Below are 144,179 nucleotides of genomic sequence, written 5' to 3'. Positions count from 1 at the left end.
TGGACAGTTTGGTGGAAGTCATAGAAATGGAAAAACTATTGAGTCAGAAATTGCTTAGTCAACTTTCTAGTAAATTGCGAATAGTAGTCTCTGCTTACCACCTACTTTCCATTTATTTACTTACTTATTGAAAATCAGTTTTTTATTAAGGATTTTAACAGAGTAATAATATTAATAGAGACCTATAAGAGTATATTTAAAATGACAAGATTTAGGCGCCCACATTATTAAATTTAATCTAAGGCTATAAAATTAAAGCAATTGTTTTCTTTAGGATCAAATTAGTTGATCCTAAAGAAAACAACAAAATTCAGTAGCAACAATGATTTTTATTTTTTTTTTAATTTTAAATTAAAATTTTTTTTTTGAGATTTCAAGTGGTACCTTTATTTTTTTATTTTTAAAATTTTATTTATTTACTTTTTTACAAGTTAGCATATAGTGCAATAATGATTTCAGGAGGAGAATCCAGTGATTCATCCCCTACATATAACACCTAGTGCTCATCCCAGCAAGTGTCCTCCTTAATGCCCCTTGTCCATTTAGCCCATCCCCCCACCCACTTCCCCTCTAGCAACCCTCAGTTCTCTGTATTTAAGAGTCTTTGATGTTTTGTCCCCCTCTCTGTTTTTATATTATTTTTGCTTCCCTTCCCTTATGTTCATCTGTTTTATATTTTAAATTCCACATATGAGTGAAGTCATATGATACTTATCTTTCTCTTACTGACTAATTTCGCTTAGCATAATATCTTCTAGTTCCATCCACGCTGTTTCAAATGGCAAGATTTCATTCTTTTTGGTTGCCGAGTAATATTCCATTGTATATATATATACCACATCTTCTGTATCCATTCATCTGTCAATGGACATTTGGTTTCTTTCCATACTTCAGATATTGTCAATACTGCTACTATAAACGTTGAGGTGCATGTGTCTGTTCGAAACAGCACACCTGTATCCTTTGGATATATACCTTCTAGTGTAATTGCTGTATCATAGGGTGGTTCTATTTTTAATTTTTTGAGGAACCTCTATACTATTTTCCAGAGTGGCTACACCAGTTTGCATTCCCACCAGCAGTGCAAAAGTGTTTCTTTCTTCACATCTTCACCAATATCTGTTGTTGCCTGAGTTGTTAATATCAGACAGGTGTAAAGTGATATCTCATTGTGCTTTTGATTTGTATTTCCCTGATGATGATTGATGTTGAGCATTTTTTCATGTGTCTGTTAGCCATCTGGATGTCTTCTTTGGAAAAGTGGCTAGTCATATCTTTTACCCATTTCTTCACTAGATTATTTGTTTTTTGGGTGCTGAGTTAGATAAGTTCTTTACAGATTTTGGATACTAACCCTTTATCTGACATGTCATTTGCAAATATCTTCTCCCATTCTGTCAGTTGCCTTTTAGTTTTGCTGATTGTTTCCTTCACTGTGCAGAAGCGTTTTATTTTGACGAGGTCCCAATAGTTCATTTTTGCTTTAGTTTTCCTTGCCTCTGGAGACATATTGAGTAAGAAGTTGCTGCAGCCGAGGTCAAAGTGATTTTTGCCTGCTTTCTCTTCTAGGATTTTGAAGGCTTCCTGTCTTACATTTAGGTCTTTCATCCAATTTGAGTTTATTTTTGTGTGTGGTGTAAGAAAGTGGTCCAGGTTCATTTTTCTGTATGTTGCTGTCCAGTTTTCCCAGCACCACTGGCTGAAGAGACTGTCTTAATTTCATTGGATATTCTTTCCTGCTTTGTCAAAGATTAGTTGGTCATACGTTTGTGGATCCATTTCTGGGTTCTCTGTTCTGTTCCATTGATGTATGTGTTTTTGTGCCAGTACCATACTGTCTTGATGATTATAGCTTTGTAATATATCTTGAAGTCCAGAATTGTGATGCCTCGAGGCTTGGTTTTTTTTTTTTTTTTTTCCAGTATTGTTTTGACTATTTAGCGTCTTTTCTGGTCCCATACAAATTTTAGGATTGTTTTTTCTAGCTCTATGAAGAATTCTGGTGTTATTTGGATAGGGATTACATTGAATATATAGATTGCTTTGGGTAGTATTGACAATTTAACAATATTTGTTCTACCAACCCATGAGCACGGAATGTTTTTCCATTTTTTTGTGTGTGTCTTCTTCAATTTCTTTCATAAGTTTCTATAGTTTTCAGTGTATAGATTTTTCACCTCTTTAGTTAGGTTTTTTATGGATTTTGGGGGCAATTATAAGTGGGATCAATTCCTTGATTTCTCTTTCTGCTTCTTCATTATTGGTGTATAGAAATGCAACTGATCTGTGCACAGATTTTATATCCTGCAGTTTTGCTGAATTCATGGATCAGTTCTAGCAGTTTTTGGTGGAATCTTTTGGGTTTTCCATCTAGAGTACCATGTTGTCTGCAAATAGTGAAAATTTGACTTCCTCCTTGTTGATCTTCTTTTTAAAACTTTCTAGAAAATAGAGACCAGTTTTCCTCTTGTTTAATTTGTTGTTCTGGTAGGACTACAATTGGATCCTTTGTAAATATGTGATATTAAGGTGTGATATTGTGTATAATAAGAAATACACATTTTGGTTTTCATTTCTGGCTTCTGGCCAGGGCTCCTAAAACCTTTGTAATTTTCTAAACAGTAAAGGTACTGGAAGCATCTTTTGTTCTATAATTTACTCTTTGACTTTGGTTCCTGATACAGAAGTCTTCAATCCCTTTGAATTCCTTCAATAACAGGAAATCTTTTCTAATGAGGTGATCCTTGGTGGGCTCCTGGGATAGCTCCTGGATGAGAGCTGGTCACCAGAAAGACCAAGCCATGATTAGAAGCCTGGAACTTTCCATCCCACCTCCCATGCTCCAGGGAGGGAAAAGGGGCTAGACACTGGGTTAACAATTGATGATGCCTAGATAATGAAGACTTCTTCAAAGCTCCTAAAGTATGGGATTTGGAAAATATCTGGGTTGGTGAATGAACAGAGGTGTTGAGAGGGTATGTCTTCTCATGAGGGGGCTATGAGTTCAAGCCCCCCGTGGGACTGGAGCTTACTTAAAAAAAAAATAAATAAAAGCACTATTTAAAAAAATTGAATCAAGTTAATGAAGAAGGCGTGAAAGGGGAGCCTGGGTGGCTCAGTTGGTTGAGCGTCCGATTTCAGCTCAGGTCATGATCTCACCGCTCGTGGGTTTCAGCCCCGTGTCGGGCTCTGTGCTGACAGCTCAAAGCCTGGAGCCTGCTTCTGATTCTGTATCTCCCTCTCTCTGCCCCTCTCCTGTTCATGCTCTGTCTCTTTCTCCAAAAAGTGAATAAACATTAAAAAAAAAAAAAAAAAAGAAAAGGCACGAAAGCTCTGTCTGTGTCCCTTCCCACATAACTTGCCCTATGCATCTCTTCCATTTGGCTGTTCTTGAGTTGTGTTATTATGATAAACTGATACCTAGTAAGTAAATGGTTTTTCCTAAGTTCTGTGAGTTATTCTAGCAAATTATCAAACCCAAGGAGAGTGTTGTGAAACTGAAATTTATGGACGGCCAGTAAGAAGTACAGGTGATAAACTGGGTCTTGTGATTAGCATCTGAAGTGTGGGCAGTCTTGTGGGATGGAGCCTTTAACTTGTGGGATCTGATGCTAACTCCAGACTGATAGTGTCAGAACTGAATTGAACTGTAAGGCACCTTGCTGGTGTCTGCAGAGACATGGAGAATTGCTTGGTGTGAAAAACCAAACTGAGTGTCACATAAGTGTGTAGAGTAGTAGTGGAAAACAGTGCATTTTCTTTTCATAAAGGGTTCTGTTAAAAAACAAAATTCAACTGAATAAATTTTAAAGATCTTATTGGCTTTATGCAATGATTCATGAGTTGAGCAGCACCCAGTTTGACAGATAGAAAGGAGCTCTGAGGAGCTGTACAAAATGAAAGACTTGTCATAGGCAGAAGGGAGCAGGAAGAAGGAAGATATACTAAGCAAAAAAGTGAGTTGGTTGTTGCAAAGTTACTTTCTTTTAGAGGAGGCAGAGGTCTATCACCTAACTAGTGCTGCTCAGGTAATTTCTGATTGACTAGTTTAAGATTCCATTTTGGGGAGAACCAACACTATAATTAAGTTAAGTATCAGTTTGGTGATGTAGGGCTTAGCATAAGAGACTCCATTTTGGGCCTCTTGTCTTATTTTTTAAGTTTGCTTTTATTTTGAGCTCTATTTAAAAACTGAATTAAGTTAGGGGCACCTAGCTGGCTCAGTTGGTAGAGCACGCGAGTCATGGTCTTGGGGTCATGAGTTCAAGCCTAATGTGGGCCTGGAGCTTAGTTAAAAAAAATTTTTTTTAATATTTATTTATTTTTGGGAGACAGAGAGAAACAGAGCTTGAGCAGGGGAAGGGCAGATAGAGAGAGGGAGACACAGAATCCCAAGCAGGCTCCAGGCTCTGAGCTGTCAGCACAGAGCCTGATGCGAGGCTTGAACTCATGAACCACGAGATCATGACCTGAGCCGAAGTCGGATGCTCAACCGACTGAACCACACAGGTGCCCCGGCCTGGAGCTTATTTAAAAAAAAAAAAAAAATATGGGGCGCCTGGGTGGCTCAGTTGGTTAAGTGTCCGACTTCGGCTCAGGTCATGATCTAATGGTTTGTGGGTTTGAGCTCCCTGTTGGGCTCTGTGCTGACAGCTTGGAGCCTGGAACTTGCTTTGGATTCTGTGTCTTCCTTTCTCTCTGCCTCTCCCCCACATGTGCTCTGTCTCTCTCCCTCTCAAAAATAAATAAAATGTAATAAATAAATAAATAAACCAAAAATAAAAGCACTGTTAAAAAAAATTGAATCAAGTTAGTCATTACCCCTTTTCTTGGTTTGATCAATGCAAAAGATGCATCTTTTCCAATGTAGCTGATCTCTTTGGTGTGCTGTTTTTCCTCATTTTCCCAGGTGGTACCTTTCTGGCTTCTCTGTCAAACCTTTCTCACGTAGATTTTCAGCATTGTTTGGTAATGGTGTGTAGGTGAATCAATAAGGGATAGAAAAATAAGAAGTGATAACGCTGAAACAAAAAGTGGGTGCAGCAGAGGCTAAAGGTAGGTAAGTATACACTGAATAAGTGTATAGTCAGAGCCACTGTGGCCCTCTGGTCCTTGGAAAATCCTGAGCAGATCCTATTTACAACAGGGCCAGAGAATATTTGCTTTTCTGAGCAAGCAATCTAAGGCTATGGACTATTCATACTGTAGTTAGTTGAGTTATTTTAAGCAAATGTTTTACCTTTCTCCATGCACTCTGCACTTGTCATTTGTCAAATGGGGGTAATCTCTACCTTAGTGCACTGTTTTGAAGAATGCAATTAGCTAATGGATTTGAAAGTACTGTAGCAAGTTAAAAATGTTCTACAAAGGCAAGGCATTTAACACATTCTTCAAGAGTCTGTGCTGTTCTAATTTGATGATGGGAGGAGGGTCTCCTTGGGCACCCTGCTGGGCGCAGATCAGTGGCAATTTCCCGGACTCCCACATGACTCTGTGTAGTTGGCCAGGTAATAGAAAATAACATATGCCTCAAACCAGGGCCTGGGACCCTAAGACTATAGGCAAGTTTACTTCTTCTATTTTGTTTTCTCTTGATTTCAGAGCATCTGCTGATATGATTCTTATTCTTGAAAAATATGGGGGGGGGGAAGGATATCATATGATTAAGTAGAAGGTCATCCTTTACCTTGAACCAACTCTTCGTATGTTTCTTCCCTTTTACCACCGTCTTTTGACATGTTATTACTTCCATATAATTAGACCTATAAAAATGATCATTGACTAGGATGGAATGCCCAGGTTCAATAATCACAAAGTATTTCTTAAGATACTTTTAGTAGGAAGTTACAAAAACTAAATCAAATGAAACCAAAACCAAACAATGACAACAACAACAACAAACCACAAACAAACAAAAAGAAAAACCCCTGACTCAAGCATGTTATTGTGTGATCAGTAGCTCACCAATGTCACTGAGGACCCAAGTCTCTTTTATCGCCCTGCTCTGCTGTCCTCACTGCTGGCTTCCTGAGGAGGCTGGTGTCAAAGAAAAGCAGCACGAAACAGTAGTTAAAGCAGATTTGAATCAGGAACTATTGCAATAGGGGAAAAGAGACCTCAGTGTAGAACTGGGCTCAATTTTGAATATAACAAGGAAAAGTGAGCCAAGGAGCAGTGTTGGTGGGCAGGAGTTGGTAAAAAATTACTAAGAAGTGTGAATAATTCTTTGCTAACTGGCCTAACAGGTTTCTTGCTGAAGGTAGGGTAAGGTGATCAGATATTACCTAGGAGATAAGAAATTTGGCCAGATTATCGAGGGTGATGAGTTATGGAGTATGGGGGATTCAGGTGAAACCAATTTAGTAGAATTCTTGCTGAAACTGGTCTCTGCAAGTATGGAGATGGAAGGCCAAAGTTGGGCCTGGTCCAGTAGAGGGCTCAGAAGAGTCTGACTAATTTTTGGTCAGGGAAGGAATCTTTGTTACTGGTGCCCCTTATATTCACAGGATGGCTTCAACAACTCCAACATTCCTATCCAGAACTGGTAGCCTTCAGGGGAACTTAAGAAAGTGTCTCTTTCTTGAGAGTCTTTTTTAAGTGTGAGGAATGTTCTTCTGGAAGTTCCCATCCCACTTCTTTCATATCTCAACAGTTGGATTGAATCTTTTGCCTATTCCAATTAATAACCAAAATGAGAAATGTATTACCATGATTGACTTGGACACAAAATCATGCTAAGTCAACCAGTAGAACTACCAGGAGAAGCATGCTTTTTTTCTAGCTTTGAATTAGAAATCCTATAACCTTTCTATACTGAATTCAAAATTCTCTTTTGATTACTAGGTTTAGTGAAACTCTACAATGACATACTTGATAATAATATGATTTAGGTATAACACATTGGCAGTTGGCTCCTGTTCTCCCCAGAACCCCCACTCTCAAGTTGAATGGGCTAAATTCTTATCTTCTGGGGGAGGAGGAGGGATGCAAAGTGTAGAGAAGGGCAAGATTGAGTGGAGATACCCAGGTATTTTTGGAAAATGGAGATAATAGTCCTTACATTCTCATTATTCTTTCCACTCAATCTCTTTACAGCAGGCTGATGAAATGGGTACCAAACAATCAGGGTATTCCTGGAATTACTGCCACTCAGCTGTCAATTCTAGCTGGCCATAGAGTTCAAATTGTCTCTACTGAAATTTCAAGTGGAGTAGAAAATGACAGCGAGTTGGTGACAGGCTACAAGTACAACCAGGGTGGATTTAGAAGACACAGCCAGTTTTCTATGAACTTCTGATTGGCTAGACAGGGTGTAGCCACTCCTTGCCATTGCAATGATCTCACAATAATGCAAAATGCATTAGGTTTCACTTATTACAAGTTTTATTGCATTTAGTTTCTAGTCATCATATTGGTTGTGTGGTGTTGTGGAAAGAAGACTGACTGCTAAAGCATAGTTTTTCCTCTAACTTGGGGACATTATTGACTCTTCCTATATATAAGAAATTCTGAACCAGGTGAGAAAGAAAGTAGTAGGATAGAAGAAAGAGAACAAAGAACCCGGCACAAAGTATAGAGGCTATAGGACGTTGCTCCAGGGAGATTATCACAGAGAAAAAAGACTTTATTTTAGACATTCTTTCCAAATAATCATAATTAGTAAGAAAGAAAGCTTAATCGACCATGTCTAAGATTTTATTTTACTTTTTTAAATGTTTATTTTTGAGAGAGGGAGAGAGAGAGAGAGAGCATGAGCAGGGGAGGGCCAGAGAGAGAGAAGGAGGCAGAGAATCTAAAGCAGGCTCTGAGCTGTCAGTGAAGAACCTGATGCTGGGCTCAAGTCCACGAACCATGAGATCATGACCTGAGCTGATGTCGGACACTTAACGGACTGAACCACCCTGGCTCCTCAACCATGGCTAAAATTTTAAAGGAAGAAGAATTTCTACCAAAGATAAAAAGCTGTTTAGGTATGGACATGAATAAATTAGCTTGGATAAGCAGTTAAATAGAAAAGAAACTTGGTAATAAAGTGCCATCTTTGGTTGATTTATAGCCAAATGTTCTCAATTTTCTCCATATTTATTTTCAATCTTGATGAAATATGTGATTTTTACACTGTTGCAGAATAAATAGAACAGAACTTATGGTACATAATTTATGTAGCTGATTTCATATGTGTGTGTATTTTTTAGAGTTTTAAAAATAATTCTTCTAAAAATAACTTCATTGAAGTATAATTTATGGCATAAAATTCACCTATCATAAATGTACAATTCAATAATTCTTAGCAAATTTACAGAATTCAGAGTAAAATTTACTGTGACTCAGTTTGAGAATATTTTTCTCACCCACTAAAAGATTCTTCAATGTTATTTGCAGTCAGTCCCTCCCCTCCTTCCCAGCCTTAGGCAGTCATTTATCTGTTCTCTGTAAATTTTTTGCCTTTTCTGGAAATTTCATATGAATAAAACCATATAATATGTTTGGCTTCTTTCACTTAGCATAGTGTATTGGGTGTTCATCCAAGTTGTAGTATGTGTCAGGAGTTCATCCTTCTTTATTGCTCAGTAGTATTTCATTATATACCTAGCACATTTGGTTTTACCATTTACCAATTAATCAACATTTGTATTGTTTCCACTATTTGGTTATTATTGAATAATGCTGCTATGAACATTTGTATACAAGAGTTTGTGTAGACATGTGTTCATTCGTTTGGGTATATTCTAGTAGCGGCATTGCTAGGCCATATGGGAATTCTAGGCTTACCCTTTTAAGAAACTGCTAAACTGTTTTCCAAACGGCTATATGCTATTTCACATTCTTACCACTAATGTATGAGTGTTCCAATTTTTCAATATCCTTGCCAAAATCTACTATTGTCACTTTTTTTTGCTTAAAGTCATCCTATATTTTTTAAAGAACTTTTTAAGTTTTATTTTTATCTTTGAGAGAGGGAGAGAGAGAGAGAGAGAGAGAGAGAGAACAAGGAGTTAGGGAGGGGCAGAGAGAGAGAAGGGGACAGAGGATCTGAAGCAGGCTCTGTGCTGAAAATGGAGAACCTGACTCGGGGCTTGAACTCATGAATTGTGAGATCATGACCTGAGATGAAGTCAGAAGCTTAACCAACTCAGCCACCCAGGCATCCTTGCTTAAAGTCATTTTAATGTGTAGATGTGGTATTTTACTATTGTTTTATTTTGTATTTCCCTAATGACTAATAACATTAAGAATGTTTTTATTTGCTTATTAACCATTTGTAATATTTTCTTTGGTAAAGTGTTTATTCAAATCTTTTGAGTACTTTTAATTGGGTTATTTTACTTCTTATTAAGTTGTAAAGATCTGTTATGTATCTTTTCAGACATGTAATCTACACATACTTCCACCAATCTTGTCATTTTTCTTATTGGTAACTTTTGAAAGCCAGTTTTTAATTTTGATGAAGTCCAATTTGTCATTTTTTTCTCTTATATATCATGGCTTTTGATATCATATCAAGAAATCTTTCCCTAATTTAAGTTTTCTTCTTTGGTTTCTTCTGGAAGTTTTATAACTTTAGCTCTTACAATTATGTCTATGATCTGTTTTTATTTTCTCTTCTCTTCTCTTCTCTTCTCTTCTCTTCTCTTCTCTTCTCTTCTCTCCTCTTCTCTTTTTTTTGGTAAGCTTTATGCCCAGCATGGGACTCAAACTCATGACCCAAGATCAGGAGTTGCATGCTTTACCGACTGGGTCAGCCAGGCATTCCTCTATGATTTGTTTTAAGTTAATTTTTGATTATGGTCTAAAATGAGGATCTAAATTAATTTTGTTGCAGATGTGTATCCATTTGTCCCAGCAACATGTGTTGTAAAAAACAAAAAAAAAAACCCACAAAAACCCATAATGTTCCCACTGACTCATTTGACCATAATAGTTGATAAACACAATAATAGAGTTTATTTCTGGACTCTGAATTCTTTTTCATTGATTTATACATCTATCTTTACACTAATCACATTGCCTTCATTATTGTTGTTTTATGGTAAGTTTAAAAATTAGGTTTGTATAAGTTCTCCAAATTTGTTCTTTTAAAAAGGTGTTTTGGCTAGGGGCGCCTGGGTGGCTCAGTCGGTTAAGCGTCCGACTTCAGCTCAGGTCACGATCTCGCGCTCCGTGAGTTCGAGCCCCACGTTGGGCTCTGGGCTGATGGCTCGGAGCCTGGAGCCTGCTTCCGATTCTGTGTCTCCCTCTCTCTCTGCCACTCCCCCGTTCATGCTCTGTCTCTCTCTGTCTCAAAAATGAATAAACGTTAAAAAAAAAATTAAAAAAGAAATAAAGAAAAAAATAAAAGGTGTTTTGGCTATTCTAGGTCCTTTGCATTTTCATATAAATTTTAGGATCAGGCTATTTCTTCAAAATGACTTCTGGGATTCTGACTGGGAATTCATTGAATCTATAGACCAATTTGTGAAAAATTACCACCTTAACAGCCCATGAACATGAAATAGGACTTCATTTATTTAGATCTTTAATTTCTCTCATAATGTTTTATAATTTTCAGAGCATAAGCCTTCCAGTTCTTTTGTTAAACTTATTCCTTAGTGTTTATTTTTATCGATTTTATTGAGAATGAAATTATTTCTTAACTTCCTTTTTGGATTTTTTTTCTAAGAAAACAATCAGAAGTAAAGTAGTTAATTTTTGTATATTGATCTTATATCTTGTGACCTTGTTAAATTTATATATTATTAGTTCTGATAATCTTCCTCTCCTGTCCTCCCCTCTCCTCTTCTCTCTCTCCCTGTTCCCTCCCTTCCTTCCTTTCTTTCTTTCTTTCTTTCTTTCTTTCTTTCTTTCTTTCTTTCTTTCATTCTTTCTTATACCTTAACATCATATTATCTGTGAACAAAGATGGTTTTACTTCATTCTTTTCTATCCATAGTCCTTCAATAGCTTTTTCTTGCCTGATTGTGCTGGATACAACCTATTGTATAATGTTGAATAGAGATGATAAGAGTTAATATCTTGCCTAGTTCTTGATCTTGGGGGAAAAGCATTGTCTTTTTTTTTTTTAATGTTTATTTAATTTTGAGAGAGAGGGAGAGAGAGAGCACGAGTGGGCAAGGGACAGAGAGAGAGGGAGACGCAGAATCTGAAGCAGGCTCCAGGCTCTGAGCTGACAGCACATAGCCTGACATGGGGCTCAAACTCACAGACTGTGAGATCATGACCTGAGCTGAAGTTCAACACTTAACTGAGTGAGCCACCCAGGTACCCCAATGGTCTTTTACCATAAAATATGATGTTAGCTGTAAGTTTCTCATAGATACATTTTGCCAACATGATTCAGTTCCTTTCTATTCCTAACTTGAGAGTTTTTATTGTAAATGGTTGTTGGGTTGTCAGACACTCTTCTGGTACCTATTGAGACAATCATGTGTTTTTTGTCCTTTATTTTATTATATATCCATTAATTGATTTCTGGATATTAAACCAACCTTGCATTCCTGGGACAAATCTCATTTGGTACTGGTGTGTAATCTTTTTTATATGTTGCTGGATTTGGTTTGCTAATATCTTGGTAATGATTTGTGCATCAGTGTTCGTGAGGGGTATTAGTCTGTAGTTTCTTTCTTTAGATGTCAGTGAAACTCCTTTTTTACCGCTAGCCCTGCCCTGGTAGAACTGCGTCACTGGTAGAATTGGGAATGGTGGAGAAGATACAAGAAGCCTTAGGTAAGAACACCAGTCTTCCATGATTCTTATAAAGTTCAGTATTTTCTTTTTTCTGAATATGTACTAATCTTTTGTTTGGTCAATTTCCAGAGCCTTGAAATGATTGTTTCTGATAATGTTGTCCAGTTGAATAGTTGTTCTTGGGGAGAGGATTTATTGCCCTCTTCTCTACTCTGTAGCTGGAGTTCCATTACACGTTTTAGATGGGTTTGCCATGTTTTGAAAACTGATGGATATGTGTATATGAGACTGTAATAAGGAGTTAATGAGACAAGTGCCTCTGATTTTCTGGCAATTGTTATTGAGGAATATGTAATCAAAGCAACTTCTGAAGTCTCTATTGCATTGGGTAAGAGGGGTTTTATGTCTCATTCTTTTTTTTTTTTTTTTTTTTTTATCAGTTGCTTCAATTTTAAAACTTATTCCTTGAACATGTTCCTGGAAACTTAAGATATAAAACCCTTCTCATGAGCACTAAAAATTTTCACAAGGATTAAAAAAAATCACTTCAAGATCTTGCCTCTAAGATTAGCTAGACTTTGGGTTTATAGGTATCCTTTCCTTGTGACCAAAATCAATGGATGAGATGAATACTTTGTTGGGAGGAACACTTTTCCTCTACAATTTTAGGTCTTAGTGTTTAGGGCCTGTGAATTAACTGACAAAAGACAAATTAACTAGAGAAAAGTTTATTAAACATGCAGAAGAGAGTAGCTTGCTGAATAGTTAGGATTAAATGTTTATATGCCAGCTTAATGGAGGGGTGTGTGTGTGAAGAAAGTAGGGGTTCAAATGCTGGAAGGTTCTGAAGATGCTTGTTTACACAAATTTTTTTTTGGAATTTCTTGGTGCCCAAGGTCAGGTTTCTCTCTGCCTGGAGACCTCCTAGAGATGGGGAGGCAGTTTGTGGTAGTTGACTCTTGTAAACTCTACAAAGCTTTCTCTTTTCTTTTCTTTTCTTTTCTTCTCTTTTCTTCTTTCTTTCTTTCTTTCTTTCTTTCTTTTAAATCAGATAAGATGTTTCCTTTTTCATGAGCTATAGTTCCAAAGTTTTCACTTTGATATCATTTTGGTAGGTTTTTGGTCCCTTCAACCTACTTATTGGTTTTACACAGTTGTTGTTTTTAATAAATAAGAAATAGCAATTAGTAGAATCCTAACAGTGGCTAATGTGGAAATAAAGATTAGGGAAACATAGATTTGACTTTGGAACTTACCTAGGATGGGTTTTTGATATAATTTACTATAGTTTTTTTCAATTCTATTTGATTATACCTCCTTAAGTACCCTGGAACCCTTCAGAGGTTATGTTGAGGAGTTTGGCTTTTATTTGATGACACTACAGAATCAAATGTTTTTATCAACGAAGTGGCATGATAAGAGTTATCCTTTAGAAAGTTAATTCTTCTTTTTTTATGTTTATTTATTCTTGAGAAAGAGAGAGAGAGAGAGAGAAAGAGAGAGAGAGAGAGAGTGTGAGTGGGGGAGGGTCAGAGAGAGGGAGGAGGCACAGAATCCCAAGCATGCTCCAGGCTCTGAGCTGTCAGCACAGAGCCTGATGCAGGGCTCGAACTAAAGAACTGTGAGATCACAGCCTGAGCCAAAGTCGGAGGCTAACCAACTGAGCCACCCGGAAAGGTAATTCTTAAGAGTAATAATGTGTGAGAGGGCACAGAATAGGAAAGTTGGAGATTAGAAGGCCAATTAAAAGTTATCAGCAATAATCCAGGTCAGATGGTTCTTGAATTTTAGCACACATCAGAATGACCTAGGGGTCTTGTTAAAAACAAATTGCTGGCCTCACTACCAGAGTTTCAGATTAAATAGATCTGGGGTGGGGCCTGAGAGTTTTTATTTCTAACAAGTTTCAGGTGATTCTGATGCTGTCAGTTCACTTTGAGGACCAACTGGTCCAGACAAAGGAAATAAATCCTTGAACTAGAATGCTGGTTATAGGCTCAAAAGATATCAGAATGGGAGAATCTGCATGCTCCAGTAATTAATAGGATACGGAGAATGAAGGTGGTAGTTCAAGATGATGGAATTCAGACTTGGATGTTTGGTGGTTCTCTTAATGGAAGTAGCTGTAGCAGGTAATTTGGAGAGGTAGGTTGATGATGAACTTATTTTGGACATAACTGAATTTGAGATGCTAGAAAGACACTTAGGTGGAGTCTCAGTAAACATTTGGAAATATGGCTTCTTATCTGTGAGAGATTGGGGTCATAAATGGAAATCTTGAAGCTTTCACATTAGAAGTGAACTTGAGGCTGAGGGATTGGTTGAGGCTATCATGGGACTCAAACCCTCAAGCCAAGAACAGAATTGTGGAGATTCTTATCTTCTGGAGGTGGGAGAAATAGGAAACAGGGGTGGCCTGGAGAGCGCAGCGTTACAGTGTGGGAAGGAAGAAGAAAGTGTCAACAACAAGCCACCAGGATCCAATTCTGCAGAAAAAGAGGCGTGTCTTCCAGTGTCATTAGATTCTGTTACGAGGAGGTAATGGGTGACCTTTAAAGGAGAAATTTCAGCAAAGTGGAAGGGCAAAGGCAAGGTTATAAAAGTTTAGGGAGTGAGTAGATGGTTACAAAGTGAAGATCATTAGTGGCACCTTGGGTGGCTCAGTCGGTTGAGCGTCCAACTTCGACTCTGGTCATGAACTTGGGGTCCCTGGGTTTGGGCCTGCATTGGGCTCTGTGCTGACGGCTCAGAGCTTGGAGCCTGCTTTGGATCCTGTGTTTTCCTCTCTCTCTGTTCCTCCCCTACTTGCACTCTGTCTCTCTCTCTCTCAAAAATAAAGACTAAAAAAAAAAAAAAATTAAAAAAAAAGTGAAGATCATTAGATCTTTATAAGCAAATATGAAGTTGAAACTAATGGGAATTCAAAACAAAACAAAAAAAGCAATTCTGAAAACTCAATAGGACTTCAAACATGCCACTCCTGGACAATGAAAACTAACTCCATACTTCTAGGGAGTTTGAAAAGCTGATATTTGGAAGTTTGGTGAAGCCAGAGAAGACTTGTGATTAGCAGCAAGGTGAGGGCCAACAAATGGTAAGGAAGAAATGGAGCAGTGGTTTAGTAAATACAAATTCCATTGCATGCACAGAAGTAAGAAAGGTGGGAGGAAAAAAAAAGAAAAGTGGGGAAAGAAAAGGGACCAAAATGTGTCACTGAAGGGTGTGTATTTATTTTATTTTATTTTATTTTATTTTATTTTATTTTATTTTATTTTATTTTATTTTAAAGTTTATTTATTTATTTTGAGAGGGAGAGAGAAAGAGTGCAAGCAGGGGAGGGGCAGAGAGAGAAGGGGATAGAGAGAGAGAGAGAGAGAGAGAGAGAGAGAGAGAATCCCAAGCAGACTCTGTGTTGTCAGTATAGAGTCCAACGCAGGGCTCCATCTCACTAATGGTGAGATCATGACCTGCGATAAAACCAACTAAGCCACCCAGGTGCCCAGAAGGGTGTGAATTTTTAAGGAAATTTTAGCAGGGACATTATTGTCCTATCTGGTTACTTAATCACCTGGTAATAAAAAAGATGGAATTTTCATATTGCCAGAATTTACTCATATATGTATCTGATTCTTTTTTTTATAATTTAAATTTTTTTAACATTATTTTTGAGAGACAGAGAGAGAGAGAGAGACAGAGAGAGCAGGGGAGGGTCAGAGAGAGAGGGAGACACAGAATCCGAAGCAGGCTCCAGGCTCCTAGCTGTTAGCATATAGCCCAGAATGGGGCTCGAACTCAGGGACATTGAGATCATGACGTGAGATCATGACCTCAGTCGAAGTCGGAAGCTTAACCGACTGAGCCACCCCAGGTGCCCCTGCATCTGATTCTTTCTTAATCACACCTGCCAAACTTAAATAACCAGCTATTTTTACCACCAAAATGGGTTTATTTGGGAATAGCAGAGGAATTGCGATTCAGGATGCACAAAGTATGGCAAACTGAGGCAAGTCTGGAGGTTAACGGAGAGGAAGTCTACTTTATAGAGAAAAGGGGGAAGTTGGGAAGGGCTACTTTGAATGAAGTTCATTGGAGGATATAAACAAGAGTTCAGGGTGGTAACTGTTTCCTGTTGGTTGAGTTGTGGTATTTTCTTACTGGCCATGTTTATTGCTGGGCAAGGAGAAAGTCTTCTTTCTCCTGCTGGGGTAGTAAAGTCAGCCTCTTCTTGTGGGGGTCTGCAATTGACCTTGAGTGATAGTGGTGCAAGCTTCCACTGCTGTGCTCTGGATTCCATTTTAAATGAGTTTTTCTTTATTCAGTTTCACAGGCCAAAAATTAATAGCACTTTCTCTCATCTTCAAGTGTAGTTCACAGGAGTCTAAAGTGTGCAACTGAAATATTTTATTTTCTTAGTATCGTAAGTGTAGTGATATGATGCCCCTTTGCAAATGCCACTGCTATTTTTATTGAAAATACTCTGGGTTTGGGACTAATGAGAATGGTGGGGATCACTCATGTAACTCAGTGAAAAAGGAGTGCAGACACAGATGTATACAGAAAGTACTTTCGTCACCATTTGTACTCCCTTTCCCTCTTTTAGGTTGTTTGAATAAGTAGTTAGAAACATATGTGATTTCGCACCAGACCTTGTGATTCTTTTTTCTTTTTTTTCCAGGCACAGAGAAATTTTTTTTAGCTGAACTGTTTGCTTAGTGTACATTAAAGAACTGATGTTCACAGTATAGCTGATAGCTAGTGGAAATGAAATAATCTGTATTGACACATTTGGAAGTTTCACATCTTTTTCCACTTAACATGCTAACGTGATAATTGCCAGACTGATGATTTTTCCAGTGACACATCTCCCTTTGTCAATATTTAGACCTGTGTATAGAAAGCTTATTTAACACACCTGGCTAATTTTCACTTCATTTAAAAATAAATGGAACATGTTTAGCTCGCAGGGTTAGAACAAAAAAAGAAAGAGGTTTCATAAATAATCTCAAAACATGTTTTTGACAATAAGAAAAAATATATAAGAAGTAATTTTCTTTATTAATGGTATTTGATCAGATTTAAAAATCTTAACTGAATTATGTATTAAGATAATTTTATGGATTTTGAGAATTTTTTTTTCCCCTTAAAGAAAGTTCTTTGGAAACTCAAAAAACTCACTTGGAATATTCAAATGGGATACTCTGATTGGGATTTTGCAACTTTGAAAGGCCATTCCAGAGTTTGGTCAATTTGTTATTGTTTTGTAATCTCCACTTGTAATCAATCACTGGTGCATCACCATGTCCACCAGGCAGAAGAATCTTGGTCTTGATTTAGTGTCTCGGATGATTACAACTTATTGTAGGGTAGCTAGCTTTCCTGGGATATGCTCAAAGCGACCCATCTTCTCTAAGACTCCTGGTGAATCACTTAAGAAGAAAAAGGCATAAAAGCGACCCAACTCAAAGTACATTGTTTCTGACTGGGTGGGTGGTCCATGTTTTACTCATTTTTCCTTTGGTTTGGAAAGCAGGTGTTTCAGTTTAGCATATGAATCCCTTTGGTAGCCACTTCTGATATCCCCCAGGTCTCTGTGAGGCTGATAAAGTGGAGGGTGCTAAGGACAGGAAATGCTTATTTCAAAAAGCTGGGGTGAATGGAGATCCTAACCTGCTTTCTGATTGGTTTCTCATTGGCATGCTTTTGAGGGTTTTGATGTTCTTCTCACTCCTTCTTCTTCCCTTTTCATAAAACATAATTGCTGTTTAAAATGTTAGCCTGGCTTTCTTTTGAAAGTAGAATTGAACTGACAGTAACTGGGTTAACTGTATTGCTAGATTTTTCTGGTTTCCAAAGAATGCTTCAAAAGTGTGGAAATAAAGCTCTTTTTCTTTTTCTTTTTTATGGCTAACAACTTCCCAGCCTTCTAATTTGCTGTCCTGTTACATTGGAGTTCATTATCTTTGTATTACAGTTTAGTCATTCTGTTTGAGTTTCCATCCTTTCATTCGTTCCTGAATTCTTGCTGAAAACGGCAATAAAAGTAACACAGCTGAGGCTTGCATACAAACTGAAGACATAATGAGAACAGTACTTTCATAGGAATTCTATCCTACATCATGGGTTTTATTTCAAACATTTAGAATGAAAGGCACGCTTTAAGTATAGTGAGATCTTTTTCCTTCTCTTACCTTCCCTCCTTCCAAATTCAATTATACAACATGGCACATAATTTTCAATTATACAACATGGCACATAATTTTTATCTTGCTTATAGAGTATACATGGTTATATAAAACCTCTGAAGATTTGGAGTAATAGCCCAAGAAATCATTGAATATGATGGGTTTTGTTGCGTCAAAAAGCAGTATATTGCAACGCCAATGTTTTAAATTATAGAATAAAGTTGCAATTGCAGATCAGAGATGAACGGTTAGACTTGGATAGTCGTTCCGGAAAGTTAAGTAGAAAAATGACTATTAATTGGTATTTGCAAGCAGATGCAATAGCTAACTAAGGCTAGCCATAGAATGAAGACCATATAGTAAAATGTCACTACTTATTTGATTCAGAATATCCCATGAGAAGAGATCCTTCAAACTAGTGCCCGCCATTCTTTTTGTGACCTCATGGCAATGAAACCAGATAATTAAAAATAATGTATGCTTTAAAGTAATATTAATATTCCCCTTAACTATGTGGGATTACATTTTTAAAGAGAAATAGAAGTTCCTGGCATTTCTAATTAACAAGACCTGGTTTTATATTGCCTATTTTGGCAAAATAAGTTTGGCAATAAAGCTATAAGCAGAGACTTTTAGAGAGTTGACTTTAAAAAAAAATTTTTTTTACATTTATTCATTTTTGAGAGACAGAGACAGACAGAGCACAAGCGGGGGAGGGGCAGAGAGAGAGAGGTAGACACAGAATCAGAAGGAGGCTCCAGGCTCCAAGCTGTCAGCACAGAGCCTGACGCGGGGCTCCAACTCATAAGCTGTAAGATCATGACCTGAGCTGAAGTCAGACGCTCAACCGACTGAGCGACCTAGGCGCCCCTTAAGAGTTGACTTTTTTAAAGATTTTATTATTTTATTATTTTTATTTTTATTTATTTATTAAAAAAATTTTATGTTTGTTCATTTTCAAAAGACAGAGAGAGACAGAGCACAAGTAGGGGTGGGCGGAGAGAGAGGGGGGACACAGAATCTGAAGCATGCTCCAGGCTCTGAGCTGTCAGCACAGAGCCCAACATGGGTCTCCAACTCACAAACTGCGAGATCTTGACCTGAGCCGAAGTCGGATGTTCAACTAAGCCACCTAGGTACCCCTTTATTATTATTTTTTTTAAAGTAATCTCTACACCCACTGTGGGGCTCAAACTCACAACTCTGAGATCAAGAATTGTGTGCCCCATGGAGTCAGCCATGTGCCTCTAGGGTTGATTTTTTTTTTTTTTTTTTTTTTTTTTGAGAGAAAGAGAGGGATAGAGAGAGCCAGAGAATGCATGTGTGTGTGTATTTGTGTGCAAGTCAGGGAGGGGCAAAAGGAGAGCGAGAGAGAGAAAATCTTAAGCAGGCTCCATGCCCAGAGCACAGGCTTATGGGGGGCTCAATCTCATCAACTGTGAGATCATGACCTGAGGCAAAATCAAGAGTCAGAAGCTTAACCTACTGAGCCACATAAGGATCCCAAGAGTTAATTTTTTTATTGGAACATCACAGGTCTGGTAATTAGAAAATGAAAATGAAATAAAAACAAGCATTTCTAGAAGTGGGTAGTGAGTAAAAAGAATGGCATAATTTGAATGAAATAAATTACATGTCATACATGGTGTTTTTCATACTGTTACAGAATATAATAAAGTTCTTTTTTTTTAAATTTTTTTTAGAAATCGTCAATTTCTTCCAATTAGGCAGAACCATGTGGCAACCCAAATTATCATTACAAAGTTGTTTGGTGGGCAGCGTATCAAATAAACGGAATGAGGTTATTTAATATTTAATGGCTGCAGGAAGATATCAGCAACCATCCTTCTTAGGGGAGGGTGAGTTTTTTCAAAGAAAAACAGAATACCTGAAGTCCTTTGAGTACTGTTTCCTCTGTCCTGGAAAAAAGCTTAGAAAAGCCACGTTTGGATGTTTGATCTTTCATTCTAGCTACCCTCTCCACCAATCCAAATGTTCATTGTTTAGATGTTTAGGGTTGACCATTCTGATTCCTTCAGTTCATTTTACATGTGTAATTTTTGGCCCAGTTAGTTCATGCTCATTTTATAGTTTAATCTTTTAATCCTGTAACTAAAAATTATAGTATCACCAGAGGACCTTTAAATGTCCATTTCTGGATCTCTAAGAGATATCTTTCAGTGGGCCAGGGGTAGGGTCTAAGACAGGTGACTCTGTCACAGAGATACTAGAATAACCCTTCAAAAACCATTGTTAAAGAGTATTTTCATATTTAATTTTTGAATACGTAATCTATTTATATGGCTCAAAAATAATGATTCCAACTCCACATTTGTGTCATTTTCCACCCCTCAAAGGGTAACCTTTGTCCATCGTGAAGTAGACACCAAAATAGGATTAGATGTGCAGGTCTGATATCTGGAAGGAGAGAGAAGGAAAGAGAATTGGGATTTCAGAGTGTAACGCAGTTCCATGAAAGACAAGCAAGGCTGGTGGGGAGTTTCTTGTACCAGGGACCCTCTGACTTGCTGGAATGGGTTTGGTTGGACATTGTCTGGGAAGTTGGCCTTGGCACAAACACGGTGGTAGAGCCAGAGGGCCCACAGCTAAGGCCATATGTCAGGTATGCTCCCTGCAGCAGCAGGTCTGAGTGACGGACTTATTGGCTGCTACGCATTGTTATTAGTTTCTTGTGAATGGTTTCCAAGTATTTTTTTTTTTTTGTACATATAAGGAAAGTTCTATTTTTCCATTTTTTTAAACACAGAAGTTAGGATTTTAAACACTTTTGTGCATTTTTCCACTTGGGTTTTTCATTTAAATGTTGGAGATCTTTCCACAGCAGTACATTCAGAGTACCCTAATTCTTCTTTTACAGTTGCCAAATGTTCTACAGTATGGCTGTACCATGGGTTTTAATTTTTTATTTTAACCAGTCATCCCTGATGGATATTTAAGTTGTTTCCATTCTAAATAGTGTTGGGGGAATAAACTTGTACAGACATCATTTTGCACATTTGTGTATGCAAATGTACATATATGTACATATATGCACGTATACAAATATGAAAAATGCAAAAATGCAAATTTATATGTAGGATAAACTCTAGAAAGGAACTGCTGGGTCAAGGATATATATAAGTAATTGTGACAGGTGTTGTCAAATTGTTCTCCATAGAGCCTAGAGCCCATAAATAGAGTTATACCTATTTATATTCCTGATGTATAGAGTTCCTGTTTCTCCATAGCATTGCCAATTGAATGTATTTTCAAATGTCTGAATTTTTGCCAATATAAGTGAAAAATTGAATCTCAGTGTAGTTTTATTTTGCATTTGTCATCTTATAAAGAATAGTTTTGAAGATAGGTATTTAAGAGTCATTTGTATTTCCTTTTCTGTGATCTGGCTGTTCTTATACTTTGTTTTTCTATTGAATTATCTTTTTCTTACTGTCTTTCTTATTTTTCTTATTCTTTTTCTTTATGTGACTTAAAAAATATATATATGATTAGTCCATTATCTGTGATATGAGATGTGAATGCTTTTTCAAGTTTCTTGGTTATATTTCTACTTTGTGTATATAATGTTTTACATGTGGGAGGAAAATACATATATACATAGTATATACATATTTAAAGAGTTCTAAATTTAGCATCTATTTTGGGGAGGGACTTCAGGATTTTTAGTAATAGTTAGAAAGGCCTTCCCTACTTCAAGTATGTAAAGGAATTCTCCCAGATTTTTATCTGATACATATGTGATTTCATTTTTTACAGTGAAATCTTAAAGCCATTTGGTCTAAAACTGTGCGGTATGAATACAGCATAGTATTCTCTCCAGATTTATCCCAATTCATTTAATGAGCTATCTTTAATCCAAAGATTTAAGGTGTCACCCTGTTATATTTCAAATTATGCTAAATTCCCTTATGTATCTGGGTCTCTTTCTATTAGTTACATTGTTATATCTATTTATTCTTTTAAATTATTGAGACTTTATAATGTGTTTTAATATTTGGTAAGACTAATCCTCATAGCTCTTCCCTTTTATTGGTTTCCTGACTATTCTTATTTATTTTTTCCAAATGAACTTAGATTTCAAAGATCAAACAAACAGCAAATAACAAAAACAAGAAAAAACTTGATGGCACTTTGTTAAGATTCTGATAAATTTATACATTAACTTATGAAAAAGAAAAACTTACGAAGAATGACAACTTTAACACATTGAATGGTTGTGTAAATGAACATAATATAGTTTTCTTTTATGTTCTTGCCAATAATCTTATCTGTCTCTTTTACAAACTCTTGAGACATTTCATTGTAGTTCCCAAATACTAAAAGTGATAACTGATCATTGACATGTTAAAATATAATTTTCAAAAAGGCTAAATCATGACTCTTATGGATATGTAGAATGAAAACAGGTCAAAGAGGTGCACTTGGGTGGCTCAGTTGGCTAAGCATCTGTCTTCGGCTCAGGTCATGATCTCACAATTTGTGGGTTTGAGCCCTGCGTCGGGCTCTGTGCTGACAGCTCAGAACCTAGATCCTACTCCTGATTCTGTGTATCCCCCTCTCTCTCATTCTCTCTTCCCCTCTCTCTCAAAAATAAATAAACATTAAAAAAAATTTAAAAAACATGTCAAAGATTTCATTCATCTTGGGGTACCTGGCTGGCTCAGTTGGTACAGCATGTGACTCTTGATCTTGGGGTTGTGAGTTCAAGCCCCATGCTGGGTGCAGGGATTACTTAAAAAAATAAAATTTGTTTTTTACTTTATCTCATAAGTTAATAAGGGAACCAGTTAGATGTTACATTAGTACAAAGAGCTTTGAGAAGCTAGGTACCTATAGGAAATTTAACTGATTGCCAGATTAGATACAAAATTAGTTAATGTCCAGTAAGATCACAAACCTTGAGGTCATCTGTTTCATTGGACAGAAGTTTATTTGCATATTTATGGAACAAAACACCTACATGTTAACCTCTGCCCCTACAGAGGTAGAAAATAACCCACAGTATAAAGCCAAGCCTAGCTTTGCACTTAAAGAATACCCATCTCCTTAGGCTATTTCCAAGTTTTATACATTTTTTTTCCTGACAAACACATCATTAAATAAAATTGTTGGAATTTTTAAATTAAAAATTCATTTGGTTGCCTTTGTTATTATTGTTGTTGTTGTTTGTAGTCAGCATGGGTAGTCCCTTCTCTTGGAGGATTTGTTTTTTCTTACAGTGAAATCCTAGTGATATTTCTGGATAAACAAGTTAAAAAAGATATTGCCTCAATTCAACAAATATTTATTATGTTGGGCACTGTTCTGGGTTTTGGACACAACATTGAACAAGACAGAGAAAGCTCTCTGTCTTCATGGGCCTTCTTATTTATATGGGTAAGATGGAAAATAGCAATAAACATAAATAATTAAAAGGCATAGTATTTAAGAGGTGATTAAAATAAAAACAGAGCAGGGTAAAGGGCATCAGAGGTGTGAGGAGAAGTGTTGTGAGTTGCAATCTTAAACAGATTGGTTAGGGTAGGTTTCATTAAGAAGATGATGACATTTGAGCAAAGGCTTGAAGGAGATAAGGGAATCAGCCATTCCGGGGTAGGAGCATTTTTGGCAGAAGACACAGCAGTACCAAAGTTGAAATAAGAGTGTTTGCCAGGCCTGTTTGAGGAACATCAAAAAGACCAATGTGATAAGAATGAAATTAGTCAGAGGAGGTCAGAGGCCATATCACTTAAAGCCTTGCAGTCCATGTTAGAATATTGTATTTTATCTAGAGTGAAATGAGCAGATGAGTAACATGATCTGACATATTTGAAAGGATCCTTTGGCTGTAGTCGTGAAAACAGACTTAGAAGGGAATTCAAAAATGGCACAGGGAAACCAGTTGAAAAGCTGCTGATATAATCCAGGAAAGAGATTTTGGTTACTTGGACCATTGGGATAATAGAGAAGGTAAGAAAAAGTTGGATTTTGGATATTTTTTTGAAGATATTACCAATATGGTTTTCTGGCAGATTGGACGTGGTGGGGGAAAGAAAGGAGTAAAATATGATTGACAGATTTTTGGTTTGGGCCACTGGAAGGATGGAGTTGTCATCAAGTGGGATGGAGAAGGCTGTGGGTAGAACAGGTTTGGTGGAATAAAATCGGGAGGTCAGTTTTGGGAGCTGTTGTCTTTGAGATGGCTATTAGACTTCTAAGTGGAGATCTTAAGTAGGCATTTGGGTATATGAATCCTAAGTTTGGAGGTAAGGGCTGTGTTGAAGAAGTAAACTTGTGAGTCACTGGATGACAAAAAAGGATTTAAAGCCAAGATACTAGAAGAAAAATTATAGGTAGAGACCGAAGGATTGCGCCCTGGGGCCCTCCAACATGAAGGAGTTCCTTTCTTGAAAGGACTAAGCAACTTGTGTTGGGTGGTATCAGCTTAGATTTGATCTCAGTATCAATAGCAAAAACATAGTTGGGATTTTTAAATGACCTTTTTTTTTAAAGTTTATTTTTTTGAGAGAGAGACAGAGAGTGCAAGTGGGAGAAGGGCAAAGAGAGAGGGAGAGAGAGAATCCCAACCAGGCTCCTTGCTGTCAAGTGGAGCCTGATATGAGGCTCGATCCCAGAAACCATGAGATCATGACCTGAGTTGAAATCAAGAGTCGAATGCTTAACCAAATGGGCCACCCAGGAGCCCATATACCCCCTACTATTGACTAAAAGTTAAATCAAACATTTGTTGAATCAAATCCTTCTGTAATCTCAATAAGTAAAATTCTAAATGAGCAATTAATACATGGTTCTTTAAAAATAAACAATATTTTAGCATTTGGTAATAAGCCAAAGAAGTTAATATCTCTTATAGAGAAACATATATTCTGTTCTCGGTTTCATTTACATCATATTAAGCTTCTTAGGCTCATCAGAGAAATATATTTGATATGCATTATATACCTTGACCTTTGGAACTCATTGTGTAAATGTTACACAGGTTCACAGATGCAATTACAGCATTTTACTCTCTATGATATTTGATAGGCTTTGCAAAAAGAGCTGGTAGTTAACAAACACTCTATTATTTGTACCATATAATTATATGGAGGGCGTGGAGTGTCTTTTTGTTTTTTTTTTGTATGTGTGGTCTATATACAGCTCTCTGATTTGATCAGGTTGAATAGCATTTGAAAGAGAGCCAAGCATATTCTGGGGATAGTAGGCCGCTCCTGAAAACAGCTTAGCACTTAACATGGGAATTTTTCTTCTTCTAAAAGATCACTGTTTTCTGAAGCCCATCAAGACATAGTGTGGCAGTTCTGAAGGCCCCCTGCTCTCTTATGGGTTGGCTTAGGGTTTTCACACCCCAGTTTTACTTATTCCTTCTGTTTAGAAACATGACTTTCAAGTCTGAAAATTGTCTTCTTTTGCTATCAACTGAAAACTTTGTATACCATAACTTTATTTTTTAGAGATCACAGCAACATAATTAAGACAAATCACAGAGATAAAAATGGGGGAGAAAGCATTTCTACTCCATATGAGTAAAATATATTCTATTCTACTTTGGAGTCTTCATCATAAATTTTATCATATTAAAATCCACAGTGATGTTAGTAGTCAACTATTGCGCAGCCATACCTGTTCTGAGCATATACTGAATAAATTTTAGGGCTAAATTCCTTACTGGTTTGAACAGTATAAGCTCAATTTCTATAGTTGTCTATCCCTTTACCCTGTGCTATGGACTGAATTGTGTGTCTCTCCAAATTCACATATGATTCCTTAACTCCCACTATGACTGTATTTGAAGATAGGGCCTAGATGGAGGTAAATAAAGGCTAAATGAGGTCACAAGAGTGGACCCATAATCCTATATGACTGGTGTCCTTACAAGAAGAGGAAAACTCACCAGAGCTCTTTCTTTCCACAGAGAAGAGGCCATGTGAGGACATAGAGAGAAGGTGGCTATTTACAGGCCAGGAAGAGAAGTCTCACCAGAAACCAGCCCTGGTAGCAACCTGATCTTGGACTTCTAGACTCCAGAACTGTGAGAAAATAGATTTATGTTGTTTAAGCCACCCAGTCCATATATCTTATGGCAGCCTGAGCAGACTAATACACTCTGCTTCATTTTTCCTTGCAACACTTATAACCACATGATCTGTGAGTGATCATATATACATTAGAATGTAAGCTGGGACTTTTTGATTTGTTACTGTGCCATTGCCTGGCATGTAGTAGGTGTGCAACAAATATTTGTTGGATGAATGAATCAAATGTCTAGGGATAAGAGATCATAAGCAAAGAAACAAAACATCACATTTGTTAACACATGGTATCTGATCAACATGATTACATTTACCATACAATTGATCTTCTCTTCTCCTCTCCCCTCCCTTCCCCATCCTTTTCTCCCTTTCCTCTTATTTTCTCTCTGGTCCTCTCCTATTCTCTTCTTCTTCTTTTTTTTTTTAGTTAAAAAAAGTTTTGTTTTTTTAAAATGTTTATTTATTTTGAGAGAGAGAGAGTTCAAGCAGGGGAGAGAAGTGGAGAGGGGGGAGAGAGAGAATCCCAAGCAGGCTCTGTGCTGCCAGCATGGGGCACCATCTCACAAATGGTGAGATCATGACTGAGCCAAAATCAAGAGTTGGACGCTTAATTGACTGAACACCCAGGTATCCCTCTCCTGTTCTCGACTAATCTCATTTGTCCAATCAGATGGTGTGCCCTTTTAAGGCAGCTACCTTGTCTTTATTTGGGTTTCTCAAGAGTAGATTGTGAGACAAGGAGTGATACCTTGCAGAAAATACCTGTAGAGAAATAGGGAAGTGATTCAAGGAAGGAAAGGCAGCCAATAAAGGATGTGGTAATAAGCTAGCTACCTCTGTGGGCAACTGGAGCTAATCCTGTAGTGAAACTCTGGAAAAGGGTTTAAAACACATGTTGCAAATTACCCCATCTGAGGGGTAAGGTAGCTGGGTTAATTATTCATCAACTTTCAAGAGTCATTGGCTTGCCACTCTAGGCAACATGGGTTTTCTACAGTTCTAGGAAAAAACCTCAGGTACAGAGGTGCTGATGCTGCTGGCAGCTAGAAGTCTTCTGATGAATTGGGAGGGTCTTAGGAATATGGGTGGGACCCTCGTGGTGTCTGATACAATCCTCATTCATTTGTGTGCAGACCAACTGCTAGTAGCACCCAAAAATGTATTGCCACAATGTGAAACATCACATCTTTCTTGCCTTACCAACTATTAGGGGGAATACAGTTCCCTTATTCATCTCTGGTTGCAGAAAAATAGAACTTTATCCCTAAAAAGCAATGAAAATAGACCTAAAACTTTCCTGTCCCCAATTCATTTAAAACCACTTCATTTTTTATTTTCATACACACCTGCAAAATGTATCCCAATTATCTATAAATATTTATGGGATAGATGGAGTATGCTGATCTCCAAGTTAATGGTGATGGGATCAAACTTCTGGGTTCCATGGCCCTGGTTTGACCTCCCATTTAGGCATTGATGTTTTCTCTTAAACTCAGTACTGGCATTTTTCCAACACTGGGTGTTATTCAATATGAGGTTTTACAAAAAACTCCACCTCCTTTTATTTATTTTTTCTTGGACAAAGCTTTTAAAAAATGTTAATCTATAGATCCTCCTCCTCCATAATTACACTTGCCAGAGGAGTAGGAGCCAAACAATTAAATTCGCCATAGGTGTTGGGTGTAATAATTCCTCGTGAATCAGAAGATTAAGCATGGAAACAACAAATGGAACAAGATGGTCTAAGCTCTGTTTTTCCTGTAGAACAGCAAATAGTTGCAAATCAAAAAGCGGTTCTCCTTAATTACCACTGTATGAGGCAGTGGGCTAAAAGCAGGCTCATTTGGTAATGTTTTCTGTGTGGCTACAGTATGTATACACAGTGTAGGCCTTTATGCACTGTCTAATAGACAATATTATATACTAGGGTATTGCTGACATTCATTTTACGTGGAGATACAACTGGTATGCCCAGGACACTGGCCTCCAAGCTGTGTGTGCACAGAACTAAAGGAACAGTTTTACTTGCTCAAGCCAGGCAAGACTATTTATATGTAAACACTTTCTTCACAGCTTACAACATGCCCTGCTAGGTTAAGGTCCAGGATCAGGACAGGTTGCAGTCATAGCCTGTAATCTCAGGGAGGCATGCAAACTATAGTTTGTAGCAAGCTTTACCAAATTGATATGATTTCCTCTGTCTTTACCCTTGAGTCAGTTACCCTGCAGACCTGGAGGCCTTTGGGTCACGAACTCTGGTATCAGGAATTAAAGAACTGATGTAGGAAAACAGAGCTGCAGTGTTCTATCCCCTTTTTGCTCCCCAAATTAGACCTGCTTGTTTGCTGAAGTTGGTCAAACAGTTTAATTAGTGTTTCATGTTTGTTATTTCTTTTAATCAAAGTTTCAAACAGAACAAGGCAACAAGCCAGGCCAGTAATGAGTCTCTTTCACCAACTCTTAAGTTAAATACTTGCTGAGATCCCCATTCATTTCCCAGGGATATCTCATCGTTGATGTACTTTCACTTATCATCAGGGTTATTGGGCACTGCTTGTAAGTGCATACTAATTGGCAGTAGGTGATGTATATATTTATGTTAATTTATAGTTATATATAGGTACCATTAAAATATGCATTTTTTAAGGGAGAAGAGTTGAACGTTTTTCTGATGGAATTTGTGAGATCGCGAGGGCCATCGATGAGGAAAAATGATTCACAGTATCTACTGACTCATGTTTGAAAGCCCATAAATTAACCCTCTTACTTTTATAAAGTTCATTTAAGACATAATAAGCAAGGATATAAAACAAATATTCTCTGAAAAAGTGCTCAAGTATCTAATTACTTGAGTTCCCATAACAAATTGAGAGGCTTAAGAGAAATGTCAAAGATCAGGTCAGCTTGGCAAATGGATTCATTTTGTTTCATCCAAAATATTGTCCTACTTTTAACTGCAAATGTGGATAACTTAGGCAGCGTTAAAGAAATTATGCAAATCCTAACTGCAAACAGTTTTCCTTTTAATTTTTTTTACATTTAGACTAACTGTAGTAATTATTTGAAAACCTTCTTGAATCCCACACTTAATAAAAGGAAATTATATGCAAACAATGAAAGAGAATTTCAAAGCAGTAAGTGAGGGTGATGCTGGTTTGCCTTCAGAGCCTAGTGAACTGGAGAAGAGTTCATTTCTGATCTTCCTACTTTCAGTATCACAACCTACTGAGGTTTTGGCAGCTCTACAAAGAACAGCAAAGGGAGCAAAGATGAGTTCCTGCATCTTTGCATCGAGATGAGGTACTCGAGGGGCAGGCTGTGAAGGATGAAGGGTCACAGTCCACTGAGTGGCTTCAACAGCCATTTCAGCTTTGTAGGTATACTAGACACAATAGAATAGAGGATTAGAGAAACTAGAATTGGAGATTTTGCCACCATATCCCATCTCTGCATTTTGTTGGCTGTGTGACCTCACCTCTGTGAATCTCACTTTCCTCATCTGTATGAGGACAATACTACAACCTATGTCATGTGATTGTTTGGAGGACTCAATGTGTCAATATATACAATGCAAAGCCCTTGTAATGGTGTCTGGCACGAATCACAGGCTATGTGCCCCTTATTATTATATGGGTTGTGACTTTTAAAATGTGAACTAATGAAAGTATCCAAACATACCCCTAGTTGGAGCTACTTTTTGGGAGTGAGTAGTGTCTATGGCTAAGTGTAATGATCTGTTAAGGGAAGGCTGGGCATTTGAACTCATCTTGGTGGGACTTGGGAGGGGCAGTAGTGTGTGGTTTCTGAGTCAGGTAGATCTGGGCTTGGAGAGAGGCTCTGCTACTAATGGGCTGTGTGACACTGGGACAAGTTACTTAAACTCTGTAAACATCTATTGTCTTCATGTGTAAAATGAAGATAATACTAATGTCCACTTCAAAGATTCTTGTGAAGATTACATGAAATTAGGCATAAAAAGCATTTAACATTAGTACCTGGCATAGTCTAAGTGCCAGATAACGTACAGCATTGTTTGTCACCCTCAGTACTATTGACATTTTGGGTCAGTTAATTCTTTGTTGAGGAGCCTATAGGTTGTTTAGTAATATCCCTAGCCTCTACTCAGTAGATGCTAGTAGCATCCCCTGCTAATTGTCACAACCAAAATACCTCTAGACATTGCCCTGTCTCCTGGAGGGCAGGAGGGAATTTGCCTGTGGTTGAAGGAGAGGAAGTGTATTAAGAAACAGGGATATCCAAATATGATTTTCCTCTTTGACAAAGCCAGCCTGCTGTCAATAAGAGAGGAAAAGGGAAGGGTGAACTCAAAGGAAGCACTTATTGTGTCCAGTTTGTCCTAAGTTCCTGGGGACTCTCTAGAGGTTGGTAGGTAAGGATGTTTTATATCTCTGCTCCTCTCACTAACTTTCTTAGTAATTGATGGGGGCCTCCTGATTACCCTTCCCTTGGTCCTAGAGAACATCCCTCACTAGGGTAAGGCCTGCTGAATAAACCTGTGCCTTTTATCTCCTCCAACAAAGCAAATTGCAGGAAGCAGGTAAGGAAATTGAAGCCATATCTTAAATTTTCAGGCTAATTTCATTTGGATTTGCTAACTCTTATTTTTTAAAAATTTTTTATTTTTTTAACTTTCTATAATTTATTTATTTTTTATAATTTACTTCTAAGTTAATTAGCATATGGTGCAACAATGATTTCAGGAGTAGATTCCTTAAGCCCCTTACCCATTTAGCCCATACCCCCTCCCATAACCCCTCCAGCAACCCTCTGTTTGTTCTCTATATTTAAGAGTTTCTTATGTTTTGTCCCCCTCCTTGTTTTTATATTATTTTTGCTTCCCTTCCCTTATGTTCATCTGTTTTGTATCTTAAATTCCTCATATGAATGAAGTCATATATTTGTCTTTCTCTAACTGACTAATTTCGCTTAGCATAATACCCTCTAGTTTCATCCACATAGTTGCAAATGGCAAGATTTCATTCTTTTTGATTGCCGAGTAATACTCCATTGTTATATACCACATCTTCTTTATCCATTCATACATTGATGGACATTTTTGGGCTCTTTCCATACTTTGGCTATTGTTGATAGTGCTGCTATAAACATTGGGGTGCATGTGTCTCTTCAAAACAACATACCTGTGTCCCTTGGATAAATACCTAATAGTGCAATTACTGGATCGTAGGGTAGTTCTCTTTTTAACTTTTTGAGGAACCTCCATACTCTTTTCCAGAGTGGCTGCACCAGTTTACATTCCCACCAGCAGTGCAAAAGAGATCCTCTTTCTCTACATCGTCGCCAACATCTGTTTTTGCCTGAGTTGTTAATGTTAGTCATTCTGACAGGTGTGAGGTGGTATCTTATTTTTTAAAATAAATGTTTATATATGTATATATATATATATATGTATGTGTATATATATATATATATATATATAGAGAGAGAGAGAGAGAGAGAGAATAGGGGAGGAGCAGAGAGAGGAGATAGAGAATCCCAAGCAGGTTCCACACTGTCAGCACAGAGCTCGACATGGTGCTCTATCCCACAAACCATGAGATCATGACCCGAACCAAAATCAAGAGGAGGATGCTTAACTGATTGAGCTACCCAGGCTCCCTGACTCTTTTTTTTTTTTTTAACTTTAAAAAAAAGCTTGTTTTTGAGAGAGAGCGAGAGAGAGCAAGTGAGTGTGAGTGGGGAGGGGAAGAGAGAGAGGGGAACAGAGGATCCAAAGTGGGCTCTGCACTGACAGTACAGAGCCTCATTCAGGGCTGAGCTGAAGTTAGATACCTTACCGACTGAACCACCCAGGCGCCCCAGGGATTTGCTTACTCTTATTAATGTTTCTTTATTCCAGGTACTAATTTATAGCCTAATAGGCTATCTGCTTTTTCTAAACAAAGATGTAAAGATTTAAAGAATAATATTGCATAAAATGGAATTAAATGGCTTTATTCATATATTCAACAATATTTATCAAGAGTTTACCATGTGCCAGGCACTGTTCAGGAGGTTTGGGATACATCAGGGATCAAAACAGGCAAAACTCTCCACCCACCTTTTAGGGCAGTAATAGCCCCAATGAACAAGGATGTGCTACTGGCCAAAATACCTCAAACCCAATTAATTCCCTTTTTTTCTTTCACCTCCATTCTGCTCTCAATTTTCTTTCTCCTCCAGGCTTCCTGCTTTTATTTCCATACCATGGAAAAGAAATGCAATAGGTGAATTGAATACGACTGTATGTAACTCCCAATCTTCTTTGCATCAGTCGTAGGCTCTCAAGATGGAAAAGAATCATCCTGTCTTGATCAAAATATGTTTGCTTCTGGGTTAGGAGCCTGGTCATTACACTACAGGCTCCAGGGTGCTTGAATCTCTGTGATTCTCAGAATCATGGTTTCAAGGATTATAAATACTGGTGAACCCTCCTCTCTCCCACCTGTGTTATGCAGTCTGTATGGGTGAGCCAGCCCTTGGGTTGTTTCCCACCCAAACTCCTTCTGCTCTAGCTATTCTATGGCTTAATAATAATAATAATAATAAAAGACAGAGCAAAACATGACCTCAGTAACCAGGCCAAACTCTGGGGATAAGATTCTGGACATCTTGGAACATTAATCTCTAAGGAATAAGAATATTCTTGTAGGGAATGGTCCATTATCTTGGATCAAAAGCTTGTCTACTTGTCTGTAGGTTGGGTATTAAATGTAATGAGAACTGGATTAAAAAAGAAAAAGATAATTATGAAACAGGCCTTAGATTAGACTTCCTGTTTGTGAGAATAATGCCTATAAATTCATCACTGGTGTGTCAAGCAAAAATGGCCAGCATTTCAAAAAACATCAATGGGAGGAGAGTGTTTGAACCCCAGGTTTGGGGTGGGAAGAAAAGAGAGATGAAATTGGCGTTTGATTTTATGTTGAGTCCCAGTTTCTGGGCTTTTTACTTTGACATCTTTTTTAATGATAACATTTACCTAGCACAGTCTGTAATGTACTACAGTTAGAGACTGTCCTTTTATAACTTGTCTAGAACACTGAACTAAAAGGTACTAATGAAGTTTTTCACTCTACATTATCCCCCAACAGAGTAAGCACAATTCTCCTATCAAAAGGGCTGTTAGCTGACTTGGAAAAATTGGTAAATAATACTGAGTATAGGGATTTCTCAGAATCATTTCCTCTGGGACATCTTCATCTTTTCCATAGTTCTCTAAGTCAGTTTAAAAACACTATTTGATCTTATAGTCAGCCTCTAGTAATTAGCCACATGTGGTTATTCAAACAGCCATTGAACTTTGTCCATGATTGTGCCATATTTTGGGATTATTTCCTTCACACTTTAATTAAAGGGAAACACGTTTAGACAGTCTGTAGAGGAGGGAAATGTGTATCTTTAATTTTTTTTTTTTTAGCCTTTTTCTTTCTGTGACTCATCTCCTCTTCCTTCTCCTAAATCTTTAAGAAGTCAGGCTTTACTTAGCTCTTTGCAGCAAAGCAACATTGTCCAGGCAGAGTTTATACAAGAAGATAGGCTTCTGTGAGCAGAGGGAATGGTATAAAGGGTGTGCCCCCTATGGGGAGCGGGCAAGTCAGATTTTTCAAGTTAAACAGATATTTGCTGCAGTAATTACCCTTTATCATTAATGACAGGCAATTGCCATAGCAACTGGCTGCCACCTGTCTCTCACACACCAGCTCTGTATGCTCTGAAACAAAATAAGAGAACACTGCAGTCAGTTGTGTAGCTACACGTCTGAGGAAGGAAGGAAACTCTATGTTGATATCAGAATCTAGCTACTGGTATGGATGGTTCCTTATGTTCATAAAAGCATTCGATAACAATAAAACTTAAGAGAACTTGAGTTTTTGAACAAATGAATGAACAGTGCTGACCTAGGACAGCGTAATGGGTAAGGGTACAGATCTGGAGTTGGAGAAGAGTTTGAATCCTAGCTTCTCCACTTACTGGCTGAGTGACCTTGGGCAAATGGCTTAACCTCCCCCTAAGTATCATAGGGTTAAACTCCTAGGTTGTTGAAAGGATTAAACTGGAGAATGTTTGTAAAGCACTTAGCCCAAGGTGAGCACTCCATCAGTGGTAGCTAAAAACAGCTACTGCTTGGCAGCAGGTGACTCGAGCACATGGTAAGTGCAGGACACATGGCTCCTGTTAACTTAGTAAATTTGATTGCTAGTGGACCGCTGCTCCGGGAATCCACGTCTTCATTGCATGCTCTAAAAGCTCTCCCTCCACTTTGTATGTATGGAGGCATATGCACAGAGGCACGTAGATGTAGCTTTTTGAATAATATAATTTTGATCTCTACATTTTAGAAATGTCTTCTTGATACCCAAGAGTTCAGCAGGTCATTTACTCTTTCTAATGACACTGCATGTAGACAAATCTCTGAGACAGCTGAAATTGGTTTTTTCCTTTGAATCTCCTTGATTATGTCTCAAACCTCTTTAGCACTCCTCCTTCCCCGAGCCTTGGCTTGGTGCTAAGGCCAATTAGAGACGTTAACCACTCCTCGCCCACAGTGGAGGCATGTGTCTTATCTATCTATCTATCTATCTATCATCTATCTATGTACCTACCTATTTATTTAATCATTGGGGTAATGAGGACATGCCAAATTTTCTTTTTCTTTGACCTCTGTCAAAGAAAACCTATTCAATAACCAGAACCAGCCTGATAAGGTGTGCATACAAACCTCTTTCCCTGCTATCTATCATATGATCATAATATAAATTAAGATTTGTCCAAGCTTACACATGTTGCAGTGTGCAATCTAAAAATCACACATTTCCTCCTTAACTAGTAATTGTTTGAATGCTGTTCTAGGTATTAGTGACCTAAAGCAGGATTCAGGGTCATTCTTAGTACCTAGGTGTCTATCATCGAGCATATTTGAATTCCATGACTTGCCCCCTCTTAAAGAACCTTCCACTGTTTGTTTTCTGTCTAAACTCACTGCTCTTTCTCAGTGCCGGCCTCCCCATTTCCCTTCTGAATTGCTGCGGCAGTCTACTGGCTGGTCCCCTCCTCTCCTATTCATCTTCCACACTGCAGTCAGCATGATTTTATAAAATGCTAATGTAATCATGTTACTGTCCGTAAAAAAGAACTTTTAGTGGGTTTCCATAACCTCCATGATAAAGATCCTTCACCATCTGCCATCACCTCTCTAGTCACATCTTCTATCGTTACTTTTCTCTAGGGATGCCAACTTACACCAAGCTATTCCATGCTTCTTGCCTCAGCTAATACCCTTCATCCTTCTTCATTCTTCAAAGTCCTGCACAGCTGTCGTCTCTTCTTGGAGGGTTTCTCCATTTCTTTTCCCCCTAAAGATCATAACTTCCTCCTTTGTACAGTTCTATATATTGGTTACAATATTATTTATTTGAAAAATATTTAATTCTTCCTTATTAGGCTACTTGTGTTTCACAGGTAAGGTATGGGGTTTCATTCATTTTCAATACCCTTGGATCTGGTAATACCCTTAATAAGGTTTTTTATTGATGTAAAATACATATTTAGCATTTCTATGGATAGGTCTTTTAAAAAACAGTGCTAATGAAAGAGCTTTACTGAAATCATGTTTTTGTATCATTCCTGGATCCTCATATAGAATTCACAAAATTATACGCTTGTATCCTACTCTGAAAATAAAAAATATTAATGTTCTCTGTTTCTCATAATTAAAATTATTTCTTTATCTGATAACATGCTCATAAACATTTTATGTGATAAAAAGGCTCACACAATGTGAAAAAATTAGAATATAAAATTGTATATCCAGGAACTCCAAATTTAGTAAAAAAACAAATATATATAAGCTTAGAGAAAAAGGCACACTATATCAATGAGTGTTTTTTTTGGGGGGGGGGTGGAAGGATTATATATAATTTTTGTTTTCTTGTATGTTTATATTCTAAATTTTTTGCCAAGACCATGTATTTTCTGATCAGAAATTTTTTTTAGTGTAATCGACATGGATGTTAAGTTACTTTTCCACAGAAAGATTACCTAAATGTGCTCATTTTTGTTACTTAGGACAGAAGGTAGGGAAATGTTTTCAATTGTTTATCCATGTTCTTGATCCCCAAACCATTCCCTTTTGCTATGGGATTTGAACTTTATTGTAGGTTACAAATCACTATTTCCACTAGATGTCACCAAACTACTGACAAAAGTAGCTCATATGCTCCGTGCATATGCAAATGCATATGTATTATAAAAACATTAAACATCCCTTGTATTCAGTATTCCTTGGTATCACACAAAGCATTCAGAATTTGAAGAATTAGTAAGAAAACGCATATTACATAAGGTCTGGCCCCTTACATAACAAGTGAGGGCTTATATGGATCCTCTGGCTTTATTTAATCTATATTTTATTAGCTTCTTAATATAAATGTGAAGAGAAAATTGGTATCAGGGGCCTTGCTTAAATTTTTTTTTTATTATTTCTAGATGATTTCAAGCTCCCTTTTTATATAATAACGAAGTAAAAGAAGGTCAGAATCCTGAAACTCCTTTCTGAAGAATACTTTTTAACCTAATACAACTTTTATCATTCAGAATGAGTAGCTCCTTGGTTAACGAGTAGAGATATCTTTCAGTATTAGGATTCTTTTCAGAACATTTTAATTTATTGTAAAGCTGTTTGCAGCTCACTTTATGTTTAAGAAAGCAAAACAAGTAACTTTTCCTTGAGGAATGAAATAAAGCATCTCTAATCTAACAAAGGCAGTTAGAAAGCCACGTTTCTTTAAATGTATGAACCTATTTACTCTGTAGGTTCAAAACTGGTCTTTTTAATGATTGGCTCAGTTAACAACTAAAGTGGGGGGTTGGAGAAAGCTTGTTTCCAATCATTTCTGCTTGGGAATGAAAATGATTGGCCAATCAAAAGACATTTAAATTAGTCAGTGAGCTCTTGGAAAGAAATCCATGTACTGTCTCCTACATTACTGCTATCTTTTTAAAGTTGTGATGCATTATTTTTCTTATGCTTTACCATGGGATGACAAGGAATAACATAACAGTATATAAACCAAAAACTCTGACTAAATTTCTCAGATTTTTTCTTTCTCTAAAATATTTTTTTAATTGTTACTCTTTTAAAATAGCACATGCTAATCTTTTAGTCTTAATGATTTTTAACTACTGTCTATTTAAAATTTCCTCTGTCCCTTTTAATGGCTATTGTACCATATTAATATTCTCAGTGTTAATTCAAAAATAACAGAGCACTACTGATGATAAACCTGGGTTTATCTATGGGAAGATAGTCACTCTTAATTTCAAAAGGAGAGAAACCGAACCAAACCAAATCATCCTACACATACATATCTTAGATAATTTTGGAAGCACTTTTAAAGAAAAAGACATTGGTCATCATATTTCAAATGTTATCAATCCAAAGTAAATAAATATGCATTTCATTATGGATCTTAACTTTCACTAGCTGAGGAATATTAGGGTTAGCACAACAAATTTTTATTTTGTTTTGTGCAAAAATTATGAATTACAAACACTATGGATATATATATCATGGTAGGGAGAGTAACGTCAGTATTACAGGATTCTGGTTTCTACAAGCATTCATCAGTTACAACCTGAAACTTGTATGGTTTGTGCCCTGAACACTGTTTTGCTGATTACACATATACAGTTTCATTATAGAATAAAGTCAGACCTATGTTAGATCCTCTTGCAATACTGTAATATGTAACCGTAATTTAGTTCTGCTGCTCTAGGCATCTCCTTCAAATTTTTCTACTTGAACCTTTCACATGAAATATTCATCTGAGTCCCTCTGATATGGTGACAAGCCTCAACTGTAAAGTGGAGAAGCTGTTTTTGAATGTCCTTCTCCAGATATCTGGATTTCCTTTTCTATAGTACTTGAAAAATGAATAGCTTCCATCAGCTATATATAAGACCTAATAAACTTATGCCCTTGCCATGTTTTACAATGTTAGTATTCCGTTCCTGTGGCCACCAAAACTTCTCTATTTGAGCTCCAGAGAATACTGCATTTACTTTAATTATGCTATTTTCATATTCCCTGCCTCCTTGCTATAATTAATTACTGAATATAGGTAGAGACAAGATTTTATTGGTGGGCCCTCATCCATGAAATTACTCTGATTCCTCAGAGTCTAAGACTGCAGCTCTTCATCTTTGGAAATGAAAGTTCATTTTAGGGTGGGTTAATTTCTTTAAAAATATTTGTAGTAATTTGCTGCAGTTCTTTAACTTTCCATATTTTAAAGAGTATTCCAGGGCAGATTTGCTGTGAAGGAGTTAGGTTTTATAAATGAAAGATACTAGTATCCACACAATTTGGTGAAAAAGAAGGCCGGCACTAAATTTTATATCATTGTTTGCTTTGGGAGTCAGCCATGAAAATTTGCTCAGCTCATTGCTAAAGGATATCGAAACACATTTCTTGCCGACATGGCGTCATCTGTGGTGTGGATAGAACCTTCATGCTGACAAATACTGCATACATGGCTGTTAGAGCCAGTACGCACTCCTGATGATTAACTATAAAAATGTTTTTGACTCTGGTTGCTGACAAGAATGACAATGCTTTGGCCAGACTGGCCTCCTTCTGGACACCAAAGGATGTTCCAGTCTTGGTTTTACCATCTGGTTTCAATACAAGCCAGGAACGATGGAAAGAAGAGAGAGAGTCTTTTAAAGAGGCAGCAATAGACCAATTCTTCTGGCTGTCTCACCTTTCTTTGGTAAATGAAAAATGCACTTAGGCTTGGAGAAAAAAGCAACAACTTCAGAAATTTTATTTTCTAGAACAGATAGAGGTGTTTTGAACATCCTCATAAGGCAAAGGAATCTGTGTGAGTCACAAATAAGTTTTATGTGGAAAAGACAGTTAAATGCTTATATTACAGAGCTGAAGTTTAGTATGCCTGAAGGGAGACCAAGCATATATTTTATAGGAATCATTTACTTCTAAGCAAACTTAAATTTATTCACCTGATGTAACAATACCTAGTTCAGCAAATGATAATAAAAGCAGTAATAATAATAATAATAATAATAATAATATTTCTGTAATCCTTTTGATTTCCAAAAGGCATTCGACTAGATTATTTCCTTTAATCTTCACAAAAATTTTCTACTACAGGTATTATTTTTATACCTTCAATTAACACACAAGGAAACAAACTCAGACTAAATTATTTATCCATGGTCACACAGCAAATGGCAGGGGTGGAGGGAATGGAGGAATTCTAATTCTGGTGACCTGTCACAAAGTCCCTATACTTTCCACTACCTCAGATTGCATCATTTCTTCCTGGCAACATTTTCATTGTTCAAGGAAAGTCAGGTTAATTCTATGACTACAACTTAAAGAATAAAATACTCTTTTTTTAAATTTAAGTTTTATAATTAAGTTTATTTATTTATTTTCAGAGAGAGTCAGAGGGAGCTGGGGAGGGGCAGAAAAAGAGGGAGAGAGAGAATCCCAAGCAGGTTTCACTCTGTCAGTACAGAGCCAGATGCAGGGCTCGAGCCCATGAACCATAAGATCATGACCTGAGCAGAAATTAAGAGTCAGACATTTAACCAACTGATCCACCCGGGTGCCCCAAGAATAAAATATTCTTATTCCTCATGTAATTTGCCATGATTTTGCATGGAAGACTTTTTTTTTTTTTCAATGCCATGGGCTATTTTATCAATAAATGATGAGAACTTGAATTGTGTAGGAAGTATGGTCCAGGCTATAATTGACTTGTGTGGGAAAGTACAGATAAAGCCTGGTATGCTGGAGTTCAAAAGGGCTTATTTGGACAGTGGTGTTGCTTGAAAAATGCATGAAACAAATCCCTACATTTCTCTTGTCTCAGTTGCTTCTTTTCCCACTCCTCATATCTGTAATGTCCTTGCCTCTATGCAAACTGAATTGTTCTTTCATAAAAAGGAAGAGAGTAATGATAGAGATAAAAGATAAACCTATCTCTATTTAGTATAGTAACTGACACATAGTAAGTAACGTATAGATGTTTTTATTTCAGAGCCAAGATTAAACCCTGACTATTCCTTGAAGCTTTCTTTGGAAATTCAGACCCATAGCTTTCTCCTTTCTTTGAATTGCTACCATACTTATTGATGATCCAGAAGATAATTTTTAATAAATTAAGTTTTAATAAATTAAGTAATAAATTAAATTACTTAATAAATAACATTTAATAAAATTTTATTTGTCCTCCTGTTGCTATATGCATGTTCGTTTTCTCTTTCCTATCAGATTATAAATTGATTGAGGTTATAAATCATGAGTTATATTTTTATTATAAAGTCCATAATGAATATGCTGGTATTTAATGATGTTTTGAACAAATTCTTGTTGGTTACTTAAAAATTAAGACATAGAGATATGTGAACTAGCAGTCTTATTTAGATACAGAAGGACAGATTTGGGAGTGAGGATGGGTGAAGGTAGAGAGGAAGAGAGAAGGAAAATGACTGACCACCTGTATTATGTAACAGGCATTCTGCTAAGTCATCAAATGTAATCCTCCTAACAACCCTATCTTTATTTTATATAAGAAGAGAAAAGTGATGTATGATAGCATTTGTTTTCTTATCTGAGGCATGGGGTAGGTGGGTAATTGGGAACCATTCTGAGAAAAGCTGGATATAGATGTACCAAGAACTACACAAAGCCAAAACTACATGAAATCAAGCTTAAGAGAGGCTCTTTACTAGTATCATTTGTCTTTTTCACTTTGAATGCTCTTTTCTCAGGAGCATTGGCTTCTAGGTCTCAGTTGCTAAATTTCCTGGTGACCCTCGACTTTTCCTTGAAGAACTTTCTGAGGGCCACCTTCTTCAAACCTTCACTTGGGCCTGTTGGTTTTGGGCTGCTCACTAAGGACAGCAAGAGACAGGAAAGCTGTTTAGCTCTGCCTTCATGGGTTTTCATGTTGGTACCCTCTTTGGAGGCCACTTCCAGCCCCTCTGTGGGCATTTGGATCAAGGAGAATGATATGGAGTGATAACATAATGTTTACTTTTGGTCAAAATGGAGCAGACCAACTCGGTTCCTGCCATGCGGGGAATAGATACCAGGATGGAATTTGGCATGTGTGGGCAGGTACCAGGATAAACTATTTGTCTTTGTTTCACTTGTTCTTCCCCCAAATCAGCAGAAAGCCTGGCTAGTTTAGCAACAATGCATCTTTTAATAATTATCAAATATTATGGATAAGTTATAAGGCCTCTGAGCTTGTTTTGATGGGTGATGCCTTTAAAAAATACATTATAGAGTCACAGGATTGGAAGGAACCTAAAGAACTCTGGCATTGTGAGGCAAAGACTATAGAGATCAGTGGTTATCAGGATAGAACACATACACTACCTGTGTCAGGAATGGTGTTGGTTGGAAGGTGGTAAATAAAGATTAGATTCCTGGGCCACAAATGGAACTTCCTGAATCAGAATCTCTGCAAACGGAACACAGAAATCTGCATTTTAAAATACGTTCCCTAGATGAGAACCACTGCCATTGACTGTGAAGCCCACTTGTTCTATTTGCCTGCAGTGGTGACCTCCAGAATTGATGACAAGGAGGGCCTTGTCTCTGAAAAGGTGGTGCTGTTTTTAAAAAAACAAAAAAAACAAAAAAAACAGATGTGCTTATTCATATCAGAAGGAAAGGTATAGATATTCACTAAACAAACAATGATTGGAGCATGTGCTGTGTATATGTCCCTGTGATAGGTACCCACATGAAACGAGACCTAGAACTCCTATTGATGACTTCACAGGTTAATTCTAGATACAAACCAACACATACTTTATTACAGCATAATGTGATATTGCTATTGGGAGTTGTATACTATGAGGGCAATTAGGCAACATGGGTCAAGGACCTTAAAAATGTACATTAACAATATAATTTCATGTCTATAAATTCATCTTTTTTCAAGTTTATTTATTTATTTTGAAAGAGAGAGAAGCAGAGAGGAGAGGGAGAGAGAGAATCCCAAGCAGGTTCTGTGCTGTCAGCATAGAGCCTGATGCAGGGCTCCATCTCACAAACTGTGAGATCGTGACCTGAGTTGAAACCAAGAGTCAGATGCTTAACTAACCAAGCTACTCAGGTACCGCTATAAATTCATCTTAAGGAAATAAGTATAGGTAGCTAATTAAGAGCAAACTAATTTATTTACCATGAATTCACATGTACTTCCTCATTGGATGCTCTTAAAATACCTAGGAATTAGGTCAAATTATCTGCCTTTTACAGATGAAAGAACTAAAGCTTTGAGATGTTAAGAGATTTATCCAAAATTACACCATTAGAAAGTGACAGGACCCAAATCTCCCTCTGCTGGGCACCAAACTTTATGCCCTTAACCACTGAGCTTTATCCTTTCATGAGTACAACTGCATGGATAGTTATGGCAGAGTGGTGTTTTAATGTTAAAATGAAAATATCTTAATTTTCAGCATCAGGGGATTGGTTAAATAAATTATACTATGGCCACATAATAGGATAACATATTCAGATATTCAAAATTGCACTAGAGATAGTGTGTCCTAGAGATAATTTAAGCCAAAACATGAAATATTTTCAAACAGTTCATTATATGTTATATATGTTTCAATGTAGTCATATTAAGATAGAATTACAAAATTGGAAAGCTGATAATGTAGCCAGAATTAACCAAATCATCCTGGTCTCCCACAGTGGAGAAGTTCTTGATCACCTGAATTCCACCTGTCTCCAATGGAGGCGCTAAATGCCATGGTGGTACAGAGAGGTAATTATAAATAAAGAATTGGGTTCTTGTCAATCTAACCTAACTGGATTCCTGATATTCTCCAAGGGCCTCGCTTAGTAGAATGACTCTGACTCTGAACCCTGTTTGACTGAATGAAGGATGATGAAAAAGGATATGTCCAAGCCCAGGACATCATCAGTGGTCACCTCGACTACCAGAGTGCAAATTGTATCTGACCACCAGAGCCAAGAGCTGATCGTATAATGGGTTGTCAGGTCAGTATATACCTGGCCTTGCTGTCTAACTCTGTACAAGATTTTGACATAAATGCTGGGAGTATGCTTTATTAAGCTCTCTAGTGGGCCAGGAAGATACTAACATTTAAAAATTCAGAGGTGCCTGGGTGGCTCAGTCAGTTAAGTGTCTGACTCTTGGTTTCTGCTCAGGTCATGATGTCACAGTTTGTGAGTTTGAGCCCCACATCAGGCTCCGTGCTGTCAGTACTGAGCCTGCTTGGGATTCTCTCTTTCCCTCTCTCACTGCCCCTCCCCTGCTCTCTCTCTCTCTCAAAACAAACAAACAAACTTAAAAAATTAAAAAAAACAAATACTTAAAAAATTTTTTAAATGCAAAATACTGTATTTGTAAAATATAAAATTAAGTAAGAAGCTGAGATACTTATGGTATATTCTCAATTTGCTGGAATTTAACTACTTAGAGCCCTCTGTTAACTGATGTGCATGTGTGTGTTCACTCATGGGATCTCAGCAATATTATGAGAAAGAAGTGATTGATAATCAGTAAACTTGTGTCAGGACTAGAATTTTTTTTTTAATATCAAGACAAAGGTATATTCCAAGTTCAGCTCATCTTTACCAGGGATAGAAATTGTTTTATATATTTAACTGAATTATTTGCATTTTTAATTTCATGGGTTAAAGGAGAAAGTATGTACTACTTAATGCTGAATTAATCAGACTATTAAATTAACATTTCAATTCCATAACCATTCTAGATAATGGAAGGTTTTTTTTTTAACAACTAAAAAATACTTTATTGCAGAAAAATGCTGTTATCTGAGCTTTTATTTATTTTTATTTATTTTTGTTTCAAGTTTTTATTCAAATTCTAGTTAGTTAACATATAGTGTAATATTGGCTTCACGAGTAGAATTTAGTGATTCATCGCTTACATGTTAACACCCAGTGGTCAAAACTGGACAGCAACATGCGGAAGAATGAAACTGGACCACTTTCTTACACCATACACAAAAATACATTCAAAATGGATGGAAGTTTTATTATCCTAGCCAGATTCATTGTCTTACCCACATCTGTTTTTAAGAAATAAAAGAGGGAAAACTGAGAACAAACTGAGGGTTGATGGGGGGTGGGGGGGGTAGGTGATGAGCATTGAAGAGGGCATCTTTTGGGATGAGACTTGGGTGTTGTATGGAAACCAATTTGACAATAAATTTCATATATTAAAAAAAATAAAAGAGGGATATGAGGGACTTACGTCTCAGGTATTATCAACAGACAGTAATTCTATCAGATAATGCCTCAGTCTTTTATTTTCCTCTGCCTGTGAAGACTGTATATATGTGTATACATAAATACATGCATCTCCTTGTTGTCAAGAGATAAACATATTTAAATAAGGACATACAGAGCTCCCCCTGTAATTGTAAGCTGCAACAGCACTGAACTTTCTGTGACTTAAGACGAAGCACTTCATTATCCAAGTCACATTATCATCTGGAAAGAGTTGGCTGTGTTTAAACTGTGCTTAACTGTATTTAAAATGAAATACAACATATTTACATGTTCTCCCCTACTTTATTATAAAGTTTACACTTTAAAATTCTTAAATAGAAAATGTTTCCCAGAGCTAAGATTTGTATGTGTTCCTTTGACTTAGCTGCAAGAATCAATCAGATCATGTTAAGGTGCACAATAAGGCTCTTTTTTGAAGACTGTTATTAAATATACATAAGAATAGACACTTTTTTTGTGTTCAGAAATAAAGAGAAAGAAAGTGCTCTGTGTTTTTGAAGATTGAAATCCTTCAAAGCTCTTTAGTGTGCAAGAAAACAAAAGGCTATTGTAAACTGAAGCTCTGAAACAGCGACAGCGGCTAAGTAATTAATTGCTCATTCATGAAAGAGAAAGTATAAGTGAGAGGCAAAAGTTAACCCCTCGAAATGAAGTGTGCAGTTAACAAAACAGATACCAGCTTCTCTGTTTTTAAACATGATGATCCGCTTTGTGCTGCTGGTTGCTCTGTTTTGAGGACTAGTGGCAATGGTTGATGTCACCACACCCATCTTGCAAAAAAAAGACACCAACATGCATCTAAAGACTTAATTTTTTCTCTCAGAGGAAGAGCTTGGTGTTGATGGTACCATATTGTGAAAGCCAAGCTAAAGGAATATTCTGTAACTAATGTCTAACACTTTTAATACAGTATATTGATGATGATCTCTATGATTAGAGTACCTAATTAAAATATATATGAATGTATATACCCACATATATGGTAGAAATAATTAATAAGCTTCCAGGAAGCTGTGAACAAATGCTGGAAATTGAAGACTATGTAGGATTTTCTCTAAAACAGTCAAATTAAGTGATCAATCCTATTTAGAAAGGCTTTTCAATATATTTCATGCCTCAGGGAATCTTGCTCCAACCAAGAACTGTGGCTGGTAGATACTCTGCCTACATTTGCAACAGCTTGAGCTATGCCATCTCACAGGGTTTAAGGAAATTGCTGCCAGCATAAAGCAAGTAATTCCCTCCCTTCGGTCCTCAAGAATTGCAGGAAACTATAATTTCTCATTATCAAACCGTCTGCTCTATACCATCCTGCTGTACCTTCGAACTGTGAGCCTTATTCACAATCACCTTTTTGTCTTAAGCGCAGGTGTATATGTATTTTGATGTGACAAAATCACACCTAGTTGTCAGCAGTATAACATCTTCCTAAGGTGATGTAGAGAAATCTAAAGCAGATTGAAGGGTGCCTAAAAAGTTCTCATCATGTTAAATATTAAAACCTTGAATGATTTCACTTTTAAAAGTTCACACATTTAAGTTAGTTGGAAAATCAAGTACCTACTTGGGTTTCACCCAAAATATTTGTTCGCTTTGTCCAAAAGAGCCTAAGGCACTGTTTCCTGAATTTAAAACTCAGAAGCCATTTTTCCATGAAAACATTGTAAAAAGTGGTTATGGAGTTTCTTGGTTGACATGTGAAGGTAATTATTATCTTCAATAATATATCTATGAGAAAATGTATTCAGAGTGCCCTAAAATGTCAGGGCAGGTCATTCTCCCCATCCTAAGTCAGAGCCCTTCCTAGTCTGCAACCACAGGACTTGGAGTGTTGGGGACTGAAGGCACCAGTGGTGGTTCCTGTGGCCAGAGAAGAATTTTTAGCAGGATAGGGTGTTGAATGAGCATGGCTATGGGACTGGAAGGGGAGTCAGGGGGCTGAGATGCCCAGGGTGATAGGGATGATAGGAAATGGCTGGGGGAAATGATACCCCCCAGGGGCCTAAAGTTCTGACCTCATCTTCACCAATCCCCTGTGCATGGCAGAAAGTGGGGGGGGGGGGGTGCAGTGGCAGTGGTTTTCTCCCTCTGAAGGGATAAGAACTTTGTGGTAGCAGTAACAGCAGAGGGAAGGGGAATTCCTATTTTAGTCTAGATGGGGTCCTATTTGCACGTGTGGGACATAAATAAGCTGGGGACCTGTCTGTGATAAGTATTTTTTTTTATCTTCTTAATTCTGGCTGCAAATGATCAGTGATACCTAAGAGAAGTTCTTATAAAAAATAAAAGATTATGTGAACATTTGTTCAGTGAACAAAAAGTTATCGAAGGCTTATTTTGTATAAAACACTGGCTATCTTAAATTCCTTTAAGAACTAATTGGGTACAAAGCAATGTAGTAGATATTTTAAATGGCAAAGTATATCCTAATGGCAATGTTTCTTAACTCCAGGAGCTTCCAGTAGTGGGGAAGTTAATATTCTCTACCTTATCTGATGCGAATTACTGTAACTGTGAGGAGGTAGAGAGAGCATGGTAAGCCTTTAGAGGATGGAGAGGTCACTTCTCCATAGAGAAGTTGGAGAAGGCACTATGGACATAGTGGTGTTTGAACCATGTACTGAAGGATGAATATGACATAGATATAAGGTAGGATATTCCAGTCAAGGTGTAAAATGAATACTTGGATTAGGTTGTTTTCAGTGGGAACAAAGAATAAAGCATAGAAGTGAGAGATACGAATGTAGAGTCTATAGGTCTTAGCAGCTGGTTGGATAAAAAGAGTGAAAAAATGTTATGATTTTTGAGCTGGAGTGATTGTGAAGATACTAAGATTGTGACAGATAGAGAAAACATAGGAGAAAGTTTGTATGCTTCATTTAAGTCAAATTGAGACTGAGCAAACTTTTCCGTCTATTTAGGTAGACAGGTGCAGCCAGCAGTAAGGAATGAAGGACCGGAGCTGTGGAGAGATGCTGGGGCAGAGAGTTTCAAGTCCTACAGAAATCAGGGGTTGGATAAGATCACCAACAGCTCCAGATGGTAAAAGGATCAGAAATACATCTTTGAGGGGGATATCTTTCCTTTACGGGACAGGAGGGGGGAAAAAGGTGTTCAGAGAGATGAGGAACAGGGAATTACAAGAAAATGTGGTTATCATTACCACAAAACAAAAAGATTTAGTTTCTTGAGCACAAATAAGAATATACCTCCTAGATTAGTAGCAAGAAACTTTTTGGTAACTTTTAAGAGAAGAATTTTAATAATGAGATGAAACTGGGTGCCAGATGGCAAGGGTCAGGGAGCAAGACTGGGTCAGGAAATGGAGGCTGCATGGAAAAGGAAAGAAAGAAACCGTTTCACTGTGAGAAACACTGTTGTAGGTCAAGAGACAAGACAGAACAAAATGCAAATGTGAACAGGTTGCTGTCCTACACAAAAATATTCCGTGGCTGCTTAAGGTTTAAAAGATACAGTTCCTTATTTTTTCTTAATGTAGATTTTCTTTCTTATTGAGATATAATTCATGTACCATAAAAGTCTCGATTTTAAAATATACAATTCAGTTTTCAGTATATTCTTAGAATTGTACAACCATCCCACTAACTGATTCAGAATATTTTCATCACCTTCCATCAAAACTCCATCCCGGTTAACAGTCACTCCCCATTCACCCCTCTTCCCAGCTCCTCGCAACCATGAATCTACCTTCTGTCTCTATGGGTTTGCCTATCCTGAATATTTTGTATGTAAATGGAATATTATAATGTATGCTTTTTGTGTCTGCTTCTTGCACTTAGCATAATGTTTACAAGGTTTACTCATGTTGTGGTATTTATCAGTACTTCATTCTTTTTTATGGATAAATAATATTCCAATGCATGAATACACTACATTTTATGTATTTTTTCTTTGCTTGGTGGGTGTTTAGGTTGTTCCTATCTTTTGGCAATTATAAATAATGCTGTTGTGAACGTTTGTGTGCAAGTTTTTGTGTGAACGTGTTTTTATTTCTCTTGGGCATATACCAAGGTGTGGTATTGCTGGGTCATATGGCAACATAAACGTATGATTAACATATGATTAAACTGTTTTCCACAGTGGGTGTCCCATTTTACATTTCCACCAGCAGTGTAGGATGGTTCTGAGTTCTTCACATCCTTGTTAACATGTTATTATTTATCTTTTTGATTAAAGCCATATTAGTGAGTGTGAAGTAGAATCTCATTGTGGTTTTGATTTACATTTCCGTGATGATTAATGCTATTGAGCATCTTTTCATGTGCTTATTGGTCACTTGTATATCTTACTTGGAGAGATGTCTATTCAAGTACTTTCCCCAGTTTTTAACTCAACTATTTGTCTTTTTATTGTTGAGTTGTAAGAATTTTTTATATATCTTGATATTAGATGCTTAATGGATAAATGATTTACAAATATTTTCTCCCTTTATGTGGGTTGTCTTTTCACTTTTTAGATAGTATCCTTTGAAGTTCCCATTGATGGGCCATCTAAAGACCTCCAGATCTGCTCCCAATCGCTCTTCCAGTTTTACCTTTCTTGAGCTCTCATTCTACCCATTCTAATGAGATGCATTCATTTTCTATTTTTTTTTTTAAATTTTTTTTTCAACGTTTTTTATTTATTTATTTTTTTTGGGACAGAGAGAGACAGAGCATGAACGGGGGAGGGGCAGAGAGAGAGGGAGACACAGAATCGGAAACAGGCTCCAGGCTCCGAGCCATCAGCCCAGAGCCTGATGCGGGGCTCGAACTCACGGACCGCGAGATCGTGACCTGGCTGAAGTCGGACGCTTAACCGACTGCGCCACCCAGGCGCCCCTCATTTTCTATTTTTGAAAACAACTAAGTATGGTCACCATGATAATGCCACTCTCCCTATTCCAAAACATTTCTCATTTCCTCTACAACTCTCTCAATCCTTGGTATCCTGTAAAGCCCTCCTCAAATTCTGCCTCCTTTTTGGAATCTTCATTGACTGACAGTCTTAGCTTGGGGTGCTCCCTTCCTTTAAATTCTTGCAGTCAGTACTTTCTGTTGTTGCTACCAAACATTTGGCACTTAGCATAGGATTACATTGTCTTATTCTTAACAATTTTTTCAGCATACATTTTTACCCAGATGAAAGTGGATCTTTTGCCTTGCATATTTATGTTTAAATGTTTGTCTGAGAGAGAGAGAGACAGAGAGAGAGAGACAGAGAGAGAGAGAGAGAGAGAGAGGTTTTTATTTAAATTTGTTTTGGGAACAGCTCTGTAATTTACCTTTAAAACAATGACACATGATTGGCACTAAATCAATTCTCTCTCACACAAATTCATATTTATTCCTGATATTAAATATGTTTAGCAAACTACTTTTCTTCAATAAAAATAAACATTTGCAGTTTAAGTTCTGAATGTGATTCTCAAAGAATATTGGTAGGAAAACTGATTCCACAAATTTTAATACTCAAAATGGATTTACTGCAATTTATTAATATTCTTTTAATTATATTTATTATTGCATGAAAGACAATTAGGGAAACATCTGAAAACACAGTTATTTCCAGTGTTATGATGAGGTTATGATTTCTGAAAGGAATATTATAGAAATCAACCATTAGTGTGGAGATTGGAAGAACAATCTGAATATGTGATGGCTTCCAGCAGGAATACTGAGAAAGGAGTGAAGATTAAAACTAGGCCATAGTCCTGGAGGAGCAGGTTATGGAGGGTTTTAATTTTGTCTGACTTTGTCTAAAATGGTGGGAGATGTCACTAATAAATGATACTTAATCCATGGATAAATATAGAGAAAGGAGCAAAGAATAAAACCTGAAGTGATCAAGAATCACATCAGAGAAGGATCAGAGAAAACACACCCCCTTTCATATTTCTTTTCATTAATCAATTTATTAATTTTATTTTAGAGAAAGAGAGTGCACAAGCAGGGGAGAGGGCAGCGGAGGGGAGAGGGGGAGAGAGAGAGAGAGAGAGAGAGAGAGAGAGAGAGAGAGAGAGAGAGAGAGAGAAAGTATTTTAAGCAGGCTCAATGCTCGGTGCAGAGCCCGACGTGGGGCTCGATCCCACAACCCTGGGATCATGACCTGAGCTGAAATCAAAAGTCAGATGCTTGACCAACTGAGCTACCCAGGTACACTTCATATTTCTTTATTTTAACTAGAAAGGTAAACTCTCATGTTGCATCTTCACATTGGTGATGGAAAACATAATATTGTCTTTTTCTCCTTCCTGGAAAATTGTCATGTTTATGTTTGGGATTTAAAGCAGAAGAAAAAAATGGGAATTGGATATTTACTTTCTCTGTAATCCGTCTCTACCACATTAAGCAAGAGGTTTTACATATAGCTGAGGAGGCCATGTACCTGCCAAAAGAACTCAAGGCCAAGATCTTGGTATAAATGACAGATAAAGAAAAGTATTTATCAAGATAGTTTCCCTACTCGCTCCCCTGCCATTCCCTTACCGAAGGGGAAAAATAAAAATTTTCTTTGGATGGAGTAAGAGAAAGTGGGGTGTTAGACAGAAAAGCAGGGATCTACAGGTCACTGAGCAGGGACCCTGCCTCCTGCCATCTCCTTAGGCAGACTCTCAGGGCAGAGGAACCGAACCTCTGACATACCTTGCAACCTGAGCAATGAAGATACATGTCTTATCTTCTAGGAAGTGTCTCAGCAAATGACAAAGCCTGGAATTCCTTATACTCCTGGTGTGGTATAGCAGCAACAGAATGCCTATGATGACAAGATTATGTCAGGCCTGAAAAGAGTCTGAGATAATCCACCAAAACTTGCATTTCCCAGACCAAGAGTAACCTGCTGGTATTGCACATTTTCCTGGTCCCTGAGGGAGGTATGCAGAAGTCAGTCAAGGGAGAGTAGGCAAACCCAGAGACTTCACAATAGTAACAAAGAGATGCTATAGTGGAAGGCAGATTGGAGCACACAATTCAGGAGTAGTGGTATATCATTGATGGTTGTCACCATGGAAGGAGATGATAACTGAGGACTAGATGTATTATATGAACATCCCAGAGGATGTCATGGTAGACAGATGCTAGGTGATGATTAGAGCTCTTCCCCAGATGCATGGATAATACAGAAGCACCTTAGATTGTAGACGTTCCTCTAGGGGAAAGAGGAGGAAGGGAAAGTTTATCTGTAACTGCCTAGGATTACATTTCTGTCATGGAGGGAGCAGTAGTATACTGGTAAATGTTTAATAGCTGGTTGTCCTGCAACAAAATGAAACACAAAAAAATTCAAATTTATAATATTTGATGATTTCCATGGAGTAAGTACTCCTACCACAGCCAATTTCAAACTACCAACCTGATGTCACAAAGTATGAACCTGAGAGATGAAAATAATCCAGCTTTTGTGTTTGTACAAACCCATTCTACCATATTACTGGAGGAGTGTGTCTGAACATAAAGTGAGGTGTTACAGAAGAAATTAATAAAGTTATAATTTTTACACATTCAAATACAGGGGTTGAAAAATTGTAGCTGTTTTAAGTGATTGGATTAAATCAGTTTTGATCATTGCTTTCTTGGTCATTAATTTCACATAATACTCTTAAACTTCACTAGCATTTGGATTAGTTTTTCCAGATTATTTGCAAAGGGAGAGCAAGGGGAGGTATTTATTCTTGCTTGTTTTCCCTTCCTACTGCTTGATTGTACAATGTGATTATTGCTTCTTTAACCATTCTTACCATCTTCAAAGGAAACTAAAGTTTCTAAATATTTCGGAGGCTAAGAATGGGTCATAGCAGATGTTGGTGGAAAGAAGCAGAAAGGAGACAAGATAGGAGTGTGCAGTTAGAACAAGGCAGAACAACATTACTTTTGGAGGGACTGTGGGGCTGCCATATGTTGCCAGTTTATGATATTCTAGCCTCTCAATTCCTTAGGAAAGAGACACCACCTATGTCCCAGGAGTTCCTTTTTGTTGAATAGCCATATGATTCCTCACACATTTAACAGCATGTTTCAAAAGTTTTTAAGAGCTAAAATGGATTGCAGTAACCTTTCAGCTCTTTATGATATCCAAGGATTTAGTTAATAATAGGGTTCCTTAAAGAGCGAGTCTTCCATGGTGATGTTTTTCCATTGACATGTTAGAAATGGGAAAGCTAGAAAAGAAGATGCTTAGTTAAATAATGAAAGTGGGTAGTGAACTTTATATATACCCTCTGAGAAAGTAACATTATTTCTCTATCATATTTGACCATATTAACAGGAATAAAAGCCTAATGTGTGATAATAAAAGGGTAATAAAAGACAATTGCATATTTATCAGGAAATTAGTTGTGATGACTCATATAGCTTCTCAGTTATAATATTAAAAATACACCCAGGATTCCTTATAGGATTACTATAAAAGCTGAATGAGTTAAATTTCTCCAGGCAATTTTCAGCACTAAGAAAAGAGATGCCTTTTCAAACTAATGACTATTTCATAGATGCAGTAGAGAGATATTCAGCATCTGTAATTCTCTTTGGCCCAAGAGTGAAGAGATAAGTAGTAATCATGCCTTCAAGGTAGAATTCATAATCAAATCCTTAATTAAACTCAATATGGAAAGTCCTTAATAAATATCAAAATCTGACTATCAGATTTTCTGGCAAATATTTTTATGCTGTGTTCAGTATCTACTAGCTGAATATCACTGTGGAAAGAATTAAGCCTTTCTTTTTATTTAGGGGGTACTTGGGACTATCAATGTCACATTTAAATGTAGAAGCATCCTATATTTTAATAACACACCTTCCTATTATCCTATTTTTGCTTTACACATATTTAACACTTTTCAGAGGAATTTCAATTCATTTTAGTATTTTAAAATTTATGTTCATTATTTATTAAGTGAATATGTGTGGCTCATTCTCTCTTCAAGGAGTTTTTAATCAACTCTCTTATTTGTTCAGACCAAAACACCTCATGGTCTTTCTTGACTTCTCTCTTTCATACCCCACGTCTGTCAGCAAATTCCATCAGCTCTACCTCCAAAACGTATCCAGAATTCTATCAATTCTTATCTCTCCTATTGCTACCTTGGCACCAAGCCAACCACACCTATCACATGAATTGTGATAATCTCCTACCTGGACTCTTTGCTTTTACCCCTGCCCCAATGCAGTCTATTCTCAGTATGCAACCAGAGGATCCCATTCAAACAAAAGTCAGTTCTTGTCACTCCTCTGCTCAAAACCCTCCAATTGCTTCCCAGCTTATTCAGATAAAAGCCAGATCCTTTATAATGATCTACAAGGTTCTTCATGATCTGAATACCGCCATCTCTCCACTCCCAACATCCTCTACTTTTTGACCTTATTTCTTGTTTCTGTCCCACCCCATCCTCCACTCCCACCACCTCATATTCTGTCTTCCAGCCACACTGACTTCCTGGTGTTTCTGGAACATGCCAGGCATACTCCCAATTTAGACTGCCCCTGCTTCCTCTCCTATTTATCTTCATGGGGAGATCCCTCACTCCTATAGGTCTTTATGTTGAAGTTATGTTCTTCATGATGCTTTCCCTGGACACCAGTATCTAAATTTCAACCCCCTCCCTGACATTGCATATCTCCCTTTTTTTGCGTTATATTCTCATTAGCACTTTTCAACATTTTACATATTGTATAATTTATATATTTACCTTGCTTACCGTGTCTCCTCTAAGAGAATGTAAGTTCCATGGGTGCAGAGATTTTTGTCTGTGTCATTTTTGTATCATCAGTGCCTAGAACAGTTGAATAAATATTTGTTAAATGAATGAATAAAATATTTCATTTATGTGGATTAACCTTTATGAAACATGAAAAAATATTTAAATGGTGCAGGATTACCTGATGTGCCTATATTGTTCTGAGAACAATGAGAACACGCAAAGGACAAGTGCATTTTTTTTTTTTTTTTAAATCCTTGGAAGGCAGTTTGAATTGCTCAATTAGGACAAAACATCATCTTCCTGATACCAAGTACACACGTTTCTAGAAAGAAGAAGGGTGTCAGATCCTGCTTGAAACATGGAATAAATCTATGATAACCATCTTTGAGTTTGGGATCCCTTGAAATTTGGTGAAATGTTTGGAAATTAGAGTAGACTACTAGAGAGGCAGCATAGTATAGTGGTTAAGAGAGGGGCTCCAAAGTGAGAAAACCTGAATATGTATTGGGGTTTGGGGTGCTATGTCTATGACAATTTTGGCAAATTGTTAAATTCACTCATCTCAGTTTCCTCATCAGCAAAATGAGGATAATTATAGCACTGCTTTAATAGGGTTGTTCTGAATATTAATGAATTAATTCATATAAACCACTTAATGCAATGCTTGAACATAGTAGGTGCTCATAAGTTGGAATTAGTATTTTCATCATTATTATTTTGACTCTAAGCTCTATGAAGACCAGGGCCATCAGGCAAATCAAGGGACAATGTGCCCCGGAAACCAGAGTCAGAGAAAGATATTGAATTGGAAATGGATCCCTGGCATCTAAGGTAGAAGCATGGTAGGGGGTTGGGGTGGCAGGGGATAGTTTGGGGAACATTTCACAGTGGGGGGTTCTGAGGCCAGATGGGTTTTCTGATAGTCATCACAGACTGTCAGGGAGAGGATGGGAGGGGTGCATTCCAAAGCCCCTAACTTGATTTTTCCTGAATTTCCAATATTCTGTGTCATTTTTGTGTCAGCAGTGCCGATATCCCGGTAAAATGGTGAAACAAAAGGAGTGAGGTCAGAGTAGAGGGTCAACTGACAGCAAAGGAGAAACAGTGTTTTTTCTGTGACTGGATAATGCTATTTAGTAGGAGAAATGCATAAAATATTCCCATTAAAAAAATAGAGAAACTGAGAAACTAAGAAGTAATGTGAAATAAAGAAGAAGATACAGTCAAATACCCAGATGACGCGCCAAAATTCTATCACCCATTTGATGTTTTTGAATATCTTGGTATCTAGCATTGTGTAGGTAAAATATCCAGCTGCTTGTCTAAATTTCTCATTTTTCATCCAGATGTTTCCATTTCTTACTGTACGTGGATATATTTAATAATATTTATAGTTTAATTAGGCACTTATGAAAGCAATTATGAAGTTTGATTGGATATTCATAGTTTTGAAACTATAAAGAATGGCATAAAATGTTTGTACTGCTATAATAAAATTCTATTTTTATTTTGCAAAGATGTACTTGATTTTTCAATAGAAGAAAGAACTTAAAAAATTCAGTGTAATAACAAATTTGACACATCTGTTCCCTGTACAGAATCTTAGAACTGTGGGGCTGGAATGCACTTTCGGTCACAGACTGGCTATGACTGAGGACCACCTCTGTGAGATGAGAGTTTGGGCAGGGGAAATCTGAGATTTGTATGGAGCTGACAGCTAGCTTCCTGAAGCTTTTGTCAATTAATCTTCTTTCAGAATCCATCTTCATCCTTTTCCCTCAGGCCAATCCTATAATATTTAAAGTCAACTTTCCTGTTCTCTTACCTTCTCCTTTGCTCAGACAATATATCTTTTTTCCTGCTATCATTCTTCACGTGATCTGATATTGAAATGATGTTCTACCCTAATCACAATCTTCTGTACATACATTTCTGTATTTCAATTTCCTGAAAACTATAACACAGTAATACATACAATACTTTCCCTGGAGTGTGACCAAAACAGAATAAGGGAACTATTACTTTTCTTATTTTGAACTCGTTGGATATGCATGCAGTCCACCTATTCACCAATGTTTCTGAAGTTACATTTCAATGTTGATTTCTATTATTTGATGTTAATCAATACAGCTAGATTCTTTTCATGTGAGTGGGTTTTACTTTCTATTCCCCATCCTATTTGGGGGCTTTGGTTGTACACCACCATTGAGAATGTGTTATGACTTTTCTTCCTACTACATTTTATCTTGTAAGCTTCTGTGCATCATTCAGCCTGTTCAGAAGTTTGAGTTACCATCACTGTGTCAGCTGAAATGTCAAAAAACAGGGTTTCTATGTCTTTTATTTTTTTTAAATAATTTTATTATTATTTTTTTTAATGTAATTTATTGTCAAGTTGGCTAACATACAATGTATACAGTGTGCTCTTGGTTTTGGGCGTAGATTCCCATGATTCATCACTTACATACAACACCCAGTGCTCATCCCAACAAGTGCCCTCCTTAATGCCCATCACCTATTTTCCTCTTCTGCCCTGTACCACCCCCCGATCAATCCGCAGTTTGTTCTCCGTATTTAAGAGTCTCTCATGGTTTGCCTCTCTCTGTTTGAAACTATTTTTTCCCCTTCCCTTCCCTTCCCCCATGGTCTTCTGTTAAGTTTCTCAAGTTCCACATATGAGTGAAAACATACGATATCTATTTTTTTACAAGGCATTTGATTAAAATTTGAACAAAAAATAAGCTAGACCTATAGTATATCCTTGGAGATGTCTCTTTTGGCTGATATCAGTGAGGATAGTCTTGGAACCATTCTTTGGTTGTAATCTCTGGAGGAGATTGTATTTATTCAGAGTCTGAGGAAAAACTTTGGAAATAAATAGATTTTGCTGTGGAGCTTACTTGCTGTTAAGCACCTTCAAGGTTTCATTTATTGCTAAGAATTAACATCTAATTAATTTGTTAAAATGTTTCAACAACAGCAAACAAAGTAGGTAAAGCAAAAAGCAAAAAAAAAAAAAAGCAAAAAAAAAAAAAAAGATTGGTTGTTGCCACGTGCAAAAAGTGAAGTTGAATTGTGCCCTGATTAATTGATTAAGGATGGTTCCTGTGGTGAATAATTAAGTTCAATAACTGTCAATATAATTTGCAATCAATTATCACTTATAAAGCCAGCCTATAGCAATCTCAGTTTTACATGCATCCTAATGCAATTGCCACATTAGGAAGCACTACTTTCCACTTCTTTCATAATGTCCTTTATTCAATGAATCATATTTGAAACCTCTCACTTTTTTTTTTTTAATTTTTAAAAATGTTTTTATTTATTTTTGAGACAGAGAGAGACAGAGCATGAACAGGGGAGGGGCAGAGAGAGAGGGAGACACAGAATCTGAAACAGGCTCCAGGGTCTGAGCTGTCAGCACAGAGCCCGATGCACCGCTTGAACTCACAGATTGTGAGATCATGACCTGAGCTGAAGTCGGATGCTTAACCGACTGAGCCACCCAGGTGCCCCAAAACCTCTCACTTTCTATTACACAAGGTACCTATCTTTCACCTTCAGAAATTGCCTTAAAGTTTTTTCTTTTTTCTAGAAAGTGCACTGTGATTAGTGGTTGTAGTCAGAGGTCATCCAGCCTTTGGTAGATTGAATTTCTCACAATTTATTCACTTTCCTGTAGAGGTATTACGCATCCACATCTTTGCCATGACCTTATGGTAGGTTAAGGATATTTTCCTGCCCTCTGATGTTGGGACTTTGTCATGTGACTTTTTTTGACCAATGGAGTGTTAGCAGACATTCCATAAGCAGAGGCTTGAAATGTGCTCATGTTAGATGGTCTTGCCCTCTTGTGCATCATCATAAGAGCTTGCCCAGGTTGCTCCTGCCCTTTTAGTCTGGATTCTAGAATGAACACTATGGAACAGAATTTAGCCCAACCTGCATCAGAGCTCAGTCCAGTGAGACCCACATCTGGAAGTGAAGTCATCTGATGAGCCCATTTTAGATTATCTGAATCCTAGGTGACTTGAGAACTCATGAGCAGGAGAATAAATGTTTACTGTTACATGCATAAGCTTTGGGGCTGATATAAAAAAAATGCAGCAATAGATAACAGCACAGCTTTTCCTATCAAGTACTATTTGTTAATTTAAGTGGGATACTCATTGTCTACCCTATCACCTAAGTTTTGTTAACAGTTTATCTAGTCAGAATTTAGCTACCAGAAATCTCACTTATCTGTAACGGCAGCCAAGAACTAGAAGAGATAAAAAGGTTCGCTGAGTGGCCAAAGTAGATAAAATGTCCACACACTAACATTCATACATTTATTCAGAGAAGAATTCTTCAGAAACTCACTCAGGTATATTTATTCAAATTTTTACATTCAATATAAAATCTTTGTTAAAATCGTGTCCTAATCATGACAGGGTGTAAGAAGCAGTGTAAAAGTGAGACAAAGGCTGTTACATCAGGCATAGGAAAGGAAATACAGAGACAGCTTATGGCTTGATAGTAAGTGGGGAAACATGACAAGTATAGTAGTTGGGGATTTTCAGTGTGGGGCCAGAAAACCCACCTACCTTTATAGGCCCTGAGAGTATCATGGCTTTCCAGACTGGCCTCCAAACTGAGGTTCATAAAGATGAATACTTTGGGGCATAAGGTAGCATGCGAAGGGTAGAAGAAACATTGGACTCATTTGCAACATCTTTCTGGAACTTTTTTTTTTTTAACTTTATGGTAAATTAAAGTAGTAGGACTACAATGATATAAAGCAAAATACATTATTCTAAAAGTGAAAGAAAATACAATCAAGATATCCAAATAATGACAAAATATACTCACAAAACCATTCAAGTGAGAGAAAAATGGACTCCAGAGGAAAAGCTGAAGTGCCAGCATGAATAACAGGCCTGCTTCCAGATCCTTTGGGTAAATGGAAGATAAGCTTACTCTTTGGAAAGCAAATAGCACAAAGAAGTCCAAGTGTTACACACAGCAAGGACTCAGAAATCAGCTAGAAATATCATTCAGATCTTTATGGGAGAGTTTTAGGGGCAAACTAGAAAAAGTCTGAAGATTTAAAAAGTTCTTGATATATATTCTTGGATTGACTCTCCAGACTAGTTTTATTATTTTATACTACCCAAACTCATCAAAATATTATGAGAATGCTAGCTCCCCCAAAGTCACTAACTGGGAATTAGTTTAAAGATCTAATCAGTTTAAAGATCTAATAATCAGTTTAAAGATCTTTGCCAGCTTCTGGCTTTTAAACAAAAACTCAGTTGGAGGAGGTATAGTCTTCCTCATCAACCTATGCTCTGAATTGTTGCCCACCACCATGGGAGCCTGGAGTTTTACAGAGCATGATCTAGAGAAATTGGCCTAATTTGTGCCATCTTGGGGAAGTCTACAGTCAGTCCATTGGAAAAGAGATTTCCAGAGAGGATAGGTTCATTTGAATGAACATTATAGTGATGTATGGTGGTGGAATAATCTGACATAATTTGAACTTTTGAATAACCAACCACAGTACAATGTTTGAAAAGCTGTAAAAAAGACTTCCTCACAATTTGCAATTGAAGATGGAGACTTTTATAATTCTGCCCCAAAGTGTTCCATTTTAAACATCTTATAGGTAAATAGAAGGAAATAGCATGTATTTAAATTGGATTTGTTCTCAAACCTGTTTCAACGAGCAATTGCTGCAATAAAATTTCATTTAATATCTTTGTTTAACTGCCATTGGTAAAAACCCTACATCTGAAGCTATTTCTAAAATTGAAGATTGAATATAATTGATATTAAGTACCATTAAGCTCATTATTGGTCTTGTAAAGATATTTCTATATTCTCTGGAATGGATATCATCTCAGGGAAAAGAAAGTTAATCTCTTATGTGTTTCTTCAATTCTATTCATCAGTCTATGCCATGTAATATGCTACCTGCTGAGTACTAGAAAAATGATGAACAAATCCAGTACCTGTCCAGAGGTGAGTGGCATATGTACACATACACAAATAATAATGCATTGTGTAGTGTTATAATAGACACACATGTCATATAAAGTGCTTTGGAAACACAAATGTTAATAATTTTGCAGTTATAGTAGGGGGAATGGAGTAAGAAACACCAGGGAAACTAATAAGAGTGGCATCTCATCTGGGCCTTATCGATGAATAGAGGTTTGTCAGATAAATAAGGAGGTGAGGAGTTTCCAGGTAATGGGAAGTGTCTGTCCAAAGGGATGGAGGTCAGAAAATTCAGGGAACAGTGTGAAATTTAGTGTGCTTACAGATAGAGTGGCATGAACGGGGAAAGCCTGGACAGGAGTCTAGAAATACCAAAGCTGTGGTCAGGCTGTGAATTGCATGTTTATTTGTCTACTGAATATTGAGTTAGAATGTACTCCTCATTCAGGGTGCTTGGGTGGCTCAGTCAGTTGAGCATCTGACTTCGGCCCAGGTCATGATCTCACGGTTTGTGAGTTGGAGCCCCATGTCAAGCTCTGTGCTGACAGCTTGGAGCCTGCTTCAGATTCTGTGTCTCCCTCTCTCTCTGCCCCTTCCCTGCTTGTGCTCTGTCTCTTTATAATAAAAAATAAATAAACATTAAAAAAATTTAAAAAGAGAATGTGCTCCTCATCAAAATCCTAGAGTTGTAGGATAAGCTCTTACTTCATTGCGCCTGTAAAGGATTGCATTTTCTTTCTTCTAATATGTATATAAAAAATATATATGTATTTAATATACATATATATGTACTAATACTTAGTATGAAGGTAGCATTTCAATTTGCTAGATTTTCCTTCTTTTACTAAAGTTATGATTTTGAAAATAAATTTGAATACGTTTCTTTCCACCAATATTTATTTGTATCTGATTTCTAAAAGAAACATTCAGTGTATGGATCTATAGAAATGTGTGTGATTTTACTGAAATATATATTTCTACAGAACCATAATCATTTCTTTCAGATCTTTCCTATTCCACAATAAAAAATCCTTAAAATGAATGACAAGCCAATGGTGTAGTATTATCTCTACTAGGGATTCTTAGATATTGTTTGTCAGTGTTTGAATAGTACATTTTTACATGGGAACAAGCAAACTGTGGGCTCTTAACAAAGAGCATCTCAGAGAATCCTTTGGATGATGATGAATTTTATCTTTGTATATAAGGTTATGCTGGGTGATTTCTAATGCATCTTTCTCTTTCTGCCTCTTTTTGTCCTCCTTCTCCTTACTCTCTTTACTTCTCTATTTATCTGCAGGGTGGCCATAATGTCTGATAGCATACTAACTATATTTTATTATGTATTACAATATCAATAAGACCTTTTATTAACCTATGTCTCCAGACCTGCTAGCTAGTCAGAGCTTGACTCTGCCCTGGCCACATTCTCTCAAAGTATTTCAGCTATATGTCTAAGGGTAGGTGCTATATATTTCTATTGGCTGTTCTATGCTCTTCTGGCAGTGAACTAGAATACTCTGCATAGTGTATGTGTAGCTTCTCTCAGTGTCCTAGGTATAGCTGTGACCCAAAAAGGAGTTGCCAAGGGTGCACTCCCCTCTTTATGAATACTCTCCAGGTGAGGCTACCACTAGCTCATATGGCACCTTTGTAATATTTGAAAAAAATGCCCCTTCTTCTAGATGAACATAATTCAGGGGCATGGATTGGGATGGAATACAAATTAGGTTTGGAGTACCTTGTGCTGAAAACAGACTACATGATTTAACATGATGACCCTGCCTCCATTACCTAGTGCCAGGTATCCTCGGGGCCCTAATACTTAAGAGAAAAATCCCATTGCCCACTTTTGGCTGAATACCTATTACTTATACAAGTATAAAAGTTATTAACACACTTACCAATATGTATATTTAATATACATATATATATATGTACTAATAGTATGAAGGTAGCATTTCAATTTGCTAGATTTTTCTTCTTTTACTAAAGTTATGACAAAACTTTGAAAAATTTCACCCCATCTGTTTCTAATATTGATTATTCTAAACCAGAAAAGAGAGTGTGAATTCATGAAATATCTTGGTCAGTAAAGCAGATGGTCTTAAGAATCTATAGAAATTCAGTTAGCATCCAAAAGTCCAGAGGATGAAGACTTATGCTGCCTGGCTAAGATGAGAGGGAGAAAATGTGCTCAGAAAGTCATATAACAATACTAATTTCAGGTTTACTTCTGTTTCACATTTTCCCCCCTCTTTGTGATAGGCAGAATAATGGGACCCCAAAGATCTCTAACCTCTGGAACCTGTGAATGTGTTAACTTTCATGGCAAAAGGAATTTTGCAGATGTGATTAAGGTTAAGGACTTTGATTTGGGGAGATTATCCTGGATTATCTAAGTGGGCCCAACCTAATTAAATGGATCCTTAAAAGAACCTTTCCTGACTGAGTTGAGAGTCAGAAGGAAACATGGCTATGAAAGAATGGTTAGAGGGCAATACAGTGTTGCTAGCTTTGAAAATGGAAGAAGGGAAAATGAGTCAAGGAATGCGGCTGAACTCTAGGAGCCAGAAAAAGCAAGGAAATGTATTCTCCTCTAGACCCTCTAGAAGGGATGCAGCCTTTCTGACATCTTAATTTAATTTAATTTAATTTTTAAAGTGTATTTATTTTGAGAGAGAGAGAAAGGCGGGGGGGGGGGGAGGGGGCAGTTAGAGAGAGAGAGAGAGAGAAAACCCAAAGCAGGCTCTGAGCAAACAGTGCAGAGCCCAGTGTGGGGCTCAATTCCATGAACCATGAGATCATGACCTGAGCCCAAATCAAGAGTTAGTGGCTTAACTGACTGAGCCACTCAGGAGCCCTGTGGCATCTTGATTTTAGCTTTGTAAGATCCATTTCAGAACTCTGACCTATAGAACTATAAGATAATAAAGTTTTATTGTTTTAAGCAACTAAGTTAATAGTAATTTGTTACAACAGCAGTAGAAAACTAACATTTTATGTGCACGGTACTAAATTACATATTGCAGGTTTATATTTATTTTGAGATACATCTTTCAAAGATTTTATGGCACTAAAAATCGAGATTCTTTGAATTTCAGTGCATCAAAGGACACTATCAACAGAGTGAAAAGGCACCCCACAGAATGAGACAAAAGTATCTGATAAGTGGTTGACATTCAGAATATATGAAGAATCCCTATAATTCAACAAAAATAACAAAAACAAACAAACCCCATTAAAAAATGGGCAAAGGACTTGAACAGACATTGCTCCAAAGAAGATATGCACATTACGAATAAGCACAGAGAAAGATGTTCAACACCATTTATGATTAAGGAAATGCAAGACAAAAATCACGAGATAGCACTTCACACAGTCAAGCTGTCTATTAACAAAAAACCCCCCAGAAAACAGCAAGTGTTGGTAAGGATGTGGAGAATTGGAATGCTTGTATATTGTTGGTAGAAATACAAAATGGTATAGCTGCTATGGAAAACTGTATGATGCTTCCTCAAAAAATTAAACACAGAATTACCATGTGATCCAGAAATTCCATTTCTGAGTATATACCCAAAATAACTCAAAGCAATGACTTGAACAGACATTTATACACCTGTTCATAGAAGCATTATTCACAATAGCCAAACTGTCTATTGATAGATGAATGGATAAACAACATATGACATATACATACAATGGAATGTTATTTGGACTTGAAAAGGAAGGAAATTCTGCAACATGGTTGAACCTGAAGACATTATGCTAAGTGAAATAAGCCAGACATAAAAAGACAAAAATTCTATGATTCTTCTATGAGATAGAGTAAACTTCTATGAGATAGAAAAAACTTCTATGAGATAGATAAAACTTCTATGAGATAGAGTAGTCAAATTCAGAGTCAGAAAGTAGAATGGTTATTGCCAGGTGTTGGGGGGGAGGAAAGAATGGAAAGTTATTGTTTAATGAATACAGAATTTCTGTCCGGGAAGATGAAAAAGTTATGGAGATGGCTGATGGTGAATTCACAGCAATGTGAATATTCATAAAGCCACTGGACTATATACTTAAAATCGTCAATTTAACATATATCTTACCATAATAAAAATTAATATACTTTGAGTAAAAGATACAAAATGAAATTAGTCCAGGCATGTTTGAGAAATGGTAAAAAAAAACATAGCAAGAGAAGGGGTCTTTGTAGAGCATTGGTTCTCAACTAGGGGAGATTTTTATCCCCAGTGGACATTTAACAATATCTGGAGACATTTTTGGTCTTCAGAACAGAAGTGTTGCAACTAGCATCTAGTGGGGAGAGGACTGGGATGCTGATAAACATCCTACTATGTACAGGACAGCCTCCCACAACAAAGAATTACCCAGCTCAAAATGTCTGCAGTGCCAAGGGAATCTTTTCGCTAAATATTTAAGCAACTAAGTTTATGGTAATTTGTTACAGCAGCAATAGAAAACTAATACACATTTTATGTGCACAGTACTAAATTACATATTGTAGGTTTATGTTTATTTTGAGATATGTCTTTCAAAGATTTTATGGCACTAAAAATCAAGATTCTTTGAATTTGCATCAAAGGACACTGTCAACAGAGTGAAAAGTGAAATCACTAGTGAAATATCACTAAAGATACTGGGTAATGTGGTTGGACAGAGTTGGAGGGAACTGATGAGAAATGTCTTAAATGCTAAGCCAAGAAGCTTAGAGTTTGTGCAATAGGTAATATATTCTATAAGGTGGGAGAAAGGGGACTTAATGGTAATTGAGAAAGATTAATCATGGGAGAATGAGTTAGATGCAAGGAAGCATTAAAGGCAGGAGACTAGGCAGTTGTGGTAATGTAGTACAATGTGGCAAAATCTATAATGCTCCATGTTGTTGCATGTGACAGGCACTTTTCTTAAGGGCTTTACATGGATTAACTCATGGAGCCCTCATAAAACCGTATTTCACAGAAGAGAAAATGAACAGAGTTAAGTGTGTGCAAGGCTGGTAAGGAATGGAGCTGGGCTTTGAGCCCAGGGAGTCTGTGCTACCTCCTTTTCTATGTTGCACTTTTTTTTTAATGCCTAGTTACATCTTTTTTTCTGTCAACTTGGTTGCAAAATTGGGTTTTCAGTTAAGTAGGGTGAGGGGATCATTTAGACTTCACTACCTCCTTTCTAAGTAGATTGAGCCTGAGGAAGACTGAGAAAGCTGGTAAGACTGAGTTTTAGAAAATTGCTGGGAGGGAAGATTAGAATTAAGAGTGGGTGAATTAAAAATATAGGTTGGAGGAGGTGAATAATCAGTAAGAGATCGCAATTTCTCACCCACTAGCTCTCAAATTCTGACTCTCCAAAAGCTTCAGCAGGCTGTAGATGCCATTCCACTGACATGCATCAAACTTGAAAAACAGAATCTAGGCCAGGATTGTCACTCCACCTCCCACTCCCCAGTAACATTCACTCATCCCGAACACTTCCCACTCAGTAATCTTTTCCCATGAAAAGAAAAAAAAGATAGCCATGCCCTGCTGTGATGGCCTTGTGTGAGCTTGTTTAGGGAGTGGAGGGGTCTGTGTTACTGAAGAAGGAGACAGGAGAGGGAAGGGGCTCTTTGTTTCAATGAGAACAGGTCACATTCACTGTTTGCTGGCTCTTTGCAATCAGTATTGCAGTTTGCCATAGCTCTGAAGATCTGGAAAAGACTGAAAAGCTGCTGGCCCAATTAGTATTTATCCCTGAAGAGGTTTAAGACCAGGAATACAGCTGTTTTAGTCTTGATTCTATCTCTAATAAATTCTGTGATCTTGGGCAACATTACCATATTCATCATTATTTTCCTGGCTGCTTTTGCATGTAACATCTTCTTTCTTTTGATATTCGTAATAGGCTGCTGGAGTAGGTAAAGCAGATATTACAATTTTTTTCTGATAAGAAAAATTGAAGTTTCAAAAGGGTAAGTGATCTACTTAGGGTCATCCAGCTATCAGGTGACAAAACTGGGACATGAGTGTGATTTAGTTCGACTCACTTCAAATCCATTTACTTCTCCAACTTTACGTGCATAAGTAGTATCTGGAGACTTTATTAGAACACAGATTCCTGGGACCTACTCCAAAGTATGATATGTGTAATACTATAGAATAGTACTGATGGTATCTATTGCTGTAATAGCTCTATTATCTATAGTAATTTAGTAGGCCTCGGGTGAGATCTGAGAATCTGCGGTTCTAACAACCACCCAGGTGATATTAATGGAGCTGCATTATGGGCCATTTTAAAAGTAGAACTGCTTTATACTATACCGATGAACCTCTTCATACCTCAGTTTCCTGATCTGTAAAAAAGGGATGGCAATAACTGGCTTTCTTTATCTCTCAGAATTGTTACTGGGATTATGGTGAATTAAAAATGGCTAAAACCACTTTGCAGGTGTTCCTATAAAGAGAAACTGTCTATCTCCTTACCTGCTGGATCGGGGCTGGCTTGATGACTTGCTCCAACACATAAGATATGGTGAAAAGTGACATGTGACTTTCAAGCAAGACCATAAGTGGCTTTGCGGTTTCTACTCCTGTTTTCATGGAACTCTGAAGCCGCCATGTGAAGAAGCCCAGGCTAAACCTGGTGGTGACAGAGCCCCAGCTGATGACCCATACATGAGTGAGGCTATTCAGTATCATCCTGTCAGCTAAATGAAGCCACATAAGGGAGCCCAAGAGAGATTAGCAGAAGAACTGCCTCATTCACCTACAGGATTATAAGAAATGATAAATTGTTGTGCTTGAGATGCTTTGTTATGCAGCAACAGAGAACTCAAATGGGGATAAAATGGATAATGATTATGAAAATATTTTGAAATTACAGTAATGCCTCTGCAAATTCTCTAAGAATAAAGCTTTTTCATAATAAATAATAAAACAAGCTGTAGTAAAAATTAACAAAGCAGATAAAAGATTTAAAATCAAGCAACTAGAATAAACATTGAATAAAAATGAAGACATACTAATAAGAATAGATAAATGAGCAAATGAATAGGAGAGAAGAGGATTTTTCTGCCCACCAGTTAGTGTAGAGGGAGTAGTAGAGTTGGAACCATCACTGGGGAACCAAAATTAAAATCGCCAATTGGTGTTGATGATATTATGTACCTCTGGATGTGATAACATGAGTAGGGCACATCTCATGGGGTGTATAACTTCCAACTCATGAGGAAGCATTAGAAAAACTCAAATTGGGGGATAGTCTATAAAATAACAAGCTTATGTTTTTGAAAAATTAAAATGTCATGAAAGACACAGAAAGATTGCAAAATTGCTTCAGGTTAAAGGAGACTAAAGATACATGACAGCTAAATGTGGTACATGATTCTTGATTCTATCCTGTGCTTGAGGAGGAAAATGCTTTAAGGGACATTACTGAAACATTTGAAAAGATTGGAATATAGATCGCAGATTAGATAAAAATCTTGTATTGATGTTAAATTCCCTGAACTCCATTATTGTACCGTGGCTGTAGGAATATTCCTGGCAGTAGGAAGTGAACATGATGTATACATTCTACTTTCAAATAATTTAGAAAAAATACATCACACACATGCACATACATGAGACAGCGAGTGAATGAGCATGCAAGAGAGAGATGATAAAGCAAAATAGCAAATGTGGCAGAATGTTAAAAATGTATGAATTTTGATAAAGTGTCTATGAGAACTCTTTAAGTTATTCTTGCAACTTTCCTGTGTATTTGAAGTTATTTTGAAACAAAAGGTTATAAAAAAATGTATAGGTGATATGCATATATATTTTTTAGGTGAATATATTTTTCATTTCCAAGTGAAGGGGAACTTTGTGAGCTTCATACAGGGAAGAAAAAATAAATTATTGATGGATTTGACCACATTAAAAAAAAAGCTGTACAATCAGCAATATTAAATGACAAGATACAGGCTAGGGAAATATTTGCAATAGAAATGATATAAATCTATTTAAAGATACAAATCGCAGTAGATAAATAAAGAATATAGATGCACGCATGGGAAGGGATATAATATGCCCTGAGACCCAGTAGCCTCAGATCATGGTGCTCTTTTTGTGATGATGGAGGAGCTGTGGTGGGAAGGGCACATTTCCTCAGATATCCCTTGCACTGGTGCTAAAACTACCTGTCTTCTGAGCACACTTTCCACTCCTGAAGAGCTTCTCTGCGGACATCTTGACTCTGCTAACACCTGGCAATCTATCTGGCCATCTACCTGTTGGACCATTCTTGGATTGCCACCTCCAAGCAGCATACACCATGGTGGTCTCCTGCCTCCTGTTTACAAAGGTTGCAACAAAGGATCCAGGACCCATGATGTTCACACCTGTCAGCACTGGAGGCCATAAGTGCTCACTCTGCTTTTCCTACAGCTGGTAGCCCCATCAGGCCTGGTTCAGGGCAATACCTGATGAGGAAGCACAGGCCTGAGAAGTAGAGATTTGTCCCAGAGCACATAGCTGGTAAGTGGCTGAGCCCCCGTAGAACCCAGGATGGTCATCTTCAGAATGTGCGCTCAGTCCCACTGTGTTGCATCATGAAATAAAACATCCTTTCAAAGGGTGCTGCACTCTTCCTAGTCATTTCCTGGCTTCTCCATCAGATTGTAATCAGATTGTCAAAATCCATCCACCTTGGTTCTCATCTGGGAGATGCCTTGGATCACACACTCCCCTTTGTCTCCCTCTCTGTGGGAGAAATCACCAGCAAAAGGGTCAGCATTCGAGGTCACAGTGTGGGGAAAGAAGGTAGAGCCACTCTAGTGGCCAGCTGCCTGGCCAGGGCAGTCAGGTGAGGGTGGAGGAGCCTTTTGTTGGATTTATTTTTACATCCTTTGCAGAACATGAAAGAAAACAGCTTGCAGCAGTGCTACCATTTATGGAGTTCTTCCTACATGCTAGATTCTATGCCAGTCACTTCACATGTGCTGTCTTATCTTCTTGAGCCCTCTCTACCATCCTGTGAGGTGTGGCTTTCCAAGCCCCAGGTTTTAACAGAGGGGTGAGGATGAGAAACTGGTACCTGAGCCAGAACTTGAGGGCATTCTTGCCTGTTTCCAGTTGGGATCTCCCCAGAATCCTGGCTCTTCTAGGTCATGGGATCTGAGGCCTTCATCAATTATCCTTATGACAAGCTGTAAATAAAATGGCAAATAAAGCTAGAGGACCCCGTCTCTCCTGGTGGCCACTCCTCTTCCCTCTGAAGGAAGAATCTGAGCTAAAAATAATTAGCATCAGAAAGGTCTCCATTGAGCCTGGTTCTGCCTGGAAACTAATGGGCCTGGTGCTTTCACTCCTAGGACACTGGCCTTCCTCTCCTCTCCTGGGTACTGGGAAAAAGCACTTCAACCAGAGCTTTTTCTTTCCTCTTGGATCCTGCCATCTCTACTGCCTAGCATTTTCCACAATCAATTAGAAAGATGTCAGATCCCACCTGGAAGACAAGGCAAGGCCAGGAAGCTACTGGGGTGGCTTTTTATCTCTCTAACTTGCCTCTTTCCTCTTTGCTTTATCATCAGCACCATAAAAGGTAGGCAGGGGTGGCTAGAGGGGTATGGAGTAGCCATAGGGTCTCAAAATTTTTTCATTCTCAGATGAAAAGAGGGGGAAAAAGACTAAAATAGGAGTGCCATTCTTGGGAAAGAGTAGCTTTGCTTGTTTTTAAAGGCACTGCATTTCTTTAGGGAAGAAGAGTAGCCAGCTATTGCTTTAAAACTGGTTCTTAAAGGGCTGCCTGGGTGGCTCAGTCAGTTAAGTGTCCGACTTCAGTTCAGGTCATGATCTCACAGCTCGTGAGCTCAAGCCCTGCATGGGGATCTTTGCTGTCAGTGCAGAGCCCACTTCAGATCTTCTGTGCCCCTCTCTGTCTGCCCCTCCACCCCCCAGCTCCCTCTGAAAAATAAACAAACATTAAAACAACAACAACAATAACAACAAAAACTGGTTCTTATAGAGGAGGCTGGGTGGCTCAGTTGGTTGATTGTTCAACTCTTGATTTTGGCTCAGGTCACATTCCCAGAATCCTGGGATTGAGCCCCATGTCGGGCTCTTCACTGAGCTTAAGCCTACTTGAGATTCTCTCTCTCCCTCTGCCCCTTCTCCCCCATTCACTCTCTTCTCTCTCTCTCTCTCATAAAATAAAAACCAACCAACCAACCAACCAACCAACCAACCAACCAACCAAACCAAAACTGGCTCTTATTAGCCAGGAAACTTCAGCCTCATCTCTGAGCTGAGGTTTAGCTCCTGAATGGGTAGCTAGTGACGCTGAGTAAGTTGTAAATGAACATCTTGCTGGGAATGAAGGACTATGGGAGGGTTAAGCGGGAGCAGTATGTAAAGTAGACAGTCTAGTGGAGAGTGAGAAGCACTGGGGTCTGGGTATCAGAAATGGGGCAACACTGGCTTTTTAGAGAACCCTGTTCTGTGCTGGTTTTGTTTAAGAATTTTTCCAAAGGCAGTGTAAGTGTTGATGATTGTCAGAGCTGGATAATGCATCCATTAGGGTTCATTAGAACATTTTTTTCTAATTAAAAAATATAGTTAAAGTTTTTCAGAATAAAGCCTGTTTTAAGCAATTAAAAATAAATATACAAACAAGACTATTCAAAAAAAATAAAGGAGTGGTGCCTGGGTGGCTCAGTCAGGTAAGCACTGGTCTCTTGACTTTGGCTTAGGTCATGATCTCACAATTCATGATTTCAAGCCCTGCATTGGGCTCTGCACTGACTGTGTGGAGCCTGCTAGGGATTCTCTCTTTCCCCCTCTTTCTACCCCTCCTCTGCTTGTGTGCTCAGTTTCTCTCTCTCTCAAAATAAATAATTTCAAAAAATTAAAGGAAAAATACTAACCAATGTTAAAAAATTTCCCCTTATAAGTAATACAAAAATGCAAATGGAAAAAAAGATACCTTTTCACTTACGAGATTAGTAAAGATGTAAAATGATAATATTCAATGCTGTCAGGGATGTAGCATGTTGAGCACTATGCTGATAACTATGACAATCTGTACAATGTGGAAAGCACATATAAAAAATTTCAGGGGTGCCTGGGTGGCTCAGTTGGTTAAGCATCTGATTTTAGCTCAGGTCATGATCTCACGGCTCATGAGTTTCAGGCCCACATCAGGATCTGCACTGAGAGTGCAGAGGCTGCTTGGGATTCTCTTTCTCTCCCTGTCTCTCTCTGCCCCTCTCCCACTTGCATGTGCTCTCTCTCTCTCAAATAAACTTAAAAAAAATTTTTTTTTTTTAAATGTGTTCTTACTCTTGATGCAGTAATCATATCCTGTGAATTCATCCCATGGAAAGAATCAGAAATCCAATGATTTATATCCAAAGATGTTCTTTGTAACATTGTTTATGTTATTGAAAATCTGGATAGTCCAACAAAAAGTCAAGTAAATTAGGTCACACATGATTTTTGCAAAATGTTTTCAATAACATGGGAAAATTATTATAATACATTAAGCAAAATAAAAGCATACACTTAAAAGACTAAATGGAAATAAAACAAAATATTAACTGTGATCCACAAGTAACAGTCCCAGGAGGGCATAGATGGCACACCCAATAGGGTTTAGCTGAAGAAAGTTTAAAGGGATGATTTATAGAGGTGTGGGAGGGTTAAGAAACCATCCAGGGACTTAGCAACAGAGGGTGGTGTGACCAGCCTTAGTCCCACGCAGGCAAAAGCAGGGAACAGTAACCAGAGCTGAAGCTGGGGAAGATCCTAACCTCCCTCTTTTCCTATCCTGTGATCTGATATCCCACTAGGCACAGCATATGTGAAACCTGGTAATGCTGTCCTTAGAGATCAGCCTTCTGAAGCAGAGCAGGGCAGAAAATTATGGAGAGTGGATCTAGAGGTCCAAACAGAAATTAACCAGCACAAATATTATCTCTAGTTGGAGGATTGTGGGTGTTTATTATTTTCTTTGTATCTGCTAGTTTATGAAACTCCTCACCCTGGGGTGAACACCCACTGCCCACAGAAGGAGTTTGGAAACAAAAGGCATGCAGTTTACATACTATGTTGTCTTACACAAGCTATCATGTTAAAACAATTTAAAATGTAAAATTTGTGTTAAGAGGCATATGCTTATATTTTTCTAAGTTACTTGTTATAACACTCTTCAGTAATTAATCTCTCTCCCTCCCCATAACTCCTCTTTTCTGATTTTCTATATTGTTCTGCTTTTTCGTACATGATTTGTGTATTTATTAAGTAAACTTTTTACAACAAAAAAATCTCAAGGACTGTTTGCTTTATGAATAGCTATGACTGCATAAAGCACGGTACTGTCATAGCAGCATGGAACTAACAGCTTTGATTTGGTCAAGGTCAAGTAGGAGAAAGGCAGGTCACTTCCTCGTCAACTCCATAGTTGGGGAAATACAGTTCTCAGAATGTCCATGGTTATTTTAGAGGTAGAGAAAGATTCGATGTTGGTGGGCCACTGCTTTCCTTTATCTATCTATCTATTATTTATTTAAAATGTTTATTTATTTGTTTTGAGAAAGAGAGCATGTGTGAGCAAGAGCAGGGCAGAGAAAGAGGGAGAGAGAGAATCCCAAGCAGGCTCTGCACTGTCAGCACAGAGCGGGGCTCAATCTCACGAACCGAGAGATCATGACCTGAGCTGAAATCAAGAGTTGGTTGTGCTTTACTGACTGAGCCACCCAGCTGCTCCTGCTTTCCTATTTTTAGAACCACTGTGACTATAATGCTTGTTTTGTCTAGAGCCGCCCTTCAAACTGGTCAAATGTTCATGCCCTATAATTTGGGAGAACAACTATAAGATAAAACATTCAAATTCATTTCAGCTGAGTTTAAGAACATATTATTGGAATACTTTTATTTGAAATGTGTTGATTTTATATAAAGTAACTGGTATGAAGCAGTGAGTATATTTCAAAATATGTCTTTTATTGAAAAAATGTTCTTCACAAGCCCTAGTATTAATTTAATCAGGTAAATCTGATTTTTATTGTAGACATTTTGTGTTTGAAAAGCAGTCATATTTGAGGTGTGTAACGATATATCATTTTGGCCTTGACAAGCTAATATGAAAAAAAGATTTTAAAAGAAAAAAGGTATTTTATTCACTTAGAATTTTGAATAACTTTTTAAAGTATAATTTGAAATGATTAAAATAACTCATTACTTGCTAAAAGGCTTGGGTCATGTGTATTTTGACTTAAATTATTTTGCACATTGATGTTAATTTTGATCATTTGCTCACTATCGAGGCTTCTCTGTGAATATTATGCAGCAAAGCCATTAACAACACAGATTCCAATTCAGAATGTTAAAATTCATTGAAACATTGTATGTGCATTTGGTGCATTGAGAAGTTCAGTCACGATCAACCTGTCATGGCTTATCTCTTTGGAGAAACACTAATTTTCTCAAATGGTTTGGCCTGTTTGTGTCAGGAACCTGGATTCAAACTCCCTTTGAATGCATCTTTCTAAGTTTTAGTTCTATTTAATCAGGCATCGTTTTGAAAATATTGTTTTGGAATAAATTAGATAAAAGAGATGCTGATTTCCTCCCTTTTCATTTTTTCATGTTATCACATGTATTAGTTCTGACCTTATCATTCATTCATCTAACTCTAATCAATAACTTAAATAAATGTGCTGACATAGTGTTTATCAATTAGCTCAACCAATAAAATACTTTTTTAAAGACACAGCATGTAATTAATAGCCATAACTTATGTATTATCTGATAAACATGCACACAAAATCAGAATAAATCAAATGTCTCATCTGACTTCCACAAAAACCATGTAAAATTGCTTAGTTATCAACATATTAAAAAGGTAAAAATTTAGCATTTAATTTTATAAATAGATCAAAATAGAGACCTCTAATAAAAATTAATATACTGAATTTGGACACTGGCTAATTGAGTTAAGGATAAACCCAATGAAGAATGAGCCCAGTTATATATGTATATGTGTGTGTGTGTATAATATATGTGTATATATGATATAATATGATATGATATAATATAACATAAATATATGATGTGATATAAGATAATATAAATTACTGCCATTTTGCCTTTACTGAATACTTACTTAAGAACACTAGACTTCAACACTTGCAAAAAAGACCAATGTTGGAGCCTATACTTGAGAATGCCCATATATCACAAACATGTACAAAATACATTTAGTAAGGAATACATCATGGAAAACTGCCACTAGGGTCCAGTGCTTAACAATAGCAAAGCAAATTACATTAGGTTTTAAGTCCTGAAAATAGTCACCTATAGCTTCATGTTCCACGTCTGGGTTCAAGGATGCCTCCTGAATCCATGGCTTTACCCTTGGATTAATTCTTCCTTCATTTCCTTCCAGTGATGTCTGTTTAATCCAAGTTGGTAGTGTTTCTGCTGATATAACATTCTCAAAAACCTTGTTGGTCTTTTGTGTACTTCATAGGGATCCAAGATATCACACAAGAGGGTCTTCTACAAATCTTTCTTGGATAACCCATCTTCATTCTGGACTTCTGTTGAGATGGTTGCTTAGATCCATGAGTTAGTCGTATGTCTAATCTCTTTACCAAAAGTTTGTTTAGCCACACCATTGGTGTTCTTTCCAGAAGACCCTTTCTCATCTTTTGCTCTATGGGTAGTTTGAGAATATTCCAAATCATCAAGTGCTGGTAACTTATGCTTAAAATTTCCTTCTTCAATATATCTTTTCCCTCTTGCATTTCACAACAAGCAGTAAGGAGAAATTAGCCTGAAGTTTTCACACTTTGCTTGGAAATCTTAGCTAAATATCCAAATTCGTTGCTTTTAAGTACTACTTTCTACCCAACACTAGAACAAAAATCAGCCAAGTTTTCGACACTTTATAACATGGGTTGTCAGTTCTCAAGTGTCCAAAAACATATTCCTCATTTCCTCTAATGACTTCATCAAATCACCTTCAATGTCGATCTTTCTACTAACCATTTCTCCCCACAGCGATCTAAGCTTTTTCTATCATGCATCTCAAAATTCTTCTAGCCTCTATCCATTACCCAGTTCCAAAGCCACTTCTACATTTTTAGGTATTTATTATAGGAGCGCCCACTTCCTCAGTACCATGTGTGCATTAGCTTCTGAGGGTTCTGTAACAAAGTACTATAAACTGGCTAGCTTAAAACAACAGAAATTTATTCTGTCACAGTAATGGAGGCTAGACGTCCAAAATCGAGGTATCAGCAGGGCTGTGCTCCCTCTGAAGGAAATCCTTCCTTGCCTCTTCCTTAGCTTTTGGTGTTCCCTGGCAACCTCTGGCATTCCTTGCTTATAGCTACATCACTCAATCTCTGCTTTTGTCATTATATGGCTTTCTTCCTTATGTGTCTTCACATGGCCTTCTTATAAGGACACTAGTCTTTGGATTTAGGACCCACCCTAATCTAGTATGATCATTTTAACTAATTACATCTGTAAAGACTATTTCCAAATAAGATCATGTTCTGAGATTCTGGATGGACACGAATTTTGAGGGGGCACTTTTCAACCGGAGACTCTCAAACATGTTAAACAGCCTAACAATGCACAAAATCAAAACTGTTCATTGTAGTGTAATTAGCAGTAAAGTGAATTAACAGTTGTTGAGTGTCATAGATGCTTATGAGAGAAATTAATTCAATGTTCCTGTAAAAATAAATTTTACATGTGTCGTTCAGTTTACTTCACCTTTAGCATTGTATTTTTAACCTCCTAGTTGGGCCCATTTTCTTAATCTATTGTAGAAAGACTCAAGCTGGAAAAAAAAGTTGGAGGGGAAAGGTATTTTTAAACATTTTTTAAATGTTTGTTTGTTTATTTATTTATTAATTTTTTTTTAACATTTATTCATTTTTGAGAGAGCATGAGCGGGGAAGGGGCAGAGAGAGAGGGAAACACAGAATCCGAAGTAGGCTCCAGGCTCTGAGTTGGCAGCACAGCACGTGATGTGGGACTTGAACTCAGGGACCATGAGATCATGACCTGAGCTGAAGGTGGAAGCCTAACTGATTGCGCCACCCAGGTGTCCCTATGTTTATTTATTTTTGAGAGAGAAAGAGAGGGAGAGAGCACGTGCACAAGTGGGGGAGGGGTGGAGAGAGAAGGAGACAGAATCCCTGAAGCAGGCTTCAGGCTCTGAGCTGTCAGCACAGAGCCCAACACTGGGCTCAAACCCATGAACCAGGAGATCATGACCTAAGCAAAAGTGAAATGCTCAACTGACTGAGCCACCCAGGTGCCCTGGCAAAGGTATTTTTTTATTTTTGTTTGTTTTGATTTATTTCTTTGACTCTCCTTTTATTGTTCGCTGCCCATCTCTCCTCTCTTGAAGTGACTGTCATATTTATGATTCTCCATCTCCTTTTAGGTAGTTTATTTCATATTTGGGAAAATTCTTAACTTATAAGTTCTGCCCACCTAAATTAGAATTCCTAGGTCCCTTGCCAATTTCCTTTAACCCTGAACCAGAAATTCTAGTCAGGCAAGGAAAAAAAAAGGTATGTAAACTGGAAAAAGGAAGAGTAAAACTATCTGTATTCACAGATGACATGACGATCTATGTTGAAAATACTATGGAATTGACAAAAAAGTTACTAGAACTAATAAGTAAGTTTAGAACAGTTGCAGAATACAAGGTCAATATACAAAAACCAATTGTATTTCTATATACTAGTAGTAAACAATTAAATTAAAATAATTTAAATTAAATTGAAATTGAAATTAAAATAGTACCATTAGGGTGCCTGGATGCCTCAGTCAGTTAAGTGTCCAACTTTGGCTCAAGTCGTGATCTTGCAGCTCATGAGTTCGAGCCCCAAGTTGGGCTCTGTACTGAAAGCTTGGAGCCTGGAGCCTGGAGCCTGCTTCAGCTTCCGTGTCTCCCTCTCTCTCTGCCCCTCCTGCTCTCACTCTGTCCTAGTCTCACTCTCAAAAAATAAAACATTAAAAAAAATCCAAAACATTCATCATAGCATCAAAGATATTAAATGCTTAGGGATAAATTTGCCAAAATTTGTATAAGACATGTACAGTGAAAACTACAAAACACTGTTGAGAGAAACTAAAGAAAGCCTAAATCAATAGATAGGTTTACTGTATTCATGGATCATAAGGCTCAACATTATTAAGATGTCATCTATTTGCAAGTTGATCCATATATTCAACGGAATCAGAATTAAAATCCCAGCATTCTTTTGACAAGCTGATTCTAAAATTTTATAGAAATGCAAAGAACCTAAATTAATCACAAATACACACACATGCACACACACCATGAAAAAGAAAGTTTGACTACTAACATCATCTGATTTCAAGATTTGTTATTATAAAGCTACAATAATCAAGACAGGATGGTATAGGTACAAAGATATACATATAATTCAATGGAATAGAATAGAGATTCCATAGATAGACCTAAATAGGTTTGGTCAAATAATTTTTGACAAATATACTAAGAAAATTCACTGGAGAAAGGATGATATTCTCAACAAATGGTGCTAGAACAGGATAGCTTATGCAAAACAGTGAACCTCTACCATGATCTCATTCTATATACACAAATTAACTCAAAATGGGTCATAGATCTAAGATATAAGAGCCAAAATTATAAAATTCCTAGATGAAAACATTGGAAAAAATGTTAGTTAACTTGGATTTGGCAAAGATTTCATAAACACTACACAAAAACCATAAACTACAAAAGAAAAACTAGAACTTTTGCTCTTTGAATGACTATGCTAGGAAAATGAAAATCCAAGCCACAGAATGGGAGAAAATATTTGCAAAACATTTATCTGCCAAAGAACTTATACTAAGAATATACAAAGAAAAGTTACAACTTAGTTTTATTAAGACAAATAGCTCAATTAAAAATGGCAAAATATTTGAACAGACACTTCATCAAAGAAGATATAGAAATGGCAGTTAAACACACAAATATATGCTCAACATCACTAATCAATTTGGAAATGTAAATTAAAACTATAATAAGCACCCAGTTAAATGGCTTAAATTAATAATACTGACCATGTCAGCTGTTAATGAGAATCTGGAGTTACTGGAACTCTTATAGACTGCTTATGCTAACGTAAACTTGTGTAGTGATTATGGAAAACAATTTGGCAACTTATTAAAAAGTAGGATATACATATATTACTTACCCAGACATTCTACTTCTATGTATTTACCCACAAGAAATGAAAGCGTACATCTGCACAATGACTTGCACATGAATATCCATAGGAGCTTTATTTGTAAAGGCCCAAATTGGAAACAACCCAAATATACAACAACAATGACTGGATAAATGTAATATGCTATATCCATACAATGGAATACTATTGAGAAATAAAAAGGAATGAACTATTGATACATAAAATCCCATGGATTAATCTCAAAATTACTATGTTGAGTGAAAGAATCCAGATAAAAAAGAATAACTATAATTCCATTTGTATAAAATTCTGGAAAATGAAAACTAAAGCAAAAGAAAATAGATTCATGATTGCCTGGCACAGGGAAATATGAGGGAGGCGGAATGAATTACACAGGGTATAGAGAAAGTTTTAGGGGCTAGAGATACGTTCATGATCTTTTTATGGTAATGGTTTTATAGGTGTATACATATGTCAAAATGTATCAAATTATATACCTCTACTATATGCAGTTTACTGCACTATCGATTTACAACTTACTAAAGCTGAAAAAAATTACAAAAACCAAAGGAAAAAATAAAGAAATTCTAAAAGAAGAATAATTCAACTTTTTGTTAAAGATGAGAGCTGAGATGATGTTTGCATTCATGATTTCATACTTGTAAAGCACTGGGAACAGCCAAACTTAAAAAGCATTTAAAACACATGCTTACCATTCTTATTATTAAAAAAAATCCTCAGGCACTTTAATTTAGAAATGAGCAACAAAATAGAATAGCTTCCATTTTGTTCGCTTGTGTCAAAGGTGTCCTGCTTTAGGGGACATCAGTGGTTGTCAGGGTAAACTCCTGACAAAGAAGTGGCAGGGTGATGGTGCAATGGCAATCTTTTTAACTTTAGACCTTTTAGCCTCAAGTCTGTTTTTCTAGTCTTCCCTGGCAAGTAACCTAATGTCTTTTAATATATTAATTACTGGCTTAACATAGTAAGAGTGGATTCTAATAACTGCAGCCAAACACCCCCATTAAAACCCCTCAGAAAAAAAATTGCAAAAATGAGACATCTTTTTTTTTTTTTTTTTTTTAGAAACATTGGAATTTGCTTTTACTCTTTTGTTTTAGGGAGAGAGGGAATCTTTTTTTTGGGGAGGGGGAGGGGAAAGAGAGGGAGTCTTTACTTAGCTAAACATTTAATCAACAGGCTTAAAGACATTTGTATAGTCTGTACCTCCCCCTACTTAATTTTTTTTCATTGTTACTTTACATAGAAATCTATATTTGGATTAAAATAGAGGCATGTGGGTCGGGTATTCACTGGATTTTTCATGAAAAGATTTTGGGTTCTTGAAGTGTAGTGATTTTGGGAGTAGTGGAGAGGTGGTAAGGATGGATGAACTTAAATGTAAATGATATTAATGAGAACATAAATAACATAAATTATGACACATCTTGATTTTATTGTTTGTTTAAGATAATGTCAGATGTGACTGGTCTATTGAACATCACATACCAATTTTAGGCAAATGAGTTTTCACTTGATTGGGAAGTTTTGCTTAAAGAGGTAACCTGATTTTCATACTCAATTTTCATTTTAAGGATGATGCCTTTGGGCAACAGATACCCTTAGTGGAGGTTAGAGCTATGTGTACTGACACAGAATAGTATTTGTGACAAGTCTTTAAAGCAAAGGAGTAAGACAGAGTAATGTGGATAGTATAACGCCACCTGTATGTTATTTGTATATATATATATGATATTACATTATTTATTTATTAGAGAAATTGAATCAGAGAGCGTTTGGACTTTGGCACACTAAGCACAGTGGAATGCTGGGGTGAGATACTCACTGAAAGCACAGAGTCTGGATAAAAGTTTTTATAATAGAAAGGGAGAAGACCTACACAGCCTCTTCTGTTGCTAAGCTCCAGTAATATTGGCTGCCAGGTGTATATATGCCTGGCAGAAGATAAGAGACCAGTTCCTAAGAAAAGATCTATGAATATTGATATTTGGGGGTCTCCTCAAGAAAAGTCTGGATTTCTGAATAATCACTCTGAGTTAGCTTTTTATTGTTTCACTCTAAAATATCTCTAGACATGTTGCTGTCCAGTTTTCTCCACACTTGAAGAGACTGTCCTTTTCTCATCGGATATTATTTCCTGCTGTGTCAAAGATTAACTCATCATATAGTTGTGGGTTTATTTCTGGATTTTCTATTCTGTTCCATAGGCCTCTGTGCCTATTTTTGTGCCAGTACCATCATTACAGCTTTGTGGTATAACTTGAAGTCCAGAATTGTGATGCCGCCAGCTTTGCTTTTCTTTTTCAAGGTTGCTTTGGCTATTCAGGGTCTTTTGTGGTTTCGTACAAATTTTAGGATTGTTTCTTCTAGCTCTATAAAAAATGCTATCCGTAGTTTAATAGGGATTGCATTAAATGTGTAGATTGCTTTGAGTAGTATAGACATTTTAACAATATTTGTTGTTCTAATCCATGAGCATGGAATGTCTTTCCATTTCTTTGTGTCCTCTTCATTTTCTTTCATCAGTGTTTTATAGTTTCAAAGTACAGGTCTTTCACTTCTTTGGTTAGGTTTATTCCTAGGTATTTTTATGGTTTTGGTGCAAATATAAATGGGATTAATTCCTTGGTTTCTCTTTCTGCTGCTTCATTAATGGTGTATAGAAATGCAACAGATTTCTGTACATAAACAGACATTTCTCCAAAGAAGACGTACAGATGGCTAACAGACACATGAAAAGATGCTCATCATCCCTTACCATCAGGGAAATGCAAATCAAAACTACAATGAGATATCATCTCACATCTGCCAGAATTGCTAAAATCAACAACACAGGTATTGGTGAGGATGTGGAAAAGAAGGAACACTCATGCACTACTGCTGGAATGCAAATTGGCACAGCCACTCTGGAAAACAGCATGGAGGTTCCTCAAAAAGTTAAAAATAGAACCACCCTATGATCCAGTAATTGCAGTAGTAGGTATTTACCTAAAGAATACAAAAACACTAATTCAAAGGGATGCATGTACCCCTATGTTTATAGCAGCATTATTTATAATAGCCAAGATATGAAAGCAGACCAAGTGTCCATCAACTGATGAATGGATAAAGAATATGTGGTATCTACATCATCTATATCTATATATCTATCTATATATCTATCTATATCTGTATCATCTGTATCTATTTATACATACAATGGAATATTATTCAGCCATAAAAAGAATGAAATCTTGCCATTTGCAATAACATGGATGGATCTGGAGTGTATAATGATATGTGAAATAAGCCAGCCAGAGAAAGACAAATGCCATATGATTCCACCCATATGTGGAATTTAAGAAACAAAACAAATGAAGAACAACAAAGAGAGAGAGAGAGAAATAAAAAAAACCCAGACTGTTAACTATAGAGAACAAGCAGATGGTTAGCAGAGGAGACCTGGGTAGTGGAATGGTAAAATGGGTTAATGGGATTAAAGTACACTTATCTTGATGAGCACTGAGTAATATATGGAACTGTTGAATCACTATATTGTACACCTGAAGCTAACATATAACACTGTATGTTAACTACACTGGAATTAAAATTAAATTAAAAAAATTAAATAAAAAAAGTATGATAAATATTCCTCCCTAATGATAAGAAAGACAATCATCTTGAGACCATGAGGTCTCAAACAAGTTTGAGAAAAAAGCCAACATACAGAGGATGGAGTAACAGAGAGAAGGAAAAAACCTGAAAAATCATTGACAATGCTGGTCTGTGAACCAAACCAAGAATTGCCCCCTACCCCTGAATCTCCTCTTATATGAGATCATTAAAGCTTTTCATTATGGAGGCTATGTTTCGGGTTTTCTTTCTTTCTTTCTTTCTTTCTTTCTTTCTTTCTTTCTTTCTTTCCTTCTTTCCTTCTTTCCTTCTTTCCTTCTTTCTTTTTCTTTTCCAGTAGAAAGCATCAGGACTAATACACTAGGATTTGGAGTTTCAAAGACCTAACCCCTGAAATACTCAGGGCATAAAGTTTATGCTAACAGATTTAGAAGCAACAGTCAAAGCCAGCTTGATAACAGCTGTTTCTGGGAGGCAGATTGAGAGAGAGAGAGAGAGAGAGAGAGTAAGAAAAAGCTAAGAAATTGGTATTTCCTGGGATGAGGTCCTACTCAGTGCTCAACTCCTGTCCTAATCTCAGGATGGAAAAGGAACAAGAGAAATTCCTGAGAATTTCTCTCATGTCTCCTGAGAGAAGAAAGTAGTTGAGAGAAATCAGGTCGGTTTGTTGTCTGGATCAGGAAGGTGCAGACATTTGAATGTACACTAAATGGAGACCAGGCAGGAATGGGGAATCACAGAGATGCAGTCTGGGCAACTTGGGACCAGACATGTCCCATGCCCTACCTCCACCAGCATCAGTACTTTATAACCTGCCTGGAATCTATACACAACTCTTTAGGGAGTAGGGGAATGGGTAAAAAACCTGATTGATTAACTTTAGTTTCTCACAAAATGAGAGCTAAAAATAGAAACTTTATAAAAATAATAGTGTCCAGACCTGAGATTATGTTTTGACATATATACTCATTACTTAATTAATTTCTGATAATAATGATATAATACCTGTTTTCACACTTAAGAAGCTCACAGTCTAATAAGCAAGACAAGCAAATAAATAGTTAACTCTGATATATGAAGTGTTTGATAGGTAAATATTGAAGATGATATAATAGCACAGAGCTGGAGTGGGGAGTACAGCTTGAGCTCTGTTTTGAAGGACAAAAAACAGTTAACTACAGGTGCTATGGGGAAATGGTGAGTTCTGTTTTGGCCTTGTTTCATCTGAGGGATGACTTTCATTTGTTTAAGATCAAGGAAACTTGGACATGTCTGTATATTAAGAGGAATGAGGCAGCAGAGAAGTAGAGAATGAGGAGAATGGCTACAAATGATGGTCTGAGAGCCCTGGGGAGGGAGAAAAGAGACACAGATCACAGGCCCAGAACTTTGCTTTTGCCAGATAGGAATAGTGAAAATACATACGCACACAGGAAGAGGTGAATAAAGTTAAGAGTGTTCATGCTTGGGGCACCTGGTTGGCTCAGTCAATTAAGCATCTGACTTTGGCTAAGGTCATGATCTCCCATTGGATCCCAGTGTTGGGCTCCCTGCTGTCAGCATGGGGTCTGCTTCAGATCCTCTGCCTCCCTCTCCCTCTGCCTCTCCCCTACTCACACTGTCTTTCAAAAAACTAAATAAACATAAAAAAAAGAGTGTTCATGGTTGATGCCTTTTATTTTATGTGAGAAGTAGAAGTTAAGGGTCATTTTTTTGAGGGCAAGAGAGACAGATCAAGGATTTAAGGAGGGGAGTTACATGGCCAGATTTGTATTTTAAAACACTCTGGTAGAGATTCAAAGAATGAATTAAAGAGAGAAGATCAGAAAACACTGAAGCTGAGAGATCCATTAAGAGATTATTAGAATCATTTGGGGGAAAAATCATGAAGACCTGAATTAAGACTGACAAAAGGGAATAAAAGGAATGGTCTCCATAGATATTTATAGGCCAAGTTATTCTTTTTTTTATTTAAAAAAAATTTTTTTTAACGTTTTATTTATTTTTGAGACAGGGAGAGACAGAGCATGAACAGGGGAGGGTCAGAGAGAGGGAGACACAGAATCTGAAACAGGCTCCAGGCTCTGAGCTGTCAGCACAGAGCCCAACACGGGGCTCAAGCTCACGGACCGCGAGATCATGACCTGAGCTGAAGTCGGCCGCTTAACCAACTGAGCCACCCAGGCGCCCCTAGGCCAAGTTATTCTAAGAAGTGCCTGTTTATACACAAGCAGTGAAGGAGAGAGAGGAAAGGAAGGTGATACCCAGGTCTAAACATTTGGGTTATTTGAAACCTCAGCAGGAAGGAGAGGTTTATGGGAGAAGATAATGAGCTTAACTTTGAACACTGGAATAAAAAGATATTGATAAAGTTGTGGATTTAGACAGAAATTGATGTAGATATAGAAGGCAGTTGGATCTGTGGATCTGTACTTTAAGAGGGATGGTCTGACCCAGAGAGAGAAAGTGAGGAGAAATGTGTTCCATGAGAGTGGTGGTTAAAGCAATGGGTGAAAATGAGATCAACTTGTATGAGTATGTGAAGAAGAGATTTTATGTCTTTGTTTTTAGTCCATTCCTGTAGTTCACCAATTTGATAATCCTGCACTGTCTTCAGTGATTCCTAAATGTGTATCCTACATTTGCACTTTGAGTTAACATTATTTTCTCTCATTTAGTGTTCACAGTAGTCAGGGAAGCCCTGAAAAGCCCACAAAGGCCATGGAACTAAGATCTACTATAAACATGACATGGTTTATTATTATGAATTCATTAGTGATAGTTGTACAGTGAAGGCTTTAAGACTACCAAATAAGTATCTATCTCTTTAGTAGCAGAAGCCTACTATGTTAAGAATGAACATCCCCTTTTGTCAATTCTGACACTAGTTATAGCATAGTGGACAAACTTATGCAATTCCTTGTTACCAATTTTAATACTCTCATTATGAATAGAGTACAACGTTTCAGTTTGTGCTTTAAAATCATCTTACATACGGAGATACATATACATGTGAAATTACCAAAAATGCCTTTAACCCATTTTAATGCATATATTACAGTGCACAAAATGAATGTATTTCCATTTTTCTCTACAGAAAGGCAAACAGTCTTTTTCTTGTAGTATCTCATAAATGACCTTAGTACTGACCCAAATATAACCTACTAATTACCCTCTGTGTACCTTCCAGGCCCTGATTAGTTGTATTTAGCATTTGTGTGAGACTGTGATTCTACTCTGGAAATCTTCCTTATAGCTTGTAATTCCCGGTGGAAAAAAAAATTGCTGTGACCTATACAGTTGGAGAAAAGAAAACACAGCTAAACTCTTCCAAAAGCAGAACAAAGCAATGAAATAACATACCTTTCACAAGGGACTTGGTGTTATCTGAAACCCTATAATCCACATCCCATTCTGCTTCTTCAATAGGTTGGATGATTTCAGTGGGCGGGTTGGAGAACTAATCAATTTTGAAACAGCATCTGCAAAAATAGATAATGTTCATCTAAAGGGCAACCTAGTCATAAAGCCCCACTGGGATGAGTAAATAAACACACGTCTTTGTATAAGGGGGATCCCCTAGATGGAACTGCAATGCAGTATTGGCAATGTGGTATTCCATCAATACCATCAAAGGAATTTATCAAGCACCAACATTAGGATGAACTATGTGATTAAACTGACATGGTTCTTGAACTCCTAGACTTTATAATGTATTCTAACTTCTGCACCCATAATGGAACACTTAAAAACCTAGATCTCACTGGCTCCTAATCTTTTCTCCCCAATTTCTTTTCTCCTATGTGTCCTATGCTAGTGAAGGAATCCAAGGCATCCAAGATTCCTCTCTGTCACTTCCTGTAGCCAATTCATCTTTAAGGCTTATTGGTTCAACCTCCTAATTATGTTTTGAACCATTCATTTCCCCTTTCCTTTATCTCTATAGCCATTGGCCTCTTTACTATAACTACTGCAATATCAGTTGTCCTGAATCCTCTTCTCCCATCTATTCCCACACTGCCACTGGAGTGATCCAACTTTCAAATCTTGGTATATCACTCATCTGTTCAAAACTCCACAAATGTCTCTATTCATTTACCATCTACTTTCTTGATATTCCTACTATTTTTAAGTCTCAATTCAAATATGACTTTTAAAGGATTCTCAGAGTTAGTCACTATTCATTTAGTCAATATTTATTAAGCACAAACTTCATGTCATACATGGGGCTAGCATTGGAAATAGAGCAGGGACATAATCCTGGCCTCACAAAGTTTACAGTGGTAGGAAAGACAATGAAATAACATGAAGTATGATGAGTATGGTGAGGAACTAATTTGGGTACACATAATAAGAAGAGAGGGGCGCCTCGGTGGCTCCGTAGGTTAAGCATCTGACTTTTGATTTCTGCTTAGGTCATGATCTTGTGGTTTGTGGGTTTGAGCCCCACATTGGGCTCTGCAATGACAGAGCCTGCTTGGGATTCTCTCTCTTTCTGTCTCTCTGCCCCTCCCCACCTCTCTAAAAAATAAATAACTAAACTTAAAAAAAAATAAGATAGAGCTCTAGGGATCCCTGATATTTATGGTGTAGAGGAAGTTCTTCAAAGAACTGGCCAATAAGGTGAGAGAGAATGTGTTGCCTTGCAAAGCCAAAGAAAGAAAGTATTTTAAAAAGAAAGAATGATTAAGGATATCAAATTCTGACAAGAGGTCTAGCATATAAGGACTGAAGATTACCTTGGAATTTAGCAGGGACACTTGAAAGCAACTTTGGGGGAGTGGTGGCTGCAAGAGCTACCCTAGAATGAGTTGAGGAATAAGAAGTAAAGAAATGGAAACAGCAAATGTCAAAATTTGGCTGTGATGGAGAGAGGAAATTTGGTTAAATGGGAGGGAATTGAGGGTTGAAGAAGACATCCCTGAAAAGTTCCATGTAATTTGTGAGTATCTCATAATAGAAACAATTATCATCTTATATAATATTGCTTAGTTTTCTATTCCAACACTAAAAAGCAAGACATGCATCCTTCTATCTTTATATCTCCAGCTCCTGGCACAGGTGCAGGTACAAATAAGCACTCTAAATATTGGTTTAATAGCTGATTATCTAAATGAGTGATTTGCTTTAACCCAAATATGAGATTCATTCTTCAATTATCATCTTCTCTGACTTGTCTCCACATTTCTGTCAACTTCCCTTCCTGACTTGTAGTCACAAGAGTCCCACAAGCTTCAGGCCTTGGACCCCTGTTCTCTCCTGTGTATGCTCCTTCTCTAGGAGCTCAACTCATATGGTTTCAGCAGCTGAATCCCAAATCTATCCCTCAACCCTATAATTTTACCTTTCTAGCTACTTCAGGGTCCTTGATGCTTGACTGCTTCACCAGTGCCTGGAACTTACCACATATGCAACTGTACTCATTACTATTCCCCCCTTTAAGTCAGCCAATATATTTTTCCAATTTTACGAAGACTTTTTACCTATAGAGATATTTGAACGTTGTTATGTTATGAATGCTGTGTTCCAATCCTTACTTGTTCAGATGTGCTTATACATGGCTAGATCCAAGTATAGACATTCCATTCTCAAAAAGGGCAGTCTTCTACTACCCCAAAATAATATGGGCATTATTAATAATGTTCCATCAACACTGTATACTAGATGTTTGCTTGACAAATTACAACTCTAAATTCCTGGCCCAGTGTTTCACCTGTGGAGTAGACAAGCTGTTGACATGGTTATCTACTATGAAATAATCCACCAACAGCAACATTAGATAATTTATAGCTTTCATTTACTTTTCCTAGTCTTTAAACTGAACTGGTTAAAGTCTTAGAGTCATGGGCTAAAACTAAACAGTCTTAACATATAGATACCTTGCCTGCATCATAATATTTCTGCAAAAATTTAGATAGAGAAAATTTCTCTGAACAAAGCAGTTAAAATATTCATTGGGAATATTTGCTTCTTACTCATGTGATGCCACTTTTATTGTTTTTTAAAATTTACATCCAAGTTAGTTAACATATAGTGTAATAATGATTTCAGCAATAGATTTTAATGATTCATCAGTTACATATAACACCCAGTGCTCATCCCAACAAGTCTCCTCTTTAATGTCCCTTGCCCATTTATCCCATCCCCTTACCCAAAACCCCTCCAGCAACCCTCAGTTTATTCTCTTTAAGAGTCTCTTATGTCTTTTCTCCCTCCCTGTTTTTATATTATTTTTGCTTCCCTTCCCTTATGTTCATCTGTGTTGTATGTTAAATTCCACATATGAGTGAAGCCATATGATACTTGTCTTTCTCTTACTAATTTCACTTAGCATGATATCCTCTAGTTCCATCCACATTGTTGCAAATAGCAAGATTTCATTCTTTTTGATTTCCAAGTAATATTCCATTGTATATCTGTATATACCACATCTTTATCCATTCATCTGTCGATGGACCTTTGGGCTCTTTCCATACTTTGGCTATTGTTGATAGTGCTACTATAAACATTGGGGTGCATGTGTCTCTTCGAATCAGCATTTTTGTATCCTTTGGATAAATATCTAATAGTACAATTGCTGGGTTGTAGGTAGTTCTATTTTTAAGTTTTTGAGGAACCTCCATACTGTTTTCCAGAGTGGCTGCACCAGTTTGCATTCCCACCAGCAGTGCAAAAGGGTTCCTCTTTCTTTGTATCCTTGCCACAATCTGTTGTTGCCTGAGTTGTTAATGTTAGCCATTTTGACAGGTGTGAGGTGATATCTCATTGTGGTTTTGATTTATATTTCCCTGACGATGAGTGATGTTGAGCATTTTTTCATGTGTCTGTTAGCCATCTGGATGTCTTCTTTGGAAGAGTGTCTATTCATGTCTTTTGCCCATTTCTTCACTGGATTATTTGTTTTTTGGGTGTGGAGTTTGGTGAGTTCTTTACAGATTTTGGATACTAACCCTTTATATGATATGCCATTTGCAAATATCTTCTCCCATTCTGCCAGTTGCCTTTTAGTTTTGCCGATTGTTTCCTTCACTGTGCAGAAGCTTTTTATCTTGATGAGGTCTTTTTATCTTGGTAAGTTTATTTTTGCTTTTGTTTCTCTTGCCTCTGGAGACATGTTGAGTAAGAAGTTCTGTGGCTGAGGTTAAAGAGGTTGTTGCCTATTTTCTCCTCTAGGATTTTGATGGTTTCCTGTCTTATGTTTAGGTCTTTCATCCAATTTGAGTTTATTTTTGTGTATGGTGTAAGAAAGTGGTCCAGGTTCATCCTTCAGCATGTCACTTGTCCAGTTTTCCCAACACCATTTGCTGAAGAGATTGTCTTTATTCCATTGCATATTCTTTCCTGCTTTGTCAAAGGTTAGTTAGTTGGCCATATGTTTGTGGTTCCATTTCTGGGTTCTCTATTCTGTTCCATTGATCTGAGTGTCTGTTTTTGTGCCAGTACCATACTGTCTTGATGATTACAGCTTTGTAATATAGCTTGAAGTTTGGTTCAAGCTATATTACAGGTTTGGTTTTCTTTTTCAGGATTGCTTTGGCTATTCAGGGTTTTTTTGGTACCATACAATTTTTAGAATTATTTGTTCTAGTTCTGTGAAGAATGCTCGTGTTACTTTGATAGGGATTGCATTGAATATGTAGATTGCTTTGGGTAGTATAGACATTTTAACACTGTTCTTTGAATCTATGAGCATGGAATGTTTTTCCATTTTTTGGTGTCTTCTTCAATTTCTTTCATAAGCCTTCTATAGTTTTCAGTGTATAGATTTTTCACCTCTTTGGTTAGGTTTATTCCTAGGTATTTTATGGGTTTTGGTGCAGTTGTAAATGGGATCAATTCCTTGATTTCTCTTTATGCTGCTTTATTATTGGTGTATAGAAATGCAACAGATTTCTGTGCATTGATTTTATATCCTGAAACTTTGCTGAATTCATGGATCAGTTCTAGCAGGTTTTTGGTGGAGTCTTTTGGATTTTCCATGTAGAGTATCATGTCGTCTGCGCATAGAGTATCATGTCATCTGTGAAAGTCAAAGTTTGACTTCTTCTTTATTTGGATGCCTTTTATTTCTTTATGTTGTCTGATTTCTGAGGCTAGGATTTCCAATACTATGTTGAATAACAGTGAATGTGAAAGCACTTTTTAATGAGCCAGGCATATTGCCTCTATATTAGATAACATAAAGACAAGCAATGTTTCATATATAGATCATATAATTTTTATCAGGATTATCTAAGGTTATCTAGAATCCATCATTTTATTTTATTTTAGCTAAATGTTATCTGAAAGAGGAATTTAATAATTATCCTAAAACTTAAGATAGTCTTTTTTTTTTTTTTTTGAGAGAGAGAGAGAGAGAGAGAGAGCGCACACACAGGCATGAGCAGGGCAGAGCGGTAGAGGAGAGAGAGAATCCCACTGGGCTTGACCCCAAGACCCTGGGTCATGAACTGAGCTGAAAACAAGAGTCTGATGCTCAACCAGCTGAGTCATCTAGGCAACCCTCATAAAACTTAAGATATTCTTTCAAAAGTTTCCTCATTTACTCTGGTTATGTATAGTTTGCAGATAATTCATATTTAGACAGAAAATAATCATTGTTCAATGGGGGGTTTATTGACATACAGTTTAAGTTTACATGTATTAAAATTTTTCAGCCTACTCTGATCAATTTAGAAATAAATTCTTCTGTGCTGGTTAAGTCTTCTGGGACCAAGATAGAGTTTGAAACACAAGAAATATGCCAGTGAAAGATAAAAGGGACCTGGGCATAGGCCAAGTTTAAATGTACTATATAAAAGACAGAGGACATGCCAGTTATCCAGATCAAAGAATTTGGAGAGAAGGAGCCAGTAAAGATTATGCAGAGGCTAAAGCCACCCCTTGGCAGCCATTGACTTAGGCACAGAGTGGTTGTTCAATTAATACTAGCTCATTTGAAACTTAGTTGACCAACAGCAGAGTTAAACATATGCAAGGTTACATGTAGTCTCTTCTGCATCATAAAGCACTTTTGAGCACTCTCAATTTAAAGAAGGCAATCTGAGGCACAATTCTTGGATGGAGCCAGGAACAGAGCCCAGAGCGCTTGCCCTCCAGTTGGTGATCCTAACCCAGTGCATTTATTCTCCTCCCTATCCCCCTGCTCTAAGCTTGATATGTGTTGAATACACTCAGTAGTTCTCAACATGTTTTTTCCTTACAGTTCTTTATTAGCAACATTCATTTAGGTTTTGGACTCTTGTCAAATGTAATGTGAATGGAGTCCAGATGCCTTTTCTGAACTCAACAGAACAAGAGGAGAGTCACAGAGCCCATCTTGCCACAATCAAAACTAGTGCTTACAACAACACCCACTGTTGGTGACAGGCTGTGTGGAGCAGGGCCAGTGCTGATCTAGCAGTATATGCCAGCTCAATGAGTCAGAAAAATGTTTTAGATGTGCCAGGTTGTTCAGAAATCCCCATCAGTTCCTGGGCAGAATAATTGCTGTGTTCCCCAAGAGCAAGGAATTGAGATGAGACGAAGCAACATCCCTAGGATGGCGTATGTCATTTACATCTCTTGCTGGCAACAGAGGACTACTGTTTTTAAAAGGGTACCACAGACTTTCATGAAGGGTTGCAAAGGCTGGGGTCGCTAGCAGCAATTCAAATGTACAAAGATAGAGGAAGAAACAATTGTGGGTAAGATTTCAAGGCAGACAAAAGGATTAACAGCAAAAGGATTCAGGGTGTAGGGGGACGGATGATTATCATTTGCTGTGGGTTTAGCAACACTGACATGTTTTTATGAATATTTACAGGAACATTTGGAAGCTGTGTCTTTTGCCCACACAGCCTCCACCCCCAGCCCTCTTGGTAGGAACTGCACCATATTTAATGAGGCCGGGGGTGGGAGGGGGAACCAGGTCCTCGTTGCCTTCAGGTTGCCATCACTGTGCCTAGTTGCCAAGACTGCTGTGGGCAAATGGAAGCGAAGAAAAGTTCAAAGAAGAGAAGCCAGGCTTGGATTTCTCTGCTTGTAATGGGAAGCCTGGTGATTAAAGTGAATGAGAAGTGAAAGAAATGGTAGTAAAAAGACACGGAAGGGATGAAGGGAGAGTCTCAGAAGATCCATTTTGATGCCAATGTTCTTGCCTTCTTCAGTAAAGAAGCTTATCAGCATCTCTCCATAAGTTAAATGAATCATTAACAAAATCACACCAGTTCTCAATTTTGACAAATCTGCCTCCTATCCCTCCTGACTCCTGCAGTCTGGCATTAGTTCACTTCATTCTACTACAACCTCCACCAGAGGAGATTTCTTTCCACCCTGATTTCCCAAATTTCTATCCCTTTCAGTATTTCTCTAAGTATGTATTTAGGTAGAAGAGAGCAGCAGTCAAGAGCACAGACTTTGAAACTACACTGCCTGCATTCTAATCCGAGGCCTAGCAACCTGGGAAAGTTGCCTGGTCTCTTTAAAGTTCAATTTCTTTATCTGTAAAGTGGAGTTGATGATAGATAAGGTTCACCTTCAGTGATAAAGCAAGGAAAACACTTGGAACATAGTAAGAATTCAATAAATGTTAGTGTTATTATTACAGACCATCTTCAACTTCCATACAACAGTCATCTAGCATATGACTCATGCTTTCATACATCATACATTGATACTCCTAAAATGCTTAATATCAAACATCAGCTGACTCACTATGTTGTCTAGTTAATCAGGACAGTTGACTACCAGCTAGTAAGAGAGGACAGGAAGTTGCAATGTATAGACACCTGTGGCAGTATTAACCCCTGAGCTGATGCAAAGCAAACTTTCTGGCAGATCTATGTTGTCTCTTCCAGTCAGATGCCATAATTAGTCAACTAGAAAATCATGATTGTGTTTCTTTTCTAATAAAGTTATTGTTTTCTGTAGCATTAATATTCACATTGTTCTGAAATTTCAGGATAATGTGCTTTCATGTGAGTTTTTTTGTTGTTATTCATTTTGCTGTTTTCCACCTTTAGACTTACTTCAATTTGGAAAAATTTCTTGTTTTTTGCAATTCTACTCTACTATTTTCTCTGTTCTTTTTTTTTTTATTTAATTTTTAAAATGTTTTATGTACTTTTGAGAGACAGAGACAGTGTGTAAGCGGGAGAGGGGCAGAGAGAGAGACACACAGAATCCAAAGCAGGCAGGCTCTGAGGTGTCAGCAAGAGCCCTACACAGGGCTCAAACCCACGAGCTGTGAGATCATGACCCAAGCCGAAGTCAGAAGCTTACCCAACTGAGCCACCCAGGCATCCCTGTTCTTTCTTTTTAAACTTAGATACAGACCTCTTGGATCAGGCCTCTAATTTTTTTTCATTTATTTCCTATTACACATTTCTTTGTCATTTTATTTTCTGGGAGATTTACTTTCTGGGGTATTTTATTATTTTTGGTACAACTGTAAACGGGACTGTTTTCTTCATTTCTCTTTCTGCTGCTTCATTATTAATGTATAGAAATTCAATGGATTTCTGTACATTGATTTTGTATTCTGTGACTTTACGGAATTCATTTATCAGTTCTAGTAGTTTTTTGGTGGAGTTTTTCAAATTTTCTGTTTATAGTATCATGATGTCTGTAAATAGTGAAAGCTTTACTTCTTTCTTACCAATATGGATGCCTTTTAAATTTTTTTTGTTGTCTAATTATTGTGGCTAGGACTTCCAGTACTATGTAGAATAACAGTGATGAGAGTGGACATCCTTGTCTTGTTCCTGGCTTTAGGGGAAAAGTTCTTAGTTTTTCCTCATTTATTATGATATTAGCTGTAGGTTTTCATATAAGGCCTTTATTATGTTGAGGTATATTCCTTCTAAGTCTACTTTGTTGAGGTGTTTTGTTTTTTTTTTAATCATGAATGGATGTTGTGCTTTGTCAAATGCTTTGGCAAATGATCACATAGTTTTTATTCTTTCTCTGAATGATGTGTTGTATTATGTTGATTGATTTGCAAGTACTGAATCACCCTTGCAACCCAGAAATAAATACTACTTGATAGTGAATGATTTTTTCAATGTATTGTTGGATTTGGTTTGCCAATATTTTTTTGAGGATTTTTGCATCTATGTTCATCAGAGATATTGGCCTGTAGTTCTTTTTTTGTGGTGTCTTTATCTGGTTTTGGTATCAGGGTAATGCTGGCCTCATAGAATGAATTTGGAAGTTTTCTTTCCTCTTCTATTTTTTGGAAAAGTTTGAGAAGAATAAGTATTAATCCTTCTTTAAATGTTTGGTAGAGTTTCCCTGTGATGCTGTCTGGTCCTGGATCTTGGTTTATTGGGAGTTTTTTGATTACTGATTCAATTTCATTACTGGTAATTTGTTCAAATTTTCTATTTCTACCAGTTTCAGTTTTTGTGGGGTATATGTTTCTAGGACTTTGTCCAATTTGTTGGCATATAATTTTTCATAATTTTCTCTTACTATCATTTGTATTTCTGTTGCGTCAGTTGCTATTTCTTCTCTTTCATTTCGGATTTTGAGTCCTCTCTCTCTCTTTTTTTGATGAGCCTGCCAAAAAAATCAATTTTGTTTATCTTTTGAAAGAACCAGCTTCTGGTTTTATTGATCTGTTCTATTGTTTTTCAGTTTCTATATCATTTATTTATGCTCTAATGTTTATTATTATTTCCTTCCTTCTGCTGGTCTTAGGTTTTGTTCATTCCTATTTTCTAGCCTTCTTAGATTAAAAAGGTCAGTTTTTTTGAGATTTTTCTTGTTTCTTGAAGTAAGCCTGTATTGCTGTAAACTTCTCTCTTAGAACTGCTTTTGCTGCATCCCAAAGATTTTTGGACCATTGTGTTTTTATTTTCATTTGTTTCCATGCAATTTTTTATTTCTTCTCTGATTTCTTGTTGATGCATTCATTGTTTAGTAGCATATTATTTAGCCTCCATGTATTTGTGCTCTTCCAGATTTTTTCTTGTCATTGATTTGTAGTTTCATAATGTTGTGGTCAGAAAGGATGCATGATATGATTTTGATCCTTTTGAATTTGTTGAGACTTCTTTCGTGGTCTAATAATGTGATACTTTCTGAAGCATGTTCTGTGTGTACTTGAAAAGAATGTGTATTTCACTGTCTTAGAATGGAATGTTCTGAATATATCTGTTGAATCCATCTTGTCCAGTGTGTCATTCAAAAACCACTGTTTTCTTATTGATTTTCTGTTTGGATGATCTGTCCATTGATGTAAGTAGGGTGTTAAAGTCCCTACTATTATTGCATTACCATCAATTGGTTTCTTTATGTTTGTTATTAACTGGTTTATGTATTTGGGTACTTTTAGCTTGGGTGCATAAATATTTACAATTGTTAGATCTTCTTGTTGGATTGTCCCCTTTATATAGTGTCCTTCTTTGTCTCTTGTTATGGTCTTTGTTTTAAAGTCTATTTTGTCCAATATAAGTATTGCTACCCAGCTTTCTTTAAACATCCATTTGCATTATAAATGTTTCTCCATCCCCTTACTTTCAATCTACCTGCATTCCTAGGTCTGAAATTAGTCTTTTGTAGGCAGTATACAGATGGGTCTTGTTTTTTAATCTATTCTGTTGCCCTATGTCTTTTGATTGAAATGTCTAATCTATTTACATTCAAAGTAATTACTGATAGGTATGTATTTATTGACATTTTGTTACTCATATTGTGGTTATTTTTGTAGTTCTTCTCTGAGCCTTTATGCTTTTACTCTCTCATAGTTTGCTGGCTTTATTTAGTGATATATTGGGTTCCTTTTTCTTTATTTTTTGCATATCTATTACTGGTTTTTGATTTGTGGTTACCATTAGGTTTGGATATAACATCTTATGCACATAGCAGTCTATAGTAAATTGATAGTCATTTAAGTTTGAACCCATTCTTTATTCCTCTCACCTCAACCCCATATTTAGGGTATATTGTGTCATATTTTGTATCCTTTTGCTTTGTGAATCCCTTGACTGATTTTTATAGATATATTTATTTTTACTGCTTTGCTTACTCGTATTTATGGTCTTTTATTTCCACTCAGAGTTCCCTTTAACATTTCTTGGAAGGCTGGTTTAGTGGTCATAAACTCCTTTAGCTTTTATTTGTCTGAGAAACTTTTTATCTCTCCTTCTATTCTGAATGATAGCCTTGCTAAATAGAATATTATTACCTGTAGATATTTTCCTTTATACTGTGAATAGATCATTCCAGTCCCTTTTGGCCTACAAAGTTTCTGCTGAAAATCTGTTAATAGACTTATGGGGTTTCCCTTGTATGTAACTGTCTTCTTTTCTCATGCTGCTTTAAAATTCTTTATTACTACTTTTTGCCATTTCAATTAACATGTGTATTGGTGTGGATCTTGTTGGCTTGATTTTGTTTAGGGATCTCTATTCTTCCTAGATCTGGATATCTGTTTCCTTCTGCAGATTAGGGAAATTTTCAGCTATTATTTCTTCTTCTGCCTCCTTTTACTTGTCTTCTTCTTCTTGGATCCCTATAATGTTGATGGTCACTGACTTCCCTAAGTCTATTCATATCTTGTATAATTTTTTTTCACCTGCCCAGCTTGATTACTTTCCATTACTGGTCTTGGGGTCACTATATTCCATATAGTATATTTTTTAAATTTCATTTATTGTGTTCTTCATCTGTGATTGGTTCTTTTTTATCTTTTTGTTAAGGATTTCACTGATGTCCTCCACTCTTTTCTCAAGTCCAGGGAGTAGTTTTATAATCATTACTTTAAATTCTCCATTAGGCATATTACTATATCATTTTTGCTGAGTCTCTTGCTGTGGTTTTGTCCTGTTCTTTCATTTGGGACATATTCCTTTGTCTTTTCATTTTGTCTCTCTGTGTCTGTTTCTCTGTGTTAAGAAAGTCAGCTATGTCTCTGGCTCTTAAAAGCAATGGCCTTATGAAGAAGAGGTCCTGTAGTGCCCTGCAGTGTGGTATACCATGTTCCTCAGAAGCTGGTAATTCAAGGGGTGTCTCCTATGTGTGTTGCATGCATAGGTCATCGTCCTGATCAAATTTTCGTTCAGTCCAGCTGCATACAGAGGCTCTCTTTGCCTGTTGTGGCAAAGTGTTAGGTCTCCAGATGGGGTGGAGCATGCGATTTTAACAAGGTGTGACTCAGGCTTCAGCAGTGTCAGCTGCCCCCCCACCACCATGAGGACTGAGGCTTAACAAAGCATGCAGGTCAGGAGACAAGGTGTTGGCAAGGTTTGCACAGGTCTTCTGGGGGAGGAGGCCCACAGCACTGGGTCTGAGGCAAAAGTGACTGGGAAGAGTGGATCCACCAAAGTGTGAGGGGGTGAGGCTTGATGTAGAAAGTTAGATAGTGAATGCTGGCGTAGAGGTGGCTCCTGCAGTTGGCCATGTGTTTATGCTAGGAGATGGGGAAGGGAGATGGTGCCAGCCAGTTCCTTTGTTCCTGGAGAAGTTCCTCAGCAGTTCCTGCCACTCCATGATGTGCTCCAAAATGAGTCAACTCCTCTCCCTTCTGTATGTCCCAGGTATTTTTCAAACTGCTGCTTCTAGGCTTTATCTCCTCAGACTGTTGTGTTGTCTCTTTAAGGGTGGGGACTCTGCTTCCTCTCACCCTCTGGGCTCTTCCAGATCTGAGTCCACTGACTTCTAAAATCTCAGGCTTTAAGTCCTGTTGGTTGTAAGAACTCACGAAATTCAGCCCCTCTCACTTTCAAAGCAAAATGTTATAGGGGGTTCATCTTCCCCATGTGGATTCTCCAGTTTTATAATCTATTTCTCTCCCTTCTCCATGCCCCTGGATCTCCCACTCCCTGCCCTTCTTACCCACTCTATTTTTAGTTGTGGAGTTTGTTCTGCCAGTCTTTGGGTCATTTTCTGGGTTATTTATGCTGATGTGTTATCTAGTTGTATCCATGGGACAAGGTGAGCTTAGGGTCCTCTTGCTGTCATTTTCCCAACTTTGCCCTCAATCTCATATTACACTTTTAGAATAAGAAAATAAGATACTGGAAGACCAAGTCATTTATGGTGTGGTATGTAAACTGTTTCCAACTCTAGCAAACAGGGAAATTAAATGATCAGGGCAATTTCAATATAATAAATGACAGTAGCATAAAAAATATTTCTATATTTGTCCTAAATTTGGAAGTTATGTATGAATGACATTATTTAGTTGGCTTAAATAAAACATCTCTGCAAAATACACATATTAATCACATGCTATATATATACTGGTAATACATAATAGTCAACAAAATCATCAAAGAAAAATTAAAAATAAGGGTAAGAACTTGTCCAATATATAATCCCAAAGCTTAATGCACTAGAAACTCATGCTTCTGTGTAAAAGTTCAAATGTCGTATTTTAGCTAAGATGATACTACACTGGTTTTCTGGTGAAACCTTTTTCTGCACCTTCTGCATCACCCTACTTTGGTTATGATAAACTCAACCCCACTTTAGCTCACTACAAAGCATTTTATTTACATTTTTTATATCTCTTAGACTCATCTTTACCTCTCTGATTATAAACTTATAGGTTGCCAGGCCAGGTCCTATAGCATCCAAGAATCAAAGCGTCTGTCTTCATAATCATGTCGAATCCCTGGATAGCTGTATATTTTACTCCAGAAGGAGGAGATTGTTTATATCTGGCTCTCATCCTTCCTTAGTTTGCATTATAACCAGAAAATTATGTATTCTTGAGTTGAACCAGCTCACAAAATAACAAATGAGTAATGATACTTGGCTCTTGTTTTCCTTTTTTAATTTTAAAGGACATAATGTGTGTTATCTCAGAGAATGTCAGTTTGCTGATTCAAATTTGGCCATGTGGTTGAATCCAGCTGCCCTTTATAACTCTACTTTTTATATATTTGAAATTTCTTTCACATTCCAAATAGTATAAGTGAATGCATTTTCAAGGCCAAAATTGGCATTCCTCTTGGATTTTTGTTGAGAACTATTCCACTCAGAATGAACTTCTTTAGGCCATGACCTTTTTCTTCCCATACTCCACAGCCTTAAAATCTGAGGCATATGGGATCTCTACATATTACCTGCCAAGGAGATTGTCTAGCTAAAAATGAATTCAAATGCGTGTATTTTTATAAAGTTTCAAAAATGAGCTTTCATTTATTGGATTTCTACAGCACCTTTCTCCAAAGACTCAATGTGTCTTAAACACGCTACAATATACTTTAAACAGGTGTTTCCAAATTTGGCATTATATGTGAGAAATACTGCTAAAATTATGAATTCTAACAGTAAATTATTGAAGGAATGAAAGGAAGTTTTAGCAGCATTTAAAAATTATATATATATATATATATATTTTTTTTTTTTTCCAGGCTTGTTAGCTCTGTCAGAACCTCTTTCCATGAGAATTTCAGGGTTAGCTTTGAAACAGTGAATGTTACCTATAAATACAGGCACTTGACTGTTTTGCAGTTTTCTTGTTTGCAAAGGATCTGATGTTTCCCTTGATTTCTAGAAATACAACAACAGCTATTTTTGTCCAAAAGTCAAGCGACAGACCCAACAGTTCTTGGATGTTTATTAGGTCGGACTTATAGGGGTTCCCAATTCTTTTGCAGTTAATATGCTATTTCTTTTATTTTTGCTGTCAGTGGTGAAGCAAGATTGAGCACAAGGGAGTTGTCATCAATAAGCTCTTATTCCCTCAACAGCAGAGGGAAAAGAGCATGAGGGTGAGGGAGGCAATTACTATCCTTCTCTTCTTAGAGGAGGAAATAAACACATTATAATCTTTAAGTTAGAGGTAATTCAAAAAGTCAGAGTCAGGCAATGCCTTCCAATTTAGAGACATTTTCTCTTTCTTTGCCACTCCTTCTTCAAACTACAACAATAATAAAAGAAACCCCATAATCAAAGAACCAACTCCGACCTCCCCATCCTAGAAATCCCAAATTGTGGGCTTCAGTTGCATTCTGCCCTGTTCTTTTCTTTCTTCTCTTTTTTACTCAGGTGGATTGCTTTCAGCTGGGGCAGTCTTCATTCCACATGAGCTTTGAAATCATATCCCTGGATCTGTATAGAACGGCAGTGGTTCAAAGTATTAGTAGCAGCCTTCCATAGTAATGCTGCCATTAGATCATTATGACTATTCTAAGGTTCTGCCTGTGAGCATGGCATGAATTTTATATTTGGAAATAAAATCCTCCCGGGATACCACAAAGCTGCACGCCAGCTTTGCCCCTTCTTGAAGGCCATTAGGATTGGCTGCCCTGCCTTGGTCTTGTGTTTCGCAGGAATAAGTCCTGCCGTGTTTGTTTCACATAAGAACCCCTTCAATTTGTTTATAATGATCTGAATGATATTATTAGGTGAACAAAGCCACTCAATGGTGACATTTATTAACCAGTCATATCATCTGTGTTTAAATCTCATATTACATTTCAGGGAAATAGTGTGAACCTAACTCCAGCATAACTTTTCTTTGGGGACCATTGCTTTGTATTGAGTTTGAAATAAAATAGAAGAACATAGAGAGCAGGTTTTATTTCCAGGAGAGCATTTCACTTAAGAGGTTTACACTGAGCCAGATTATGTATAGAGGCCCACAGAAATGTAGATGTTGGAAATTTTCAACCTAGTGCTGGCTATAGGTCTTTCTGGATGAGTTAGGGAGTATGGTTCATTTTTAAAAGGGGGTATGGGAATTGGAATGAACAGTGCCATTAAAGTAGAATAGAGGTATAAGGAAATGAATGGAAGAAAATCATGTCTATAAAAATGCAGTCTTTGTACATGAGCTTGGAGAGTGATGGGTTTCTTATAATTCCTCCATGGGGATGAGTGTGCATGTATGGGATAATGCCCACTGTCTGGGAAGAAGGTATGCAGATATCACAGACTATGGTAGGTATGTGGGTAAATTACGATGTAGAGAAATTAAAACATGATTGAAGAATGACAGTCTGTTTATGTGAAAGCAAGAAAGGATGGCATGTGTATATGATTTTGAATAATAATGGAATGATATACTTTAAAAGTTTATTGTGGAAAATCTTAAATATTACCCAAGATTAGAAGGAATAGTATAATGAACCCTCATATACCTATTGCTCAACTTCAACAATGAACTCATGGTCAATCTTGTTTTACCTTTACTTCCCCTCTCCTCTATTACTGTTGTATTAAAGATACCATGTCTTTGCATCCATAACTATTTCTGTATGAATAAAAGATAAGAAATTTTAAAAAATCACAAAAATGATAACATTATCATCCCAATAAAAATAATAATTCCTTACTATCATCAAATATCCAGTCCGCATCCCAATGTCTCTGTCTCCTATTTTTTTTAAATATGAAATTTATTGTCAAATTGATTTCCATACAACACCCAGTGCTCATCCCAACAGGTGCCCTCCTCAATGCCCATCACCCACTTTCCCCTCCCTCCCACGCCCCATCAACCCTCAGTTTATTCTCAGTTTTTAAAAGTCTCTTACGGTTTGCCTCCTTCCCTCTCTTTAACTTTTTTCCCCCCTTCCCCTCCACCATGGTCTTCTGTTAAGTTTCTCAGGATCCACATAAGAGTGAAAACATATGGTATCTGTCTTTCTCTGTATGACTTATTTCACTTAGCATAATACCTTCCAGTTCCACCCACGTTGCTACAAATGGCCATATTTCATTCTTTCTCCTTGCCAAGTAGTATTCCATTGTGTATATAAACCACAACTTCTTTATCCATTCATCAGTTGATGGACATTTAGGCTCTTTCCATAATTTGGCTATTGTTGAAAGTGCTGCTATAAACATTGGGGTACAAGGACCCCTATGCATCAGCACTCCTGTATCCCTTGGGTAAATTCCTAGCAGTGCTATTGCTGGGTCATAGGGTAGATCTATTTTTAATTTTTTGAAGAACCTCCACACTGTTTTCCAGAGTGGCTGCACCAGTTTGCATTCCCACCAACAGTGCAAGAGGGTTCCCGTTTCTCCACATCCTCTCCAGCATCTATAGTCTCCTGATTTGTTCATTTTAGACACTCTGACTGGTGTGAGGTGATATCTCAGTGTGGTTTTGATTTGTACTTCCCTGATGAGGAGTGACGTTGAGCATCTTTTCATGTGCCTGTTGGCCATCTGGATGTCTTCTTTAGAGAAGTGTTCATTCATGTCATGTGCCCATTTCTTCACTGGATTATTTGACAGGAAACCATCAAAACGCTAGAGGAGAAGGCAGGAAAAAACCTCTCTGACCTCAGCCACAGCAATTTCTTATTTGACACATCTCCAAAGGCAAGGGAATTAAAAGCAAAAATGAACTATTGGGGCCTCATGAAGATAAAAAGCTTCTGCACTGCAAAGGAAACAATCAACAAAACTAAAAGGCAACCGACTGAATGGGAAAAGATATTTGCAAATGACATATCAGACAAAGGGCTAATATCCAAAATCTATAAAGAACTCACCAAACTCCACACCTGAAAAACAAATAATCTGTCTCCTATTTTTTATGATTGGTTTGTTCAAACCAGAATGTCAGCAAGATCTGCACATTACCAAATGATTGTTATGTCTCTTAAGAATCTTTTATTTTTTTATTTAAACAATTTTTTATTTATTTTTGAGAGAGAGTGTGTGTGTGCAAGTTAGGGAGAGACAGAGATAGAGGAAGAGAGAATCCCAAGCAAGCTCCACACTGTCAGTGCAGAGTCTGATGCAGGGCTCGAACCCACAGACTGAGATCATGACCTGAGCTGAAATCAAGAATCAGATATCAACTGACTGAGCCACCCAGGTGCGCCAAGAATCTTTTAATCTGTAAGTTATACCTCTATTTTTCCTTGCAATTTATTTATAAAAATTGGGTCATTTTTTCTGTAGAGCTTCCCACATTTTGGATTTTGTTGATTGCATCTCTTTTTTATTTCCTGTGGAATAGTAGTTAGACTAAGAGGCTTGATATGATTCAGGTTTGATTATTTGACAAGAATACTTCATAAGTGGTATAGTGTATTTCCATCAAGAAACACATAATGTGTGGTTTTTATTTTTTGGGATGTAAGCATCAACTGATGCTTATTGCCTAGATCTATTATTGCATTAAGGGTTTGCAACATGGAGTTTTCTTCATTTCTTTGCTAGAAAATATCTATAGTGAGAAACTTTTCTTTAACAACTATTATTTTTCCCTGAGGCATAGTTCTTACAAGAAAGTCAAATTAAATATTTGTTTCTCTTTATTTAGGTGGTCTCCTAATACTCTCTCTGATTATTGAGGTTTATTTCCTTTACTACCACTATGAATGCATTGATTTTAACATATGTGATCAGTTTCAATCTATAACAATAATTAATAATAATTAACTATAATAATATAATAGCTATAAATTATTGTACTGTTAATATATTATTATATTTCATTTTATATATGATAATAATGGTAATACTGATTATTATTTGATGCTCAAGCTGTCCCACTTTTGGCTAATAGGAACCTTTACAAATTGGCTTAGCATAGTAGCTTCTGAGAACTTTCTTGCCTTTTGACATAACTAGATATCCCAGTCTCAACTTGTACCTTTCCTACACAAGACCTGGAATTAACCATTTCTTCAGGAAGTCTTGATTTCTTTCAGTGGGAAATGGAAATTAGGAGTGTTCATCACTTTTGGTTTGTGGTTTGTTTGTGGAATGGTTTGCATTAGGGCTTGCCAATATTTCTGAAGTACATAGTGCTTGTTCAGCTCACATCTGTTCAATGGCATTATTTACAATTGAATCAGGATGCTTTGTGTTGTAAGAAACAGAAAATCTGACCTAAGCTAACATGAAAAATAAGGGAATTTTCTTTCCTCTTTGTTTCTTTTTTTGTAGCTGAAAAGTCCAGAGATAAGATTAGGTTCAAATGAGGCTTCCAGTTTCTTTCTGTCTCTTCCATATACCTTTCTTAATGTTGGTTCTATTCTAAGACTTGCCCTCATGCTCCTGAGGTGGCTGCCATCAGCTCCAGGGCTGCATGCCTCCACATTTGCATCCAGCAAAAGGCATCTTTGTCTCTTCCTTCCCAGAAATAATTCTGAGATTCACTCTGAATGAAAATCTTTAGTTAGGTCATGTGCTCAAGGCAGAGCCAAAAACTTGTTAGATGGATGGAATGTGCTAATTGGTTTAACCTAGATTACATATTCTACTCCTGGAGTTGGAGATAATAAGAGCCTCTCTGAAATGACTTGAATCTTCAAACAGAAATTGGGACTGTTGGAAAGGAAGGGAGGGAGTAGATACTGGAGATGGTCCAACAAATATCCATTATTGCAATATAGTATTTTTTTCTTTTTTCTATCCATCTATCAATTCAGCTATTCGTGCTACCCTAGGCCCTATTTTAAGCATCAGGGAGACAAAGAGGAGTAAAGAATAATTTCTGGTCTTAAGGAATCTGTAGACCAATATAAGTAGGCATATTATCCTTTCAATAACCATAAAAGAAAGCTACACGGGTTACATTAAAGTCCAAGGAATGAAGTAATAATTTCTATTAGGTAGAGGTCTTTCCAATGCAAAGATTTCATGATTCCGTGGTTATATTATGATAGATTTGCTATTGTCTTTGGGACCTACAATGGAAGACGCAAACACTGAAACATCATAAAAATACTATTTCTTCTCAATGGTGAATTCATCCAGAAAACTCACATCTCTAGCATAAAGGTATCAGCTGTATAAGAACTACTCTCTGGATTAGTTGGGAGAGATATGGTTGGAAGAGACAGAATATCAGTGTTCTTTCAGAGATAAGAGAAAGTTGTGTTGTTAATGAAAAGCTGTTTGATCTTTCTGAGCTGGTTCAGATATAATCAGAACATTATATATTTTTAATTTAAAAGAAAACAAGGTGCCAAATCGAGATTGTTACTTTGGGCCGACCATTTATTCAGGTGTAGTGTTTTGGATTATAATATAAAATTTCTTTACCACACGAATTATAACAGAGCAGAATTTGCTAAGTGAATACGTCTTAAATCCCTTCCAGGCAAGTCTCATTTTAAAGAGCAAAAGGTATACCTTGTCGAGAGAGAAGTCCCACAGCAGAATCTCTGGTTTGAAAGTCACAGACACAGTGATGAGATCATCAACTGAAAAATAAATTAAAAATACCCTGATCCCACTTGTTATGATGAGCATTGGCTGTTATATGTAAGTGATGAATCACTAAATTCTACTGAGATCAAAATTACACTATATAACCAATTAAAATTTAAATAAAAATTTGGAAGAAAAAAATAGCCTGATCCAACCTGCATACATGGTATGGCAAGAAAACAATTAATTTAAAGCCTAACATACCTCCAATTTCTTCTTCTTCTTTTTTTAATGTTTATTTACTTTTCACAGAGAGAGAGAGAGAGAGAGAGAGAGAGAAAGAGAGAAAGAGTTCAAGGGGCAGAGAGAGGGAGACACAGAATCTGAATCAGGCTCCAGGCTCCAAGCTGTCAGCACAGAGCCCAATGTGGAGCTGGAACTCACCAACCTGTGAGATCATGACCTGAGCCAAAGTCGGATGCTCAACCGACTGAGCCACCCAGGCGCCCCCTTCCAATTTCTTTAATACTATTATTAAAGACACTTTTCTATTTTGTCAGCTGGTGTGAGAGTCTAGTAATAAATTACAATAACAATTTATTCTATAAAATATCAACTTAATCTTTTAAACCCATGGAGTGTCACCTATGTTTTTTAATTATTAAAGTGACCCTTGCATTCCTTTCACAACCTACTTTTTATCATTAAAATGTTTGGTACTTGTTAATTGACCATATCCTGCCTTGGTCTCCAATTCCTGCTCACTTTTATTACCAATTTCTTGGAGACCTATCACATTGTACTGCAGAAGGCTTACTGTGGTCAAGTTTGCCTTGGAAAAGCGTTTGGGGAAAAAACAAACAAACATCCAGCCCAAACCCAACCATCTGTGCTGTTTGATGGGGCGTTCCTGATGCGAGCATCAGTCCTGGCTGAGAGTTACCATAGAGTACAATTGTTTATGCTGTGCCACAGTGTAGAGCAGACAATACCACACAATCAAAGCCTTCACACTCAAACAGACATCACACTCTGTAATTATATTTGTCTGACAGATTATTATAATTGTACATGGCAGGTAGTGTAAAGCAGTTCCTTTTTACAGCTTAAATAATGTGGCATATTCTGCATACTCTAAATCAACCTTGCAGAAGGTAAATTATGAAAGCTAAATGCATGTTGAATGTTTTTATTTACTCTTTTAGTTAGCATCTTGTGTGGTGCTAGACAGCAAAAGAGTATTACCTTTTTTTGTCTGGTAGTATTTCATTTAACACTTTGTTGTACAAAATTCCTTTCTGGGTGGCAACTTCTTTTATTTTGGTATACTCAGGGAAACTCCAGCAATGATTATTTGTAAGGTTTTTCCCCACACCCAAAATGACCAAATAGCATGCTAAGTCACCATGAAGATAAAATGCATTTCTTAAAAAACAAAACCTTATTATAAACTCAATTATATGGTTCCTTTTTGATAGTCTTCTGAACTAAGGAAATGCTTTTGGTAGGGTCTTCTAGTGTTCACCATGTCTGATTCTCCTTTCCTTCCAAGCATATGAAAGGATTACATTGCTCTAAGACCTTGCAATTAGATGGGGCCATGTTGACTACCTTTTGCAATTGGTTGTGGGTAAAACTAATACATATCATTTCTAATACTGATATATGCTTAGCAGTTGATACCCTCTAGTGCCTTCCTACCCTGCTAGTGACTGAGGAGTCTGCATGTTGCAGAAGGGGTAGCTGTTAGAAGGTAGTATCTTTGTCAGCCTAGTCCCTGAGTAAATGAAGCTGAGACACTGCCAGGTTTTTCATTCATTAATTTAGTCTACCCTGATTGATACAGAATTCCTCAATATTTGATTTGTCTATGTTGGCCACATTTGCATTTAGATATATCAGTCTGTTGTTGTTTCTATACTGTGATTCTCCTCCATAAATATACATGATGAAATACTAAAAGTTACTTTACACGTATTAACAAGTGCTGGCATTGTACTTTCTTTACATAGTCTATGGTTAATCCTCATAAAAATTTATAAGATGAGATCATTCTGGTTAAAGCACTGTTCACAATCAGTCCTGTCTAGGGGCACCTGGGTGGCTCAGTTGGTTGAGCATCCAACCTCGGCTCAGGTCATGATCTCACAGTTAGTGAGTTTGAGTCCCACATCGGGCTTGCTGCTGTTAGTGCAGAGCCCAATTTGGATCCTCTGTCCCCCTTTCTCTGTCCCTCCCCCCCGCCCCAAACCTGCCCATGAACTCTATCTCTCTCACTCTTTCTCTCTCTCTCAAAAATACATTAAAAAAACCTCAGTCCTGTCTAGCTCCAAAATCTATAGCAGTTCCATTTCTTTTTTTAAGTTTATTTATTTTGAGACAGAGAGAATGAGTGCATACAAGCAGGGCAGAGAGAGGGAGAGAGAGAATCTCAGGCATTTTCAGTGTGGACCTGATGTGGGGCTCAAACTCACAAACCAGAAGATCATGACCTCAGCCAAAGTTGGATGCTTAACCAACTGAGCCACCCAGGCACCCGGTTCCATTTTACTATGCAGGCTTATATTATTTTTTCCCTGAAATGGAGAAATGAATTTAAAAATAAATATGAAAAATAAAAATATTTCTATTTCCCAACATTTTATAGTGTTCTATTTATTTATTGCCTGGATTGATGTGTGGGGTTAGATGCTGCATAGGCAAATCTTAAATAGCAAAGCAGTGTCTTCAGAAACTTTTATTCTAAAAGGACATGAAACCGACATAAATGCATTCAAATAAAATGGTTAACATTCCAACTGTGAAATATTATCAAGTGTGTCCATGAACTTCTTGGATGTACTTTTAGGGACTGAAGTCAGTCTTATATGTTCATATCTAGGTGTTAATAGTGACTGGCAGGTCACATGTTCTAACTCATTCATGACAGTTGCTGCTACTGAAGTCTTCTTCAACATTTTCCTGATGACATTTTCCTGATTTTTCCAAGTTTTCCCACTGTTCTAGCTCTGTATTTAGAGGATAACACTCACTTAGTAGTTTTTAAAAACCAATTTATTTCTAATTAATTCACAGAGACTACCCTATTCCAAATTGTTTCTGAAATACATATCAAAGTATAAAAAAAATTCCTTGTTCTGCTTATTTATTTCACTTTCCAATCTGTTCCATTTATATGAAGCTTCCCTAAACTGCCAATATCTCTTCTATGGGTCTCTGCCCCTACTATGGATCCTTACCTCTGTAGCCTGATTAGATTATAGACGGATCTTTAATTTAAGGGGAATTAGTCCATAGGCAGCTAGACATAGGTGATTTGGGCCTGCCTAGAAAGATGATCTGGGCCAATCAGATTCATTTCGAAGAGTTGAAGATTAAGAAATTAAAAAACTAAGCTAATATCAATGGTAACCAAAATGGTAGTATTTACCTGACTCACTGATTTTTGTTGAGAAGCAAGTATTATAAACTTCATCATCAGGGAACTTCCTGCAATGTGAGAGTTACCAAGGTAACATAAAATCAAGGAAGGGATGGTCTTACTAAGAGAAGAAAGCTTTAAGACAGAGAAAAAATATTCTATGGAAGATAAAGCAACAACTTAATATTCTGTGAAGTATTAGATCTTTTTATGAAGATAATCTCCATTGTTCTGGGTTATGGAATCCACTAAAGTATTACCAGAACCAGAGAAACAACCTAGAAAGTGGTCCAGGAAAGCATCTGAGAAGATACTCAAATCTATAATTTTTGGCAGAAAATGAGCAGTCTGGTAGCATATAGTTATAGTTCATAATTTTTCTAATAGTTTGGAAATTTGACTTTGACCCACCTATGGAGATTAAATAATTTGGAGAAAAAAATGTCTATTAATGTTAGAAATTATAGACAGGTACCTTTTACATGTGCTTGATTCAAATATCTTTATCACCTGCTTTAAAAAAATTGTTCAATTGGAGAAAAATCAACAATTGCTCACATTTAATTCGATAAGCCATCAAAGAAAGTTTAATATTTAGAGGTATGGGGGAACTGTACTAGATTGAGAGTCAGAAAATCAGGATTCTGGGTTCAGTTCTGCCTAAAACTTTCAGTGTGGCCTTAATAGTCATCCATTCCTGGGGTGCCTGGGTGGCTCAGTCGGTTGAACGTCTGACTTTGGCTCACGTATGATCTCATGGTTGACGAGTTCGAGTCCAGCGTGGGGCTCTGTGCTGACAGCCTGCTTCGGATTCTGTCTCCCTCTCTCTCTGCCCCTCCCCCGCTCATGCACGCGCGCTCTGTCTCAAAAATAAATATATACATTAAAAAAAAATTAAAAAATATTCATCCATTCCTTCTTTCAAGTATTCATTTAATTATCTATCTCCAACCAGGATGCTTGGATTTGAATTCCATCCCTATTACTTACTAGCCGTGAGACCTTAGGCATATTATCACTTCATCTCCATTTCCTCATTTGTAAATGAGAATAATACTACTTATCTCATAAGACTGTTACATTAACTACATAAATATGCTTAGAGCAGTACCTGACATACAATAAGGTTTGGCTAGGGCTGAGACTAGGGTGAGGCAAGAGAGGTATCTAGAGGTTCAAATTTAAGGAGGTGCTTTACAACTCTGAAAGAGCAAGCCTCCTTAAATTTTGCTTCCCTGGTGCCTCTCCTATCTTATTCTAGTTCTCAGCCTATGTTAAGCTATTACTATTCCTTCATTTATGTGTACTTTATTGTGAAAAGGTGTAAGGAGGGTTTTGGTATGCACACAAAAACGGAAATATTTAGAGTTTCTACCGTATCAGTTTTTGTGAAGACTGAGATAATTCACATAAAGAGATTAGCATAGTATCTGGCATGTAATAGATCCTAAATAAATGTGAGCTTTAAAAAGAAAAAGAAGGTGATGGACTTGGTAACCTCTAACATTGTCTCCTACTTCTAAAAATCTGTATTCTAAGATCTAGCTAGTTAAAATGTTTTGATTATTGATAAATGCTTTGAAGAAAGGTGGCACCAACATTTAGCAGTATAACTCTGTGGGGGTGGGATCATTACAGAATAGAGAGAAAACATGTTCTTAGTCTTCAGGGGCTTGCAATCAGGCTGAAAAAAGGCAGGTGAATAAGTAAAACATATTCTCATACATATGTAACAACGCTATCTATATCCAAATACACATTCCATGGGGAATGGCATGCTGTTGAGATGGAACTCTTTGGAAAGCTGCTTTATCTTCCAATCAGTCAGGAAAGATTTTGAGAAAGAGGCCAGCTTTGAGTGTTCTTTGAAGTATTCACTAGAAAAGGGCCATTGTTTAGTTTGATGGGAGTTTGGGAGGGTGTTCGAAGGCTGGGAGATAGAATAGGTGAAGTCTTAGGTTTAGAGCTGAATCACTGAAGAAATGATAAGGTAAAGGTAGACATTTTAAAAAGTGAAATGATGGGATAAAGGAACATAGTTTTTAGCTTGAGGATAGCCAAGAGAGATATTGGATGATCTTGATGGGTAGGTTCTAAAACTTAATGTGGAGGTGATGGGACCCTTAAAATTTGTTACTATAACTGCCCATCACACTTACCAAGATGAGTCTCTTGCATAACATATCTATTGGCCGTTATCTAAGGGCCACAGAAGTATAGAACTGCTGAAAATCCTGGTGATTTGGCTAAAATTGGTATAGATTACATTTCTGTCAAGAGAGATATGTTAGAATTTATGATTAATTAACTGGTCAACAAGCTGAAAAAGGTCTACATGCTACTCAAAAGTAGGGTGACATCTTTTTATAACATAAATTAAGTATTGCTTCTGATATTTGCGGAAAATATAGGAAAAACAAACATTTCCTAGTGGCTTTGACTTTGAAGTAAAGACATACCCAGTGTAGATGCTTAAATATTTCTTCCATGGCTCATGGCATAGAAGTTATACAGTAGGTGCTCAATAAGTACTTGGTGAATGAATTAATAAATAGATGAGAGTTGTCTTTGGATTAGGTGGAAGTAATTGGTGCAGTGCTTCTTAAGTGTGCATATTATTTCATACACTTATTCTAAGGATGATGTTGCAGAAACAACTATATACAAAGTACACAATACTGAATTGTAGAAGTAAAATGTTAATTGAAGCAGATACAATTATTTTGACAAGTCTGGAGACAAAAGCGATGTTTTGTGTAATATATCTTTAAAACTAAATGGAAGTCAATAGAAAAGTTCAAGTCACTAAACTCACAAAAGCCAGAGGCTTTAAGAGCTACAAAATGTCACACGAGGAGTGCAGATGGACAGGCTTTGGTATTCAAAAAGAACTTGCTATAAGTTCAGTACCATCTTAATTGGGTTCTCCAGGCAACCTAAATATCCAAGAATAGGCAACACAGTGTTCCTTAATGGAATACTATATGGCTATTAATGTGTTACTATAGTTGGAGAGTATTTAATCACATGGAAAAATGTTAAAACATTAAGTGGAAAGAGAAATACCAACTTAAAAATCAGTTTGTTTTAGATTCAAACATGTACAGAACAAGCCTGGAATAATAAGATCTAACATCAGTAACAAGGATCATTTCTGAGAGATAGAATCATTGATTTTTTTTTCCTCCATGCTTGTGTATATTTTTGAATTTTTTAAAAAACAGATCTGTATTTTAACAAATATTATGAAATTATTTCTTCAACTAAAGAAGAGACCAAAAGCATCTGCTCATAATGGGGACAGGACTCTGTTTCAATACTGAACTCAATGTCAATATCCAGCTGTCTCTGATCTTGAATTTACTTATGCCTATGATTTTCCCTTCTGCTTGCTGCATGGATTTAATGTTTCCTGCTATTTTAATACATCCATATCCTACCGTGTCCTAAATTTCACTTCATAAACTAGATTTATGAACGAGATGACACACTTGCTTTTTGGTACCTGAGCTTATTTTTGTTACTATGAATATTCAGGAATATGGCTCATAGTGGCCCCACTCTGCCCCATAAACTTCAATAGGACAAAGACAGTTTCTGGAGCGATAAGGTCATATGGTCTATGAGGACAGTACCTTTGCTGATGGATGGGATAAAAGACAGAAAAGTCAGAAAGAAGACTATTATCTGAACTATTTCTGATATGACCAGGGCCTGTAGAAAGGTCAAATTAGGCTGTTTAGCATTTTAAAGGAAATGATTTGATTTGTTTCCTTAATACAGTGTAAGTACCACTGTCAACACATATAGTGTTTTAACATTATGAGCTTATTAAAATAGTAAATCTGTGGAGAACATTCAAATCTTCACACAATTATGCTTGAACCTAACGTACAAGTGAAAATAGGCAACGGTAATAACATCATACAACACTGGAGACAATTTCTCAGCCTGCAGGTACAAAAAATGTTACTGATTGCCTGAGCTCTGTGCCAGCTCCTTTTTATCTGTCTGCTTGCTGTTTTTCATTCAAATTATAACACCTTTTCCTGCAAGATAAATTAACAGGTTTTTCTCCTCCTAGTTTTAAGTTTAGATCCTTCGAAAAGCTTAACATAAAGTAGAGTCATTAGGCTTTGGTAAGAGGCCAAATTTAGGCAAAGCAGATACAAAAATACTTCATGTAAAATAAAAATTCAAATATGGGATGCATGCATGGAGCTGCCTGATTGCTGTATTTATGAGGGCCTGCAGGTTTGTTTTAATTTCTTCCTGCATTCATGAATCCTTGTTTTTATTTTTTTCCCGTCCTTTCTCTTACTGTAGGGGGTTTGTATTTGGCTTTCATTTCCCCTTCCTGGCCCTTTTTTTTTAATGAGGAAATTAATTTTTTTTCTTACCATTCACTAGAAGATTTTTTTTTGAAAGGTAAAACATGTCCTCTATTCTTGAGTAATCATTAATTTATTAAGGCAGAGTTCCATCTTGCCTGAGATATAGGTGAGCATCTTGGTTTGGAGGCACCGAATGAGGACTGAGAAAAAAGAAAGATGATAGATAATGACAATCTGGAGCCTGTTCAGAGACATCCGTGACTTTTAAACAGGCATTGTCTTTAAAATGTATCCAGGTGGGAGAGGTGGTTGGGAGGTAAATGGTATTCCAGGTGGAGGACATTTCAGTACTTTTCCTGACATTTTAGTTGAATATGCTTTATTTCTGTAAGGTTCTAAGACATACATGTGCAAGTCAATAACCACTATTAAATATCCACTATGTGCAATCACTTAGTGTATATACATATATATATACACACTATATATACACACTATATATACACTATATATACACACTATATATACATATATATATACACTGTATATATATATATATATATATATATATATATATATATATATATAAAATCAAGATGCATGGTCCTGCTTTCAAGGTGTTTCTGATCCAGACACGTTTAACACCATATCATTACATAATACTTTACAGACTTAGTCATTTGATTCTTACATTAATTCTAAAATGTAGGTAAAGCAGATACATAGATTTTCAACTTATAGATGATAAGAGTGGGTCTCAAAGGATCACACAACTACTAAGTGGCAGAGTTGAGACCTGATTTTTTTTTTTTTTTTTTTTTTTTTTTTTTTTGAGAGAAAGAGAACAAGACAGCATGAGTTGAGGACAGGGGTAGAGAGAGAGAGAATCTTAAGCAGATTCCATGCTCAGCACAGAGCCCGATGCAGGGCTTGGTTCCACAACCCTGGGATCATAACCTGGGCTGAAATCAAGAGTTGGATGCTTAACTGACTAAGCCATCCTGATGCCTTGAGCATCCGAGTCTTGATTTTGGCTCGGGTCATGATCTCACAGTTCCTGAGTTCAAGGACAGAGCCTGGTTGGGATTCTCTCTCTTCCTTCTCCTGTTCTCTCTCTCTCAAAAAAATAAACACACACACACACACACACACACACACACACACACACACACAAAGAGTTGCTCAATTGACTGAGCCACCCAGGTGCCTGGAGTCAAATCACCTGATTTTCAGTCCAGCTAGCTTAATTAATTATTCTTACCTGGGATGGGGTGGGAATGAGGACTACTAAGGGAATATTAAAAGACGCTGATGGCTGGTGCCTTCACAAGTGCTGGCATGCATTCTTAGGGTCTGGATAACTACCCTCTCCTCTAGAACAGACTACTGAGGAAGGCAAAGTGACGTGGGTGGGAGGGCAGTCTCAAAAATATAAATATTTAAATATATATATGCATATTTTCTCAGATGTTTTTGGTATTCCTGCTCAACTGACCCAACCAATTAAGAAGCACTGAGGTCAACATTTGCATGAGGAAAGAAAAAAAAAAAAAGAAGCCAGGGTAGAGTAAATGCCACTTGGGTAACAGACAATAAGAGTGCTGTGAATTCAGGGACTGGAAATCTCATTTCTAACTCATGTGGTCAGGAAAGTCTTTTACAACAAATTGGGCCTTAATAATGGCTAAGAGGAAGGTGTGATGCAGGGAGTTCCTGAGACTAAATACTGAGAAAAGCTCAAACATATTTTTCTCCTGAGTGCTACTACATGCTAGCTATTTAACCTTAGGGAAGTTTAACCTTAGACAATCTCTCTGAGGCTCATTTTTCTCATCTATAAAATAGGGATAATAATAACCATCTCCTTGGAATGTTGTGGGGGCGGGGTAAATGAGAAAATAGATGTAGATGACTCGTATAGTGTCTTCTCAACACTTTGCTCAACAAAGAGGCATCCCCCTTCCCTTCAAGTTGTCAACAGACTTTCTCTATTTTTTGGAAAACTTTCTACCTTTTCCAATCTTAGCAGTGTCTCCCCGTCTATGGAATCTGTCTCTCCTTGAAAGCCTCTTTTAGAAGTTACATCCTCTAAGAAGTGTCAGTGTTTCTCTCCCTGGGATGCGATTTTTGTCCTTTCTGAATTCTCTTAGGGGCTTCTCACTTCTGCTCTTGCCCTCATTCCACTTTGTTTAGCGTTGCTTTATGTCTCATCTGCTTCCTACTTGAAAACTTGTCTTTATATTGCTGCAATACCTAGCACAGGACCTTATTTTATTAGCTTATGAACAAAATTTGGACAACCTGAATGCAAGAGTCTTGAGGTTCCTTTTAATTCTGGCGTGATCAGGCCTGGGCCCTAAATTAGTTCCCTTGAGCTGGGGACTTGCTCCAATCACTTGGAATTTTTCTCTAATCTGTAACAGTTACACTAATCGGATTTAAAACTGACTAAACACTTTTAATATAGCCTGCCAGAGGTATGCATTAAAATTTAACACTGTTTCCTCTTTGAACAGAAAGAAAGTGCTTATGGTGTGATTATATAGGATTAGAATTTTTCATTAAAATGGGTTTTAAACACTTTGGCAAAGTAAAAGGCAGAATCGTATTTAATGAGTTTTAAAGGTAGTGAAAGCAAGCAAAGTTTAACAGAACCGTTTCCCCGCCTCACATAAAGCTCCCCTTTCACCTCCATGTATCAGGCCATGCACAAATCATGGCCTGATGACTTGTAAAGCACTGGTATTTGCACAGAGCAACAGAAGACAAAGAATGTTATAAAACGAAGGAGAGATTATACAGAAATCTAAGAGCAGATCGGAATGCTTCGCAGCCTCAAGTTTGGAGAATATCTGAATTATAACTAAAGTGATTTTATAGACTCCACACTGAAATGAGGCGGTATTTTGTGGTCTGTAGTCATCCTAAGAAGCTTACAGCCTGGATTCCTGAAGAAAGCCAAAGGTCTGAGAATTTAAAGGTGGTTATTGGGATTTGGCGTTGTCTTGTCCTTGTGGCTCGCAGTGGTAATGGGTGCCTAGGGCTTTCCCTGTGGGGCATAGTGCTTATGGAGGTTGGCAGATGTGGTGCCATTTAATACCGCCCACATCACCACATGGCAATGCAGAAGCCACAGAATACAAAGCCCAGGTCTCTGGAAACAGGAAATCTAGCCAAAATATTTAACCAAGTAATTTTATCACTGCCTTTGAAATGGCTATGGTATGCATTTTAGTTGGGTTCAGGAGCACACATATCTCAAATAAAGGACTTGGGTTGAAATAAATCTACCTCAGATCTGTTTACCCAGCGAGATCTAAAGATTCAATTTTCTAAGCATTTTTGAAATAAGAGTTGTTGGAATTGGGGCAAGGCAGCTCAGTGGCAACAGTTTAAATTTTCTCTGATGTGAACTTTGATAGGAGCAGAGTAGCTATTGGAAATGTTGTGTGTACATTCTCATTTATGGCTAATTAGAAGTATTTTTGTGACTGAATAAGGGGAAATGTGTCATGGGTGTCAGCACATTGCATTGCACACTTAATAAGAATTGGCACTAAAGCCACATGTATCATAGTTGCAAGCAAACTTTGATGAAGACACAGTTTTAGAATTATTGTATGTACATTCTCATTTATAACTGATTAAAACTTTTTTATCTAATATCTAGGAATATGACAAGAATGTCAGCAATATGGACAATACTAACAGTTACATCTCAATTAAGAAAATAGGCCACCAACATGAATTTGCACACTTCTTGAAGAACTGGGATTACCAGGAACCTGGGAAGAGAATCCTTCAGAGCCAGTCCAGAAACCTGGGAGGAGGGGGACGTTTGCCTTGTCCCACCAGCATCCAAGTGGAACATTTGGAACTATTCTGTTTCTTTCCTTTCTTCCGTTCCTTGTCCCTGTCCTCCTCCTTCTTTTTCTTTCTCCTTTTCTCTCCTCCCTTTCTGTCTCTCTCTTCTTTCTTTCTTCCTCTCCCTTTTGTTTTCCCTTCTTTCTGGAAGCAGAAGCTGCTGACCTACAGGAGCAGAGTGGCTGTGTGTAAATGGCTCCCCAGGCCATGATGACAGTGAAGGCTATCTTTTCTCACTGCATAACCAGAGGTGCATCTAAGTCCATCAGCTATTTTTCTTTTCAATGAATATCAAGAAATAATACTAGCTAACTTGTATGTAGCATTTACTATGTTCCAGGCACCATTCTGAAAGCTTTACCTCTATTTCCCTTTTAATTTTTTTAACAGTCTAACGAAGTAGGTACTATATTATCCTCATTTTACAGTTGGGGAAACTGAAGCCCAAAGAAATGAAATAACCTGTCCAAGATCACACAACCCTAAGTGACAGAACTAAGATTTGAATGTAGTTATCAGGCTCCAGATGCTGTACTCTTCACCACTATGCCACACTGCCTCTTTATATTTTGTTTTAAATCTACAATTATTGAAAAACTTAAAACAAGAAAAGTGTGAGGAAGAAAGTAAAAGTCTACCTGAAATCCCACATTCCAGAGATGATGATCATTAGCATACTGGTGACTATCCCTCTTTCATCTGTCATAAGCACATACTCATATTTGTATGATTTTACCTGAATGGAATAATATGTCACATATACGGTTTTTAAATAAAGACCTCTTTTTGTTTAACAAGGCTCCTCTCCTCTACTTCCAACCCCCAAACACATTTAACAAACTAGCACATATCCTTTTAAAAGTTTATATATATATATTCATAATATATTAATATAATACAATAAAAATAAATGTTTACATTTTTATACATTTATAAATAAGTATATTTACATACAGATATAGAAATTTTTGAGGTTTTTTTGTTTTTTTACAAAATAAGATATTACATAAACTGATCTGCATCTTCCTTTTCTTAACAGTATGTTTTAGAAGTTTCTAACATTAACTGGATTGGTTTACCTCGCTCTTTTCAATGGCCATGTATTATTTCATTGTATAGTCATTTTTTTAATGGTTATTTTTGAAAGAAAGAGAGAGAGAGAGATCGTGAGCAGGGGTGTGTCAGAGAAAGAGGGAGACACAGAATCCAAAGCAGGCTCCAGGCTCTGAGTCATCAGCACAGAGCCCTCCGAACGCCCCCAAACCCTCCCTACTGAGGGAGGGGGCTAAGAGGGGATTGGAGGGGGCGCAAACTCACAAACCTTGAGATCATAACCTGAGCGAAAGTCGGCCGCTTCACCGACGGAGCCACCCAGGTTCCCCGTCTTTTTTTTTTTTTTTTTTTTTTTTTTTTTTTAGTTTATTTATTTTAAGAGAGAGAGCACTGAAGCTGGGGAAGGGCAGAGAGAAGGAGAGAGAATCCCAAGTTGGCTGGGTGCCATTTCCCCACAGCCGGAGGCCGGCTGCAACTCGAGCGAACAGTGAAATCAGGACCTGTGCTAACATCAAGAATCCGACGCTTAACCGAATGAGCCACTGAGGCACCCCACTGTATAGTAATTTTCACACATTCCTCCAATAACAAAATTCTGTTAATATTTTCCTTCTATAGATAGTATTTTACCCTGGTTTTCCCTCTAAGGCAAAGCCTGAGACAAGGGGTTGCATGCCTGTCATTCATTAGGGAAGTGATGGCGGATGTCAGGACTGAGACCGGAGACAGTCAAACAGAGAAGGCGGGAAAGTCCATACAAATGTGCTTCGCTGAGTTTGCGCCCACTGTGGGCCTGTGGGTTCTCTCCGTCTGAGGGGTCTTACCGACAGAGCCGTAGAACTCCGGGCGTTTAAGCTCCAACCCATCTCCCCGGGACTCAGGAATCTCCCCTCAGGGCCAACAGCCGGACCTTTACAGGCTGCGCATGCGCGGGTGTAGAGCCCAGAGGGCAGATGGGAAACCGGCGTGGGCCGCAGGCGTGGTCCTGCTCCTCCAGCGCTGGCTGCTCACCACAGCGATGGCTCTAGTGAAAAGTGGTCTGAGAGGAGGTGAGGATTCCGGGGCAGAAGGCCACACCTGCTTTCCTCTGGCTTTCCCCATCGTGGGGGTCGATGGTCTTTACGCAGGGTACGACCTCTTACCCTTTGCCCTTAGAGTCACAATGATAGTAATATGGCTTGTTATACAACTTTGTGTCAGAACCCTATACGGTACACTCCTGTCCTTGTAACAGTCATATCAGGTAAGTATTTTACATAGGGGAGGCCCAGAGAAATTATGAGGGAGAACCATTTGTACCCTGTTCTCTTTGAATTCTCAGTTGTTAGCACAATGCCTGCTGCTTAAAGAAAATTCAGTCTGTACTTGAAGAGAATGCTGTTGAAGTAACTTGCTCGCTAAGTTACACACCCATGGTGTGGCAAATCCGGCATTGAAACCCAGGACTTTAACCTCCAAAACCTGTTGGACGTCTTCTGTTAAGCCAGTATAGCCTAAGAATTTTGTAAAACTTCTTGCACTTTTTATTTATTCATTTTTTATTTTTTCACCAATACCCTCTTTGTTAGCTTCCTCATGTTTTTAGCCTATTACTTTTTTATTCTTTAAAAGTTTATTTATTTATTTATTTATTTATTTATTGAGAGAGAGAGACAGCCCAAGAGAGGGAGAGAATCCCAAACAGGCTCCACGCTATCAGTGCAGAGCCTGAGGTGGAGCTCCATTTGAGGAACTATGAGGTCATGAGCTGGAATCAAGAGAGGATGCTTAACTGACTGAACCACACAGGCACCCCAGAACTTCTTGCACATTTTAAAGCGGGCCATGCAAAATTGTTCATCCTAAATTTTTGGAAAGCTTATTATTTAATAGGAAAATACTAAACATTTCATAAAATTGAAATAAGATGAAGATAGGCTGCATTTAATATACTTAGGTCATGTTTGTGTTCTGTTATAATAAAAAGAGCTTTAACTAGTTATGGAATAGCATTCACAGACCATAAAGTTTTTATTTGTAGATTTTATCCAATTTGTCTTGAAAATCTTGAAAACTTTACAGCTACCTGTAAAGGAATCAGCATCGTATCCTAAACTACTTTGGTTGTTTTGAATCCAGAATATTACAACAATGGCCAAGCTTCCCCCATACAGAGATATGGGACATAAAATGGGAGAAATTGGGAAGCCCCGGGTATAAGGTACAGCAATTAATCATTAAACAGGGACTTTTACAAACCAGTATTTCCAGTCATTCTTTGATTTGGCTCCTGGTAGGATTCCCCTCCACCTAGCAAGGTACCATCAAAAAGTTTAGGATGGATGAAGGGGTACTTGTATTTTGAAAAGCCATTGTCTTCTTGGATCTCTGAGCCTCTTTAAAACCTCTTGACTACACTTCCTTGAAATATTTTCTTTTCCTGATTTTCTAGTTGGCTTGTTATTTTTTAAAATATATGACACATGTTAATGACAAAAAAAATTAAGCCATATAAAATTACAAAGAATACAAAAAGCAACCCAAATCCCACCACCCAGATAAAAGATTGTTATCCTCTCCCTTAACTTCTATATGACATTGCCTTTTGGTTATTCTTCCTCACCCTTCCTTGTGTTTTGGCTAATTCCTCTTCTTCCAAAATATAATTCCCAAAACAAAACCTATGGGTTGGATATTATCAATCTCAATTTACAGATTAAGAGACTGATCTCTCCATGCCAGCAAAGAGTTCTGTGTTCTGTGATTGTCGGGGTAAGTCTGAAATAAAAGGTTCATAAATGTCTCTTCTTTAAGCTTCTAGAGATATTAACCTGCGTGTGGAAGGTCAAGGATTAGCACATCTTTGTATAGAATTCTGGGATGGGATTCTCTTGAAGGAAGTTTTCTCTTCAGCTTTTGTTTTTGTGTCAATTGAACAATAAACCAAACAAACCAACAACAAAAACTTAATATAGAAAATAAGCACATCCATAGTAAATTACTTCACTTCAAAAAATACTTTGACCAAATGTAGTTTGTGCATAAAACCAAACTGACTACTTGTCAAGTCTCCCTTATTTCTCTCTCTTGGGTTGTTTTTCTTATTGATTTCATTTCCATGAAAGTATATTATGGTTTGACAAACTGTGGATACTCAAAAAAGTGCATTATGTTTCCAGAATATGCTGTCTTCTTTCTCACAGTCATTTAGAGTATACTTTGAGATACATATAATTAAATAGAAGAATGAAATTATATTTGGAAGCCATTAACTAAAAGTGCCTACCTTTATGTCTTTCGCCATAATTCTTAGGCCTTACAACAAAGAATGTGTTTCCTTATCTACCTGGGAGCAGGGTTTTCTTCCGAAGTGAAGAGATTTACCTTCTGACTGTTGAAAATAATGTGGCAGCTCAGGAAATTAAAGGGAAAAACAAAGCGTAGGCTCAGTGTGTTTGGCTTACACCTGGGTTCCAAGTGGCCCATGAATTATGAGATGCTAATATACTAAAAGATTAATACTTTGTTAACAGTGTGTAATCAGTTGAGAAGACTTGCTCCACAGGACAGCACACCAGTGTTTGTCTTGCAGAAATGGTATCAAGTCACAAATTAAGAGCTATTTGGGGAAAGCAGCATGTTTTTCCCTATGCTTGAATGCGTTGAATTGGGCTAGATAGAACAGCTTTCCATCTGTGAGTGCATGCCAAAAGTCCAGGAGCCTTAAAAACTGAAGTGGTCAATCTCAGGCACCTACATGCCTATACATGTTCTCTTCTGCTGTGTAAACCACCACTGCAAAACAGCTACTATATTATTATATCTCATAATTTTGTGGATCAGGAATTCAGGTACTTCTTTTCCCTGTGCTTTGATTGGCATCATTGGTGACATTCAGCTGGTCTCTGGGATGACCTGGAGGGTTCAAGACAGATTTACTAACACGTTTGGGTCCCTTGGCTGACTCAGCTGGGTCCCTCTCCCTGTGGTCTCAGGGTATCACCATATGATTTCTCCATGAGAGTAGTTGGGACTTCTATGAGCTGGATGCTATCAGTTGCTTAAGGACTTGGCCCACAAATGGGCTCAGCATTATTTCCACTGTATTCTGTTGGTCAGAGCAGTCACAGAGCCCACCTAGAATCAAGGGGATGGGATAGACATCTTGCCTCTTAATGGAAGGCATGTCAAAGAATTTGGCCTGATCTTTATTTTGCCTTAATACATCTCCCCCTCCTCCCCCCTTGTCAAGATCTAGGAAGAGGGAAGAAGGAAATTATCAGGGAAAGGAGTTCCAGAGAGATTCTTCACCTGGTCTGTCTCAGCCTGGAGAGAGGAATGGAGGCCTTTAGCACACAGGTGAGCTCCAGATGCATATTTAACTTGGGAGATAAAGTACCCAAGTGTCCTCTGTCAGCCTCCTGGTAAATTAGTCTCAGCAATGCTAGATACAATGAATTGAGATTCCTCAAGGTACAAAGGCTGTGATCTGTTTCCTCAACTTAGAAGGCCATGTGGCCCCTTTTGTGGCACCTAGTGACTAGGAACATGGACATACAGCTTCAGGAAGAGCTTTCCACCATAAAGCGATGAACATCCTGGGCTTCATCTTCCAAAGAGGAATTGTTCCAAGGTGAGAGAGAGAGAGGATCAGTAGAGCAGGACACACACACCAGTTGCCTACCTCTTCCTCTTCTTCTTATTTTTTTGAATGTATTTTTTTAATGTTCATTTTTGAAAGAGAGAGAGAGAGGGAGGGAGAGAGAGAGAGAGAGAGAGGACAAGTGGAGGAAGGGCAGAGAGAGAGAGGGACAGGGGATCCAAAGTGGGCTCTTTGCTGACAACAGACAGCCTGATTCGGGGCTCGAACTCTTGGACTGTGACATCATGACCTGACCCGAAGTTGGATGCTTAACTGACAGAGCCATGCAGGCACCTGCCTACCTCTTCTTAAGAAAGAAAATGGAGTTTGGGGATGAATTCTACTATTTTGCTTCAAGATCAGTTTGTATCAAAATATGAGAAGAGAGAATGTTAAGCGAAATGTGTTAGTATGGTTGGTACAAAAATGTCACTTCCCTATTTTCTGATAAAGTGCTTTTTATAGCATTGGAGTTGAACGTGTGGGTTCTAGTGGGGCTGGAAGAGTGGGGTCAGACTGCCTGGGATTGAGTTCCAGCCTCAAGAGTTGTAGCAGTGGATAACCTTGGGTGTTCCTTGATTTTTTCATCTATAAAATGGAAGTAATAATAGTATTAAATAACAATAATGGTAATAATAAATACTTCATAGGCCTGATGTGAGGATTAAATGAAATGATGCATGGAAAACCCTTAGTACAGTGCCTGATGCTTATTAGGTGATTACCACATAAAAATATTCAATAAATGTCAGCTTTTATCACTATTATTATAGCACTAGCCCCCACTCTGGTGGTGGAACATGAGGGCACTGGGGGACTGAAGAAAGGGAGGGATGAAAATCCAAGTAAGACTTCTCATTCCTTTCTCTCTGGTTATAGTCACTGGGGTATAATGTGATCTATAAACGCTTCTGTCTGTTGACATGCCAGCAAATGATATGGCTCTCTGATCTCCTTAGATTTTCAAGCTTAATGAAAGGGCCCAGGTGCTGGAGGCTCAGAGCACAGAGAGAGCTGGGGGCTGCAGGCTGTCCTGGCCTTTACAAACGATTGCCACTCTAATAAATAAAGCATTCACTCAGAGAGTCTGAAAGCCAGGGAGCCACATTGCGTGCAAATCCAGATCAGTGGCTAGAGCTTCTTCCAGGTTGAAGCTAATCATAACTGACATGTTAGAGTAAAACTACTTTATAAAATCAATATTAAATTTACAACCTTTGACATCCTGGGACATCAAAGATAAGGGGGAAATAAGCCATAGAGTAAACAGTCCTCCAGCTATGCCATCTGCTCATGGAGATGGGGAGATGTGGGAAATCAGGAGCCTGAATCGTACACTGTTAGTCTTGTTTTTGTACCAACTTCTTGACATCAATAAAAACATTAAAAAAAAAATCACACAGACATTTACACACAGAGAAGAAAGAGAAATAACCAGGAGAGTTCCACCAATCTAACAGACTCCCAGAATCATTCCAGAGTGAAGTGATTGGATTCCTTATCTGACAGTGAGACTTGATTTTCCTGGACAGTGGGATGCTGCAATTATGGGGCAAACATCACTTTGTGAGGCTGGCAAATCCCCTGCTGAAAACGCTAACCTATCTAACCAGGGACCATGCTCTAATAAAAGTCTGCACCTCTCTAGTAGGTCTCCCTGTATTCACTGGGATTCAAATATAGCAGAAAGGGATACTTGGAAGCAGAGTAAAGCTATAAAGGTCATCACAAAGTGAGAATGTGTTTCTCTGAGTGCTCTTCAGGGGGTACTAGCTCTCAGCTGTTCATGTATGGGGTGGAATTCTTACCTCTGGAAAGAGAACTTTAAGTTTGACTTCTAGAAGCAAAATCGCCTTAGTCTTACCAGGAGGAGTCATTCTGGGACAGAAGCTACAGCATCCAGCATGGGCAAGATAATGAAGGACTTCTTAGCCCCTTGCATTCAAAAGCATTTTGTCCCAAGAACTGGTCAGAGAGTTGTGTCACCTCCACTGTGGTTCTGGGCACTGGATTTATTGTATAAATTTGGAAGTACTCTAAGAAGGGTGGAGTGGGGAAGGCCAGGCCAGGCAGTTCTGCTGGTCTAAACAGACTCTTCTGTAGTGCTTCCTCTTTTGGGTCTTGGTGAAATGTATGAGTGTGAATGTGGGAGCCTGTGGCATAATAGTTGAGAAAAACAAATGTCTAATTAAGGCTGGTGTGTGTAGAAAGTGAAAAATTACCCCAGCATATAAAACAATTTTGTTTTTTTGATTAGGGTGTAAATTCCATGAGTTTCTGGAATGGTGTCTGGCACAAAGAATGTGGTATTGGGTGCGCGTGCGCGTGTGTGTGTGTGTGTGTGTGTGTGTGTATAAAAGAATTAGAATTCCCAGGGGGCTCCTGGGTGGCTCAGTCGGTTTAGTGTCCAACTTCGGCTCAGTTCATGATCTCGCTGGCCGTGAGTTTGAGCCCTGCATTGGGCTCTGTGCTGACAGCTCAGAGCCTGGAGCCTGTTTCAGATTCTGTGTCTCCCTCTCTCTCTGCCCCTGCCCAACTCATGCTCTGTTTATCTCTCTCTCTCTTCAAAAGTAAATAAACTTAAAAAAAGAAAAAATAAAAGAGTTAGAATTTCCTAGGTAAATTGTTGGAGGAAACTAATACTCGTTTAGGGCTTAATCTGTGCCAGGCACTAAGGTAAACCTTCTGCATATACTTTCTTACAACACTTCTGTATTGGTTTCTTATTGTCCCTGAAACAAATTACCACAAACTTAGTAGCTTAAAACAGTACACATTTTTAATCTTATAGTTTTAAAGGTCAGAAGTCTGACACAGTTCTCAGTGAGCTAAAATCAAGGTGTCAGCAGGGTTGTGTCTCTGAAGTCTCTTTTGCCTGTACAGTAACATTCACAGATTCTGGGGTTTAGCATGTGGACTTCTTTGGTGCCCTTATTTGGTCTACCATAACCTCTATACAGTACATATTATTTAATTTTTTTTAAATTTTTATTCATTTGAAAAAGAGAGAGAGAGAGAGAGAGAGAGAATGTGTGAGAATGCAGGGGAGGGGCAGAGAGAGAGGAAGACACAGAATTCCAAGCAGGCTCCAGGCTCTAGGCTCCAAGCTGTCAGCACAGAGCCCGATCGATGTGGGGCTCAAACTCATGAACTGTGAGATCATGACCTGAGCCAAAGTCGGATGGTCAACCGACTGAGCCACCCAGGAGACCTAGTATACAGTAGGTATTATTAACCCCAATACAGAGATGAGGAAACTGAGTCTCAGAGAAGTGAAATAACTTGCTGTAGATCATACAGTATCTGACAGAGTTAAGACTCCAGCTTAAGTCTGTCTCCAAAGCCCATGCTATGTCATCTCAAGCTGTAAAATAGCATGCTGCTGGATGGGATTGGGTTTAGGATATGGTGAGGTGGGAGGTGGAATAGAAGCGTGAAGAATTCTCACAAGAGGTTGGACAGAGAATTGGAATTGAATTCCATTGGAAATGCTCCCTTAGAAGAAGAAAGAGATTTGCATTTGAGAAAAAGAATAAATTCACCTCTCTGAGGGAAAAGTTAGTTTAGGGGCAGAAAATCAAGTCTGTGACTTAGATGGAACACCACCTTCTTTCCTAGGGCCTCAGGAACCTTAGAAATCCCATATCCTATGTTGTCCTCTACCCACTTGGAAAGAGATTTACTACACCACTTCCTTCTAAATTGTAGGGACTCAGTGTGCTACCCCTCCCAAGAATTTTGCATGTAAAAAGAGGATTGTATTACCCAAAGGCATTCATAGAACCACTGAATTTCTTAGTTTTTTGAATTGAAAAGAAGCTGATGAGGGCAATATAGGTTGGCATTTGTCATCATGAGCTAAATTAGTTTGTTTTGGTAATAGTAGACTTTTTATTACTATAGCACTTGAGTCAGAGATATTTAGCACATGAGAGTCTTCTAGGTGCCAGTTGGTTATCACCTATTAGTATGCTTGAGGAGAATAGTATGTGGATAATAGAAAAATGAAAAAAGATTGGTATAAAATTTTAAAAAATTGTACTGGATATTTGTTCATAACATGAAACCATTAGGGAACATACATGATTGTATGAAGAAAGGTGGTTTGGGGAATTGGGTTTGATGGGGGCCTTTGTCAGAGATTAGGCAGGGAGCTACTCTAATAGCTGATGTCCAATCCCTTTTCCATTTTTATAAGGAAAAAAAATGATAAAAACCAACCTTTCTGAATTTCATTCTCTGGTGCTAATAGGACAGAACAGCAATGACATACCACAAAAAATAAGGATAGGATTTACAAGTGAACCAGATGGTTCTCATCTCATCTCACTGAATTGTTATCCTTTGAAGATTTCCTTTTTGTAGATTACAAAGAGAATGTAATCACTTTAGGAATCCCCAGAGAGTTTCTTAATGAACCCTACTTACATTGTGTTGACACTAATAGTAAGTATAACCATGATCTTCGAATCCCTATGTGTGAGGCAACGTTATTGAAATTATAGCACAGGCCAGTAATTCATTTAAAAACATACTTTTAAAAGTGAGCTTTATGCTGACCAAAGCCCACTTATACCAGTTTCACTTACAAATATGAGATAGTATATTAATAATGAAATGAATATAGTTTAACTCATGAAAAATAACATTTTACTGTCAAGTTTTGCACAGTTTAGTCTCATATCAAATTAAGAAACTAAGTAAACCAAACATTTATATGACTGACTCATACTGTGAAAAAAATGTGATCACAGCTTCATATCACAAAACTATTAAGTTCTGTTCAAGTAATTTCCTCTCAGCATTTCCTTTCCTCACTTAAGGTTTCCTTCTTAACCAAAAAGCATCAAATTAGGAAGCTTAAATGACTGAAGTATTAACACTCTCAGGAAAAAAATGATTGCCTTTCAGAATGGGGGAAAAACCCCTCACTAACCTATCTTCCAAGGTAAACAGTTATGAAGTCCCGAGAACAGAGGGGTGGTTGTTGTTGTTGTTAACGTTCTTTTCTAATACGTTGATTTTCCATTTGAAGTTTCTTTAAAATTAATCCTTTAAAATCATTTCCAGCAGTGAGCAATTCAGCAAGTTGAGAGAACAAAATGGCCAGACCTTTGTGTCCTTGAAGATTGGATTTAGAGTAGAGGGATTGTATTGAGGTAACTTTTGCTGTTTCGAGTATAATAAATTGTAACTTGTGTATGGTACAATTAGAGTTCCTGTGAACAAATCCAACATTTCCCTCTATGTAATCTGTGTTTAATTTGGTATGCCTAGTTCATTTTCACTATATCTCTATTTGAATACAAATGAAATTTTGTAATATTACCTATCTTTTCAAATTTTATGTTTATTCATGTAGACACAACCTCCCTCCTACACTCCTCCCCCCACACCCACACACTCAGCAATTTGTTAAGTAAGTGTATATTAAGGTGGAAAAACCTGTAATGCTCTCATTCTAGGTATAAAACATATTTTTCATGGAGCTTGGGCCTCAGTCTCAAAATTCTTCTAAATACATTGCTCTAGGCAGCTATTACCAACTAATTGAAGTAGGCATCTGAGTCAAAACCTTCATCATCACTGGTTAGTTCATAAAACAGAGCCTGCTTTAGCTATTTTTTAGCATAAAGGGATATGATAACAGGGAATTAGGTGCTTACAGAATTGCTGGAGGACTGGAGGACAAACTTCCAGCAATGACTCGCAGAACACTACAGAACTGAGCCTCCACTTATGCTGCTGCAACTGGAAATGGAAGGAATCAGGAAGCTGCAAATGAAATTCTGTAGTTCCAGAACACACTGCTGTAGTTGTAACCCAGGGATCAGAAAGCTGGGATCTGGAAGCCACCACCACCCCCTCTCAACACACAGGAAGCTGCTAATTGGACAGGGAACACAGAATATTCGGAATATTACTGTTCCTACCATTGATGCTGCTGCTTCTTGATATCCAGGAAGCTGGGAACTGGTACTGGACATAAAGCTGAGAAACCCCATGCTTGCCACCTTTCAGATCTCATCTAAGTGATTTAATTGGAGAGACTTAATTTGTATCCGGAATCCTAGCTGCAAGGCAGCCTCAGAGATGTAGTTTTCAGTTCAGGAAGACATACAAAGTCACAATTTATGCTGAAGGTATATGCTTGGCAAAATCTTGCTCTATCCTTATTGGAGCCTCACTGTAGGGAGATGCAGAACTTGTATACAGAATAACAAGAAGATTTAAGGAATGGCTTTTCTTAAGGAGATGCCAAGATGCTATGGGATTTGATCCCTAACTTCTACTTAGAGGACACAAGTAATGATAATTATAGCTTCTTATATTTAATTTCTCCTTTCTCCTTAGCAGTTCATTTTGCTTAGGAACTTAATTCTAGTTCTTGAGCAACTTGTTGCCACTGAATTACTTAAATCTTTGCACCTGCTGATCCTGCCTTTCCCTCTTGCAAGAAAAGAGAGTATTTCCTATCTTAATTTCTTACCTGGATTAATAGGGACCAGCTCTGTGTATTTCATGTGGCAGCTTACTATGCTAATATCCAATTAATTGTCACTTCATTTAGGGTGAAAAGAAAATGTATATAAATATATTATCCAAATATTATATATCTACGTATGAAATGTGCTCTTAATGTTAAGTTGATAGCCACATCCAAACCCTCTTGAGAAAAAAAAATTGATTCCTTGGGAAACCAAAGAGTACAAGTACAGCACTCAAACTATTTTGACTCTGTAATCCATCCATCATGGCCGTGTGGGTAAGTTATCTAACTTTTCTTAAGTACCCAAAGCTTTATGTACTAACATCTTTCATTTGTATAATATCCCACAGAGTACTTGTTTCTCAAGGCATCCTTATACTTTGAAACCAAGTCTTTAATGTATCTAATGAATATGAAATGTCTGAAAACAAATACCCAGAGAATATAATTTGATATGCTAAATGTTAAGAATTTAGTTTCACCTTTGCAATTTTTAGAATTTTTAATTAATTATTTATTTTTTGAGAGAGAGACAGAGAGAGAGAGAGAGAGAGAGAGAGAGAGAGCATGTGCATGTGAGTGGGGGAGGGTCAGAGGGAGGAGAGGGAATCCCAGGCATGCTCCATGCTCAGCACGAAGCCCAACGTGGGTTTTGATCTCACGACGGTGAGATCATGACCTAAGCCGCAATCAAGAGTTGGATGTTTAACCGACTGAGCCACTCAGGTGCCCCTCACCTTTGTAATTTTATATAACTGGCAGAGGATAGTTGTGTGACTTCAGCAAATTTCATGTGTGGGTTTTTATCTTAAAGTGTAATGTTTGTTTAGATACTTCAGTTTAACAGCTACTTTAGATCAACTGTTCATTCCTATGAAATATATTTTTTTTCTAGGAAAAACTTATGTGTAGGAAGAGCATGACCCTGAAATTGTTATTTTCTATCATAGCTTTCATTGTAATAAGCTCAGTGCCATGTTTTCACAACCATTCCTTTCAAGGCTGTGTCAAGTGACCATTTCCAACCCTGCCTTCTCTCTTTGTTGTCACTGTGAGAAGCTTCCTCTGTGGTTTCTTTTCACCTGCCACATCTTGCAAGACTAAACTGCATTTCACTAGGTTCTAACATCTAATCTTGCTTATCACATACTTTGCTTGCAGGGTAAGCACAATGATATGTTGCATATCATACCTATATCCTTTCAAAGTGACTCCCTTTTGGAAGCAGGTAAGGACCAAGGGAGGCTATCCACTCTTTCTGACCCTAAACTAATTGATATGAGAATAAAATACATACTGCCTTGTTTAGGCTATCAGGCTTGTGTGAAAAAAGGTACAATTTTTAAGCCTAGGGAAGTTAGAAAGCACAATGGAGGCAATCAAAATTTTTCACAAGGCAGGGCTAGGCCTTGAATATAAAAGGTAAATCATAGAATTGAAAAAAAAAATCTTTCAGGAGTATTTATATATTAAAAAAAGTGTGTGTTATTTAAGTTCTAAACTATTATGTCTGCTCTGTCACTACTTCTTTGTGGGGGAAACTCCACAAAGAAAATGACTCAGGTAAGTTACTTAGAAAAGTTCCTTTGCTTTCTTTTTTTCATTATGTAGAAGCTTGTTCACGAGTACTTTCTAAAAAAAATACATGGTGCATATAAAGAAATAGGCAGGATATTTCTAAATATGGCTAAAGTTTAGGTCAGAAGTCATTTGCATCCAAAAACCCTGTAAGTGCCTGATTCATTTAGTTGATAGAAATGAGATTCTGGGAGATATAATGAATGGATCAAGGAGTGCTCTCAGGTGAAAGTTTCTGATGGGTTTTAAGATCACATCATGCCCTACTTTTTGGTCTCTGTTAATAATCTGTTGTGATGTACAGCAGGTTCTGGTATGCAGAGTAATTCAAGTGCTCTTCTGTTGGGCATATGGTGCTTTTAAGAACACCCCAAGGGTTGATTTGACTGCTCCGGTTGATAAAGGATGGCACAGTGGGAAGGAAGAGAACAAGCTATGGATGGTGCGTGGGTTTCAGGAGAGGAAGGGATTCATCTGAGAGCAGAGCTGCTGAGAAAAACAACATGCAGTGACTTAATTAGAAAACTAATTTTGCCGTCATTTAAGTTGAATTCCTGCAAGTGTCATTACTTCTTACGGTAAAATTTAATGATACATAAATATGTGCACATGTGTATATAAAATATGTATATTATGCACATGTATGTTTATATATGTAAGTATGTATGCATATATACATATATGTTAAACAATAAAGTCATATGAGGCAGCAAAAGGACGAGATTTAACCTCAGCTGCTGAACTAGGGACAGGTGAGATATTTGAAAAGAGCAAAAAGGAAATAACTCTAGAGGAAACTTTTTGACTAACAGTGGAGAATCTTCCAGGAAACAGCTTGGTACTTGTTCTTTACCCCATTTAAAGACAGCGAAAATAAAACATTCTTCTCATAGTAATATCTAAAGATCTCATTCATTGGCGAAAGGAGTGATTTTGCATATAAAATTTACAGGAAAAGCTTGCACTTGAAGAATGTTATGCCACCAGAATTTTCTGTTACAGAAATTTAGGTAAGAGTAAATAGGATCAGGAATTGTCAGAACAATAGCAATATGGCTGACCATGTCTGTGCAGTTGTAGAAAGCCCTGATGGCAAATTTGAGTAATTATGGGCAGAGAGCCCAAGAACTCTGCAATCAGGAAGTCAGCTCTGATACAGAAACTGACCAAACACCAATAGTATGGAACAGAGATGGGGGTCTCAGAACCTTACAGAACTAAGAGGTCAAGGAAGAATCTGCTTAAAGCAGGTCCATGATAGACATTAACTAGCCACGTTCAGCAGAGAGTTTTTGAAAACCGTACCTGTCCATCATATGGCCTGTGAATCAAATTAATTGTATCTGAAACTGGGTTGTAGTTCACCTGAGATTTTGAAGAAAAAAAATTGTTTTCCCTAATTACCTAATTTCTCCATCCTAACCAACTGACACTCAGCTAAGAGCTGGCTGCTGCTGGGTTTTACACAGAAGGCTTAGATCAATAATTGTAATTGAAGCCAAAGCCATCAGTTATGTACTTGTGAGTTGTTCAGGTTTAAATCCATACTGTCTTATCTTGAAACTTGGATATTATAAATGATTATGAAATGAAGTAAAGTTAGCAGAAATAGATCTTTGATAGAGACTGCCCATGCTTGAGTTGAATTCAGTAATCACTGGACTTACTAGCTAAATAATTAAGTAAGTAAATGTCCTCTACTACTGAAGACATGAGTGTGCTCCTAGCCCAATAGCACAGAGAGGAGGAAGGGGGAATGCTAGGAATAGCTCTAAGGATTTTTCATGTATCCCTTCTTGTAAGGCCCCAAGACACCTACAGCATAGATTCTCACCTTACAGACAAGGAATTTGAAGCACAGAGAGCTTACTTAACCAAAGTTCTACAGTTAAGCAAAGACTATAGCCAGCTCTGTGAACCCATGATTCTAAAGTCCATATTCTTAGTTATGCCTGTATATTTTTCATATGTAGTTGCATATATATATTTGTTGCATTTGTATGGATTTATGAATATTTCCTACACCTTGCATGGTTAATTTATTACTGTGAGTTCAGATCTTCTCAACTATAGCATAACATTAAAATATGTTAATAAGATTATCAGTTAAAAATATGGTACTCTATGTAATATTTTGGTCACCTAGAAAAATATAAGTTAAAAGAACTCAAGTAAATTATTTAATGAATGATTATTTTAGGGAGATAGGATAATGGGTGACTTTGGTTTATCAGTTGTACTTTTTTGTATTTCCTATTTTTCAACAATGATCACAGGTCACTTTTTTTCTACTCTAAGCCAATATTATTAAAAAAATAAAACCATGAGGTATCATAATAGAAATCTACCTAAAACAGGCAGATCCAAATATAATATGTAATGCCTTTCTTGAATATCATTAGTAAACCAAGAAAGCACATCTTGCTTTAGCAGTGTTCCTTTTTCATTCCTTTTTGAGTATTTACCTCTTAAATTTACTTGGTCAACTTTCTAATTTTTAAATTTATTTCAAAGACTTTTGTAATCAATTTAATTTAAAATACCTGCTTGGAACAATCTATGTAGAAAGCTCAAAATGGTAGGTGTATATTTGGGCCCAGTTGTGAATCTAAAGCTGAATGTCAAAGAAATAATAATTAGACCTGCTAAAAGACTTTTGAAAGTTATACATATGTGGTATTCCAAAGAGAGGCTGTATAGTACAGTCATTAATGCAAGAGCTCTAGGGCCCGATGGCTTAGGTTGAATCCTAGTTGCAACATTGCTAGGTGTATAATCTATGGTAAATTTTAAAATCTTTCTGTGGCTTAGCTTCTGTGAGACTGGAATAATAGTACCTATACCTTATAAGTTTGTTGGGAGAATTAAGTGAGTTTTATATACAAAACACTTTAAAATAGTGACAGATACTTCATAAGCATTCAATAAATGTTAACTGTCAGTTAGCTCCGATGGGCATATATCACACTAAGGAAAAAACTAGCTCACAGATTTCTACAAAGACTTGTATTATATAAAAACTAACTAAATAAAAAGTAGATTTTCTCACAGAATACAAACCAATGCTCTTGGAACGAAATAACTTGAAAGCACAGTATATAACATGTTTGAACTCACCTGATATCTGTGTCTTATCTCCAGGCAGTGGTGTCTCTATAAGAAGTTTGTCCTGAGCTCCAAGAGGTTATCCTAAAATTGCACTCTGCTGTCCCCCTTTTCTGTCAGATAAGCTGCATTGGTTATCATGAAGTTAGTTTTACATCCTCCCTTCCTTTATTTTATCAGTAGGAGAATGTACAAAGTGTGTGGGAAGAGTGTAGGCAGCCCGAGGTTTGGCCTTTAAATGCCTAATAATAATAGCTGCCAATAATTGAGTACTTTACCATGAGCCAGCACGGATTAAAGCACAGTCCAAGAATTAATTAGTTTAATTTTCTCAGTAGACCTATTATAGATATGTATATGATAATGACATATATTATTGCTTCTATTTTACAGATGAAGAAACTGATCTCCAGAAATTAGTCATTCAACTAATTAAGAATTGGAGCTGGGATTAAAATCCAGGCTGTCAAAGGTAAGTCTGGCTTTTCTATCAGCTCCATCTGGTTCAATAATGAACACAAGTAATAGAAAAAATGAACATAGATACTGACTTCAGGCACAGAGGGATGATACTCAAAATATTCACCAGCTGGTTAACTCAGACACTAATTCTGACTAATCAGAATGGATGCCACTGGTGAACAACTGGTATGGCTATACTGGTGTGAACTGTTTGAATACCAGCTCTGATTTTTTGGGGGAAAAATGATTAATTGGCAAAATATATCACTCAACATCTTCAAAAAGAAAATTGATTAAATTACAAAGAATCAGTAAAGACTATATCAAGTGCAATATGTAGGTGAGTTCATGCTCGTGGCATACACTTTACTCAACTTTCAGATACTCATCAGCAAAATGGCATATTTTAAAGAAGTTGGAACTGTTTGCCTGTGTTATTGCCCCAAACAATGCTCTTTGATTTTTGGTATCATAAGCCAGTGGTGCCCAGGCTCAGGATGGAAAGAGTGGTCTTGAAGTGGCCCTACCTTTCTCTAAATCCATTTTACTACCTGTCTAGCGAGAGTTAGAATAGATTTTTAAAAATTCATGTCATTGATTTGGCATCTATTTGGTATTATGTAGGAAATAAGATAATGAGTTTAATGTTACCATACTGAATGGCTAAAAATACTGTCCACCTAGAATCAGATGATAAATAAGTTAGGGGCTCCTATTGGTGGACTTTGACACATAGGTCCACATTTAGTGCTCCCACTTTTACTGTCTTGCAACAACAGTACATACATCTCTTACTAAGGTTTTCTCCTATCTCTCCTAAAGTTAAGAAGCCAATTGCCCTGGCATTTATAGCCTTAAATGTAATATTAAGTCTTAAGAGAAAAAATAGCTGGGTCCTGGTTCTGGACTTGCTTCTGATAAACCTTAGGCACGATGGCTACTGTATCAAACAGTCTCTACCCTGGAGTGCTGTGGGAGGATTTACTGAAATCAAGCACATAAAGCCACACTTCCTTTTTGAAACAACAAGAATAAAATATTAAAATATTTGGAATTCCTATATGCTCTTGATTCTAGAAAGGTTTTGAAAGTATCACAGCCAAAAAAATTACTTATTTAAGAAAAAAGTTTTAGTTATCATTATTTCCTTGGAGAGTGGGTCACTGTACTGAACATGTCATGAACATGACCGCTAAGTAATTAAGATAGCCATCATGATTTGCTTTGCTGCTGTGTGTCTCCTCTCTATTTTGTCTGCTCAGATTTGTATGTGGGGGCCAGTTGGGCAAGCCCCCCAAACCCTCATCCTGTCATCATAAGGAAATTATATTTAGGATCTGAGAAGCTTGTTCTAGGTACGTTTCTTTGTTTCATTAAAGATTTTCCCATTCAGATTTTTGGTTCCCAAATTTTTTTCCCCCCAGAATGTTTATTTATTTTGTGTGTGTGTGTGTGTGTGTGTGTGTGTGTGTGTGTGTGTGTGTGTGAGAGAGAGCTCAAGCAGGGGGAGGGGCAGAGAGAGAAGGAGACAGAGAAGGTCAGGTAGGTTTTGCACTGCCAGCTCAGAGCCTGATGCGGGGCTTGAACCCAGGAACCTTGAGATCATGACCTGAGCCAAAACCAAGAGTTGGAGGTTTAACTGAGCCACCCAGGCTGCCCCCACCCCCCAAATGAGTTTTTAGTAAAGTAACAAACCCCTGCTTTTAAACTTTCTTATTCTTCTGGCTAGTTTTCTCTCAACTTGTCATTTTACATGGAAACTTGTAGAGGTTTTGGTTTCTGACATTTTCACCTTCTAGGTCACAAAGCACCAACAACCACAATAATCTACTTTACCTAGACTCTAGCAACAGAATAATTATACTTTTTTTTTTTGGTATTACTTCTCTATGTATTTTAAAGTCTTGAATTTCACATTTTGAATGCTCTTTTTTTTTTATTAATTAAAATTGCTTTGGGCTTATGTGGATGATGATCTGGGCTTACCTAGGGTATAACATGCAATGAAAGCAACAAACAACAGGGGAACCCGGAGGGACTGAACAAAGGCCAGAAAAGCTCATAGAAGATAAAACATAGGAAAGTGCACTGGAAGCACTATTTAATTTTGTTAGGTTCTTGGCACCTGGTTTTTCATTAATACTGTTTCTTGGATTTTGAAAGAAATCACACACATTTTTGCTCTAGGAGCACTTAGAGCAAGAACAACATCACCTATTTCTAAAAATATTTCCCAGTGGATAAACTGTTAAGAAAACATGTTTATATTCACACTTTGAGTAGAAATATTTACTATTCAGACTCTGTGCTTGAATTTTTTTTTTTTAAATCAAGTCACTAAATTGACTTTTTGTGAAATGATGACCAAAATCAGGGTCCTGGGTCACCACCTTTATAGCCAAAGCAAATATTCAAGGATTCCAGAGCCTTGAAAAGGCTCCACCGAAGCAGCTTACATTATACTGTTTTGTTTGGTTTATTCAAAAGCACAATATTTCAGGAAAAGAACATATTAGAAATTAGTTCCTAAAAATCCGAAGGGAAATGAATATTTGATGGTATATTGAAGCTTTATTGAAAGACTCTTGTATTCATTAAAAAATGAGCTCAGACAATTCTAGTTCTATGGATGAATGTCTGAGCTGACGGGCTTAATGTCACTATTGTTTTTCCCTACTCAAACTTACTCATATTCTGTGTATATTTTATATAATGCTTGTTCTGAAAATAATTTTTGGGGAGGGGGCTTAGAACAACACAGTTTTATTATCTTATTTTGGGGGGCCATTTTTCTGGAGGTCAGAAGTCTGAGATGAATCTTGTTGGGTTAAAGTCAATGTTTAGCCTTCCTTTTGTGTTCTTTCTGGAAGCTCTAAGAAAAGATTCCATCTCCTTGCCTTTTCCTCCTTGTAGAGGCCATCTGCATTTGTGGATTTGTGTGCTGCCCCCCTTCGACAACTGTATCACCTGTACTATGTTTCTGTCCCCACACCTCTTTGTCTGCCTTGGACCCCCGCCAAACTCCATTTCATAAGGACAATTTTTTTTTTGAGTGTAGACCCGATATTTAGGAGTCTTTAAAATAAGGTAACTTAATGCCTCAGCTCAGTATGTCTTTACCAGGTATTAATCAACCCCATATTTCATGTTCTATCAAACCTACCTTGAAACTTTTGACTTCTTTTGTAAATGATCCAACTTCAAAATAGGAGAATTTACCTATTCTTGTGTTAGAAATGAAGGAAAACATTGTAAATAATTTTGTTTATTCTTTTGTTGCAACTTTTAAGTAGGGTTATTTAGAATAGGGTCATTTAACAAACACACTCTTTTGCAGTTATTTTTGTTTTTATTGTATTTGCTGTTTATTTGTTCATTGTCTAGCTCATTCAGTGCTGCCTGATGATAAACCTTTATTTCATTTCATTTGCTGTTATGAGATTATTTCCGAGGATGATAAAACCAAAGGACTTGAGAGGCAAATACAGGTTCATAATCTAGCCTACTTTGTGACACTCAGCACCTTCATGCGGTTCCTAGGTAACAAGCTTCTTGCAGAGAGTCATTCTTGTTTCCAACACCTGTGGTTGGGGTGGGGCAGGGCTCTAACACAGCACAGGCTGGTCAGAAAATTAGAAGCAAGTCACTGTAGTTAGTCATCATTTACTTTTTGTGTTGTTTTGGGGGAAGAATTTTGTTTCAGTTTCACAGCTTTAGAAAAAGGATGATATATTTCTGCATTATGTAGCATAGAGAACCTGTTGTTGACATAGTTTATGTTATTGCCTAAACTATTTATGCGATATTTATTATTTAAAGTTTCAGATAAACTTTAAACTTAATAAGTTATTTAAAACTTTATATGCTTCCTTATATTATTTTTTTCTTAAGACCGGATTACACCAGAATTTGTGCTAAGTTCTGGGAAACAGGTGGAATGTTCCTTTACTGGTTTACATATCATTTGAAAATAAATTTCTGAAGGAATGAATACTAGACTTCAAGATATCATAAACAGAACCCTTTATGATGTTTTTAAATGGCAAAGGTCCACTCAATATGTTTTCCTTCATTCTTATACTTTCCAATCTCTTCTTCTCCCCTTCCTATTTTGAGGCCCAAATTGAGGCTGTGGAACAAGGAAAATAAGGATTGGATTAAGTGTTTAGCAATACGGCTTCAGCACTCCTTGTAAATACAATAATAGACAAACAGAGAGACAGAGGTCCCAATGGCTACTTACCAGGACCTCAGCCATTCTTATCAAGCAATGCCAGAAAATCCAGAAGCACAGTCAGTATTCTTAACTAGTCACAAGAGCCACCAGAAACAAGCTTTCAGATCTTTTCTTCCACTTCTGCTTCTTTTCCTTTTTCTCTCCATTCCTCATTTTTTTTGCAGGTGCTCTTTATTTCCCTTATCCTGTTCTGGCTACTTTGCAGGTTGCTTGAGTTGGAAAGGGTTGAAAAAGGTCAAGGTGAAATTTGGAGAGAGAGGAAATGAAAGGGATAGTCAGAGACTAGGAAGAGGTAACTGGAAGAAACACAATTCATGAGTCCCTCTTAGGCTTTGGGAGAGTCCTCATCAGGGAGGAAAAAGTGGCTTCACTCTGTGGAGCAATTTTAGTTAAGACTTTGGGGGTAGCAATAATTGTAATGTTTGGAAATCATTGGAAATATTCTTCATAAAAATTAAAATACTATATTTTTGTATATTAATATGACAAAATGTGATAAAAACATCTATTATGGATAGGGCTAAATGGCATGAAGTCTATCATAACATAAGCACCAGAGATTTTTTGACTAATCAGAACAAAAAAAAATTAAAGGGCCTTAATAGGACAACATAAGTCTCACAAAAAAGAAATAGCTTAGAAGGATCAATAATCCAAGCTATTTTTATGCTGTCAATTCAAATTAAGAGCAAAAATAAAATGAAGTATTTGTGTTAAAATACATCATCGCAAAGAGAAAATGATTTACCTCCTGATTCCTGGCCCTCCAGTAACATGGATAGCATTAGCTTAGAACTTTGCTTCTTCTTTTTCTCTCATGTCTTTTGATGATATCTGAAACTTAATAGGACCTTATAATGAGAGAATAATTTACTGATGGTGAAACACTTTTCATTTCACTAAATAGATTTGAAAATAGAAATTCACTAGAACTGATAATTTCAGGGATCCTGATGCCAGGAATGGGTGACATCAGCCAGGTTTTTGTGTGAATATCTTCAATGACTGTTCAAGCTTTTGGGGTTTAGCCAAAACCAAAACATGTTCTCCATGCTGTTGCATTTTACATTCTGGATGCTTTGGTTAGCATGACTACATGCTCTATAAAAGAAGTAGAGAAGGCAAGGGAAAATCCAATAAGGGAAAATAAAGTACTTGACCACCGTTCTCTGTGTGGTCACATCTTCAGAATGTCTGGAAATCATAGAAATGTCAAAGCAAAATTAGGGTGAGGAAATCCAGGCAATGTGGGGCCTCCTGTGCATTGTGGGTAATGATGTTTAGTGTCAGTCAATAATGTATTGAATGAGAGAAATGAATGGCCAAGCCAGGACACAAGCTTGTCTAACTCACTAAAGCAGCTTTTTGTTGAACCAAATGTCTAGAACTATAGAGAAGTGAAGGAAATAAATGTAAGACATGGTATCTTCCTTTTAGATATTATCTACCTCTGAGGATTTCACCTTCTTTTTGGGGTTTGCTTTCTTGGCTTGATTTGATTTTCTCCCCACTTTAAACAATCCCAATGTATTTGATTTATGGTAGTAGTAGCAATACTAGTGCTAAAGGACCATTTTTCTAAATGTAGTTTATTAAGATAAAATAATAAATGCATAATTATTTATAAATACTAAATGTATTTATCAGGATATTAAGGATGATTTCACAACACATCACAGCTTTGCAATAGCCTAAATCTTCACATTATGTGGGTGTGAAACTGAACTCTCAATTTGAGGTTTGAAAATGGATTTGAGAAACATGGGATGTACTTTTTCCCAAGCACATTGTTATTTCATCTGCTCTTGCTGTGCATTATTTTCCTGATTTAAAAGGACAGCCTTCCATTGCTTCTATGTATTTTATTTCATAGGAAGACAAAGGAGGGAATCAAAGGGAATGTTCCTTGGTGAGGAAAGAGTTTGTACCCCTTAAATGACTTACCATTAGTGATTTTAGGAGTTTTGAAAGTACAATACATGTTTTGAAATGGCTGCCCTGCTCCAATAACTGCTTCCTCCTCTCAGTTCTTTCAATTGCTGCTAGAATCTCAAACACATGGAATTGATCACCCTTTACGTGATCTCCAACTGCAAGTTATGTGATTAAATAAGACACTACTTACCTTACAGCTTTGAAGTAGCATTTTGGAATTTGGGAGGACTCAAAAGGGAATTATGTTAGATATGGCTACTACGAAAAATTCTGCACAGTCAGAATGACAAGGCTGTAATGCCAGTGAATCTGAGTTAAGAGTTCACATTTATAGAGAGTCAAACACCTATCAAGAGATACCCCTGGTTCTCTATGGTTAAAGGCATCCTATTAGAAAGTTATATTTAAGTCAGACTATGCCTTGGGTTTGAATAGCCACATTATTTGAGACTTTTTATTCCCTTACTTGGTCAATGTGCATTAGAATGCATTTTGGAGTTACTTCTCATATTGAATCATTTAGCAGTGTAAACCTTTTCTTCTGTTAGGATAACATTGAAACTTAATTTTTTTCTTTAGGATGTGTAGTGTCCATAGAAGAAGGTAAATAATGCACTCTGTATGAATTATAAGCCAATTCAAAGTCATGTCAGTTCAAGTCAAATCCCATTATTATTCTAAGCAGATAAAGTGATAGGGTGGGCAGATGGTAGGTCCAAAGACTATAAAACCTTCAGTGTGAGGAGCCTAGAGGGCTTATAAATAACTAGAGAAAGTAAACATTTTATTCATATAACAGAAAGAAAAAAGAAGGAATAAACAGAGTGGAATACAAAATGGCTCATCCACATAACTTTGGCTACAGTATTGTGTACACTGGTTGCTACTTAAGTTTTGATCACAAGAACACAGCCAGGAATACATATGAGCTCTTTGGACCTGTGCAGGAATTTTGATAAATTACCTTCCAAACACCTGATCAGAAAACTTTGTTATTGTAGCCTTAGAGGTAAAAGCCAGACGAGGAACTAAAAAGACCAGAAAAGAGCCCTGAGTGGATGGGGGTCAGGCCTAGTTGTGGATGCAGAATGAGGTTAATAGCAGAATGCCCTGGAGATCTGTACCAGAAAAGATTTTGGTTGTTTAATATATTTATTAACCATTTATAAGATGAGGTGAATAAAGGAATGATATTATTCGATGACCCTAAATTTTCAGTCCAATAAGGACCACAAGGGACTCCAGCAAGACTTAACAAAACTAGGTAATTGGACAATATGATGAAGATGAAATTTGAAACAGGCAAGTGTGAGGTGATGCACATCTGAAAGAACAATTTAAGCTAATCATACACAGTGATGGATATTGAATTAGCCCTAACCTTCCAAGAAAAAGATCATGAGCTTTGCTCAATGTGCAGTGGTGCTAAAGATAAGTCACTGGAAAAGGAGTGAGAATAATGTGGAAAATATTAAGGTGCCATTATATAAATTGACAGCATATCCTTGTCTAGAATATTATGTTGAGTTTTTGTCACCTCATCATAAAAATGGAATGGAAGAAACAGATAAATGTGCTGAAGGCCAGCTAAACTGATTAGAAATATAGGATAAGCTTCATTATGAAGGGTATATTTTTATGTCACATTTAAAGACCTCCTGTTTCAAAAATCCTATAGTGATATAAAAGGCATTTCTGACTCTTAGCATCTGAGGTATGCCTGTTAAAGGGAAAGTAAGCACTCATATTTTGCACTGTGGTTTCTAGAGTTGGGTAATCAAGACATTTTTATCTTTAAATAGTGTCTTGAGTTTGTTGAAGGTAGTATAAGTTGGTAGCATCTTCTAAGAAAAAACCTATAATGTCTTTTCAGAAAACACCTCTTATCTGGGCCAGATCTGATACTTGTCTGTGCTTCACTTTTTTAGTGGTAATTGGTATTCGTAATGATAATTCCAAGTCATTGCCTGATTCTTAAAACAATTCCACAATTTAAAAAAAAATCCAAAACTAAACAAACAAAAAATACAAACAAGTTTAGTTCAGTATAGCTGAATAAATAAAATTTGACCTATTTTCCTAAAGCTTGGGCATTTATTTTTGGTCTACTAATTTATTAACCATAATATTTATTTACTCAGCACATTCCACCATTGGCCACCAAAGATAAGTTATTATAGTTGTTTTCTAGTCTCTGTTTAGCCTCCAAGTTCCATCCAAGTTAACAAAGAAGGAAAATGAGATAAAGATAAAACAGCAAATCATACTAAAAAAAGGAAAGGTCAGGCACTGCTTCTCTTTTCTCTGGTTGCCTGGTGACTTTTGAGCAGGGAGTGGAGGTGGAGGAGTGAGGGTTTGAATTTACTTTGAAGGAGGACTGAGAAATAATGTGCAAGATGAGCTCTAAAAGAGCAGAATCTAATACTTGGTAGCAAGATTAATAATCAAGTTGGGCTGAGTATTGACTGAAGAAATATAGCTACTAAGAAATAAGTTTCATGATGTCTATACTAGCTTTGCTCATGCTTTTCTTTCCTGGGAAGTCTATATATATAACAAGTAACATCTGGGGAATGGGTTCTTCCAGAATGACAAAGACCCTTTAGTGCTTCAAAGGATAATCTCTACCAGGATACAAACCCCAACAGTCCTTTCCATAATCTAGATGAAATGTATTTCAACATTTGTTCTTGTCTTTAAAACATCATCTATGTTTCTCTTATACAAATAATGAAGACCAACCAAATGAGAACTAGCAAAGTCCATTTATTCAGAGAGTATTATAGTAGGGAAATCAGCCACTTATGTCATTTGGATTTTGGCAGAGACTTAAAAGGCAGGCAGGGGAATGGGAAAGTTTTAGAGTGGGAAAAAGGGAAGACTTCAAATGTGCTCTAATTGAAGGCTGTTAAAGTGGAGAAGCTGTAGGTGAGCTAACTAGAAGTCAGGCATTCTATGTTATTGGTTAGGGGCACATATTTGTCTTTTCCTGGTTGGTCTTAAGTTGGTAGCAGGAACAAAAATTAGAGAAGCTGTCAGTTATTCTTCAAGACCTGGATGTTTGGGGCTGACTGTTATAGGGTTCATTGTTTGGTTTCCTGGACTGTTAATAGAGATAGCAGTCTGACTACGACAAGTCTTGACTTGTAGGAGGCTGGCTATTGTAGATAACAAATTGGTTTCCTGGGCAAGTTGCTTCAGGTTGTGGGTCAGTGTTCTATTTTTATATATGGTCTGGTCATTGTCCCTTTGTGTATTCAGTCTCTCACTGCATAAAACAAAAAATGAAGTTTATATTTTCAGAGAATTGAACTCTTAAAAGTATTATCAGACTTTGATTTTTTCATAGATTTTTAGTTTTCAAATGCCTGAAATAAAACATCACCAAGTAAGAAAACCTTTGGAAGTCTCAGAGTATGGCTTGCTTGTGCTTTGGGTAAGAAGTGACTAAACACAATTTTCATTCAAATAACATAACTCTAAAATTACGGAATATGTAATTGAAAATATCACCGTATTTAAAAAAGAAAAAAGACTATCATATGTTTACAACTTCCTCTGTACTTTTATTTTATTAATTAAAGAGTATAACTTTTGAGTCAAGTCCCAGTGTACATTAGGCTGTCCTGAAAGTTGCCACCAAGGCACCATTTTGAAAACTGTTTCAGGGATCTTATTAAAATTCTAACCAGCTGAAGGAGCTTACACAGTTTCCAAGTGCCCTAGCTTCCTCTGAGGGATACAGTGTGAACCAGGAGGATCTGCCTTAGCAATAAAGAACTTGAATGATGGGTTATATAATATTCAGTATCCTAGGTTGAATGGTATAAAGCAAGCAGGAAGAGGTAATTTTTTTCTCCTAGGTGCTAGCACTGACATTTAGCCATGTATAATGTACTAACACAATTAACTAAAATATACCGTTCCTGAAATGTGCTATAACCAAATGCACTATATTTTTCATATGATTTGCAATTTCCATGGAGAGCTCATTTGGATTACGTTTATAATATTCATTTAGCAAACTCCATTAGCAATGTTTACAAGTGCTTATGGATCTGGTAAATGAGTTTGCGGATATGCTGTGAACGAAGATAAATGCATCCATTTGTGTATGGGATCTAATTCATAAACTCATTCCAATCAGGCAGAGTGTATAGCACATTAAACTCTAACCTGGGAGTCTGGATTCCTATATGGTTTCTACATAGTT

General features: G+C 37.2%; 2 long non-coding RNA genes across 3 annotated transcripts; both read right to left on the bottom strand.

The window, feature by feature from the left end:
- Positions 1-33,359: 33,359 nt before the first annotated feature.
- Positions 33,360-118,651, bottom strand: LOC122222419. 2 transcript variants are annotated; one of them, XR_006203744.1, is made up of 8 exons: positions 118,363-118,651; positions 104,849-104,919; positions 85,172-85,290; positions 54,155-54,298; positions 53,965-54,048; positions 50,924-51,035; positions 41,355-41,439; positions 33,360-33,653 (listed from the first exon to the last, which is right to left on the bottom strand). It is a non-coding gene; the product is annotated as an uncharacterized LOC122222419 (long non-coding RNA). The 2 variants fall into 2 exon arrangements; XR_006203745.1 differs by lacking the exon at positions 50,924-51,035.
- LOC122222421 lies at positions 110,470-117,215 on the bottom strand. Its single transcript, XR_006203748.1, has 3 exons — positions 117,124-117,215; positions 112,688-112,821; positions 110,470-110,557 (listed from the first exon to the last, which is right to left on the bottom strand). It is a non-coding gene; the product is annotated as an uncharacterized LOC122222421 (long non-coding RNA).
- Positions 118,652-144,179: the final 25,528 nt, after the last annotated feature.

This window comes from Panthera leo, chromosome B3 (genome assembly GCF_018350215.1).
Source record: "Panthera leo isolate Ple1 chromosome B3, P.leo_Ple1_pat1.1, whole genome shotgun sequence".
Classification (NCBI taxonomy): domain Eukaryota; kingdom Metazoa; phylum Chordata; class Mammalia; order Carnivora; family Felidae; genus Panthera; species Panthera leo.
Note: the sequence above shows the minus strand (reverse complement) of the source record. Positions and strands in the feature narration are given on the sequence as shown.